A 123,873-nucleotide genomic window follows, 5' to 3' on the forward strand; every position below is an offset into this window, starting at 1 on the left:
TCAAAATAATTGTAAATATTGTTTTAATATCTATATAAGTTTTCTAAATTTATTTGTATTAAAATTTATTAGTATTAAATTTAGTTCGTTTTCTAAATAAGTGTTCTAAATTTGTTAGTAATAAAATTTATTAGTATTAATTTTATAAGTTTTCTACATAAGTTACATAATACACCACTTACATAACTTACAAAACTTATATAATACATAACTTATATTTAAGCTTGCATAACTTACATAATAACTTACATAACTTATATATAATAACATAATAAATTACATAATACTTTATGTTATAATACATAACTTATATATAAGCTTGCATAACTTACATAATAACTTACATAACTTACATATAATAGCATAATAAATTACATAATACTTTATATAATAACATAATAACTTATATAATAACATAATAACTAACATACAATATATAAACATATATAGAAACTTGCATAACTTATATAATAACATAATAACTAACATAATACATAACCTAAATAACTTACATAACTTACATAACTTACATTATACACAACTTACATAAATTAAATAACTTACATAACTTACATACATTAAATAACTTACATAACTTACATAACTTACATTATACACAACTTACATAAATTAAATAACTTACATAACTTACATAAGTTACATAAATTAAATAACTTACATAACTTACATAAATTAAATAACTTACATAACTTACATAAATTAAATAACTTACATAACTTACATAACTTACATAAATTAAATAACTTACATAACTTACATAACTTACATAAATTAAATAACTTACATAAGTTACATAAATTAAATAACTTTCATAACTTACATAAGTTACATAAATTAAATAACTTTCATAACTTACATAACTTACATAAATTAAATAACTTACATAACTTACATAAATTAAATAACTTACATAACTTACATTATACATAACCTTCTTAACTTACATTATACACAACTCACATAATTAATATTATACACAACTTACATAACTTTCATTACTTACAGTACTTACATAATACATAATACATAACTTACATAATACATAAAAATATATCATATCACAAATTTCTGTAATTCATGTATGGTTATAACTGTCGTTTTAACTTACCCGTGCAAATTATTGTCAACGTAAACGACGTAGTTAAATGGCTCTGCCAAGGTCCAGATCGAGTGGTTAAAAGATATAGTGCGTTCCTCATCAACGGATTCAGATTTCATACAAAATATCGCAAGAGGTTGAGGAGAACGCAAAATTGTGGAATAGTTGTTAATTCCTCAATTACAAGTTATGCTAGTGCTAGAGACAATAATCCTGTCGAGGGAAATGTGGAATATTTCGGACTTATTACTGACATAATTGAGTTGGATTACTACGGCAAATGGAAAGTCGTCTTATTTCGAGGTGATTGGGCCGATGTTAATACTGCTCGTGGAATTAAGCAAGATCAATTTGGTTTTACAATAGTGAACTTTGCCCGATTGATTCACACAGGACAACAACTGATGAAGAACTGCAGCTACAACTTAAAGCAGAGGCTGCAGCGAGAGAAGCAGAGCAGAGCAGAAAGTACGACGAACTCCAGCAGCAGCTTCAGAGTATGATGAATATGTTTCAGTCGCAACTTCCGCCGTCATAGTGTATTGCATTAATATTTTTATCATTTTAACTTTTAACATTTTTGCAAAAATAATATGAATTCACTTTTATTTATTGATATTAATATTATTTTATTCGTTTAATCTGAAATATTATATAAATTTATTGCTTTTGGCTGGTTTAGATCTTGTTGCTTTTGATTTGTTGTTGCGAATGGCTGAAGATATGAAAAATTTAATATAAAAAAATCTCAAAAATAGTGGCGTTTTTGTATAAAAGCGCCGTTTCAGCCATTCTGCAACAACAAATCAAAAGCAACAAGATCTAAACCAGCCAAAAGCAATAAATTTATATAATATTTCTTTTAGCGGGCGCCGTTAAAGATTATGATCTCTAGCGGCGCTTAGAAAAAAACGCCGCTAAAGGCCTAAAAAAACGCCGCTAAAGACCTGATTTGGTGTTGTGATTACACCAATACAAGATTATAGCATGAAAAAGTAACGCGATGATGATAAAACTGAGAAATTAGATTTTTATGAAAATCAATAATCAAGACATGTATATATATTATAATATATATCCATGCATGCCCCTTGGAATAAATAAATTTTAGCAGCAAACTAAACTGCATAAGTTACTGGTGGATAACACTTGCATTATTTTACAATAATTAAGATGGGGTGATCTAATTCCCCGAAACAAGAGCAAGTGATGATGAGAGTGGAAATTAAAACATTAGCTTAAAGGAAAGGCACGAAACGTATCCCATTCTCCAATATAAACTCTAAAGTCTCGTAGCAGCAGAAACAGCAACAACATGTAAACAAGCTGCATCCACAAGACAACATTAGTGTTATTATTATAATCCAACCTTATATATACGTTTAAAAATATTTAAATGCCAAATATATATATACATAGGGGAAATTTGCACATACACGGCATAGATAACGCCTTTTTCCTCATGGCGGCTCCGGATATGTTGCCACAGTGACATTTTATTGCTTTTTTTCTCGTCGGAAAATGCAAAGCTAAGGAAAGCTGAAGGAGTAAAATGGAAAGCAGCAAAGAGAAAATAGTAGTGTGTGGAAGAAAGCAATTGATGTGTAGGCTTATTTATAGGGCTTTCATACTGAATCCGTACAAGTCAGTAGTGGCCCAAATATCAAACTTACAGTTCCAATTACTAACGGTCGCGTTTTGTCTTTGGGTTTCAATTTTTTAAGAGCACCGTTGGTTCACTGGTAGAGGTAATAATGGACGATTTGAAATTGGATATTTACTACTATTTAATTTATTTATTATCTATTTCAGATAATATATTATTAATATTAGAGGTGGACTTTAGGTCGAATCAAGTAAAAAAAATTCGAGTTGATCAGTTTCATTTTGTCTCCTAACTCAATTAAATTTTTTTCGAATCAAATCGAGTAAAATAAAATTTGAGTCGAGTTAAATCGAATGAAATTGTTCAAGTTAAATTAAAAAATTAAACATATCAAATTAAAATCTTGTTATAATATAACCAACTCCATATTAGAACACATAAATTTGAAACAATATATAAGCTCTTTCAAAGCAAAATAAGAGAAACAAATACTTTAGTATGATAAAGTTGAATCATTAATATATTATTTAGGTCCCGAAAATTATTATTTTGAATTTTTTATATATTCTTTAGAATTTTTAATATTTTTTAAAATTATTATAATTTTTAAAAATATAAATTTTAGAATTTTATTAATATTTTAATTTTAGAATTTTTTGTAATTTTGTTGAGAGATAAACTAATTCGCTCATTTTAAAATTGACAGGGACCAAATGTGTGTTTATACCAATATGTTATTTGAGTTATTCGAATTATTTAATTTATTTGAATTGTAAAATTCAACTCGACTTAAACTTGAAACTCGAATTACTTATTTGAGTTGATTCGAAAAAACCGAATAACTCAATTTGATTAACTATAAATTAAAAAAAATCAATTTTTTCGAGCCAATCGAGTTTTGCTCACTCCTAATTAATACACAACGACTTTGATCTATTTTTCTCGAATATATTTTACATTTATTTTAAAAAATGATTTACTTAAAATATTATAATAAATGAATTTAAAATTTCAAAATAATTATATGAAATCAGATTCGAATACACAAACCTATGTTTCCATGAAGGGTAGGTTTTGAATGGTTGTTGACGCACGTGGTTGAGCTTTCTTTTGTTTTTGTTCCAACATATTGTGGCAATAATAAGTGCAAGCGTGCACTACAGAGATAAGTGGTGGTGGCCCAGTTGCTAATGCTGAGATGATTATTACAATAAGACCAGTCGTTACTTAAAGTAAAAATTGAGAGAACCAGCTCCTTATCATAAACTAAAAGCCCAAAAACAAGCCTAGCCTAGCCTAGCCTAGCCCTTAAGCGCAACAACATTGTACTCCTCCTAGCCCCAAGATGTCAATTTGATTAGTAAAATGGTTAGGAGTAGGACCATGTTATATATTTATTTCGAAGCCTCCATTTAAACTAATATCGCAAATTAAGGGACATCAATTTGATTAATTTATTTAAAGCAAATAAATATAATATAATGCAAGTATTTTCTTTTATCTTTCAATTATATAATTTTGTTTATTCACTCACTTATTACGAGTGAATCATAATCTAATTAAATTAATATTAAAATTTATCAATTGAATTGTTGTCGTGAGATTAACAAAGTGATTATTGTTAAAGTTAATGATAAAATTTGTTGTTTCTAAATACCATGATTGGGAATATGAATTTAAAGAGGTTTAGGTTTGAGTTGCATCGTATCCAAATTGCTGAAACATGGGATATAAAGCAACGAAGGCGGCGTTGGTGAAGTGAACTTTGCATTGCTGCAAGTCATTTTGTTTATGGAAGCATACTACGCCTATATATTGTACAGACAAAAAGCACGTACAAAAATACATACCCCATAATAATTTATACATATAATATACTTGCAACCCAACAACTCATCATTCATCAATGCCTCTCGACCTTTCCAGGCAACTGTAATGTAGTACCACTAGTAATTTTCAGTACAGCAATTTCAGCTTTTAGATACAAAATACAAACCCCCTCCTATTTTTGGTAATGACATACAGACCCTACTGAATCACAACTTCGGCCATCGTATTCAAGAAACCAACATCCAACACTGCAATCAGAGCAGGCTATTTATATATATATATACTATATGCATATATCTATCTTTTGCCAATCAACAGGCGACAGGCAGTGTGGCTGGTTTTACAGGAGGGACATTGTTAGTAGCTGCAGGTTTGAAAGCAGCGGCAGTGGTTTCCAGGCGTTCCCATGCTAGTTTCCGCTTCTCAGCTGCTTCAATCAATTGGGAGTTTTCTTCCTCCAACTTGTGCTGACAGGCGAGCAGAAGCTCTTCATCCATCTCGCAGAACATCTTTCTTATGTTCTGTGTCAGGTTAAGCACTGCTTGATTCCAATGATTCTGGGAATTCCGTTCAAGGGACGGATAGATGAGAGGGAAAATCACATGACGGTTATGCGTAATGAGATTGAGGATGTGCTCGTTGTTCCATAACAAGTGAGCTCGTTCGGCCACCTGAGAAAGAAAAAAGGAAGGTGAAAAACAATATCATGTTTCAATTTGACCACAACATCCATCATTGCTTAATTGTTTGTTTAGTCGATAAAAATTCTTCACGATCAGGTAACTTGGAGCTCATTAATGATCACCATTTAATGATACGAGATTCTTAATCAACACCAAACGCACAATCCTGACATAAGTGATTAAATGAAGTTTTACCTGGTAATGGGAGCTATTTAGGCAGCATGCAATACGCCGAAACACAGGAACCATGATCTTTTGGAACTCGACCATGTTAATCATCTCCAAAATCTCTTCTAACTCGCTTATAAACATCAATTCCTTCTGGCTATTAGTAATTGGCCAGTACTTTAACAGTCCCTTAATCACATTATTAGCTAACTTTTGATCCTTATCTACAAACTGTACAACACAGTAAGTTAATTGCTGATGATAAACACCGATGGACTTTGGTTTGTGTAGCGGTATAAGAGCTCTACATAGGAACATCTTGTGCTCTTCCTTCAATGGTATAGCAAACCCACTAATAATACTTCCAAAAATCTCTAAGAGCTCAGCAATACCATTATGCCTTTCGGTTTCGAAAACAAATCGATAGATGATATTGCTAACAGCTTTTCTCACAAAGGGCCTGTGTACCATGAATTTCCCGTAAATTCTATGCAGAATTGTTTTCAAACAGTCTCTTTCCCGAGGGTCCTCAGACTCAAAAAGGTCAAGTAATTTCAAAATAAAAGAATGATCTACATGCTTTTTTGCCACCTTTGCATCGAGAGAACTATAGCTGACAAACCGAAGAAGTAGATCATACACGAGTTGCAAATTGGACCAGGCAGGGTCAAACATCGGTTCGTCATCTTCTGCTTCACCGCTGGAGGTATTAGAGCGATATTTAGGTGGAAAAACTCTGAACAGATTAACGGCACACATTTTACACATTGCAGCCACTGCTGGTTCGTTGAACTTTGCAGACCCCGAAGAAACGAAATCGACAAGTTCTATCAATGTTTGGCGTTTAAGATCTTGCTCAGAAGAAGCCTTTTCCGGATCGCTAAAATCGGAAACCTCACAACACAGGTTCAATTTACTGATAAACAAGTTCTGCTTCTGCGGATTTGAAACATCCTTGAATGATAGATTCGGCTCCACTGCCTCCACTCCAGCCATGATACTAGCAGGAAAAACAGCTGATGACACCCGTTTAACAACACTTAGTCGACTTGTTATACTATTCCCAATATTCGTACATTGAACTCCATTGCTCGAGTTCGAAGTATGATTGCCAGAATCAAGTCCAGCTGAATCTAAAGAATCGGATTTTTGCGACTTCCGTGGGAGTTTGCTTAGAATTTGCTTGAGCATGATGGCAACAAAGCGATTTCCAGCAGCACAAACTGCCTGAATCACATAAAAGTTCTAGATCGTAAGCAATATAGGAACGGCGCAAATATGCTAGAACAGAAAACAGGAAACATTAAAGAATCCAACAGTTTCACAACAATAATCAATATACAGCCATGCTTAAAATTAAACTAATCTTCTGTGAGAATTAGATTATGTTCTTGACACTAAAGAAGCTAAATTCTCTAACTAGTTCATGAAAATCGTTTCTTCTTAAAAGCGTAAACATTGAAATTTTCAGATCTAAATTAAGAGTATCTAACAATTATCAAATGCTAAAATTCAGTTTTCGGCCATAGAAACTAATGGGAAAAAAATATGAATACATAAAGAAATTTCAGTGAAGCAATTACCCCCAAGTCACAGTGTCGCAACAGCCACCAGCATTATTCTTCAGAGGGGGGCGGCAAAATAAATCAAGCTAAAGCACTCACTTTAATACCATAAAACTAGAAAAAAAAAACTAAGTTCCATACAAGGGGCCTAACAGCAGAAATATTGTGATGAACTAACTGTTAAAGAAGAAAACGGAGAATTTCGTTTTCATAACAGTACAAGCAAACACAAACTTCAGATCTGGGAAAAATAAAGTAAATCACTCAAAGATCCAGCACAAAAAATCACAAGCTTATGAAAAATTGAAAAGAACCCAGATCTCATTTATGTTTAACTAACAATATAAACTACTATAAGGCAGATAGCAGCAACACACAATAAAAATGTCATCATCAAGTATATAAATTTAGGTAAACATTTTGACCCAAAAGGACAAATAAACTATCATGCAGTTAGCCAAGAATAATAAAGACATATAAGAGAAAATGAAAAAATAAAAATAAAAACCTGTATTTGTTGAGCAGTCAAAGATATGAGTTAGAGTTGGAAAGGGAAAAAAAACCCCAAGAAAAGAAAGAAGGAAGTGAAAAAAAGGAGTAATCTGAAAATGGCTTAGAGTTTAAATAAAGACAGCATTTGGCTTTTTCATTAGTTTCAGGGACATGGAAGAAACGGGGTTGGAGTTTGAGTTTGAAAGAGATGAAAATAGAGTAAATTCATGGTTTTGGATCTCCATGAAAGATGAACAGTTGGGTTCCTCGATTGAAGAGAATGAAAGGTGTGGCATTTTCTGAGAAAATTGAATTTCACTAGTCATCCCACCAAGAACATGTGGCAAAATTTTGTTTTATTTTTTCTAGTAACGAATGGGATCATTAATAATAATAATTAATGATTAAGGTTGGGCCCTGTTGTTTAACACAATTATACTTAACTCGTTGATTAATTGTTCTTACCTTTTCCTAATACTTTTCGGTAAAACTTTGAAAACTTTAATCACCTTTCATCATTTAGTGGTCTTCTTTTAAGTTTTTATTTGATTCTTTGATTAGTGTTTCGGTTCTGTTCAATTAACTTTTTTAATTATTTAGGATAATTCGATTTCAATCACAATTTTTATATTAATGTCAAAATAAATTTTAGGTAAAATTTCAGAATTTTATAAAAAGAATTAGTTTATTTAAAATATTTATTTTTATTTTTGAATAAAATTTATTATAAATTAAGCCAAAATAGAATTTGATTCAATTAATTTTTAATTCACTAATTGATTTTTGATTTACTTTTCTAATAATAAAATAAACACCTAGTTTACTCATAAATAAAAATCGGAAAAGAAAAGGAACATAATAATTTTTCTTTTGACATTTTGGACCATGGAATCCTTGGAAGGTACATGCACCAACTTGCAAATTTGTCCTCTTACTTTCATGGTTTAAACATATAAAAATGTTTTCTTATTATTTTAAGTTTTAATTATAACAATTATTTTAGTAAATAAAAACAAAGACTTAAAATTCTATTTTTAATTATAACATTAACTTTATTTCTATTTTTAGTTTACTGATGGTAGAACTTAATAAAATTTTCAATGAAAATAAATGTGTACCGTAATTGTACCACAATGAAATGTGGACGTCACATAAGAAAAAAAGGGTGACACTGTTAATTTCGTAAGCTTTACTCTTTGGCAAAAGAATAAAGGGGGTGGGACTGGGGACGGGGGACTAACCATTTACCACTAAAAACAAAATAAAAATAAAAAAGTTTACTTTGAAAGTGATAGTAACGCAACAAACAGTGACAATTTGTACAAGAAAAGTTCCACGGTTTCAGATGAGGTTCTATTATTATGTTCCTTTTTACGACATTATTGAGGAACAACCATGAATTATAATTAGTTTTTTCTTGCATTAGGAAAATGATTGCTAAATTTAAAATGGATTTGTTGATGGGATCGAGAACCAATTGGTATATCGATTCGAAACAAGAGAATGAATTAGACTTGTAGACTAGTATGTACAGTACAAATTTTACAAGGGTAAATTATATTCGATATCACTAAATTATTAGAATTTTTACGTTTTGATCATTCAACTTCAAAAAGTTACAAAATAGTTATTAAACTATTTGAAAGTTTTCATTTAAGTCAATGGGTTGTTAAATTTACTTAAATTGTTACTGTATGGCGTTTTCTATTCACACCGCCTGCATCAATCGAGAGCTCTCATTCGCTTTCTCTTCAATGGTTCATGTCTTTTTTCTCACGAATTTGTGAACCAAAATTCAAACAACTTTCTTCTTTGATCCCCAACATTAACTGTAAGATAGATTTTAATCTAAGTTATATTTTTCTACTCATAGATGGATATTGATCCACTATACCAATTGTCAAATTGCCACATAGAGCTCACTAACTAGATTTTTTTCTTAAAAGGAAAAACTTAACATCCTAATGACTTAAATAAAAACTTTTGAATAATTTAAGGACTATTTTTATAACTTTTTGAAATTGAATGGTCAAAACGTAAATTTGCTGATAGTTTAGTGACCTTGATTGGAAGTTACCCATTTTACAATTGGACTGCAAAAGTAAAGGAAAAAACAAAGGTCGTTGATAAGATGGAGTGTACAGTACGCCATTTAGGGTATTAATAGTGAGTTGAATTTTTCCTTTCCTTTTAAAATATTGATAGAGGTTTGAATCAAGGGAAAAGAAGGGTGGGCCAATTCTTACTTTAAGAAAATGAAAAGGATATAAACACTAATAAATGAGGTGCTTTTTAATGTAATTAATTGTGACACCGCGCAGAAAACAAACTTCTATTAATTGTTGGACTCTAACTTATAATTCCTTTTTTCATTTATAAATATATTCTTTTTTGATAAAACAATTTTAAAAAATATAAAAATTTAACATCATATCACGTTTTACTTGAAATTTTAAAATTTATATAAAACTTCATAGTGTCGCATTTAGGGGTGTTTGGTTAATCAAATCTTAAATTACGTTTCGTAATAAGATTACAAGAATGTAAGATTACGAGTGAACGTGGAATTAGCTTGCTAGAATAAGATTCAAGAATATAAGATTACTTAGAAACACATTTTACTCAATTGTCCCTGTTGTAAAATTTTTTTTATTAACTAGTTTAGTTCCTTTCATATTTATTAGTCTCAATTTTCATAAAATTATAATAAATTTTACCATTCTTACTTTTTATTATAAATTATGTATTAATAAGTAAATATATTGTGTTGAAATAAATTTATAAATCATATTTATAATAAATTATAAAAAGTGATTGCAACACCAATCACAATTATAATTATAATCATAATTAATATATTAATAAATAAATAAATTATAACTATATATAAAACGAAAATACTTTTCATGTACAGTCTTTTATTTTATTTTATTTTTTTGCATTTTATTTGAAAATAGTCCGATATCATTTTTGATTTCTCGCCTACAATTAAGATTTAATCTTTATATTTGAATTTATATAATTTTATTCCTATTTTTTTATTGGTTCCTTCTGCTTACATGTGGCTAGGGGTGAGTATTCGATTAAATCGAGTAAAAAAATTTCGAGTTAGTCAAGTTGACGAATTCTATTTTAGCAATCAAACTCAATTTGAATATTTTTTGAATCAAATCGAATTGAGTCAAACAATTTCGAGCCAAGTTAACAAATCCTATTATTTATACTTAATGTTGCGTTTCCATAGACCGATTATTTAACTGGTAGATGAAGTATAATATTATTTAACTACATAAATCAATATAATGGTTTTGCCTTTTAACTTAATGAGTAAACATTTATCAAAATGACGTAATTTTCTTTTCTTATTCGGATAACTCGAATTGTGTAATTCATATTTGAGTTAAATCGAAAATTTTAATTTTTTATTCGAGTTGATCCGAATAACTCGATTAGCTCAAATAACTCAAACTATTTAATTCAAATTTGAATTTTTTATCTAATTTTTCGAATCGAATCGGATTTTGCTCACCCTTACATGTGGTACACCCAAACAATCGTCCCTTTCTTTCTTTCATTTTTTTTCTAATTTTACCAAAATGATTAAATTTTAGTTTTGGTCCATCTAATATATCTAAATTTAAGATTTAATTTCTATACTTTAATTTTTAACATAAATTGGTCCCTATATTTTTATAATGTTATTAATTAGTCAAAATAGTTAATATTATTAACTTTTCAGTTAAAACATTACATTGTTATATATAATTTGAATACCTTAAGAGTCTTAAAAAGCTGACACATGGTTTCTTATTTCTTTTAGGTTTATGTACATCCTATCCTTTCTTTTTGCAGCTTTAGAAAAAAGATTAAATTTCAATCCTTTATTATGCTTAAATTTAAAATTTAACCACTACGCTTTAATTTCTAATGTAATTTATTCCTTGTATTTTTATATTGTTATTAATTAGTCCAAATAGTTAATATCATTAATTTTTCAATTAAAGTATTACATATATAATTTGAATGCTCTAAGGATCTTAGAGACGAATAAATAGCTTTCTATTTCTTTTAGGTCTGTCGTCTGTATTTTTTTTATAAGACAATGATCAAATTTCAGTTTTAGTCTTATACTATATTGAAACTTGAGATTTAATCTATATACTTTATTTTGACATAATTTGATATTTCTACTTATAACATCATTAGTTAGTCTAAATATTTAATATTTTTAACTATTTCAATAAAATTGTTGACATCAATTTTTCGTAAGAATAGTATTTCAACAAAAAATCATTTTATTATGACGAGTTCGAATGAATGTTTTAAGAGAAAAAAATCATATAAACATTTTCAAAGTTATTTTATTATTCCATGATTACCAAATGAATTTTTTAATTTTAAAATGTCACATCGTTGAATTTAATAGAAGAATTTTAACTGTGGTTACAATTGAATTTAAATTTTAAATCCAAAAGGTAGAATGTTTAAATTTCGAAACTATAAATAGAATTAGAATATATTTTAACCTTCAAATTTGTCTTGTGAAGCAAGGGAATCGTACTAGTGATTATAAATTTATAATTGTAGGGTATGGCATTTACGGTTCACTATTAAGAAAATAAATATTTTAATTAGTCTTAAACTTTATTTAAGAAAAAAAGCCTAAATTGATTAGAATAATAAAAACAAAATACAAATTGGTCAAAATTTTAATATTACGCTCGTATCTAAGATTACTTAAAGAATGGGCCATAATGAGATTACACCTTATATTACAGGATGATCGTAATGTGATATTACAGGATGGTCGGAATGTTGAAATCCAAACACCATAATCACATTCTAAAAAGTAACATTACAGGTCGTAATGTTACATTTGGCGAACCAAGCACCCCCTTAGTGTTTTAATAACTAGATCGATTGTTAAACAGATCAAACCACCAGTTCCTGATTCAATTAGTTCGATTGCAAGACCAACAATAATTAACAAAAAATTAAAAATTCATAAAAAATTTATTAAACTGACTTAACTTGTTCAACTGTTGATTTTTTTTTCTTGATTTTTAATTTTTACCAATTTCAAGTAGTTTTCAAATCAATCGGTTTAACCTTTTGTTCGAACCGTTATATCAACCAGTTTTCAATTTAGTCTTGTTAGTGGGAAAATTAAAAACTTGACAAAATGTATCATTACGGAATCCAAGTAGTTGTCAACCATAATTAATGAATAAATTTAAAATTGTTATTTAAAGTATCATATGTGCTCTTTTTATTCCATTTAACATTTAAACGGAGAGAAGCATCATATGTGCTTTTTTTTTTTATCAAATCTCATAGCTCTTTTCCAACCCTTAAAATTAGGAGAATAATATGTTTCAGCGCACTAAAACTCACATTCTTTTGCACCAGCAACAATGCCGATGCCAATCAAGCTAAGATTCGATCGGTATTTGTGGAGTTTTTTTAAAAACTCTATAAATAAGTTGAGAGTTTGACAAGTATATTATAAAGTGCAGTAAAAAAATTAAAATTTTTTATTATATAAATAAATATGACACATGTCACACACTCAATCCGCTTATATAGTCTAATGAACTTCACAGGTAGTGTATCAAATAATTATACTTAAAATATATACTTAAGAGATATTTGTCGATTCCAATACCATTTGTGGAGTTTTAATTTTCATCAACGGTATAATAAATAATAGAGATAATATAATTTTTACTCCTAAACTTGACAATTAGATTCACTTTGGTACTTGTATTTTTTCTCACTAACTTAACAACAAGATCAATTTTAATCCTTAAACTTAAATTATGTCAAGATTTGAGGATGTGATGAGTGTTTAACTAATTGACTTGAAAACTATATTTTAAAATAAGATTAATGTTAAAATAAACTATAACAGAAAAAAAAATCTATATTTTAAAAATGTAAAAATAAAGAAATGGAATGCTTCTCCTCATTTAAATCCTATTTATAAATTATCATTTGATATAAAAATGCTAAAATCATCACAAATATTTTAAAATGTTTTAATATTCTTAAACAATTAATGAGTTTGCAGCCAACCGTAGCTTGGATAATGAAAGGAAAAGAAATCGGACTGTGGTTCAACTTGGTCGGGCATCTCTTTTAAATATAGGTTAAAAAAATAGTAAAACTCGTAATTTAATTCACGTGGTTTATATATCAACTTTAAAACGTCTAATAAAATTTAAACTTAAATTTCAATAATTTATTAAAAATAAGAGAGAACATTTGATGTACTATCGATATATAAGTTTCATGTACCATCAATCAATAAAAAATAACACATCATCATTTATATAATACAAAAACATTAAAAGATTTAAAATAAATGTCAATAAATTTATCTTGTTAAAAATAAATTTTAATTATAATCATTAACCATAAAAATACAAAACTTTAAATCCAAAACCCTAAACCTAAACCTAAAATTTAAAAACCAAAGAAAAAAATTAATATTATTTCTTTTCAAGTCCTTCAATGTTATTTATTTTACATCGATAATCAATGTACGGTGCCTTAAATACTAATTCATAAAATAAAATAACAAAAGTAAGAAAAGGAGGCTTCAGCAGAGCATTGCGTAACCTATTTTAGCCGGATACGCTACGCATTACATTACAAGAGAAGTTAGGTGCATTCTATTAGATTTAGAGACAAAAATAGGTAATCATGAGGGAATATTTTCAAATTATGAAATGCTACATACATTAAATTATAAAAGACAGTTAGGTTAACGTTGGTAACCACAAAATACAACATTAAAAACAACTTATACTTAAAACAATCACTTGACCCTTGAGCAAGGTATTAGATTAATTTTATGAGCCAAAACAGAGCAATAATCAGCAGTTATGATGAACACACAGAAGTAAATCACCTCAATCATTTATAGTCAATTTACAAACAACTGAAAATTTTCTTTATAAGGGGAAAAAATGAATGCTTCCTCTACTCAAAATATATCATCTATAATTTTAACAACGAAAATTGAAAGCACCACTTTGGTTGAGAGAGCGGGGTGAAATTTAACTGTACAATCAACTATACAAATGTGTCATGTTAAGCCTTCAACTATGAAGGCTGATCCTCACTTCCGTTTAAATCAGAAACCTTTGAAGCCGGTGATCTTGCCTGTGAAGTTTGTGATGGGGCTGTGAGGGCGTAAGTGAGTCTAGATGAAGGATTCTCAATTAGACCAGCAATTCCAGCTGCAGCAGATTGAGCATTAGAAGGAAGGAAAAGGTCATGTTTTTGATCTTTGTAAGCACTCCAAACCTGCAGGACGGATGGAATAATGAATAACAGCTAAGAGAGGAGATATGCATACACTATGAGTGAACGAATAATAGACGAGAAATGCCTCAAAACTGTCGATAAAATGTCCATTTTTAGAGGGTCATAAAACTCTTTATCTGTAGAAAGCATGTTTGAGGACTTACATTAGACGAATTCAATATCTCACGGACTTTAACCCAATGAGCTCCTTCAGTTGCAAATGCATGCAAAACCTGTGTCAACAAATTTAAAAACATAACAATAGCATTGATGGTAAGCTAGAATCGGTCGTAGGTGAAGTGAAAGTTAGCCAAGAATGACTGTAGTCTAACCTCAATTGCAAGCACCCTGCCAATAGATGCTTCCGATTCATTCCATTTCATCTGAGAGCAAAATCCACTTCTTCCTCCAGCTCTCCAATCAAGAAGTCCCAGAAGAACTTCAACCAGACCAACCCTGCATTATTTAAGATTTGTAACATCATAAACAACAGAACAGAGTTTGAATGATAACACGATATGAACCTCCTACACCTAAGCAAATCTACGATCATCCAGTACATATTAATATATGAACCAAAAATAGAAGTCATCAAGAATGGTGGAATTCTTAGAAATTTCTTCTACTAAGAAGAGAAGATTATGCGTTTTTGTGAGTGTACTTTTAGCTTTTATTCACATTACTTACTTAAGTCCTTGAGCAACAAGTGCATCCCTAGCTCGATTACCAGCACCAACAAGACGTTTTAGTGTTTCCAGCGCTAGAATGCTTCCCCCTTGCCATCCTATAGCTTTCATTAGAAGTGGAACAACCTGCAAAAACATTTTATTGGGTAAATAGGAGCATAGAAAATTTCAAAGACAGAATATTAGTACACAACCTAAACAACCCAACCTCCTTGCCCGTAAAAAGATTTTCAAAGCAGATTAAAGAACAAGGAAACACCATGTAACCAATTACAATGACGAATGCATGAAACTAAAAGGAATATAGAGGCAACAAAAACAAAAAGAACATAATACATAGGCAGCTGTTAGAACACGTACTTGAGGTGTTCCAACACTTGTTGCAGCCATGGCTTCAGCACATATTGTACTGGCAGCAAGCTGATGCAGAACCCGCAAACAACTAAGTCGCACAAGTTCTTGTGGAGTTTGTGAAGGTTGCTCATCAGGTTCATATGCTAGGCCTTCCATACTATTGCCATCTTTCATCTCACCTAATGACATAGTTTCTCGTTTTCCTTCAAAAGCCACAGCAGCAACAAGTTTAGGCACATACCCTAGATAACCAACATGGTCTGCAAGTGCAGGGTGCACTCGCAATAATGAAACCAAAGCAGCAGAAAGAAGCAAAGGAAGCCCAGAGTCCACAGATTGTGACTCATAATGAGTGGCAGCAATAGAAGACAAGTACTGGTCCAGAAGCCCTTCCAGGAATCTCTTGGGATTTCTAAGAGGGAATTTGGGATCTTTAAGGAATAACCTGACATAGATCCCACCAACCTGCATTGATTGTGAAATTAGTTCACCAGCAAATAACAAATAGAAAATTAGATAAAGAATATGTCACATAATACCTGTGGTTCATCTCTCATCTCCTGCTGCGAAGAAGGTTGCTCAGGTACATCCCAGTCAATGACACGGCCTTTTGTTTGTTCATGGTATAGATTTGATACCATAGTAGCAATTTGTGCAGACAAAGAAGCTGCCATGGCTGGTGTCCATACGAGTTCTGGCGTTTCTGTATTCTGCTCAAGGGCAGACACAACAGCTTCACCAGGGCCATCCCTTATGATTGATACTAGGCCATCCGGAAAAAACCTTGCTAATGTTATGGCAACTCTAGGTCCATGCATTGGCTGCGCGACAAGCTTACCCAATAAAGAGGCTGCTGCCGCTCTTTGCTGCAAGGGTATTTCTTCTGCACATATCCATTTCTGACATCACTAAGATGGTTCTTCTAAAAGAAAAGAATTGAAAAAGTGGGGAAGACATCATTACCTTGTAAAGGCAAGAGAAGTGCAAGAATGTAAACAATACCACCATGCTTGGCAGCTGCCCAAGCAAGTTCAGGCGTGCTTGCCAAAGCATAGAGAACATGAAGTGCCCCTTCTCTGCAAGCCGGGGCAGAGTGGAGCATTTGCAGCAAAAGAAGAAGATTAGACCCGTCTGCAACCATGGCCTCTGAGGAAGAAGCATATGCAGTCAAGAGAGAGAGAATCTTCAGGCAAAGCTGAGGAATGTTGCTTTCTGGAGCAACAGGCACAGAAAAGCATTCAAAAATTGGCAATAGCTTCTCTTTAGTAGAAAATATGGAAGCCAAATTTGAATGCGTGCTCAGCAAGTTCTGAGAAAGAAAAAAGTTGTCAGAAACATTAAATTCTTTATAACCTAGAACACACAAGATAATAATTACCTTAAGTGACTTAAGTCCAAATTGAAGGTTCTTAATCATCAGATTTTCTTCCTTATCTTTCACATCAGATGTGGCCATAGAGTCATCAGGAACTTGCTGCTCGTTTACTGATGTACCAGTTGTGTCACTCTGATGTTCATCAGACTTAGGGGATGAGATGTTGATATTAAGTATTTCCCGAACATTGTGAACTAGAAAAGCTATAAAACCAATCAAAGCCACACAGAATGCTTCTGGTTCACTGATCTCCAAGTCAGGTTGATTATTATAAACCCTCAAATAAACATTGCCAACAAAAAGTTCCTTTGAAAGCGCTTCATAGCCAAAGATATGAGAATCTTTCAGGTCATATGAACCGTCTGGACCCAGGCTAGCACGTTGCTGATCCACAAATTTAAGCAGTTCCGCTCGAGTTGCAGAGTTCCAGATGATCTATGATAAAGAATTTATGAGACTAAGAATATCAAGGTAACTAAGATGAGACAACATAAAAGCACATTGTTTACCTCTGGTGACTCCAAGTTTGAGTTCAACTTGGACAGTAGGTCTTTTGGTACTTGATCTCTCAACATACTGGCAAGTTTTGGAGTTAGTAAAGCTCTGAGCGCATTGACAACAGGTGCATTATAAGGTGTTGAACTCTCGTCACTGCATAACCCACTAAGCCTAGATAAAGCCTGAGATGCGCGTATAGCATGCATGTTTTTTGCAATTTGAACACGAGCACCAACACCATGCGACTTTGACGTATCAGAATCCTCTGCAGTTGAGTCATACTGAAGCAACAATGGCAACAGGTACCTTAAGAAACCACATTAACAGAAAAAGAGATTAATCAAGTTATAAGGTTGCAGACTTAATATATATGATTTCCAAACAATTTAATATCAAATCTGAAACTTGTTAACAAACAAGTAGAACTGTAAAGAATAACAGCTTCAACAGCAATAAAGCCAAACTGATAAAGGTAAAAGCAGTTATCTGAAACTCAGCCTCCACTATGTCTTTTCTTCCATAGCCAGTAGAAAATGTAAAAAATGAGGATGAAGCAGGAAAAAAGAAGCAAAATTCTAATAAGTTTATTATAATAGAAATGCATAAGGAAACTAATGGCACCAAAAAGATGAATACATAGCCCATATATTAAATGTTCATCCACGAAAGAACAAAAGGCCTATAATATTTTACATTGAAGAGAATGTTCCTGAACTTTTCAGTGTACTTGACTTCAAGCAAAAGACAATAGTAATAAAAAGGCAGCTATATATATAATGGAACGCCTAAACAGAGTTTCACAGCAGATGAAAAGAAATTTTTTTGAATAGGTTAGCTACATAAAAGACTAAGAATAGATTAAATATTAGCCACGCAAAAATATGGCCACAGAAAATTTGACTAACAGTGTTCCAAACATGCATGAAATTCATGATACAAACAAGGATTGGATAGTAAAGATGAGCCAATTTACCATAGCACTCCAGCCTTTATGAAGGCATCTTGCAAATCAGAGGACACAGAAACATGAGCAATAGTCTGGAGGGAAGCATCAAGAGCTGCAGGCACAAGCTCAAGTTCAGTGCAGTGCACTATGTCCTGAACCAGTCCAGAAAGCTCAAGCATCTCATCCCTAGCAGTCTCAAACTGACTCAGAACAGAAAAGGTTCGTATCACATTGGTAACGATGATAGCAGATGGTTCATTTGCAGTAGTAGTCGGTTGAACTACAAACATGCAACGAGAGAGAAGTGTCGCTAGAAGTTTTATCCCACCATCTCTAACAAGTTCTTCACCATTCAATGAGGAAGATGCACACCTAACATTAAAATAAAAAAACATGCAAAGGGATGAAATCTCTAACTCAAATTTAACTACTAAAACCAAAGTTACATAAGTATGTATTTGTAAGAAGAGGATCTACGTAAGCCAAACAAGCTCTGATGCCGTGACAAGAAGAGGTGCTCTCTCAGAGGAAAGAAAATTGTTATCTTCTTTGTCAACAGTTACTGCACTGAGCAACATGGGATAACCAGCATATTTAAATGGTACCAGTACATCTCCATATCGTCTGTACAAGATGCATTGTCCTTTCAACAAAAGCAACAACCTCCAAGGCTGGGGACCTTGCAAACCTTGCATAGTGGCCTATATAAAGAGAAAAGATATGGTAACTCATTTTGGAAATCAAAGAGCGTTTGAGGGTAAATTATTCAAATTTATTTCATGCAAGTTAGTACGCACTGAGCTCAAGACCAAACATCTACCTGAATTCGTTCATAAGCCCTCTGTACAGCAAGAAATTTCTCCCTCCCTTCAGGGTTTTTGTCAGGATGGTATTTCATTGCAAGTTTCCTATACTGTCTCTTAAGCGTCTCTTCATCAATGTTTTCAATTTGTTTGGATATGGTAGATATCTCTTCTGTCACCTTGTGAGAATACTTCTGATCAGCAACATCACTGGATACATCGCCCAAAGTAATCTCTAAGATTTTGCAAGCTTCTTCCTCAGAAAGATCCATTGGTTTCCGTGTCAACTCTTCTCGCCACATTACTAGCAAGGACTGTAGAAACTCTACATGCTCAACAATTGGCCAACTTGGAAAACGGATCTCATCACATAAATTTCGAAGATAATAACGGTGACACCACATTTCATCTCTAAGCTCTGGATAAGTAACTGGTGGCATAGGAGCATAATCATATAAAGAATGACAGTGTTGTGACAGCTGCTGGGGGAAATCACCAAGATGCTGCAAAACCTTCGGAAAGAAATAAAAAAAGCATCAAATGCAGGTTTCCCAACTAGTAGTAGTAAGTAGAAGTGCAACTTTATCCTAACTAATTGACCTCAGGAGATATTATCTTCTAGCTATAGTTTGACTAAGTAGTTTCCACTCATCTATTTACATATTTCTGAACACAGTAAGGTTTGTGTGTTCAGAAAACCATAAGCTGCAAAGGAGAAGGATTAACTCCTTGGGAGAAAAGGGATATCTGTCTCTCTCTCTCTCTCTCAAACACACACACACACAGATAAAGACAGCCACAGAAAGAATTCAGGAAAAAGACAAAAATCATCATATATCATCTCATCCAGTTGTTACACTTCAGTTTCTAAGATTATAATATTCTTCAGACACCTAATTGAAAATTTCTCAATAAATTATAAACCTGCTAATGCTATTTCTTTAATATTATAAACAATTGATGTGAAAATTGATCAAATAAGGCATCAAGCTATCTAATTTTTCACTATCTATACGCTTATATACTTAAATTTCATATGGGCACCTAAAAAGTTCCTAGCTCCACCCGTCAGCGTAATTTCTGGATGTGAAAGTGCAGAGTACGCTTAATGTAATTTTAGAAAAATTATTTCTGCTCTCGCAAATCACTATAGCAAATTAAAAGAATGAGTCACCTGACAAATCAGATTTTCTGCTCGCATTTTATGTGTCCAAATGATCTCAGGAGTATCAGAGTCGGAAACCATTGCTGCAGCAAATGCAAGAGGGCCACTACGCTCTAAAACGTACAGTAGAGATTCAGGCAGAAGTCCACCTAATACACTACGTTTAGCAAGGGGTAATGAAGAGGAAACTGCAGCTTCTTCTCCACCATGAAAAGCTTGAAGTAAATGGGTTACTGAGAAGAGTTGTGCAATAGAAAAGAGGTTGGATCCAGCGTATGCCAGGGCAAAATAAAATGCACCTGTGCTATACAGACGCATCATGGCCTTTGGATTTCTGGTAACAATAGCCTTCAGCAACGCAGCAGCAGCCTCAACAATACTTGGCTCCCCAGACAGCATAGCCTTTCAAGGAAAAAGAATAGACACAACTTTACAAGTAAAAAACTTCAGTGGTAGACTGTAGTACTATTTATTAACAACAGCGACTACTAAAAATCTTTGCTAAAAAACTTAAAATGTCATTGTGAAACTATTTGCAATATCAGCAAGGCACGACTAAATTATCAAGTAAAATGGCACCTGGGCTATATGTGGAATGCAACGAGGACTTGACAGAATCCTTTTTACCCTTGGAGTAGGGGTGACCATTTCACCAGCATCATCTAAGTCTGAATGTGCAGAAACCATGCTATGTAACACAGAAAGTGCAGCCTCTCCTACCTGCAAATAGGATTGTCAATTAGAAGCCATCAAGAAAGGGTAAAGGTAAGGTTGGACCTTTAGCGATGTCTATGATTATAAGACCACAGGAAAACCAACGCTTAACGGATGTGGCATGATACTGCTTAACAGTTTGTTTGTGCCACAAAATTTGTTTGATCATGCTTTTCCAATGTTCCCAAACCATTAAACTGTGCTCAAAGATAACTTGGGAAATGAAATGCAAGAAACAGATAAGTATTGCCTCTTTAACAATGCCTTAGATGAGTCCAATACAAAATTTCAGACGCTAAGTTCTTTAAACTAGAGATGATGAAACCCAAACATGATTCAGTATACCAAATTGCGCAAAGTATGTCCAAAAAAGGGAACAAAAAAATCAAAAGGTAATCACAATTATGAAGAAATCCAGATTTTCAAGTATTAACAAGCAGAGATTGAATGATAAGAAGAGTTCAACTCATTAATAGACCAAAGTTATCACTGTTTATGCATGATACAAAAGCAGTTCTGCAACTAATATAATGCAGATCAGCATGACATTGAGAGAAAATACCTGAGTTGGTGTAAGGACAGGAACCCGACCAGATAGTGCCCAACGAAGCTCACGAATATCTCGTAACCTCTTCCAGTCTACCATCCCAGAAGCCCAGCACCTTGTTGTCCAATCAATAGCATTCTTTGACCACAACCTTCTGATAGCATCCTTCTCCAAAGGTCCAACCTCTTCACCATCTTTGTCAGAATACATCCATTCCTTTAGTGGCTCCATAAAAGCAGTAGCAGCTATCAAATTTGATTGCAAAGGGATGGCAGTCCTCTCTGAAGCTTCATGAACCACTGTTAGCAAATCAACGGCTAGTACGCACCCTCCCACCAAAACACAAGATTCCACATTAGCTAAAACCTTCATCAAAACCTGCCCGTATGTAAACACAGAGTTGCTATTAGTTTGAAATTTATCAGGAGTTAAAACCAAATCAATTTTTGACAAAGTTCAAGCCCACTCCATCTCTTGGCTCTTATCACAATTTTAAATAGAAACTCTTACTGTTTGAAATATGTATCAGTATCAAACCTAAATACTTTAGTAAAGATACCTTCAAAAGAAGAAGTAGACGGTGTCTCAAAGTTCTATCATCTGTTCTGTCCAAGAGAACTGTAATATGTGCAGTCCCTTCAAAAGGGCCTATTGTATTGCAATGGTGTTCATACACAATTGACATAGCCCTTGCACAAAGCTCCCTAACTGAAGAGCCTCCACCTCCTCCAAAACCATCTAACCTTCCCACATCACACCAATCATCAGATGAACCCAGTTCATCCGGTACAGCACCACCTACTGTAAGGCCTATGTCAGCATCACATAAAAACCGGTGATAGAGTGCTCTGAAGAAAGCAACAGGATCACGAAGTGGAAAATCCTGTGCCCTGTCACTACTACCACTCTCAAGCAACAAGCGGAGATAATACTGACCAACACAAACCTCCTTGGACAAACTAGGATAACTGATCGAGAACTCAGAATAGTTCCAAGAGATCCTCAGAATACATTCTTGGTCACTCATAGTCTCTACTGTAGCACATCCAGGAACAATATCTTCAGTGCGCCCCTTCTCAACATCCAACTTGTGAGCCTCAGCTTGCAAAGCCTCCCTCAGCTCTTGCCTAGTACGCTCATTCCAGATCAAATCTGCACGGTTATGATCAAGGCTAAAAGCCCGCCAGAATTCAGGCCAATTACAAAGTAGGCGACCAGAACCAACAGGTGTGTTCTCCACAACAACCTGAGCAGGTGTTGGAAGACCAGTGTTATGTGACCCAACTACATTGCTGTCAGAATCAACTGCATTTGAAGCATTTATTTCTGATGCTCCATGCACATTTGCTGATGGGACATCAGTGGAAGCTGCCATAACCAAATGGCCATTTTGAGAAATTCCTGTGGAGTAAGCATCAGTTGTCAAACTTTCCACGGAGTAAGCAGCAGAAGATTGGTTTGAAACTTGACCGGCATTAGGGTCTATGGTAGATTTCTGGTAACCAGCATTCATCTGCCTCACAGCATCACCAGCTTCAAAATTATTAACAGAAGGGAAAGGTTGCTCTTGTGATGTAATCCCCTGCCCTGTACGACCCCTCCTCTGCTGAAGTAAGCGACTCTGTCTTTTGCTGGTCAATATTCCTTCTTGAATTGAATCTTCAAGTACTCCATCAGAACGTGTGTGCAAATAAGCAACAAGTCCTGGAGGCAAAACTCTAGACAATAACTCTAGAGCTGGTTGGTAGGAATCTGCCCATAAGGCAACAAGCTGTCGACTAACCTCACGACGCTCACCATCAAAAAGGAAAAATGCATGTAATAAATGCCTCAATAGAGCACCATCACGTAAAGCAGCCTCTCGCATTGACTCAGCGGCAATTGCATCTTCTTCTGCAATAGTACGCATTATCACGGCAACTGTTTCCCTGACACCTTCTGCAGGATGGCCAAACATAGCAAATAAACGGCGCTTCAAACCAGCTACTTGGCGCAACAGCTCAACAAAAACTGTGTACTGGGTAGTTTCACCATGTGGATCACATATCATAGCCTCCAGAACTTCAACAATAGTCATGGACAGTAAAGGCGACACAGACATTGGTTTCAATCTGTTGACAAGGATACTAACATAACCAGACTGAGAGAACAGTACAGACTTAGTATGCATAATTGTGGCATGTTGCTCCCCTTTAGAATCTGTTAGAAGATTTGTATCCCTAGGACCACCTCCAATGAGTGCTGCAACAAGCCCTGCTGCTTCAGCAGCTATACCCTGAGATCCATTTCTAAGTAAGCCCATTATTCTTCCAACGGCAGCAGGAAAAGACATAACATGAGAAGCAGCACTTTTGGAAGCTAACAATCTACGTAAACATGCAACAAAGCCCACCACTGTTGCAGCTGCTTTAGGTGAAGGAGGAGGCAAGGGAGAGGACTCCAGAGGAAGATTTGGTGTTGCTGGAAGCATTGTAATCAAGGCCATCATAGCCACCTCAGGTACTTCAATATTAGGAGGCACTCCACTATATGGAATGCATGCATTAAACTCCCTTATTCTACGCCATAGCTTAGCTCTTGAACCAGGAATGGAACCACCTTCAGCGACAGCATCTTTGGCAGCAGCAGCCAAGTGTTTCAAATGCATGGATGCACTTTCCATATCAGCAAGAGCGAATTGTTGCCCAAATTGCAAAGTAGCTCTCCCACAAGGTGGATCAACGCGATGACCAGGAATTGTCAACCTTGGTAAAACAGGTACGGCACACTGACGCTGGATAAGTCAAAGGTCAACCAAACCACATTAACAATTTAATTTATCAAGCAATAATGCATAGACAAGAAGAGCAAGTATGATACATAAAGAAAAGAAACCCTGTACCTACTTCTATTTGCAAGACATCACGAATTGCAGCAAGTAAGTTATCTCGTGAGGTGCTTGCATAGACCTGTAAGTCCCAGAATACATATTAATTGCATACGGTAGACAATTAAGCTTTCAAAAGAAAAACTTATTCTCACATGGATGGGGCACCCATCATTGAATTCAATTGCAAACATCTGGGGCTCCTCTGCAAATCGAACAAGACAGCTCACTGACGATAAAGGACGAACAATAACAGCCTGCATACATCTAAGGAAGATTCTCAGCATTTGATAAATTCTGTCAGAAAATTCCTCAAAAATGATTAAGCCTTTAACATTACCCACCTAGTTCGTGCACAATCTAAAACTTGCCTCAATGCCTCTTATGTGTTGAACTAACAGTCATGCTTTTATTGTTACATGAAATGTAAGTAGTAAACTCTCACATGAAGATGCATTCTCTGTTCTAAATGAAGTATAAAACCATAAATAGACCATTTCATTCCTACATTTTAAATTTATAAAAGCAGTACTTCAGCAACAACATTTTCCCACATAAATAACTTGAATTATTGTTGAAATAATTAAGGGACAGTTACCAAACACTTCGGCTTTAACATATTAGCAAGGATGGCCATATCTAGCATTCAGGCAGCCCCATTTCAAGGGCAATTTTCAATTATAAGCCCAATTGGAGCAATGGCTGAAGTCAATTAAGTGTTGCACAAAAAACACAATTCAACTCCTAAAGCAAGTTATGCACCAAATATTTAGCAGCTACTCAATAAGTGTGATATGCCAAATCTAAATTTTTATTAGTGGATGAAGGTCGTTAGCTTACTTCATAATTATATGGCCGCCTTTCAACAAGGGAGGCTTTTGTGAGGATGAGTTGACGAGAGACAGCATCCCCATGCTCTCCTAGTCCTCCTTTTGGACCAACACTGAAACTCAATCCAGGAACATTCAAAGTTCCATGAGCAGCTGAACGCAATCTTGTCACATACCAACCTCCGCAAGGGGTTTCTGCTGCTCCAACAGCCTCTTTGGCTGCATTTTATTTATTTATATTTGCATATTAATGAACAAAAGACCAAAATAATTACATCCAAGAAAGAGAAGCAGCAAAATGACGATAAAGAGGAAGTTAAAGACTGAAAACAAAAAGGAAGTTCTTTTATTAAATTACCTCTTTGCTTTATATACTCTGTTGCAGTGAGAGATTGTGACTTGTCTACAGAAAGTGACACTCCAACCATTGATTTAGCAGTTTTAGTCTGCAAAATTATGTTTAATTATTAATTATCAATGTAAAATATATGTTAAGCTATGAACTAGAGGGATAAACATATACTATCCAAGATGGATCAACTTTGTTGGACAGGGAGAAATCCACAAACATTGGAAACACAAGCACTATGGATGGAAACGTGAATTTTGGAGAATGGGTTCAGATTTGGTTTCTTATATAAATAGTGAGGGATAGACGTAAAAATTACCTGAAAACTAGTTAAACTCAATGCACCAATGTATCTGAGAAGATATAAGCAGCTGAATTTCAAATTCCTAAATCGTTAAGGCATTTGACAATTGACATCCAATATTTAGGCTCTATTTGTTTCAATGTAAAAGCTTTTACGGGAAATATTTTCAGCCTTTTCCGATGTTTTTTTCATGTAAAATAGGATGGTCAACGTATAAGGTTTTCCAATCAACATAAAATTACTCCCTTATTCCTGTATAATGTCTTACCAAATTTTTTTCCGTAAGACATTTTCCAAACTGGTAAGGCTCTGTTCACTATAACACCCCATACCCTACCCGAACATTAGGTCAAAGCACCAGGATGTTACATTCTCTACTACATTCTTAAATTATCAAATGTTTTTTTATAAACTTTCATAACTTTTCAATTTAGTCCCTTTTTGTCATAAAAGTTCAATTTTCACTAATTAATCATATTAAATCAATTTTTTTTCTTGTTACATTTAATCACATAATTTATCTCAATATCTTCTAACTACCAAATCCATGACTCTGAAAGTAATCAAGAAAGCCATGCTGAGTTCTATAACCTACATCTTTACTAATTCAAGATCCATCTCCCTTCACTCTTTCAAGTTTCAAATGCAACCAAGGCAAAAGAAATTGATGAAAGTACATTAAAGAGATCATTAGTACCAGACTTGAAATTATAGCAGAATTTGTGGTCCCTGAAGCTGCTTGAAAAGCTTTAGATTTCCTTCCATATAAAGGGCAAAGAACGAAACCACCATGATCAATGCTTTTCTTCCCATAAGCATCCGCGAGTAGAACAATGGCGGGGGAAGACATGTCTCTAAAATCTAAGCACCATCGAGGATCTCCAGATTTTAAATCAATAAGTTCAACCCCAACATATGTGACCTTCAATTTCTGAACAGACAATCAGGTATTAAAATCTTGGACAGGCAATTCAATACATAAATTTGAGGTAATTAGAGAACCCAGACGGTTACAAATCAACCTGTGCATTCTGCTATTTCGAAATACACTTGATCTACAACCAGTTGATTTCAAGCACATTCTCAGAAACAACCACATCTCAATTACCAAAATCTCGGATCTCAAATTCAATAGTCAAGTCTCGATTCTTTCTCTTCTTTTTTTTCTTTCTAATACAAGCCTTGAATCTTAATATTTCCATTCTCCCACTATCAAAATGTCAATGACTCAAGTCCCAATAATTCCTAATACTCTAAAGCTACCCTAAACTAAATGACATAAGCAGTTTTAGACTAAACCTTAAACAACTAATTACTAAAAATTATAATAAGCAACTAATTAATTTAAATAAATCTCAACTTATTCAATTCTTTAAAGTTTAATCAGCTTCCTTTTTATCTTTGCATCATTCTGCCTTTATTGGAGAAAATTGATTCTCTTCTAGTTTTACAATGCCGAAATAGAAAAGCTAAAAGAACGGCAATTACATTTTAACAATAAAGCTGAGGAGAGCCAAATTCATCAAATTAGTAACTAATTTGATTAGAATTCAAATTTTAGAACTTTATGAAGTCAATAAACAAATGAAAGCGCTATACTAAATCCAGCAGAACTTACTAAGAGGATCCATTCGGCATGGTGTCCCCGTAGAAGCAACACCGGAAACTCCGCCACTGGTGCCAGCCGATTCCAACTAATTCTGTGCAATTCGGTTAAAATACTCGAGCGATACCGCGACGAAAACTTTATCGCCTTAAATTTCCCTTTTCCATCGGTCCTGACGCTCATATTAAACTCAGTAGAATTCTCATCCCTCGAGATAACTGGCATGGCGGTTTCGAAATCCCTCGAGGCATCATATGAATTCGTTACGGACAAAGTCGAGGGATCAAGTGTGATGATCGCGACGTTAGAAATGCAAAGGATTCGCTTATACCGACCGCGCCAGGAGTGCTTGATAACGAAATAACGGGCAAGGTACTCGGGCTCTTCCTGGGGAGAAGGTGCGGTGATTGAGGAATGGTGTTGGTCCATGGAGGAAGTGGGTCGGGTCAAAAGTAAGGGATGGGTTGTCACGGAGTCGATGTAGTGGAGAGGAGGAGCATTGTCAGGATGGAGGAAGTCCCAGAGTCCCACACGAGGCGCCGAGGCAATGCAGTGACTGATTTGCTCCTAGCTTCTAACCGAATACTCGAGATCTGCCACTCCCGCCAATTTATTTTCTCTGTTTTCGCATCAATTATATAATTCCTAAAAAGAATAAATTTAAATTCACATTAAAAGAAAGAAGAAGAAGAGATCGGACTCCTATCGCGTCGAAGTTTGAGCTTCAAAATTAATCTTTGATCAAGAAATGTTGATTAAAAGGACAAAGAAAATGAGAGAAAGGAAGAAATTAAATTGGATTGAAACAGAAAAGGAGAAGGGAGGGACAGCTTGGAGAATAGACAGCCAAAATAATTCTATTGCGGTTGGGTCGGGTCTTAGCCCAAAAACTTTTTCATCTCTTTTCCCGCTCCGGTTTGAAAATCTATTATGTTATTAGTTTAGGTTAAAATACCTAGGAGGTCCCTGCATTACAAAGACTGGGTCAAATTAGTCCCTTTATTATTGAGTGGATCAATTTAGCCCTTGTATTATCAAGTAAGTCCAATTTGTAATAGAGTTAACCTTTATGATTAAAAAATCAACTAAATATCTTAAATTCAAGGTTAAGAAAAAGACCTTTTTCACCACCGAAGCTTCAAGTGAGAAAAAGACAAAAAACCAACTGAACAAATGTAGACAACAGCTACAATATGAATTTTGATGTACCGAAATACATGTCTGAATTAGTTACCACGCGGATCAACTTTATCCAGAAACTGAAGTAACTTAGTACAAACAAATGAACATTCTAGTTTTAAAAAAAAAAAACAGGAAAAACGAAAAAAGATCAATAAATCAAGATGAAGAAATATTGGAGCAATTATCAAAAGTGCTTCCAACATGTTGAATGACAAACCCATAGATTTTCCTCTTCAACTTCTCAACTTTGTCTATCAACGGTTCATCCCCGTTTGAAACTGCCTGGTCTAACCAATCATTGACCCGCTTTAACTGTGATAAAACGCCTGCAATGGAGCCACAGTCCAATGGTAATGCTTTACTACCACCACTAGATGCTGCACACTCACCGAGCATCCGGAAACCAGCATCCAATGATTCCTCGATGAAGCGAAGAAACCAAATTTCCATCTCGGATTTCAAGTTCAATGCAAATTGCACCGTCTCTTTCATTCCTTGACCACTGGTCCATATTGTAGCAGTAGGTTCCAGCTGTGGCAATGAACTAGTTTTGAGTTGGGTTTTGGACAAACTTTTCTGCAGAGCTGATGGAGATTCATTGTTTTGTGGGGTTAGAAGGGAGACTATCTCAAGATCAGTAGCCAATGCAACTTCAACCCATAGAGAAGAAGATTTGGAGGCATTGTCTGTGTTAGAATTGTGTCTAGTTGCAACAGTATCAGCAATCCCAGTATACTTCACAACATCATTATAAATCGATAAAAATTTGTCGATTGTAGGCAACGGATTCCCAGCCTTTGATTTAGAGGAGAGTTCAGAAAACATGCTGAAAAAATAAAGGGGGCACAAAATTAGGTGCAGAACAAAATATTTGTCACATCATTCATTTACATGCTAAAACATTGCAACACTTAAAACGTAATAGGCACTAGTTCATATGCATGTTAGCATGGACCCTAACCTTAAATTCCTGACAACTGACTCTGTAGCAATGGCCTCTTCCAATGCCTCTGCTGCAGCTTTGGAGGCAAGAATTCTCCTCTGCATAGCCTCCTGCATTAGGACAAGGTTTTAATCAATGTCAGCTACATTACAAATCAATATTTCAGATAACAGAATATTTTGTTTCTGTTAAGATCCCTGTCAATCATTGGAATAATTGTTTTGATTTGTTTATCATTAATGTTGATTGTTGAGCATATCAGCATTCCACAATGATAAAATGCATACGGCATAAGTTCATAATGTCAGCATTGCAATCCTCAAGGGACCTCACTTGCATAAATTTTAAATTTAACCCTTAGGGCAAAAATAGTCTAGTTACAATAAAAATTGGACATTTTCTACTTTTTAGTTTCAATGATGGTGATAAGCACTCATAAGTCATAAATGGTGATCCTAGTTCTTGTACACAATCATGGCATGTTAGCTATACGTTTATAATGAAAGTTCAATACACTGCGACGTTGGGTGGTGAATTGGTCTTATCCACCCAACATTAAAAAGCATCACAAAACCTTTGTCAATTTAGACTAGAAGATAAATTAAAAAAACACAGCAACTTAAATAAGAAATTCTAATAAAACAAAAGCAGTAAAGCACTATGATAAAGGGGTAGAGAACAGAAAAGCACAACACATAAATTTATTTATTTAAAAAGTTAAAAAGAGGAGCTTGATTAGCTTCTTGATAATTCCACACTGCCCCATACCTTTCCAAGCTTTGCAAGGTCAGCAGAAATGGTATCCCATGCAACACTGCCATCAGTCCATTTCTTTTCATGAATGGTGACTCCTGCCGCCCCATTCGCAGATGTTGCTTTCTCTGGGGCCGAACCATCTTCAGGTGAGCTAGCTTTCGTTTTCTCATTGCTAGAAGAATTTTCATCATTGGATTTCTGACTATGTACATCACTTAAACGTCTTGAAATGGCCGCCTGAAGAGAAAATAATCATGTCAAAAATCCAGAAATGAACTAGACTCAGAATTGCACATATAACTCAGATTCTATTATATAAAATTGCGTTCTTAAAAGCCCACCGTGGGATATTATCAGTTGAAATGAGAACAACAAAATTCTCCCAAACTTAAATTGCATATCAACTTCAAATAAGCCCCAAATTTGTTATTCTTTTTGGGATTTGGTGATTTATTACTCAAAGCTAGCAAATTAAGAAAAATTATTTACCTGAGTCCGCAAGATTGCTTGCAGATCCGGCTTGGACTTGACAGAAGCTTTCTCCTTGTGTTCCCCTGAATCTTTCTCCAGCTGGTCATCCCAGCCTTTCCTACTACTCTTTGCCGATCCCACCAGAGCTTCGGACACCTTCGAAATCCCAGCAACAATCGTTGCCATCTTCTTCTTCGAATCCCCAACAGCCGGCGAGACCTTCAATACCCCAGACAACCTCCTCCCTGGAGAAAGCGATGCTCTACGAGCACCTGGTGATGCTTGCTTCCTTCCGTTAGGCGAAGGTTGCCTATACCTCGACGGTACTATAATAGCTGGCTCTCTCGCCACTTTCCTATTATCTTCCTTAGCTGCAACCAAGCTCGGTACCACGCATTTTGACGGTACCGGAGATGCAGATCTCTTCCCCTTCCCCGCCGGAGATGGATCTCTTTCCACAACCGCCGCATTGATCTTCTTAACAACTGAACCAGAACGTTTGGCGGTGGCCGGTGACGAAAATCTTTGCGGAGGCTTTTCTGGAACCTTGGATTCGTGTTCCGAATTTTCATTAACTTTCACATTATCTCTCGGAGCGAGAGGCTGCCTTGCTCTGGACTTCTCAGTTTTCGTATCCTTATTCTCGGTTGAAATCTGCTGTTGATCCAACTTCTTATTAGACAAGTAAACCGCAATCGGATCCACGGAGTATTCGGATTCGGAAACGGGTTGTATAACGAATTCCCTTTTGGAAGTCGAAATGCGGGCAATGAGAGGGTCAGGAGAACCAACGAAAGGGTGGCGACCTGCAATGGGACGGATGCCGGAGACACGTGGCACGGGAGAGTCAAAATGGAAGCGGTCAACGTAAACGAACTGACCTAGCTGGAGCCGGTTTGAGAGGATCAAATCCGTGTCGCGCTCAGAGAGAGAGACGTAGGTGGAGTTGAGGGAATCGGAGAGTTGAACGTAGAAGCCATGGTTGGGCCATAGGTCGGAGCCAGCGAGAGCAGGGACAATACCAATTACTTGGAGGAGAGCCGAGCGGTGGTCACCGGTGACGCGCGTCGGCGAATTCATGGATTGGAGAAGCTTTAGGAGGATTCCTGGGTTAAGTGAAGCCATAGCTAGGGTGGGAGGGATGGTAGGGGGAAGGGGAAGGGGAATGGGGTGAGTAAAGAAGATGAAAGGAGGGGGATTCAACCGTTACGAGTTACTAGATTCAAATTTAAAAGCCCGCTAATATTATTATTTTGCTTTTTTTTTTCTATTGTTTGAATTCAGGTGGGACCGGGTCTCGTGACAGAGCTGAAAGCTGTACCCGACCGTTACGCATCCATCTCTGGATTTTTCTTCTTTTTGGTAAAAGTAACGTGGAAGTCCTTATAGTAATAGTCAAATTACATTTTACTCCCATTATTCAAAATATAAGTAAATTAATCCTTATGCGTTAGATCTGAAAGCAAATTAATCATTTCTGTTAAAAATTTTATCTAATTTTACTGTTAAAACTAACGTAAAAACAAAATAATACTATGTGTACCTTATATTGACATACAAAAATCAATTTTAACAGTAAAATAAATAAATTTATAATAAAATATATTTACTATTTAGCCTAACGTATAAAAATTAATTTATCTATTTAAAAAAATTCAATCTAACTTTTAATTTAATAACTTCAAATCCTTGTTGAAGTTTTATAGGAGAAGAGAACTAGGCTAAAAGGGTTACTAGAGTGCGGAGTATTAAAAGCATATCATGGCTTAGCACGTGACTTCATTGTGTTCAAAATTTACTCTTTAAAATTAGGGTAAATTCTACTAGTGATCAATTAATTATTAGTTTTTTATTTAATAACAAAAAAATTATAAAAGAGATTTTATCTTCTTTTTTGTCATCAAATGATAGTTTTTAAATTTGGTATAATAGTAACTTTAATCTCATTGTTTATAAATTATGTTAATTTACTCTTATTCTAAAAACTTTAACCCTCAAAATTTACACATAATGCAATTTGGTATTTTTTACAATTTTACTTTTCTTTGTGATATTGAGTGTTGATTTTTATATATTTTCAATCAAATTTAGTTGATAAATTTTTAAACTTTTAGGTACCTTCAAAAATAATTAGGTGAAAGGGTTATAAATAAAACAAAAGCTGCAAAATGATCAAATTACATGATGTGTAAATGTTGGGGTTAGATTTTTAGAAACAAAACTAAATTAGCACAATGTATAAATGTATAGGGTTAAAGTTACTATTATGTTAATTTTAAAAGTTGCCATCGTTAGTCAATTAGTAATTAAAAACAAAATTAAATACTTGGATAATCATTTTATAACTTTACATGTTTAGATGATCATAAAAGAAAAAAATACTAATAGTTAACTCATCATTTATAATTAGATACTCAAATAAAAATTTACTAATAATTAACTCACTAAACTTTCTTTTAATCGGGACTGTGAAGTATCATTTTAACGATTTTTTTTTTCAAGCAGAAACTTTCATTTATGAAAAAGAGTGATTTTAAACTAAACTTTTCAAAGGTACTTCTCAAAAGTACTTTTTAAAATCAATGAAGAACTGACTCTTAGTATAACAATTCAAAGTGGAAACCCAATCCAAAGGAAGGGACAAGCTAACCCAAGTCCGAAAGCAAAAGAAAATCACCGAGGATACTAATTCTTAAAATTTTACTTATTAAATTTAAATATTTTAAAATATGTACATATTTATTAATTTGGTTTTTTTATCATGGACATGAAGCAATGATACCATGAAAATTTGAAAAATTAGGGAAAAAAAACACTAGTAAATAATAATAGAAACATGAAAATATTTTATAAATTATAATAATAAAATTATTTTTTTATGTTATCCATGTCTATCTTATGATTCATGCTTAAAATTCGCGATTGATCCACCAATTTTCTAACCATCCAAATGATTTTCTAACAAATTTTTTATCCAATCGAATTGATTTTGTACTAGTTCAATCTTCTTCCGGTTTTAGAATATCAGTTGAACGGTAGGATTATAAATTTTTATTCAACTAATTAATTTAGTTCGATTCTAACAACCATATATCGTGTTACTTTAACGAAGTTGTTTTTTCAAGCGGAAACTTAGAAGGCCCAACCCAAAGCAAAAAGATGGACAAGCTAAGCCTAACCCAAAGAAAACGAAAACAACGGCTATTGGCCCAACCCTAGATCCAATAAATCCAAGCTTCAAAGGCCCGCGAATCGTTGCATGAGCGTAGCAGACAACAAACAGGCCATATGCCTTCTACCAATAAAAGGTAATGAAGAAAAAATCATTTTTTTTTCTTCATTATGGTTATCCTTAACCCTCGAAATGATTTATCTCAAAATATTGCACACCCAAGTTATTAAATACAGTTTTACGCCATTTTTTTGTTATCGAAAAGGAAGATTTGCAGCGAATGAGGGGTAAGAAAACCCAAATCACGTAACAAGTTGATTTGATTTTACATTCGATTTTTCAAGTTTTGGGCTCATTTAATTTGATATTCAATTTTTTCCGGTTTTAGTTTTGAGATGCTCTCAGTGATTTTATGAAATCTCAATTATATATATATAGCAATCGGATGGGTGGACTAATTGGTTTTTAATTCCATCGATTAATTGATGTGATTCCGATAACATTAAATTATTATTTATAAATTTAATAACGTGAAAAATTAAATTTGAAAAATAGAAGATGAAACTCTTATAAATAAAAAATATGCACTACAAGAGTGTAAACACGAGAGTATATTTTAAAAACTTTTATAAATTTTATAATTTCTTTAAATTCGCTCATTGTGCACCATCAATCATCATCCATTCTTAATACTGTTATAAAAGTTCATGCTGTTGGATGGAATCTAAGTTTTAATTTAAACAAACAAAAAAAGCTTGAAAAAATTGTAAAGTTTAAAGATTAAAATATTGATTCTTCCCAAAATATTTTATGTGGTATTGGTAAGATATGCTCAGCCAGACACCTTTTAAGTTCAACATGCTTATTGTTAGATATGATATCTGAAGTGTAACTGGAATCTGTAATAGCAACAAGGAAAATCGCAGCATGCGCATTTAACAACCGAATTTAGCATAAAATCCCATCCAATTTCAACCATAATTTTTCTTTCGGTGATGGAGAAAATAAAGCAACAACTGAGATGATCAATGAACCAGATTGCGAGCTGCCCTTGTCGAGAAAACCATGCTTGCTAGTTGCGTGAAATTTTGACTCCACCTTATAAACGACCTTCAACTTCACTCTGCATCTAACTGTTGCGGTGTTCCTCTGTTTCGCCAGACTTAGAATAGCATATAATATACAGTGAAGAAAAACATATAAAAATCAATATTAAGGCTCGAGCGCATATCCAATCAATTAAAATTCATTCATTTTAAGATTTTCTTTATTTGTGATTTAAATTATTTAAATTTTAAAAATTTATAATATTTGCTTTACTTTTAATTTAATAATGACACATAATTGAACATAGAATAGCCTAGTAATGCCCCCTCAAACCTTCTCTTAGATACACTTTGTGATGCCTATTCGTCTAAAGTTATCTTGGAGCCACCTTAGAGGTCATCTGCTACATATCTTTTGTAGGGATCATTGAGAGACCACTAGAGGACAACTTCGTACATTCTAAATAATTACAATATCAAAATAAAACCACGTAGCATTATACATGGTGACAATTGATCTCTAAGTACCTTGCCATCTAACCGAGCATACAAACAAGTCTACCAATTGTATTATATATTAAGTGGTACTATCAAATGAGAGGTATCCTCTTGTATATACACCAAAGCATGAGGGACAAGAGTCTTCTCCTCCAAGAAAAACCAAAGGGTTCCCAGTTATTTCCTTCCTCCTCTCATCCTCTCTCTCCACCTTTAACCTCCAGCTTTTTGCCTAACGTAAGTAAACCGGTCCTCCAATCACCACCGTCCTTTTCTCCTTATTTCCCATTGTTAAACATTTCTATCGGTAAATTTTTTTGAAAATTTTTATTTTATAAGTGGTATAGATATTATATTCGAAGTAATAGTCTTAATCGTTTATTAATTTTATTGATTTAATCTTAATTTACCGCACTAATTATATGAAAAAGAAAACAAATAGGAAGAAGCAAAAATTGTTATTTACACATTGTTTCTCCTCTGGTATTGGCATACAAATGATTGCTTTGCCCCTGAATCCTTAACCCAACCCCATCCCAAATTCCTAAATTCTATGCCTACGGCTAATCCCGTTTTCCAGCGCTTGATTCTCTTTTCTTTTCTTCAAATTTCTTTCGAACCGAATCTGAGAAGCCTGTTTTCCAAAATCCAACGGATACCCGAAAACTCAATCCGAAATAGAATGATCGTGCCAACACAAAAGCATGGAGACACAACGTCCCAGGATGTAAAACCTTGTTTTCTGTTGCTTTGCCATCAACAAACAACGATTCCCGAAACTAGGCTGCCGAGGTTTTTGAGACCTGAGACAAGGATTGGATTTGGTGCTTGAAAAAAAGCAAGTAGCATTAGACATGGCGGATTCTGAAGGCGAAGCTTATGACAGAGGATTCTTTTTGATGTTGATGATTCTTCCTCTGCCTTGGCGCACGAATTCAAATGACTGCTTAAAGCTTTATATAAACGTTTGACGGTTGTGGCCCCCACGTTTTTTATTTTAGATTACGTGTACGTAGTCAATTCCTGGAAGCTAACCTTTTTTTTTATGACATTGCTGCCCTCCCTGTTTTTTAAGAAATTGGCAAATATTATTTTATTTTTCGGATGAAGTGGGGAAGGTAGCCTTGATAATTTTCTAATATTTATTTATTTAAATAATTTGATTAACATATCAAATTAACAATGAAATAATATTAAGAAAAGCATATTTATGGAATGATTTTTTAATATTTAAGAAGATATTATTGTTAATAATTATTTTGTTTAAATAGTTTGATTAACAAAAAATCATTATCCTGGACTTTCCATATGGATTTTTTAGACGAAGTATGGGGAAAAGTCGAACTAAAATTAAGATCACCGATCTAAAGTTTTTCTTTTTTTTTTGCTTAATATAAGTAGATAACACTATCAAAAGAAAAAGAAAAAAGAGGACAAAATGATAAATTTCTATGAGTAGCATTTGTCATGGTCAAAAGAATAGTGGGGTGATATAACCGACAATAGATGAAGTGGCGAATTTCGTTATAGGTATCATAGAAAGGAATTTAGTTTACTTAGCTTAAAATAATCTTTCTTTAAAAATAACATCAGTTTAAATCATAAATAATTTTAAAAACTGATTATTAACTTTTGTTCAAAGCATTATTATTAGATATTATTTTAAAAAATTCACCAAAAAAAAAAAGCCAAAACAGAGGTTTGGCAGAACCTTCCATCTTACTTTTCTTTTCATAAAAGAATCTAGGGAAGAGATGGAAACAAATTCAATTTCAAAGTGTACTGAAGGAACCAGATCAGATGCCGCCCCCACCACATTCGATCACCGTCCATCCCCCTACGTGGCATTCTTGTCGTCATTTTGCACGTGTTTTCCGTGGCGGCCTAAACAACTAGCTGGGAATAAGAATATATTTTTTATATAAAGAAAGAAAGTAGACCTGAACTCACTGTTGAATCGACTATCAAAATCTATGTTTTTTTGGGTAGAAATTTTGATATATTTATCTATCATAACTATATTTACATTTCTGGATACCCAGTTGAATTCAGTGATCAAACCGCTTCTAGACTTTATATAGCCTTCTTTTTTTTATGTGCTTTCGGCTGCTGTGGAATTGAAAATTGATTAGAAAATATCACCCGATTTGGGACCCACCTTATCTTCAGAGCGGTAGGTGGGCGTAAATTTTTCTAATATGGGCAGCGGTTTTTGTCGTCTCTTTCCCTTGTGGAGGCCAGGCCAGCCGCTCCCGTCCATGTAGAGCCCACAAACGAAATAGTATAGACTCTTAAGGGCCTTCCCAACAGCAATTATTATTAGTATTAGTAGGATAATTGGTAGAAGGGCCGGGTTTTGGGTCGTATTTGAAAGTTCGAAACCCGCTTGATGTATGAGCTGAGTTTGGGTTCATAGAATAAAAGGATTAGCTTAAATAAGGGTTTTTTTGGGTTTAAACTAGTATCCAGTTTTCAACAACAAAACGCTAATTCTTTTTTGTAGTAAAAAAATTATGTGTAACTGTATGATTTTTTTTTATTGTATTGAATCACTGTTAAAGGTTGATGTTTATGTACCTATTTTGTATCCTACTTTATTTTAATTTATGAAATGTTTTATTTTGACAAAAAAATTGTCTACTATAAATTTATTTTGTATCACTAGCTCATTTGTGTTTGCCTTTTTGTTTTATGAATATTTTTATAATCCCATAAGATAAGTTTTTTTTGTTCATACTCAAATGGTTATATTTGAAGTTGGAAAAAAGAAAGATAGCCATAGTCACAATGTATAGACAAAGTTTATTATTATATCATCAAGATTGAATAATATTTTATTTGATTTTTAAAATTTTAAATAAATTAATGTTTTCCGTGTATAAAATTTATACGTACCAAAACAATCACTCAATTTTCATATTATATAAAATATATAAAATATAATTATTAAGGGTGGAATAGTGTTACAGAAAAGTGGGAAAAATTAAACTTACTTAATAAATTTAAAAATAATATGAATATATTCATTTTTATGCAAATTTATGAAAATCCGCCACGTCCTACTCAAGACCAGATCTCTTGCTTCCTAATTAGTCTTTTAAGGGAAAAGGGAAAAGTTGCAAAACTAAATAATAATAGTAAGAATATATAATAACAGCAACTCGAAGAAACATTACAACGTTACTTATCATAAAAGATCAGATGATTATCTAAAACTCTACCCAACTGATGCATGATAACGTTACTAAATGCATCAATTTGTTTTATTTTTTAACTATATAAAACTTAAAAATAAGGTATGTGTTTTCAAATCTCAAAGCCTAAAACTCGACTCAGCACATGAATCAACTCAAGAGGTGCAGTCAACTGAGGATAATGCCTATCAGCATTGACAAATTCCACAGTTGTTTCCCCTTTGATCTTCTTCTGCATGTAGTATGCAACAGAATTTGGCACCACAAGGTCATTTTTTACCTGAACAATGGTGCATGGAGTGGTAACCTTCTCCAGAGTTTCCCTTTCATCGCTGCGAAATATTGCTTTGGCTAATGGGAGCACAAATTCTGGGTTCATACTCTTCAGGCATTTAAAGTAGTGTTCGATGGAGAGGGGATCATTATTGTCCACAAGAAGCTTAGCAAAATTTGATGTCCAATTCCCGTAATCTGATTCTATGCTTGACATCATGTTGTCAATTGCTGCACCATCAAATCCTCCTTCGTAATCATCTGTAGTGATGTACCTGTGTTTATTAATTTAATAGCATTAGAGGAATAAAATTTTAATTTTAAATAAATTTTAACAAAATATTAATATGACATTATTTTATATTTATGTATTGTATACATAAATAATTATATTTATTTAACTAAAATCAAAATTATACATATACCAAACCAAAATTTATTCGGGAGGAATTCTTTATATCAATATAAATCTTAAATGATTTTACATCTTTATATAATTTTATATATAATTACTATTTATATTTATCATGTAAAATTTTGAATTGGTTTAATATTTTATATTTAAAATATAATGGTTAAATTATTAAAATATTATCCATATAAAAAAGTTGTAAAATAATGTAAAACTACCTCAAATTTAGGTATAGAATAGATATTTTTCCGATAATATAATGTAACAAGTGGGAGAATTTTGAAGCACGAAAGCACATGGGACAAGCGGACCCAGATTTATCAGTACACATTTATTGTGATTCTGATTTGAAAAGAACGTAAATTTCTTCTTCCTTTTTTTTAAAAAAAAATGAAAAATATTCAGAAAATCCATTCATTCACAGAGAAGAATATGCCGAAAAGATGATTGAAAGTATACAAAACAGCTGACGGAAATCAAGTTATGGAAAGAGAATCGAATTATGCAAAGTTATTCAAACTGTTCATTGTCAATAAAGAATATTCGTGACCATATATGTTGCTTATAAAGCATATTTTTTTTCAGAAAAAGTAAAGAAAAAGAAGAACAAATACCTAGGAGAAGACCCGACAAATATGAGTCTGCTAAAAAGTTGAGGTCTTTTAATGGAAGCAATACATCCGATCATACCAGACATAGAATGGCCAACAAAGACTGAGGAAGTCAAGTGGAGTTCATCCATAAGGGCTATTAAGTCATCAGCAAAGGCATCAAAGGAGGCGTATTTCAAAGGATCATAGAGGTTGGGATCTTTGACAGTTCCAGAACAAAGCCAGTCAAAAAGGAGAACATGGTAATGTTTTGTCAAGTAAGGAAGGATTTTGTCCCAGAGAGATTGGTCTCCTCCGAACCCATGTGCAAGAATCATGGTCTCACTCCCCGACCCAATTACTCTTGCGTTCATGGCTGCTTTAAGACTCGTTTGTAGCATCGACATGTTTGGCCAGAGTAGAGAGTCGGTGATGTCTGTTGCTGGTTATACTTATAGGCACCGAACTAGGGACTGGTTTAACTTGGTCTAGTTTAATTATAAATTAGACCCACTGAATTTGTTTGCAACACATTTCTTATTAAAATAATTGTTTGATTTACTTTAATGCGATTGGGTCCATTGGGACCTTATTCACATTTCTCATTGACTTTTCACTTTATCTAGGATAAACCTTAAAATATAAAAATAAAAATAATTATTTGATTTATAATTCGTGTTTTTAGAATTCACAATCATTATTAAAAATGTAATAAGTATTTTATTTGTTTATAAATATAAATTTTAATTTTTATTATACATGTTAAATTCTAAAATTGTTTATAAAATTTTAAAAATCTCTACAATTTATGAGATAATTTTCCTAAAGAAAGTTGTTGCAAAGTTATAGACTTTTTGAAGGTTTTTTTTCTTTTCACATTCTTTTAGAAATTAAATATGATAAAAGTATGAATAAGATATTAATATTCGTAAATTATTTAAATTTAATTTAAAAAAGTTAAGCTCCATTCAATTCTTTAGTCCAAATTAATAAAAATCAACCGCATCCAATTTAAAACAAGATATCTAAATTACTAATTAATATAGTTGTAATAAAATAATATTAAATCCAAAAGGATAAATAGTGCAAAACTAATAGACAAACAGCCTTAATTATCGTAAAAGACGACGACTGGGTGCTTTTTTCTAGTGACTTTTCTTCACATTTATCTTAATTTTTAAATTATTTTGACTTTTAATTTTGAAATCTAGTCTTTTAGATGAGAAAACTGATTAAAATATTAATCAAATCTTTTAAATTCAACCTAAATAATTTCAAATCATGCTACCCGAACTTTCTATGATCTCTCTACAGCTCATATGTATAACATTTTCATAAAATTTCTACGTAATTTTACTATTTTAACCATTTAATCCTTAAATTTCAATCAAAATTACTTTACGAAATAGTTTATTTAACTATCAAGTTTATAAATCTATCATCAAACTTCAAAAACATTATAAATTTATTAATATTATAACTTAAAATATTTAACAGTTTTATAAATTAATCTCTGAATTAATTAGATTAAACTACAATAATTTTAAAAATATAAAAATTACTAAAAATAGATCACATAGCCGAAGCTTTGGTTTGCCAACAATGGGTGAAACGGTTTTGCAAAGTGAAAAGAAGATGATGGCTAATCCATCATTTGTTTTATTTTAATTATACTTATTTATTAATTTACAAATTTACCCTTTAACTATTAATCAAATTTAATGTAATATATCATCAAAAACCGTCCACTATATTTAAAATAGGTAGATTTACCATATAAAGCCATTATTTCATGCTTTTACGTCTGTTTAACACAAATAAACTTATAATGATTAATTTTTACAACTTTTATAATTTAGTCATTTTACTTAATTATTTATTCAAACATTAAAATTTTCTAATCAAATTTTAATATAATATTGTATTAACCTTATAAATATTAAATAAATAATAAAATATTGATTTATTAATTAGAACTTTGATCTCAAAACCACCACTTTCAACACACTAAAAAATAGGTTGTTACAGCAAAATTAATATACACATTAAAAGGCAAATACCTAGAACCTTAATTATCGTAAAAGACGATGACTGGGTGCTTTTTTCTAGTGACCTTTTCTTTACATTGATGTTATTTTTAAAATTATTTTAAATTTTATTTTTAAAATTTAATCTAATTCCATTTTTAGATGAAAAGCAAATTACACTATTAAAATTTTAATAGCACTAACATAAAAATTTAAGTACAATTAGTGTGTGATTTATAAAATTCAAAAGATATGTAAAAATTAGTAAAAATTCAAAAATCATTTAAAAGTTCTTAAAAGTTCTTAAAATAATTATTCAAGACACTTGAATTTTCATGCAGACTACCATATTAATGCTACTAAAATTTTAATAGTTCAATCACATTTTCCATTCATAAAAATGCAATTTAACTAAAATTTAACTATTGAGAGTAGAAGTAATCAAAAAAGATCAATGTGATAAAAGATATATATATATATATATATATATATATATATATAAGGGTTAGGTTTATTATCATGTCAAAATATCTGATTGCTTTATTTTATTTTATTTTTATTCCAGAATCGTGGGTTTATCATAAAAATATTGTAAATTAAAAATTATTGCAGACTTTTTGATTGTTTAGAAAATTAGGTATTTTCTCTCTCTCCAAAGTGATCCTGTCATGTTAGATGACAGGTTTATTATACATGTGACATATGATATGTTTTATTTTTTATTTTTTATTTTTTAAAAGAGAGATTAAACTGGTGATAATAGAGGTGAGAAAAGTTCAATTCAATTCGAAAAAATCGAAAAATAATTCGAATTTCGAGTTAATTGAATCGAGTTATTTGATTTCTTCGAGTCAATTTGAATAAGTAATTCGAGTTTCGAGTCGAGTTGAATTTTACAATTTGAATAGTAGATTGGTGAAAATACCGCTTTGGTCCTTGCCAGTTTTGAAAATGAGTAAATTGATCTCTCTAAAAAAAATTACAAAATAATTTTTAAAATTCAAAATATTTATAAAAATTCCAAAATTTGTGTTTTTTAAAAAATTATAATTTTTTAAAAATTAAAGAACATATAAAATTTTAAAATTCAAAATTTTCTAAAATAATAATTTTAAGACTTAAATAAGTTAATTAATGATTGAAGTTTATCATCTAAAGTATTTTTTTCTTATTTTGCTTTGATTTTTTAAAATATATATGGTTTCAAATTTATATGCTAATTATATTGTAAGAAGATTTTAATTTCACATGTTTCATTTTTAATTTAACTTGAACAACTTTACTCCACTTGACTTGAATTTCATTTCACTTGACTCATTTCGAAAAAATTTAAAGTCGAGTTAAGATGATAAAATAGGACTTATCAATTAGATTAATTCGAAATTCTTTTACTCAATTCAATCCAACGCTAAACCCTAAGTTACAATTCACGCGATTTTACGCGATTTCAAATTAATAATAATAATAATAATAATAATAATAATGATGATGATGATGATAAACCAACTCGTGAATTTAGCTTCTTTTCGCACCAAAATGCAAGACCCACATTTAAAAAGTGTGTAATTTTCTTTTTTTAAATCACAGGCAATGACATCTTGATCTGGTTAAACTACCATATGAAATAATGATTTCACTAAAAATCGTAAGGTCACATTCAAGTTCATTTTTTTTAAAATTCAGTTGGTACCGTTTAAGGTGTTGAAAACATTTTTGAGACTAATTTTTCCAAATAATAAAAAGTTACATTATTTTTCTAAATAAAATTTTAAATTACAATATTTTATTGAAAAAACCCCTAAAGGGTACAGACTACATAGTTTAAAAATTCTTCTCGGATATATTTTCTCTCACGCATATACATTCACATAGATAGCCATTTCTGATTTTATCTTCTTATATGATCAAATTTCAAAGCCTAAAACTCGACCCAACACATGAACCAACTCAAGATGTGCAGTCAACTGAGGAAGATGCCTATCAGCCTTGACAATCTCCACAGTTGTTTCCCCTTTGATCTTCTTCTGCATGTAGCGTGCAACAGACTCCGGCACCACAAGGTCATTTGTGGTCTGAATTATGGTGCATGGTGTCGTAACCTTCTCCAGAGTTTCCCTTTCGTCGCTACAAAATACTGTTTTAGCTAATGGGACCACAAATTCTGGGTTCATACTCTTCAAGCATCTTAAATAGTGTTCGACGGAGAGGGGATCATTATTGTCAACAAGAAGCTTAACGAAACTTAATGTCCAATTCTCGTAGCCTGATTCTATGCTTGTGATCATGTTGTCAATTGTTGCACCCTCTAATCCACCCTCGTAACCATCTGTATTAATGTACCTGTGTTAATCAATTTAGTTGCATTAGAAAAAGAAACAAAAGATTTAAAGAAGGAGCAGTTTTTTTTTTCTAGATATTTTTTTGTTTGTTTCAGGGAAGTAAAGAAAAGAAGAGAAATACCTAGGAGAAGCTCCGATAAGAATGAGCCTGCTAAAAAGTTGAGGTCTTTTAATGGAAGCAATGCAGCCGATCATACCAGACATGGAATGGCCGACAAAGACTGAGGATGTCAAGTGAAGTTCATCCATAAGCGCTATTAAGTCATCAGCAAAGGCATCAAAGGAAGAGTATCTCAAAGGATCATAGAGGTTGGGATATTTGACAGCTCCAGAAAAGAGCCAGTCAAAAAGGAGAACCTGGTAATGTTTTGTCAAGTAAGGAAGGATTTTGTCCCAGAGAGATTGGTCTCCTCCGAAGCCATGTGCAAGAACCATGGTCTCACTCCCCGACCCAATTATTCTTGCGTTCATGGCTGCTTGAAGACTCGTTTCTAGCTTCGACATATTTGGCAGATATTGACAGAGAAGAGAGACAGGGAGCTGGAGCTGAAGCTGAAGCTTGTTTTTTCGATGCTGTCTGCTGCTGATCTGAGTTTCGGTTTATAGGGAGTAGTTTAGTTATAAAAAAAAAAAAAGACACTAAAAAGGACAACTTATTGCCGTTGGTATCTTGTTCAAGGAAAAGACTTTTGGATGCTCGAACGGTGAATCGCACTAAATTATTTTAGATGGGTTCTTAAATTTTAAAATATTATAATTTATTATATATAACAAAATGTAAATTTCAAACAATTAAATTTTAAAAAATATATATATTATAGTAAAACTTAAGCGAAAAAATCATTTTTGAGTGAAGGTATTAAAGAAATATAATGTAAAATTTCAATAAAAAATAAATGCATTTTATCATTAAGACCATTTGCTTACGTACTTAAATTCGACTCAAGATTCTTTATTGTTTGAAAATGAAATTGTGAAATTCAAAGATTTGGGAAAAAACAAAGAAGGAATAAACTGAAATCTTGGACATTATGACTATCTATATCCTTCAAATGATATTAGGTAAAAGGGCACACCAGTTGAACATAGACTTATCTCAAAAATAGAATAAAAAAGTCGTAAAGCTAATTATGAGTTCTGGAAAAAAGAGAGTGATTTCCTTTGCCTCATGTATATTGAAAACTAGGTTTTAATGAATCAATCTATCTTAATTATATAATAATAGAGTTGGATCTCACAAGTCTTAAAATTAATAAAATAATTATATATATATATATATATATGATTTTGAGGAAAGAATAAGCAAAATAGATGAGTTCGGGATTTATTTTTATTCATAGGAGACAGTCCTTGAAGATGCTGACTTCAATATACACAGTGCATTTTATATATGATAGTTTGAAGGGTAGAAGGTTGAAAAATAAAGCATGCCTGAGAGGTTTCCAAGGATGAAGTGAAATTATAATGGGAAAGGTGGGGAGGCTGAAAATGATTGAGCAACCAGTTACTTTGAAAATTAATTTTTCAAACTCCTATTTACAGTTAAAAAATATTTTTTTATGGTTGGAAAATAAATATAAAACTTCCGGTAATTTGATAAAGGTTTGTATCAAAATTAAAATTTGAAAATACGAAAAAGCATGCAAAATTGACTTTTGAGAGATTCCATTTTCAAATGATTTAGACCAAGTAACCACCAGCCATTACTTTTCTTCTTCCTTTTTTAGTTTAAAATTTTACCTGCTACTGGGACTTATTCACATTTTTACTATTTTCTTCACTTTATATTGTTATTAATTTTGTATAAAACCAAAAGAAAAGAAAAGAATTGAGGGATAATTTTATTGTTCCTATTTTCTCGGTCTAATTTAAGATTTTAACCCTACTGTTCATTTTGTTTGGTATGTTGAATGATGCAAATCTGATATATGGTTTCTCCAAGATACCAGAATTTTTGTTGTAAAGTGAAGCTTCTTGAACCTTTGCGTAGAGTTCTTGAGAAAAATTACGTCTGAAAGAGTTTTCAGTCTAATACATACATGCATATGCCTAGAAATACATAGAAGCTCTGTGCTTCAAGTAATGTCCTAAACTCCCTTTCGTTTCATTTGACTCCAACAGGCTTTGTAGTAGAAATGCATGATATTCCTTGTTCGCTGGAATCATGGTATCGATCTGAATAGGCCACAAATGAAAAGAGGAAACTTATCATCATGATTGGACGGCTGTCGGTTGAGGAACATCCACTAAACGCTCTATCATCTGGAGCTGATCATAGGGAGCGATCTGTGTGATGACAAAGAAATTTAAAAAGTTCATATTGGTGTATATGCAATCAGATCCTGCTATATGTGATTTTCATGGGTAGCTAGTAGCTAAGTGCATGTCAGCAGACTATGTTACGCCGACTCTTTCGTTTTTTTAAAGTAATCTTGTCCACCCTTTGAGTATATGAAAATATTAAGCATAACCTTATTTGTTACTCACCCTGAGTCTAGCACGCAGAAGTTACTGGCCAATCCGTTTTATTAGTAGACTGATAATGCTGGAGGTTAAGCAAAAAGCATGGAAGTGTAGTTCCAATACTGGCTTACTCCATTGTTTCAATTGCAAATTTTCACGAACCTCTCAGTTATCTTAATGTTAGCATTAGGATAGACAATTTCTTGACTTATAATAGCATCTATCACTCTGTAGAACTGTAACAAAAATCATAGTCATCCAATGCAAAAGAAAGACAGGAGCAAGTTAAGTATCACCTGGCTAAATCCATCTGGCCACGTAATTGACACAGCATAGTTTCCCATAGGTCGAATTTCTTCAGGTTCAATATCTTCTGGAATGTCACCGTACTGCAGCTTTTGCTCCCCGGTCCACTCATCCTGTTTTAAATGAAGAAAAAGAAAGATTGAACAGAAAAAAAAGGATGAAACAATAGTTAAAGTTGAAACTTCTGGCGACAGCTAAGTTCCACCACGTGGGAGGACTTGCTGAGGCTATCGTTTCTTCAACTAGAAAGATTTAAATAAAATCTATTAACTAGTAAGAAAAACATACTTACCACACTTTGGGCAGAGCGGTCATTCCGTCTTACTGTTGCAGGATGCAGAAGGAATTCTTCCTCTGAATCCGGTACCTTAACTCTTATGGCCTTGATGGATTTGTCATATGTAACTGCTGTTGATACTAGAACCAAAGAGGATATAAAAGGAAAAAAAAAGCATTTTTATATCATCGATAGCAACTTGAAAAGAATGAAGTATCGGAAAAAAAAAGACAATGTAAGTACCTTGCTGGCGAATCTTGGCACACTGTTGCACAACACATACTCCAAGGTTCTGAAACGTCTGGGCAACTTCACCTTGAGGATCAGCCACCACTTCAGGTGTTCCACTATCACCAGAAGCAGAAAGCTGCAAAAATTAAATGTAATAAACCATAAACTTGGGTAGGATTTTCAGCACATACAAACATTCTAACGGAGTACTCTTGAGTTTGCAATAACGCAATGGAAAAATACAATTTACTATATAAGCACAAACATAAATCATCGGACATACAGTTGGTCTAATGGGAAGATCAAACAGATGAGGGATCCCAAACTGCTGGACAACCTGCAAATCCAGTAAAATGATCAGTTCCACAATTTTTATTTTGCGCATAAAAGATTTACGAATAATTAGCGGAGTGTGAACGCTATAAATCACTATACTATCTATTAGGCATGAAAGTTAACTTCAGGAAAATATAACATGCCTGAGAGCCTGAACCTCGACCAAACGGGTAGTAGCGTTTGCCATCTGCATCAAAGTGACTCATATTTTCAACCACAGCAACACATGGTACCTATATGTTTTACCCAGCAAGACGTATTTGAAAATATGAAGCACAAAAAAAGGTTAGACCAAGTGATAACTAAAAGCAGGTAGAGAGTATAAATTGATTTGAAGTTCGGCGATTGTATGGCATAAAAAGAGAATCTTTGTCTGATATACATCAGCTTATTTGTAAAGTATGGTTAGGTTGTAAAGATAAAGGGGAAACCTTAAGTTTGGAAAACATGCGAACTCCTTTGGCAACATCAATAAATGCTAGCTTTTGAGGGGTGGTAACAATAACAGCCGCTGTCAATGGCACTACCTGACATTCATTTTAAGCATCATTAAACATCAAAGCACTGACTTTAAGAAAAGACGATGAATTTCAGTACAAGCAACAACTTTAATGACAGGGAAAAGGGCGATCCTGCAAGCTATATATGTCCACTAGGGCACGATGTGCATGACAATATGCTAGTCCTTAAAATTTTCTTCTATAAAAAGAAGAAAAATACTAGAACTATATAGAAGATTCTATTAGGGGGCAGGAAAGAAGATCATAGAAAAGAACCTGGCATAGAGTAAGCTGGATATCACCAGTTCCCGGAGGCATGTCAATAACAAGATAATCAAGCTCTCCCCTACAATGTAGAAGATCATAGCAATGCACAAAAAAAGAAAAAGAAAATCATAAAGTTATGGATTCATCAAATGCTTCTAAATGATCTCAAATCGCATATTTAATAGAACACCATAGACCATACCACTCTGAAGTTGTCAGAAGTTGATCGATGACCCCTGAAACCATTGGACCTCGCATTATTGCACGACCTTGTCCAGCAAATCCAAAGGATACCAACTTGACTCCTAAATAATCTGTTGGGATGATCGTTCTCTTTTCTGGGTTCTATGATAAGATTTTAAAGAGTCAGATTTCAGAATATTACCTATGTGCATGAAAAATAAATTTCAACTCTGAAAACTACCATCTCTAGCAATCGGTTTTCAGGGGAGACCATTGTTGGTAAACTTGGTCCATAAACATCAGCGTCAAAAACACCTACTCTGGCTCCCATTCCAGCCAAAGTATACGCAAGATTTACAGCAACCGTTGATTTTCCTACACCTCCCTACAGAGTTTTTGACAAACAGGAGTTATGAGAAAAATAAACAATGCATTCAACATTACTCATTTTAGCAAGGTCACAACAGATACAAACATATTTGCATACCAATAAATTCAGACAGACAGTAACCAAATGGTTCTGAAACATTTACCTTGCAACTTGAAACCGCTACAATATTTGAAATTCTCTGCAAACCTGCTGGAAGATCTCCGGCAAAAATAGGTTTGGCTGGTTGTGCTGACATGGTCACAGTGACCTTCTTCACCCATGGAAGCCTAGCCACCACTTCATTTGCTTGCTGCTCAAACTGTCATGCACTGAAAATCTCGTTAGACTTGCCATTTCAATACTGTCCCAAAGACATATATTTCCATTTGCAAATGCACGTGGTGGTAGACATAAGAACATAGTTCATTGAAGATGCATTACCCAAAAATAGTCTTCACAGTGCACGCATGTCCATAAAGAACAATACGCACAATGGACAAGCAAGAAAAGGATAATACCAAAAGCAATAACCACCTAGCCTAAATAAGTTTTATGTTTCACAAGAGTACCATAGATTTTACTAGTTAGTTTTAAGCGAACATATGAAATAAAAGTCTACCCTTCCAAATATACGTCAGTTGTTGATCAAACAGTGGTGATTATGTGATTTACCATGTCCTTGATTGGACATGCTGGTGTTGTAAGCTCCAAACGGAAGGAAACCTGAAATGTGAAATTGAAACTAATTTTAGCAGGTGTGTTTTTTTCCAACTCTTTTTAGGGTATTTTACGGAAATCTGCAAACATAATTTCTAAGTGACCTCTCCAGAAGCTTCATCAATGAGCAGATCTTTCACAAAACCACAGGTGACAATATCTGTTCCAAAGTCTGGATCAATGATTTGAGACAAGGCTTTTAATACATCACCTTCAGCTGTTCCACTTGATGCTGCTGAAGAACCAGCTGCCATCAACCAAATAAAAGTTTAGATGACTCAAAACAAAATCCAGAGAACACCTTAAACAATAATGTTACTCCCAAGTCCTAGACCATAAAAGAAAAGGGGTTGCAAGGGTTTCCTTGTTCAAGCAATAACAGCAAAAATGGCAACAAAATTACTAGATCAGTCCCTATGTCCTAACCTGATAGGATATTTTTATATAACTGCAAAGGATGGTAGACACCTATAGGAGTAAAGCTTTACATAAATATTTTATTTATTAAAGTAATTATTTCACTTTAATTCAGAGACCAAATTAAGCATGCCCTGCATGGAGACATTCAAGCTTTACAAGAAATACAAACACAAATATAGGATATAGTATAATTTTCCAGAAAACGAATAGTAAAAAGACCCAAAACAAAAGAAATATAAACACAAAAACATTAAGCAAAAAGCCAATATCATCCATTTTAAAGTCATTCCAAAAATTAAGAAAAACCAAATAGATAATCATGCTTCCCGCCAATGTTTTCAACTTGAAGAATCCCCCGGCTTAAAAAGAAATGCACTATTCATGTTGGGTTTTTTCATAATAAAGGAAAACGAGGAAGTTTTAGCTTTCCTGTTCCTGGGTTTAACTTTGGATAATAAAACGGAGTATCATTACCTTCAACTGAGGTAGCTTTTGTTGCACAGAAGCTAAAAAAGTTTCTTTTATGCGATACCCATATCGACCTTTCCAGCTTTTGAGGCTGAAAGGAACAATTGGCAGTTGATGATTGAAGACATTTCTCAAGTGAAAGCAATCCTACAATAAAGAAACAGAGAGTTTTAAGTAAAAACTGAAACTAGTTTCGGTAGTTGTTGCCAGCATGAAGCTTATGGTTTAAAAAAAGAAAAAGAAAAAGAAGGTACCTCCTTTTGAATTTCGGTCTGAAGTTTGAAAGGAGAGATGTGGCCAAGATGGAGCGTGGAGAAGTTGCATTGTAGAGAAATACTGGGAAGGGAACCTCTCTTTTTTTCAGTGTTAGCAAAAAGAAAGCATAAGAAGTTAATGGTCGGCCGTTGTGAGCCTCATGTTTCAGTTGTTCGAATGATAATAAAAATTAATGGTTCAAAATCTCATCTTTCTGGACCAAAACGACAACGTTTCCAGTTGTTGACTTGTCCCACGCCCCATGGCCCATGACTGGTCTGGGAAACAAGATTTGAAAAAAGATTGCCCACCTGGTTTTACTTTTTGGGTAAAAGTAGGATGGAATAATCAAATTGCATTTACCTTTTATCTCAAAATTAATTTCGTAAAATATTGGAACTGTAGGTTAGCTGATTTTTAGGCTTAGGTATTTTGTTTAGTTAGGTTTTTTTACACCGAAAAGAAAATTGTATACTAAATCATAAAATAAACTGATTCGTATACAAAGAATACAAAATATAGAAAATAAGAATTCACTTTGAATCCGAATGAAATATATATTATTGTTATATTATTGTTCCCAGATATCTCAATTGTCAAATTCGAAGCAATTGCCCTCTTTTGTTAACTGCTAACTAATAGTAAAAAGGGCCTTCACAGTTACATACATTTGGACAAACCTGTATTTTTCTTTAATGCATTCAATTCATTAACAGCCATCTTCATTTACGTTGACTTCAATGAACTACGAAACCCCAAAAGCTGAGTTACATTCGGTCACTCATCAGCCCCCTCAAGAACGGTATCCTGAAATGTGGTTTACATGGTTTGAACAAAAAAAACCTCTCCCTTAAAAGAGGCATTTTCACAAGTATCAAGGCCTGATAGGTGCTCATATACATCTTGGAAGCAAAGCATACACGAGGACAACCAAATTTCTAATAAAATTGGAGAACAAATATGTAACTGAATAAAATTCAAGATTAATTCATATACCCTTCATTGAATTTCAGAAGGCAATATCAAAAGCATCCATATAAATACATATATATTTTTATCCATGCTTAAAAAGTCTACTGCTTCAAAAGTAACTAGGATGTTTTAGGAAATGAAAGTTGCCTTCTACAAAGATGAAATCTGACGTACGTACCCCAAGGGCAAGGCCCCTGTGGAACCAAATACAAAGACCCACCTTCAGAAAGTGATTAGGTAAAACTGAAAAATGCCTGTAAAAGGTTGGTGAAACAATCAGGGGGAAAGTGTATCGCAAGAGAAAAGAATAATCATGAAGCAAATTGACATTCTTGTTTTAGAATGGCATGCACTAATTTAGTGCCATAGCTTACTACAAAATCCATTTCGAGGCCTCTTGCTAGATATGATATCTGAAAATGAGTCAACTAACTGCCCTGCCAAGCTACTTGGATCATCGATCAGTGTTTGAATGAATGTGTTGACCACCCTGCGTTCTTGCTCTGTTGACCTCAAGCTAAACCATGTTAGTAATTTCAGTCTGAATTCCTGGTTGATATGACCCTCGCATTCTAGTGATCTGATTACCTTAACACAGTACTCGAAATTCTCATCCAAGGAACCTGAATCATTGGTGATTCGGAATGGCGAGCCATTTATAAGAGTACTATCACAGTCATGTGTCTCTTCATTTGAGTTTGCTGCTCTTTTCCTGCACAACTCGGTATGAGAATCCACAGCAGGCACTTCCCCTGTCGCCCCATTAGTCCAGGTCTGGGAATCTCCACTACCATGTGATCTTGCTAGCCTGTTCTTCTCTATTTCAAGCGAAGCAGCATCGTCATCCGCCTCCACAGCCAGCTCTAAAGTGCAACCATTATCTTCATCCCTCGAGGATTCAAATGGAGGAGTTAGTTCTTCATTTAGATCAGGTACTGAGACAACATTTAAGTCAAGTCCACGTGAAACAGATGGCATATGATCCTCTTCTCGAGTTTCAGGCTTAATATTTTTTATTGCTCCACAGCATTTTTCTATATCAGCACTGCAAAATCCTTCAAAGCAGCCTTGCTCTTGAGCTAAAGCAAGACGCAGGATTTTCCCAAGGTCTCGAACTTTAAATCCAGAAGAACCAACTGCTGTGAGCTCCTTCGAACTTCCTTCAGTAAGGTGATTCACATTCTTCTGACACATCACAGCTGCTGAAGTAGGATTCTTGTGAATTATCTCTACACTCTTGGTGAAACATTTAGCCTCAGAATGGCCCAAATCACCCGCCTCAGTGTAAGAAACAATTCGAAATGTGTACTCAGTACAGGGCTGCAAATTAGATATCAAAATCCTTCTCTGAGTTCTTGGAAAGATGGAACTAGGTTCTTTTGTATGTGTCTCATCTCTACTCTTGAAATACCAGAGCTTATAGCCCTTAATATCATCAGATGATGCAGTAGACAGCTCAATTAGAATAATTACAACAGATGACGATGTCACTTCTTCAAATAGAAACCTGCAAGCAGCAGGACGTGAATCTGCCCAAAAAAGGGGAAAAAGAGTTTCTCATTTTACTAACTTTAAATAACCAATAAGAAATAAAAGAAGTCATTGTTATCCTAACCTTGGCACTTTGGGTTAGTATTAGACATGGTCACCAGCCATTCATTTGCTTTTTCAATTGCAAGTGAGCATAGTTTCTGTATGTCACCGGCAACAGAAAGCCGGCTTACTATTCCCCGAGCCATTTTAGCAGAAACTCCATTTACAGGGCCCACTTCTGTTTCTAGTTTGGCCTTTGCATCTTTCACAAACTCATGCAGTTCTGTAAAGCGAGAAGTCTTATCTAGGAGCCTGTAACTCAAGTATATCCTATAACAAAGTACATCCAGGCGGCGAGCTTCCCTAGCTATCATTAGCTGCTTCTTCCAAGATCTGCCATGAGCAAGTAAATGATATCAATTCTATCAGCCCAAAGCTAAAAAACCTAAACCAGATATAGAGAGATAACAGTTTAAAATTTTCTCTGAAACCTGATTCGTCACATTGCAATCATTTTCCAGATATAGAGAAATAACAGCTTTGGCAGATAAAAACAGCAGTTTTTAAGGTTTGGGAGAGAACAAAACAGCAAGCAGAATGAGGCATGAACTGCAAGTCAATTACTTACCCGAGTATACCTGAAACTTTACCACAAGAAGCACAACAATAGCTACCATCTAGTTGCATCAATTGTCCAAGATCAACAACCCCCACCTTCTCACGTTGAAGAGCACATTCAATATGGCATGACAACCCACAATAATCTCCCTCACCAGATTCAGAGGAACATACCAACCAAAGACTTGGGTCCTTGTTGTCATCAAATAAGTGACAGATACAACAGGAGCATCTCTTACAAAATGTGTCATCTATGGAAAGAATAGCTCTGCAAGCAGAATTTTTACATATCCATGAGCTAGAAAATCCATGGTCTGAAGACTGCTCAGTAGCTGGGAGCACCCTTATTGGGTTCTCCCCCTTTCTGTTTTGCTTCCTAGCAGAAGACTGACTGTTGGCAGTGGATGAAACCTTTCTCAAGTCAGGCTTTTTGATGATCTTGTTACCCGACTTTACAACTTCAGACATTTTGCTCTTTGAAGAAGCTGAACTTTTCTTCTCTTTATGAAAACAGGTTCGAAGAAGCTCCTTTCTTGGACCAGACTTCAGGAATTCTTGCAGGAGTTCTGGACTTCTCGAAGCATCATCTGAATGGCCATGTTTCTCTGGAGTACTTTGCACACTGGAAGAAAGACTTTGTATGCCAGAAACTGCACAGAGAAAAGATAAATGAGAAATTCTTCGGTGGGGTACAAGATACTTGGTAAGAACTAAAACCAAATATTTAAAATGAAAATTCCAAAGACAGTATTCAGGACAAAAAGTCAACTAATATTGGGGATAAATCCTGTCATGAATCTGTGTTCTGTGCCAACAGGCATGAAACATAACAATTTCTTCCTGCAAACCCCATTCATGAGCCCTTTTTCTCAATAACAAGTTGTCCGAGATGTATGGCGATCATTTTGGCTATACATACTACTTGAATCTATCTCAACCCCTCAATATGTGTATCTCTCAAAACTCAGCCCTTTAGAGAACTTCTGAACTATTGGAAAAAGTTGCGATAGAAGTTGGTATCCAAACTCATTATCTAAATTCACTATTTATAGCTGCCAATAGGTTCTCAAAAGGCAAAAATCTTGATTGAAAGGAAATTAAACTGCAAGATTTTAATAGGGATGCATGCAAAAATATTGAGGAAAAAAAATGATAAAAGAATACCATATCTAAACAATGTTGTGCAATATTGATAATTAGGCTACTACAATGGCTAGAAAAGAAAGGAACAATAACAAAAAAGGAATCAGCCCACATTAGGCTGCTGAACATTCATGTGTTACTACAATTTTCATTAAGGATTAGCATCCAAGATCAGTTGATGATTTGCAATGCATCCAACTTCCACCCAAAAATTAAGGGAGAAAGGAAGATGTAGGAAAAAGAAAATCCTGTCTGGTCCATCTTCTCAAAATATTTATTGAACAAATTTTCCTAATCAAACTAGAATTATCTGCAAGCATCTGGAACATGTCAAATCTTGAAGATCATATCATGTTGCAATGCAACAAAAGAAAGAAAAAAAAATACAGAAACAACTTTAAATAGGAATATTTGATAGCATCCAAGTGAGCTAGATGTTCCTTTTATTTAGTAATATTTAGAATAATGTATAAAATAATAAAAATCATGAAAAGAGAAAGTGTGCCTTATCAAGGATAGAATCCAACAAAAAAAGAAATCACATCTCTTAAAGTTGAAAAAAAAAATGGCAGCAACATGCACCGGTCTGTTACAACAAAAAGAGTTGCTATAAAAGCTAATTCTATTATATACAAAATTTTCAATCCAAATGAAAATGATCAGGCACCAGCAGATACCTGATAGACAGCAGATCCTTCTATATAATGGAAGGAATGAGAAAAGGAAAACAAGTTATAAAACTTTAACAATGAAAGAGCATCCAGGGAAGAGGCTGCAGCAGAGGCTCGCGGCGCAGCACGGTTAAGTTATTCAAAATAGTTAGGGTTTCAAAGAATCCCTTATGTCTTTATACTCCACAAAGAAAAGATATCTATTTGGACTGGGTTTTTATTGGACTGGATCAGGTCATGTAAAGATCCATATGCAAAAAGTCAATGGTTCAAACTATTGTTCGAGTCGAATTAGTAACCTGATAGATGACGAATATACCCAATTAACAGTTTGAGAACATTCAACCAAAAATAGAATAATAGAGAAAGATTTAAGCAGATTACTAGTAAAAACAAGTGACATTAAGTTCCTGGTAAAAATGCATACCTTCAAACTTTAAATTAAATAAAAAAGAAAGGTGAGTAAGTTATTTTCATGGAATTACCAGGAAGAAAATCCTCCAACTCAACGTGGCAAGAACCTAAATGTAGCCAAATCTATACCCACCCTTCTTACTCCAGCAATCACCAATGTGTCTGTGGTTGGTTTGATTCATCCACCGATGTCATTACTGTATCTTGTTTAAAGGGCAATTTAAAATTCTGGTTTGGCATTAAAATTAGTCAGGATATTTTTCCCTCAAAAGCATGGAACTTACTGGGAATGTAGAAGCATTTGTCAACACAAAGGTTCAAGATTAATTTAGTCAACATGGAAGGAACAGGCACATTTATCATACAATATACCATAAACCTAATGCAGAGAAAAATGTGAAGAAAAAGAGGGTTCAACGGCATAATTAAATGATGGAACGTGGTAGTTCATGCTATAAGTGATGGTTTAAGTAATTAATTTTACTGAAAGAGTAGAGTGTATTAATCATAGCCATAATTCAACCTGCAACATATAGCCATGGCAGAATATGTTAAATGATCTAGTAATAGAAATGAAAAAGGAGAAGGAATTCAGGGAGAACGGTGGAAACTGCATATATATATTAATGATGATTCTAAATTATTTCCCTCGCAAATAAAACATTTCATCAGCCTTGATTCATTTAAGTCCTGTAAGCACCTTATATAGCCTTCTACTAATCATCCAAGTTATAGAAAGTATCCTTTTTTTTTCCAATGTCCCGATTAAGTTCACGGTACTTCAAACAACAATACCATTACAACATGAAGCTAGAGTGACATAACTATGTCATTATTCTGCGTGGACAAACATTCACTTCTAAGATCAAGGATTCAATAAGAAACAGATACAGCAATAAAAGCAGATAGATATTAAGGATGAACAAAAAGCAAATATGAAGATCATACCTTTAGCAAGGTATTTATCTTCTAAATCCATAATTTAAATGCCGAAACCCGCAAAGCTTAGCTCTTCCCCCTGTCAAAATTTAGAATTGTTGAACTCAGCATACCATAAAATACTTATCATCAATGCTAGACTAATTCCCTAAACCCTTCCACAATAATGAAACCAAATAAGGTAAAAAAATAAACAAAACAAAAGCAATAAAAGCTTTCCTACTGTCTGCATGTGGAAGAAATTTTCGTTTTTTTTTAAATCTTATCTCTCTTTTTCCAGTTTCTGCAATGCAGCTTACTATCAACCCAAAAGTAAAACAAGAATAGAAAAAGAAAATACATCACTAAATAGCAAATCGACAATTAAAAACTTCGCACCAATAACAAAAATTACAATTTTTAATCATTAAAACAGCATCCGTGCTAAAAAAAGAAACCCTTTCCAGCTTTCCAGACCCAACAAAAAGATTTAAACATTTTCACCACATTTGCAAGCTCCATTCAACATAAGAAAGAAAAAAAAAATATTGCTTTATATCACGCAATATTTAATAGAAATAAAAAAGAGAAAAAGTAAATAATAATAAATTCCAAGCAGAAAATGTTACTAAAAAACAAAATGACACCAATGCCTGTGAATTTGACATGAATAAGCTAAAGAAGAAAAAACACACAAATAAAAACGGAATAATAATTCAAAAATAAGAAAAATCAAATGTAGGATATAGAAAAGAGCGTAAATTTCAAGCTGTTAATGTACGAGAAAGAAAAAGGACCGTAGTTTGACAGAACCAAAAGGAAGTCAAGAAGAGAAGAGCCAAAATGAAACAAGGACGGATCTGAACATATTTTAATTTAAAAAATCCAAAAAAAAAAAGAAAAAGAAAACGATTAAAAGAGAAAAACAAATTTAAGAGAAAAATAAATACCTTCGTATAATGGGGAGGAACCTAGGGTTTTAACGAAGCCAAACAAAAAAAAAACCCACCAAAAAAATAGAAGAGGAAAAAAAAATAAAGCTCTTTTTTTTTCTTTGAATCCAAACAGAGAGAAAGAGAGAGTATCTTCTTCGTTGTGAGTTGGATTTTGAAGAGAGATAAGAGAAAGCTTGTACGAGTTGCTAACGCTTTGGAGGTAAAAAAGTTCAGCGGAATTCACGCGCGAATGAAAGCGCGTTTTATTCGTTTGGTATTTAGTAGTGTTGGGTTATGGTTGTGCAGAAAAAGTACGCTAAAACACTGTTGCTTTTTTTGATTGATGCGTGGTTTAACAGTTACCAGCTTGGCGCGTGATTGGTTGCATTTATCAGTAGGGTTTGTTGGCAAAAAAATTAATGATCGAATCAAAATCTTTGGACGTTTAGAACCGTTGGATCAAATGATGGCTAACCAATTTTGTTATTAAACTGTTGACTAAATGTTAATTGATTTTTAATTACTGAACCATTAAATACTATGCGGTAGGGCTCAGAGAAAAGAATCCTGGAAACGTAAAATCTCGAAATCGTAGTGTTAGATTCTTCTGTTTGGATTATCAGATCATAAATATTACAGTTTTATTATAATTATTAATAATTTATTCAACTTGAAATTTATTTTTTATTAAATTTTGTATAGCACTTAATTAATTTAAAGATAAAAAATTTAAAATAAATTATAAAAAGAAGTATCATTGTGGGATATCATGAATTTAATGTAACTTCCTATGATTTAGAACGCAAATAAAAGCCCTACACGTCGCGATGGAATCTTCAAAGTAATGCAGCGGAAAAAAAAATCAGTCAACAAAAAATTGCCACGTCAAAATAGGAGATGAATTTGATAATTGTATATGAACGGTACTCTATTTACAACATTATGCTCCTTTGCAGTAATAATGGAAAGGTTAAGTGTACTCGGTAATTATATTAACATTGGATTTATTTTTTTAAACTAATCTTTAAATTTAGTAATTATTTTTACATTAGAGTATGATTTTTTTGTTTGAGTTAGTCTTTGATATTATATTTAAAACTTTAAAATTCATATTTAATGTGAAAATAATCGTCAAGCTTATAGACTAACTTGGGTAAAAAAAATTCATACCCAAATTTGTGAGCAATTGTCTAATTTATACAATAACCATTATTAAATTTAAAAATTAACTAAGGCCAAAAAATTTAGATTTCAATATAAAAATCCAGGTCTTCAAACAATAATTTAACCCTTGCAGTAAATTAGACTAATATCACCTCAATTACAGCATATTCTGAAAGTTTTTTTTTTTTTTTAACTTTTCTAGCTGCGCGGATTATTTGGAATGTAAAGTGGTTGGGAATCGAGAAGTTTCAAAGTAAGACCGAGTCCAAGGATCTGTTTATTTCATGGTGTTGAAAAACATTGACACTTTTTTATTGGTCTTAAGAGAAAACTCTAGTTAGCTAACCTCCACAACAAGTATTTATATGTTGGTGCATTACTAAAAAAAACCCAATTGATTTAAATTTTAAGAGAAGATTGGGGGGGGGGGGATTTGTGGTCATATTTCCGATGAAAGATTCGGTGATGGCTAAAGTAATAACAATCTAATCATAGCATGCCTGTTTGTCTTGCTATATTACAGTGTGTGTTGTTTGTGTGCAAGACCTTCAATGTTCAAAAAGCCAATATAGCTTAGCCCCCCAACTGCGCAGCAATTTCAGCTAAGCTGCATGTATTTTGCTGTATCTTGGTAGACATAAAGTTGTTAGATTTATAGACACCCAAATTCGCAGTCTAAATGGCTTTGCCGAAGGGGGAAAAGGAAAAGAAGACAAGAAGCAGTAAACCGCTGACCCAAGTCTGCAAAAGAAGCAGTAAATCAATAACTACAGAGAATTGCACATGTATATATATGCATGCCCTACTTGTGATTTGTCAGTTTTACTTTAGTTGAACAATGAACAACATACATAAACAACAGTTTGTAGCTCAGCATTCAATGTAGTTATATTAAGAGTCTTGATTACAGCGTTTAATGCTAATTGTCATATTTGAAGAAAAACTTTGTAGTAAAAAAAGAGATGATTATAGCAAGTAGATGAAAAATGTGTTTTTATAAGAAATGTTTGTAATATACGTTTGAAAACGAGTATTTCCATCATGAAAAGCATCGACTATTTTATGAAAAGAGGAATAGATAAAGTAAGTATGAACGGAGGTGATTCAAAAATAAATAAATTTTTAGTTCAAATTCAAAAATAAAAAGTTTGATTATTATTTACTCCAACTCAAGCTATCAAATAAGTTAAAAGAAATATTTCAGAAAAATAATATTCAATTTGATTTCTACTTCTACGGACCGACCTGGTCAAAACCCACCCAATCCCATTTTTCATAAAAAAAGATTTAAAATAAAACTATTGGAATGAATCAACAATTACAAGCAAATGTTCTTTTAAATTATATTTTAATTAATTTCGAAATTTCCAATTTTATTTTTAATTAATAATCAACTCTGGAACGGTCTATCTCAAATACCTCAATCGATTGTATTTAATTTTAAGAAATTCAAGCCTCGAATTTTATGTTTGAATGGTGGGTAAATTATTTGTTAAAATTAGGAGTTGAGATTTTTCCATTTATGCTTCAGTTTAAACAAATAAATAAACAGGGTAAATATTTATTAAAACCGGTTTCCCCAAACAATGATTTCCAGATTCTATCCCTCTTTTCTCACATGCCAACCATAAATACCATTCATTCCTTTCCAGCTATTCAACCACCCTTCCCCTTCCATTCCAATCTATTTTTATATCCATCAATTATTACCATCCCTTTTTTGTCCTGGCAACTTCTTGTTAAGACATGCAAGTTCAACATTAATGAACTTGTTGATTTTGCTGCCAAAACCCAGCCATCTACATCACATTTCATAACGTAATTTAATTTTAACAGATCTATGCACATTGACACCATGCACAAGGTAGCTGTTGCAAAGAAAAATGAACAGCTGGAGAAAGGGAGAATTTTTGCAGACCTAGTTTTAACTTTAAGAAACATCCACACGACACCGTAAATGATGGGATCAGCACTACTGCATAAATCCGTGGTAATAAAAACATGCACGGGAAGATAACGTTAATTGTTCTATCGATTTAGTCTTAGATCCAACAAACATCTAAAGATCACAAAGGACTTGTTTAGTCTTAGACGAGACAAACATTCCTACGATTACAGAGCACATACGTAATAACTTAATTGTTGCCGCAAACTGAGAAGCCCTGTGAAAGCAAGAAACAGAAAACTAGTATGTTATAAAAACTTGAAAAGTAACTAAAACCAGTAATTTTGCACTTCATGCCAAATTCCAAGATAAATATATATATGCCAAACCGTCAGCCCGAATAAAACAAAATCCATTCGATGATATCTGTAGCACATTGATGCAAAACACTATGAAGCATGGTTTCTTAACATGGATTGAAATTTTATTGTGTGCAGTGTGCATGTCATGGTAATATCTTATAGGATAAAGCTTATGTTAGAGATGAAACCATATAGTTTTATCCTCCTTGCTCTGAAACATCTAACTTTTTGATATTAGCATCTTTGAAGACAAAGCTTAATCAAGTGAAGCGCAAACAAAGTCGGCCAACGAGATATGCCAACCACATCACAATCAAAATTTGAACCTGCCCAGATACTATATAAGAAATATCTCCTTTTACAATCATATATAACTTAATTTATGTTAGTGCGCTGATAGTCCTGTATTGAATACAATCCAGAGAAGTACACAATAACTTCCACGTCAATCTCAAACTAAACCTCTTCTTCAAAGTCTCAAAATAGATCCAAATGTCAAGTTTAAGATTAAAATATTAGTAATGATACTGGAAATTCAATAGAATTTCACTTTCATTTTATAATCAAAGTACTCCTTCGGGGACGTTTAATAAGTAACAACAATCCTAAACTTCGGATAATCTTATTGAACAAGATATATATTCGTAATTGCATTTACAAGCCTAAATAAGTTTAATCTAAATGCATCAGCTAGGTCTACAATCTATGTTAATCTACTCTTCAATTTTCTTAAAGGTACCTGTGTCCAACACCCGTATAGGATGCATATCAAGAGATGGGTATGGAGATATTAACCTCAAAATACATGAAAAACATGCAATCAAATCAACATACCCGTATCCGAGTTACATAGGCTATACAAGAATGCAGGCAATGTACATCACAGTTTTCAGATTACTAAGTTATGCATATTAAGAAAATCGGGAAAATAATTTCCTAATGAGAAAGTGCCGTTGCAATAAGAGACAAAGAACAACATAATCCCAGACAGAAAAGAAAAATTAAAATAATCATCACAGCAAACAACTCTTGATGTCTAATCATTACTATATTTTAGCAATTGACAACATCTTCGATTAAAGAAAGCCTCATCAAACTACATACTACATACCATATATTTTAAACATATTCAACATGAAGCAAGAAAATCTCAAATTAGACAACGAAACCAATGATCCAAGGTTAAAGCTAATCCATTTAAATTGGCAGAGAACTTATAACCCATTGTAAAAACTTCTATGTTAAAAACAGCCACATATCGTTTTCAAAGAAATTATTAAAAAAAAAAAAAAGAAGAAGATAGCACTGAGAAAGAAGCACCAATTAGCATGTAAAACTTTATTTAGAAGCTTTTCCAACAAACAAATTAAAAGAAAGGAAACATGGAAAATTTTCAAAGCTCAAATATCAAACCTTTATTTTTCACTTTGGTTTTAGCTTTTTAAGAAGACGAATGACGGCCTTCACAGAGAGGGCTTTCATCGAAGTTCTTAGCAGGATATTTAGCCGTAACCATCCCAACTTCAAAGACCAAATTATCCCCACTGGATCGAATCCCGGTTATGGACCACCATTTGAACAAAGCCCGGACACTGATCCCATCGAGTTCCGCTATCTTTCCGTTTTCAATCTTCCCCGTTACCCGCTTCGAGTAAGTAGCCAGGTAGTTGTCAGGCGGGAGCGTGATCTTGCACGTGCCACCGAGATCAACGGCGAAGTTACCGGATGTTTGGTTAAGAGTGTACTTCGTCACCGAGGCCGGAAGAAGACCGATCGGAAAACCATAGTTTATAAGCTCGGTGTGTGCCTGGGTGAGCGGCGGTTTGGGATTGGGGTTTTTAGGGTTTGGGGTTTGAGAGGAAAAGGGTAAAAGACCAAAGAGAAGAACAAGCGAGAAGAGAAAGAGATAATTCTCCATTATGTTCTGCAGATATTTTCCTTTGAACTGTTTTGATGGAATTAAGGTTTCGCCCCTTGTTTTGTTTTCCTTCGCGGCTTTGCCCTCTTTTTTTTTATATTTTAATTTGATATTTATTGTATTAAAATGATGTTTAAGGAGGCATTAGTTTGTGGTTCAGAGGAAGAAGGCGATGGGGAAGAAGACAGCAGATAGGAGTTTGGTGTCGTGTTTACGAGGTAAAGCGAAACGGTGCCGTACTTCTCAATTACTGGATCTTCAGTCTAGCCCATATTATCTTCTCTAATTTCATGTTTCTTGAGGCCAATAACTCGCTAATGTTCTGTTTAAATCTTTAATTAATAATTTATAGGATAAACTACACCCAATATCATTGATCTTACTAATAGTTTACGTTTTGGTCACTCGACTTCAAAAATTTACAAAATAGTTATTGAACTATTCGAAAATTTTCATTTAAGTAACTAGACAATTAAAATCGTTGCACCAATCAAAAGTTCTCCTTCCACTTCTATTCTACAATTTGGTTTTTTTTCATGAAACACCATTGAATATCACGAATCTGTGAACTAAAATTTAAGCAACTTTCTTCACTGATATTTGACATTGACTGTCAAATCGAATTGGATATAAACCATATTGTTCTACTCATCAACGAGTACAGGTCCATTGTATCAATTATAGAATTGTCACTTAGAGTTTCTTAGTCAAACTTTTTTTTTAACTTAATAAATCAATGACTTGAATAAAAATATTTTAATAATTCGGTGACTTAAATGAAAACTTTCAAATAGTTCAACTAACATTTTGTAACTTTTGAAGCTAAATGATCAAAACATAAAATTATTAATAGTTTAGTGATCTTAGGTGGAATTTACCCATCTTTAGTTAATAGTTTTTATTGGCCAAAAAATATGTAAATATACTACTACTACTTATTGGACGTGTCGAACCATACATACCCCTCTTAATTAGCATAGAACTTATGTCAGATAATGTAGGGGTGTCCACAGGGACTGACGTCCGGCCACCACCACCACCACCGCCACTCAGCAGAAGCTGCAATTAAAGACCTCTAAATTGATTATTGTACGACGGTCAGGTCAGTCCTTGGCCTCTCCGTGGGTTTTCCACATACCCAAGCTCTATAATCTTGAGCTTGATTTTTTTTTCTTTTCGGTTTGGTGCAGAGGGCACTGAATTTCTCTTTCCCACAGAAACCTCCTTTTGGAAGTACAAAGTACAAACAGAAATTTCCTGCTTTGACGCTTACATTATTATCATGTTTATCTGTGTAAGTACATGCATTACTATCATTACCTATTTAAATCTTAATTTGGTTGATTGGTATCATGCTTAAAATCTTCTAATTTAAGGTTGGGAAAGTTTATTATCAATACCTAAAAAGTTAAAATGAGTTAAATTTTGATATAAGTTTGGATCCATTAATAAATTCTTTAAAAAATTATATCAGTGGGGGTTTACTACTTCTATACCCCATCCCATCCCCATTCCCATCCCCCATCTTCAACATCAATTCATTAACCAGAACATCTGAGATGAGAAAGTATTGCTTTGTCACCTATCATGTTCAGGCTTTTGTTTTTTGTTTATTTGTTTTTTAATTTCCAATGAGTATGTTGAAATGCTGTCGTTTTCAAAATTTTGCATGCAGGAGTAATATAAGTTTGGGATCAAATTAGAAATGGGTCCAACTCAGGTTTTGTACTAATCCAACCCTAACATCACATGTCATGTCTTGCTATGACTAGGACAAACCCACATTTCAAAACAGTGCTGTTAGGTGTCAATCAGCACTCACACTGGACCATGCAATATACCCACTTTTATTTGTTTATATCCATGCCATTTTCCAACACAGAAACGAAAAGCCAAAGTAACACAAAATACAACCATGAAAATTATAGTAACAATTACAAACATTGTTTTGCTGCTAGCAAAAAAATGCAATTGCAAAACATAACCTGCATGAACTTACACAATATTGATTGAATATAGGATGCAAATACTCTCAAATTTTAAACTTTTCTTTTCTACATTAAAAGGACTATATTTCCATATCCATAAGGAATAATGGCATAGGGTTCTTCCTTTTGCTCTGCTCTACACAGGCCAACAAGATCTTTGACATGTCTATCAAATATACCGTACTATATGTTATAAAAGCTTACAGTAGTACAGAAATAGATTCTTCTTCTTCATTGTTCATCCATATCAAGAAGGAGATGTCCAAAGCTCTGCATTTTTAACCTTTGAAACACTCTCAAGCACTTCAAAAGGGATTATATCACCAATAACAACTACCCTTTTGTTTTCCAGGTCTACTTTGTATGAGGTCACTCCTGTTTTTTCATGGTACAGCTAGGAATTACATTACAGTAATGATAATATATAATAACAAAACAAAACCAAAAGGAACCTAATTAGCTCTCTCCCAGCTAAACATGCTTTAAAATGATGGAAAAAAGATAAAAAAGGGTCGATAAATAAAATGGAGATATCAGAAAAGATTGCTTACCATCCATCTTTGAAATGTGTTTTTCAACTTTTCTTGCACATCCATGGCAATGCATGGATACCCTTAGTACCACCATCTACAAGGTCAAATCAATCAAAGTAGCTTGTTAGCTATTCAAGCTTTTCATTCACTACTATATGTTCTTCTTTCAGAAAATAAAGCAAACATTTAGAGATATAAATATATATATGCACATTACCTTAGGCTTAAGCTGAAAGGCCAAGGTCTGATTGCCAGCCACAACATCTTTCAATCTCAACAACTGGGTTTTTTCAGATGTTACCAATGGGGTTTTTTCAAACTCATCATCATCCAATGTGTTCATACAGAAACAAGAACAAGAGCCTGAAGACAAATATAAACAATCCAACATCTTGCTAAAACTAAGTTTCCCCATTGCTCCCAGATGTTCTAACACAACAAAGACACTCACTTAGGGAACTTAAACATGGTTATAAATAAGCAAACTGTCTATCTTATAGGAACAAAATCAATCAAAAGAAACTATGTTCACAATCCCCAACACTATATAATATATATGTAAGAGAGACAGAGAAGGAAGCTAAAGGTCAAATTTTTCTTGGGAAAAACAAAAGCTAGACAGAACCTAATGAAGCTATTGAAGAAGAAAGGAACCTTCAAGTGCCAATTTTTTTGTTGAGTTATGGCACTAGTCAAAAAGGTTCTCAAAAAGGGTACTCTTTATCTTTAATCACCACAAGCAGCATTTTCATGTGGTGGTGAGCTACTAATAAAGACAACAATAAACATACACCTTAAAAAAATTTACATACACTACACCATAAAGATTGAGTGGGATGAAAAGAAAAGGGAATGTTCATGTGAGATTTGCAGTTGGTTTTTGAAAGTGAGAGTTGGTTTCACTCTTTCATTTGAACTATTGCTTTTTTATCGTGAAAGAAACTTTAAAAACACACTGAAAGAAGATACAGTTTCACATGATATAAAAAAAGGATAGAGAAAAGCTATATAAAATATGGGTCATAGTCACCAGCTCAAGAAAATTGCTAAGAACAATCTAAACCAGGCATGGCATGTGGATGGTAGCTAAGAAGTATATATACAGGAAGAAAATTTTATAACCAAAAGATTGGATAATATAAGCAACTTTAGTAGTGTACATAAGTACATTTGCTAGATGATCATGACACATTACCTTCAGCATTATTTGAAGAATATGCTAGATATCTAATCAAGTTTTTCTATTCATTACTTCATATTACTTCACTACCTTTCTTATACATGTAGAGAGAGAGATTAAGGGTGAGAATGATTAGATTAAACCATGAAACAAGTTTAATTAATTCCATCAAAGTACTGTTCATGTTGAAGATATAATATGAGATGGGATAGATGTAATAATTCAAAAGCAGTGAATGAGTTTGAAGTTGTTGGCAAGCTTGTCTTGATCTTCATTCTTTCAATATTAATATAGAGAAGATGGGGACAAGTGGCATTGAATTATTGCTGCCCCCCTGAGCTCAGAAGAGAATAGAATTATTGGATGATTGAATATTTCAATATATATTTTAAATTTTCTACAAGATTAATGGGAGGCTTCTCTAACAGGTTGGTCCATGTGATGATGACTCCTTTTAGTGGGAGGAAAGGGACGAATTATTTAAAAATATTATAAAATTAAAAAATATTTGAGTGGTGAAGTCATACTCATGTTTGTTAGTCTCACATGACCTTTGGCATGCAATAAACCAAAGCTGGATTTACCAAATTTTCATGTGGAGGCATTCAACAAATGAGGGTGGCAACCAGCAAATTGGAGTAATCCATTTCCTTGGCTAATAGCCGAAGCTAAAGGGCAAGAATCGCCTCTTGGTTCTTTTATGCCAAACATTCCTATTTAATGTTATATTTCCTTCATGCTCCAACAACAACATTCCTATTTTATGACTTTTGGTTCATATGATCGAAGTTTATGAGTAAATTTTTTAAGAGTAGAGATGAATCATAAATTTTTAGGGTTAAAGTGTAAATTTACCATTATATTAACTTGTATTTTTTAAAAATTTTGACGGGACTACAAAATAATTTTATCATTTTTATGGAACTAAAGCCACTACCTACCTCCTTCTACGCCCCTAGTGATTAACGCTGTTAACAATGTCGTCTTTAAATTTTGAAGTAACAATATCTTTTTAAAAATACAAAATATTTTACCATAAGACAGTTTCTATCGGGCATTAACTTGTTTCAATGTCATCATAGATATTAGCAATATTACCTAATAATAATAAAAAGGTGAGACATTATAGTTTGTATGTGGGATGAAGGGGACATAAACATAATATAAGGTTTAAGAAGAAGCATGGGCGCATGGCTCACAACAGTTCACTGCCTTCAAAACCGAAAAGAATAATAACATTGAATATGTAGAAATAAGGCTAATATATATATATATATATATAAAGGTTTACCTAATTCCATGTGATTAAATAGTTCCGTTGCCCATTCTCTACATCTGTCCATATTATGGACGGTCATGCATGTTTAAAAACAATTAAATTAATAATAATTTAGTAATATTTGATTGAGACACCTATAATAGGAAACATTATCCAACTTGACGGTTGATAAGTTTTCAAGATTCGAAGGCGTGCATCAAAAACTTACTTCCATTTTTAAGAGTTAATTAAAAGGCAATAGGACCACCGACAGTAAGCAGCAGAAGTTAATTCTATATATATATATAGAATTATCACATGGTTGACATTCATTATTAAATATTACCCACTTGATAGATTCGTTGCCACCCATTCATTGGTTATACATGTATGCTTAGTATGATTGATGCCTGTTATATACATTTTGTTATGTTTTACAATGTTCGTATAGCACGTACCACACAGTATCTAATGTCATACTACGGTCCTTATTTGCTCAACAATACACACCTATATTTATAGAGAAAACTATCTCATCATGTTACTTGTTTTTTCCTTTAAACTTTTTACAAAAAATAAGTTGAAGAATCTGCTAAAAGCCAGGAGATAATTTCTATTACTTTTTTTATAAAAAAAAAAAAAACAGGCTGAAAAACAAGGGCTACATGACTACATTACAAGCCCATTATACAAAAAGATGGGTGGCACCAAAATAAGAGGTCCAGGAGAAATGTATTTCTGAATTATTATTATTATAAATTGTCTTATGATAACAATATATAGGTAGAAGTATGACGAAATTTTGTTACCTGGATTGTATTTTATTTTTTTATTTATTCAAAAAATATGTCAGTTAGTTTTTATACATCAAATCAAAGAGTAAATTAGTCATTTTAATAAAAATTCAATATTTGTATTGCTAAACGATGACATATTACTGTTTGGTTGCTTGAATTAGTCTCTCTATGTCAAAAGTTCCATCCATTTCACTTTTTATTAAAGATTCCATCTATTTATTCTGTTAAAACTTTCATTTATTTTATTTGAATTACCTCCATGTTAGCATAAGATACAAATAATACACCAAGTGTCACTATCTTATTGTTCTATCAACCACGTCGGCACTTAACAGTAAAATGGATAGGATTTTTAACAAAATAATCAGTTTGTTCTCTATCTAATGTACAATAATTAAATTGCTCATTTTTTAATAAATAGAGCAAAATGCAATCTTGCTCCTAGTTCAAGAGCCTCTATTGATAATTTATCTATATAATATTTAAAGTGATATGTTAGTTTTAATTTAAATTATTTATATTTTTACTAGTATTAATTTGATTCTAGTTTGTACGTTTAAAAAAACTTTGACAGTTGAATTGTAGGGGGAAAACTCAAAAGGAATGAAGATTGTAAGATAAACTGCAACTTGCCAACTTGTTTGACAGATAATATGCTTTCCATACACTAGAATGTTAGTGTTAGCTGTGCCTCGACATTACAATCTCTTCATAGTTTACTTAATCATTAGAGTAGGATCTCACTGTCAAAGAAAGCTGCTGAGTGAAAACTTTGGAAATGGAGGCTTAATTAATATACACCGTCAACCTGCATTTGTTGAACCGTCAGCGTAACCAATTCTCTCAACACTGGGCATTGGGCAAAGGCCATCTTATTTCCTTATGCGATTTCATCGTCGTCGTTGCTTGTTTACCGCCTCCGGTTCGCTCTCCTGCTCTGTTTTCACTTCTCCGGAGTTTTGTCCTTTTCAGAACCAAAGCCAAAAATCTTCTAGATTCATTCCTCCAAAATGTTGTTGAATCTGTCCATTTTCTTTTCCAACCGTAGTAAAGAATGAAAATCAAGTGAAAAGTTTAGGGGTTTTCATAAATTAAAAGATAGTATGGTATATCGGGGAGCCGCTAAGATCGGCTTCAACAAAGGATTACATACAATCTGGGCATACAAAAACAACAATACAATCATTAATATCAAAATTACAACTATTACTAATATTGCTGTCCATTTTTGCTAACGCCTTAATACTTCTTGGAATATAGGACAAATCCGAATGGAAGCTTCTCAATACAGTCTTGCGGTCAAGCAGCAGATTTTTCACAGTAAAAATTCTTCATGAAATAAACAACAGAAGGAGCATCAAGTTCAACAAAAAGCCGGGAAATATTAAGCTATTTTTCAAGGGATAAACCACCTTTAAAACCCTAAGTTTTTTGTCGTGTGACCAATAGGAACCAACAATCCAACTCCATTATCAGAGTGAATTCAAGAAACTTTTTGGGGCTTATAATGATTTATAATTTCATTATTTTTAAAAAGATTAAAATGATTTTTCCCATTTTTTAAGGTCAAATTTACTATATATTAATTTATAAATTTATTATTAATGAGGGATTAAAAGTGAATTTTCCATTAGGGAGTCAAATCCTTTAATTGTTCCCTTAAAATTATCCCTATCAATTATGATATCCAATAATGATTTTGATATCAGCTTCAAGAGAAACCGCTGGAGGGATAACATGCTCTAAGTCAAAGGGATTATCAAAGACAATAGAGTTAGGGGCAAGCGAACATTTCCAAGGAAGAAAGCAAAGATGGTGAAAACCAAGTATACGATAATCAGTAAAACTGAGCTTGGGAATGAGATTAATCTTGAGCCATTCGTTGAAGGGAAGATAAACATTAGGAATTGATAATATTCTCCACAGATCCTTTATTTTAAGTTTTGTCTGTTGCAAATACAATGTATACTAATACAACTATACACAACAATATAATTACATATATAAATATAAATTCAAGTAATTACAAAATAAAATTCTACCAATATAAAATATAATTTGCTACAGATTAAGTCTTAGCTCGATTGTTATGGGTATTGTTGTCAATGCAAGAAGACTAAGTTTAAGAGCAATGAAACGTATTATTCTCTCATTTATAAGTTGGGAGGAACTATTTCTAACTTCAGACATTGTGTAAAAAAAATCTAAATTACAATAAAAAATTAATTGAAATATATCCGAATTTAGTTGAAATTTGCAACAAACCAATTTTGATTTTTAAGCATCAAATCTGATAAAGTGAAAATTCTACCTTCGTAACTTATCAGTTTTACAAATAATTAAAAATAATCTTTGAATTTTAATTAACTTAATTTTTAAAAATTAAAAAAACATGAGTATTCTTTTATTTAATTTGTTCGGTGGACAATTTTTTTTTTAAAAGGAAAATCGTAACTCCCTTATTTATTAGGGGAGTGGCAGTTAAGTAAATAAACTTATTAACGGTCAAAAAGTAGACGAAAACCGTCAAGGAAAAGGCAACTGCACGGGGACAAAACCTTTTCTCTCTCCTCTCTTTGTCCGAAAACAGGGTGAAAAAGTTTCTCTCTCTTCGTATTTAAAGAAAAATAAAATAAAATAAAATAAAAAAGCTGGTTTCTTACCCTTAGTTCTTCTGAGCTGTACCAAAGCTTCTCTCTGTAGTTATCAACACTCGACCTGCAATTTTCTCTCTTGATTCTATATATTTAATCTTTTTTTTTATTTTCCTATCACTTATGTAACGATTTCTTGGCGTTGGATCGAATTTAATTGATTAAAAAAAGGCCTCTCGACGAAAGTTTCAAACAAACTTTTCCTTTTCTTTTTCTTTTTCTCGGTCAACTTTTCTAAGGTTCCAAACACGTCCGTATTTTATCTATTTGCTCTGTTTCGTGGTACAGACCTTTTCCTTTGGTTAGTTGAATTTTTGTATGTTGTAATTTTTTCTTTTCCAATCTGTTTGATTAGCAGGAAAAATGTTGGCTTCGTAAGGAAGAATAAGGAGTTTTGATTGTTTAATTTTGCTTGGCAGGGTAAGAATGTTAATTTAAGAAAGTTTTGTTTTCGGTCGACTCTTTTTTTCTTTTTGATTTCTAGTTCATTCATTGCTTTTGTTTTTAAATGTAGAAAGAGTGTGATGGCGGGTCGAGTGAAGGAAGACGAGAAAAATGAGCGAATTATTCGGGGTCTTCTCAAACAACCTGAGAATCGTAGATGTATTAATTGCAACAGTTTGGTATGTTTTTCTCTTCTTTTTATTGATTTTTATTTTTTATGTTTTGACTCCATGATTGTAGTCAGAGGAGCTTGCTTTGAACGGTGGATTTTTGTGTTGTTATATGCGAATTGTTCATCAAGTATCTGGTTTTGGGATTACTTTTTGATACACTTGCTTTTATAGCTTTGAATTGATTACAAGTTTGCAACAATGATGTCGATGAGTATATATATCTTACTACATGGAAAAATAAACCATGAATTTTGTGGAAAGAAAAAAAGATGGAATAACAAAAGCAGTTTCTGCTTAGAGTAGTACTTATGAGTTGTGATTAGTGAAAGCCTGCTTAAAGTTTCTACAATTTTTAGAATTTTCACTCTTAAAACTTTTGGGAAGTTTTGGTTGTTCCATAAACTATTTGTTTGAATATCCTCCTAAAATGTTGCTTCTGGAAATTTCTCAGTTGAAATATATTTTTTGCAACACCTTTCTTGTGCTAAATTGAGTGTAATGTCCTTTAATGTGTAAATTATGGAGTGCATATACTTTCTCTGTTTGTCACTACTAACTTGTTGGCTGAGCAGGGGCCTCAATATGTCTGCACAAATTTCTGGACATTTATTTGCACCACCTGTAGTGGAATACAGTAAGTGTTCACATTTTCTCACATTAAGTTCTCTTCAGATATTGGCTGCTCATTTGTTTATATCTGAGATTTTATTGCCTTTGAAACCATAGTCATTAGGTTTACTAAAAGTGGCTCCTGGTTTTAATTGTTTGTAGCCGGGAGTTCACACACAGAGTTAAATCAGTATCGATGGCTAAATTTACTTCTCAAGAAGTTAGTGCTCTTCAGGAAGGGGGAAATCAGGTAGGCATAAGCGTTCTCTTGCTATCCCTTCCCTTGATAAAGTAAAAAAGAAAAGATTTATTTCATGTATGATGTTCTAGTTTCACTCTTTTCTTGTTCCTTTTGCACACTTGCAGCGTGCGAAAGAAATTTATTTTAAGGAGTGGGATCCACAGCGTAATTCACTTCCCAAGAGCAGGTTATCTCTCAAATATCTAATCTTTTGATGTCCTGTGCCTTCATTAGTTACAATGTTTCTGAGTCAAAATTTTGTAACCAGCAATGTTGAGAGGCTTCGGGACTTCATTAAGCATGTCTATGTGGATGGAAGGTATAGTGGTGGGAGAAGCAATGACAAGCCTCCACAAGGAAAGACGGTAAAATGCCCTTCCATATTCTTATTTTCCATTGAATGTGAATCAATTATAAAGTTGTGAGATAGGATATGACAGATTATGAAATTATACAGTATGTTCCTGTTTCCTGGGGAGGGAACTTTTAGATAATCTGATATTATTGAATCTGCAACAGAAGTGTTGTATTATGATTTTCTGAATTTGTGCATTATGCAGGGTGACAAGGAAGACTTTTTTGAGAATAGGAGGACAGATGGATATCAGGGAGGGTCCAGAAGTCCACAATATGAAGATACACACGAACGCCGGTACAGTGAAAGGTCCAGTCCGGGGGGAACAAGTGATGACAGAAATTCCAGATATGGTTATGATGAAAGGCAAAGTCCTGGATACAATCCAGAGAATCGAAAATATGCTGAATATGTAAGAAGTCCTGCTCGTCCTGAGATTGTGAATGACTGGCGTCGAGAAGACAGATTTAGTAATGGGAGGAAATTTGAAGATCGTAAAATATCTAATGGAGATCCAAAGTTGGAAGGGAGGTCACCTGAGCGACAAAAAGATTTAGAGTCATCCAGTCCCCCAGTAGTACGTCCCATAAGAGAAATTTTGGGTGAGAATGTAATACCCCTTCGTATAAATGACCCTCCGAACACAAATGGCGGAAGAACCGGTGATGGCCCTCGGGCACAGGTAGTTTTTGCTATGTGCTATGTAACTAAGTTTAACATTATGGTTGGGGTTTTGTTTTGGTTTAAATCTTTTCTTTGTTTTTTCTGCTGTTTAGATCCTGCAAAAAGATGGCTTTTCATCTTCTCTCTCAGAAGTAATTTGTTTATGTCTTAGCATGATGCCCTTAGAATACATTGCAAAAGCCTATAGTTTTGGCTGGATTTCTTTTACCACAATTAACCACTTCGCACGGTCTTTTTCCCCTTCACTTTTTCTTCTTTCTTTCTATAGTTGTTGGAGTATTTGTCCAACTTTTAGTGGACTTGACTTTTTCCTGTTGGAATTCTATCTATACTATCTAATTTTCATTAGTTGAAACCTTTCATTATAACCAATAGGTAGCCTATGTTGAAAGTGACTATTCTAGACTTAGTGATTGATAATGACAAACTTCTGTGTTATGGTCAATTTGGTTATGATACCGTGGCAGTTTGCTCGTGTGAATTAATGTACTATTTAAGTGGAATATAGGTATAACTTGGGTGTCAATTGTTACCAACATAAATGAACTTCGTTGCTGTTAAAGAATCATCCATCTAGGGCTTTGCATGACCATTTATTAAAATTATTTCCTTTCCTCTTTATTGCATGAGAAAAGATGTTTTCTGTCTTTCTTTTTATTTTCAACTTTTATGCGGGTAAAGAAATAGGAACTGCACTTGCTGTAGTTTTCTTTTTTTTTTTTTTTCTTTAGCAGAGAACTGCATCTTCTAGCAGCTTGGGGTCTACCAGCGGGAACCCAGCAGAAGTCAAGTTGGAAACGACTGGGAGCTTAATCGACTTTGATGCTGATCCTGAACCTCCAGTAGCTTCTGCAGTTCCTCAGACTCAACAGACAACCATGACTCAGTCCATTGTGCAGCCAGCTAGTTCTACCAATGAAAATAATTGGGCCTCTTTTGATTTTGCCCCTCAGACAAATGTTTCTCAAGCTCCTCCAAGTGTGAACACCCTGGAATCTGTTCTTTCTCAGTTGTCAGTTCCAACATCTGTACCTGGTCACCTATCAGGACCATCTAGCGGTGTTGGTGATCAGGTAGCTGCTCCTGTGGGCAATGTGAATGTAGCACCTCTTGGTGGTAATTCCAATGTGGCCTTCACAGGGCAGATCAACGCATTACCCTTTGGTACTACTGCTCCTGCAACTGCACTAGTTAGCAAATTCTCAACTGTGCCTCCTACAGGTGCTTTTACAGCTACCCCTGGATTAACACCAACAATGCCTGTCAGCAGTGGTTCCCAGGATGATGTTAATAATGCTGGACAATGGCCTAATATGCAGCAGCAGCAGACTTCTTTTTTCTCTGCAGCTGACAGTCTATCTACTACACATCAGTTTATGCCACTTGGTGCTGGAGCTACAGCCAATCAGGTGGGAAGTATTTTCTATTTATTTATTTAGTTATAGATTAATAATTTATAATTGACAATTTGTTCACCAAATTCAATAATTCCATGTTGTGCCTTTCTGGCAGCCATGGAATTTAGCTGTTTCCCAGCATACGCAGGGACCTTTGAGTGCACCTGCTGTTGCGCAAACACCTCAAGCTGCCTCAAAAGTTGTCCCGGATGTCACTTCCACTGTTGTATCACAGCCTCCTTCGGAAGCAAAAGCAAGTGGAAGACAAGAATTACCCGCGGTAATTTCTCTATTAAAGACCAAGGACACTGTAGTTTTGATGTGGGGATTACTTATAGTGTTAGGTTCTTGATCTTCGCAGGATCTATTTACTGCAACCTATCCTTCCTACCCTGCAGCTGCACAAGGATGGCAAACTGGCCCACCACGTGGGATGGGGTTCACAATGCAATATAATACTGCAGTGGTACTGTTATATCTCGAGAGCAATTAGGTTCATGAGTTTGTTCTTTTGTACTTAACTGCATGTCTAGTTACTTGATTAATCGCTTATAGTTCTGCATGTATTTTGTTGCAGCCAATGACTGCTTTTCCACAGTCATCAAGGTCAGTAAACCCATTTGATCTTGGTGGCGAAGGACCTCCTGTTCAAACTCAAACAGTATGTGACTCACTTCTTTTAAACCATCTCATTGTAGTGGCACTGACTGAATTGGTCCTATTGGGTTTTAGAAATCTGTAATATAACTTCATGATAAGAGTTTATAATGCTGGCATGCTGTTTGTTTGAGATATAATTTTAAATTTCTAAATTTTGATTGAGAGAGAGAGAGAGAAAATGAAAAGGGGGGTTATTGTTTCTATGAGTTTGCATATTTATTGTTTTTTCGCTATCTTTTTTGGTGCAGTTCCCTTCAATGGTATCCTTACAGGGTGCTCTACCAATTATGCCACGTCCTGGTCTAGTGCACACTTCTAACCTCAGTCCTCCATCGTCAGCATGGATGCCACCTCAGTCTTTACCCTATGCATCACGGCCCCCTTACCCAGGAGCCCAATTACCTAGCAACTTGCCACCTTCCAGGTAAACCATTTCTCAGTTATTGGATCTTTGGTTACTGGCAATGTCTTCAAGTTATATTCACTGCTTTGTATCTGCAGCCATCAAAATGGGGGCATTGGCAATGAGGCATCTTTTGGTTTTGTAAATACCGATCAACAGATGGGTGGTAGATTCTCAGCAGCACCTACCCCACAGCCTTTCCGTTCTGTTGGTGGGGGCAACCCGTTCGGCTGAATATAAAGAGCAATGCCATCCTGGACCCCAAGTCTGGCTAAGCCCAGCATCTTCTTGTTGCTATATACTACCTATTAAACTGGTGGGTGTAAAGTTTTGGGCTTTATTTCGAATGATCCAAAAGTCCCCTTTAACAGATTTAGTTTTTGATGCTCACACACAGAAAGAAAAAGAAACTTAGCTAGTAAGCGATCCGATTGTTTTTGAAGGGTCTTTTTCTTTTGGGTGTAGATACGATGCCGTTTTGCAGTTTTCGTCGAGTGATCTGTATCTTGCGTGCCTACAAATTGCAACATTTTTCTCCTTTCCTTTGTTTTTTTCCCTTCCCCTCATTAGTGTTTGTATGATGTTGCAGTATCTGAATGAGCCTGGTTAACCATTGTCAAATTTTGTACCTTTTGCAATGTAATATATTAGTTACTATTGAGATTATTTTGAGAAATTTGTCTTTTCAAGGAGGGAAAAAAAATTACTTTGTGATATTACTGTGGTCAATCCGAATTCATTTTAAATTACCGTAAATCAAATATAAAATTATTAAATTACTATATATACGCTTTTAAAATATATAATATCTTTTTTAGTTAAAAAGTGATAAAAGTTCAAAATTGTACACCACAAAATTTGATACATCGATTTTGATTTGGTGAAATTATATACATAAAATTTTAATTTTGATTCAATTATATATTTTAAATAAATAAACATATCAATTTATTTTTACATTGAAAAATATAATTATTTATATATGTAACATATAAACCTAAAATAATATTACATCAATAATAACATTACAAATTAGATAAAATATTATATACAAAATCACATGATCAAATTTTATGTGTACTTTGGAAATCTCTCTTAAAAAACATTAACGATGTGCCACATCACCAATCATTTTATTATATGTCACCAATGACATGGTGCATTTTGATTGATCAATTTTTTGTAGCAACGTTAGTTTCTAGGAACAAAATGGGTAATAATGTAAAGTTTAGATATTAAAATGGGGATTAAAAAATTTAAGAACCAAAATAAAAGAAAGGATATAGTTCAAAATTAAATGATAAATAAAGTCAAATATTTTTAAATTTTAATTTTTATTGAATTGATGTTACACCAACTTAATTACAAATTTTATATAATTTTAATTGTATATAAAATTGAATGGAAACAGAAAGACGAATATCTTTTCTCAAATTTTGAATTAAAAGAAAATAAATTCAAAGGAAATATGCTTTTTGACTTTTCCAACATTATCAAAAATGTAATTTCCCGAAGCATATAAAGCTTTTTTGTTTCTTTTTTTTCGAAAGATAATATCTTTCATCAGTTGCGTATTTACAAATAACAATTGTCAACAGATTTTCACTTTAATATTGAATAGTCTAACCCCCCACTTTTTGGACCAAATTGAACATCAAATATTTCTTGGGCAAAATAAATTGACATTAATTTAGATCCCAGGCTCTTCCTCCACTTAAACCATGCTTACTGTTATATGCTTCAATTCCTTCCTATCTTCAATTTTATAGTGTAATGTCCCATTTAAACACCACCTTCCAAAAGCTTTTTCAGGCACTTTCACTTGTTTGTCTCCACTTCAATATAACAGGAGCTACCAGCATCCACACTGCAACCACATTCATCTTACTCTTTTAATCATCACTAAAGCATCCAAAACTCGAGCCAACATCTACGTTACTCGACACATATTTGGATAAAAGTACAAGGCATGGTATTTAAAATATGCAAAGGAACTTTAAAAAAAGTTGAATATACTCGTATATGACACGTACTCAAATCCAGACAAGTCTAGTTCTAGTTAAGCACTTACAGTAAACACAGACGGCTAGCCATTCGTTCACTATCCTCACCCAAGTACTGGTCCAACCAACATCAATTGTCCATCTGCAAAAGTACAATAGAGCACACATCATTTTTCAATAGATGCTTTAGTATGTTACCTGGAATATATGTATATATATGTGCCCATTTATTCATCTATTTGCAGCTCTAGTGAACATTTATTCAAAATTCAATATAAATCAAACTACAAATGCACGAGGAGACGTACCTTTTAATAGTATGATGAGTATTCCAGCCGATCAATAGCATTGCGAAGTACATAGCTCCAGTGGCAAAAACGAAATGGAAGAAACCGTAACCATATGGTACTGCATCTTCAGCACGGGCTTCCTTTTTACTGAACTGCAGCTGTTGTCAGATAACATTCTCATGGAAAAAAAGACAACAAATAAACATTTATGAATCCAGCAGAACAAACCTGAAAACATTGAGAATCAATACCGGTAGAAAACGTAGCAATAACCATAGCCAGTAAGGCAACGACAAAGCTCTGAAAGAATTAAGAGAGTTATTATCATGCTCCTGATAAACTTTACAAGATAGTATTGTTAGTCTTATATGTAGCATAACTGGTTAAGCTGCAAAAGTTAGATGAGCAGTCATCAGTATTTCAGTCAAAAACCCTCGATAGATTTTGAAAGAGAGAAATATTACTATGATGGTGAGCCAATCTGTCTTGTTTGAAGCCTCTGCCTTTCGGTTGCAACTTTCCCCTGCTGGTTCACTGCAATCACAGAATTGTAATAAAGTTGAAATTTGATCAAATACATATGGAAAGATGGCGGTCGTCTCAACCTTGAAAGGACTTTAAAGAGCAGTGTATTCGATTGTTGAAGTTATGAACTTATCTACTTCGACTTAGCAATAGATAAAATACTGTTGATCTCATTATTGTTAATCTGTTATATTTTCAGTTTTCTTAAGATGCTGACTGGATACGAAGGGATGGTCGGTTTTAGCAGTTGCAGTTTGTAACCGTGAAATGTTAATGAATGCACTCTAAAACATATTAATTTAAATCTGAAAAGCTTAAATTCGTACCTTCGAATGGCACACCAACAGATAAATACCACATAAAGCCCCATGAGCCCTGGAGTTAAGAAGCCAGAATTGATCTGTTTCAGGGAAAAAAGATAATAAAAAAAATCATGAATTCAATTAAAAAACGTGTTATAGAATTTAAGAAATGAACGTGACACGAGTGACTGGAACATACTTTTGGGTGGAGGGAAACACTGGTCATTAGTTGCAGAAGTACCAGCGTCCATGTGATGAAGAAAATGTTAAGGAGGCAGGACGGTTCTGGTGCATACCAAATGTACATCATGATAATCCCAAATATGCATATAATATATGCAGCAGTAGCAAGTAACATCACATGGATGTGGCTGCAGAAACGAAGTAAAATTTTTAGCAGCATTAAAACCAAAATACATACCAAAGAGTAAATAATGAAATGTCTTTGATCGCCAAAGACAAAGAGGGATACACGACCTAATTGTTTTGACTGTTATGAAAGTGGTTTCAACTCTCTAAAAGCATTGAAGAAATGTGAGACGATTTTACCAAATTTCCAAGAGTTTATCAAACGGATGAGGCTTACCATCTTTCTGCAGTTTTCTCAGATTGACAACAATCATTCAGCCATGTAATGAAACTGATTACGCTTACGAGCTGAACTAGGAGAAAGACCCTGAAAACGATAAACAGAAAATAAGATCAAACAAAGTGTAACATAGGAAACATCTTCAACTTCCTCAACAGACTATTCTATTAAGATTGTACATGGTTTATATAGAGGAATTTATAACAGGAATCTATAATACCCCGTACCCGGCACCAAAATGCGCAATCTCCCCTGTCAATAACAGCAACACAAGGAAAAAGGAGGAAAAGAACACAACATATCAAATCATTGATGTTGATTAGAGCAAAATGAAAGATGGAGCTAAAGTCCTAGGATTGGTTATTGAAAGAGGGTTGAAGAAAAGAACACGAACCATATATTTGTACGATGAAAGTAGGAACCAAAAAGGAGGTAACTGTCAAGGCAATCCAGAGGCCAATCTTTGCAGACCACCATCCGGAATGCCATGAATCTCTGCAATTGTACATCCTTGAGTTGCCAGCAGTTGAAAGAAACATTACAAAATAGAAAGCCTATAATTCAATTAAGGAATAATCCAATAGGCCCTTCTCTTCAGCATTTTAGTATTTGACATTCTACATCTAACTGTTGAGCTCTAAATGCCACTATTATCAACAAAGGAATAGTATGTGTGTGTATCTATCTATCATTATGACATGAGGATACAAAACATCCCAAGCTCACACGTAGGACTCCTTCGGCGCCCAAACAGCCACGGCCACCTTGGCAATTCTTCAGCTCTGCAAACCACATTCCCACATACATGCTGATTAACATTATCGACATTACTATCATAGAGCTCTAAACTTAAAAACAGAAAGTGATGGAATGCATTTATTGTAAATACAAAAAGCATTTATTGTATTTATAATCCATTTATCATTTTAACAAACAACGTAGATGCAATGCAAAGAAGCAACTTACTTTCCATTTCAGGGAAGGCATTGTGGCCATAATCTCGAACAGCCCAGGCCAGCAAATTCGAAACCAGGAAGATCAATGCATAGGCATATCTAGCCATCCAAGGATTGGAACCATTCCTGAACTGGCTAAACCAGGAATCGTCCTTGAAAATCCAATGCCTCTCGTTGCAGTTACTTCCTAAACCACTCTCCATTTTCACTTTCAAACCCACAAACACTTTCCACTCTTCATCACATTACAGATTCATGTTTCCAAGAAAGTAGAAAAGCAGATGATTCCAGTTCACTGGAAAATCTTGTTACCTACAGTGAAACACCCCCAAAAAAAAAACAATAAATAACAGTACCATTAATATAACCATTGTTTTTACTTGGTGGATCCATGATTACCAGCACCTAAAAGTCAAAAAAGTGAAGATTTCGAAATTTGTGCTTACGAAAACTGGATTTGGGCTTTTGATGATTTGGGTTTATATTTTATAATAAAGCCTAAAATAGATGCAAACAGGATTAAATTAAATAATAATAAAAAATATTAAACTAATTAATTTAAGTAACTAACTGATCACGAAGAAAAGCCATTTCTCATCTGAAACAACAAATAAGAGCTCAATTTTTGCGTGCAATGCACGGCAAGTTTCTAACCTTTTTTTTTCTTCAATCAGAATTTGATTAAACTTAAAGTTTTAAATCAACCCATTGGATCAAATTATTTTTGGCAGTGATTTGAGTTCATGTAACATTGAGGACAAGCATCACAAGAACAGTAAAGAATCACTTTTTTTCTTTTTAATTTGCTGAAAATGAACAAAAACAATGTTTTTTTAATTTCTTTTTTGCATGAAAAAGCGTGCAAGGATTAACAGATGAGTAAAGGAATCTTTGAATTTCTTTCTTCCATTGCAAGCAGCCCTTTTTCAAACAAAACTGCAGTAAGAAACAGAAAGAAAAAAACAGTGTTTTGACCCTTTGAGACTATTCTAAACTTCCTAATCAAGTGATTTGATTTGAACAGTTTAAAACAGGGATATAATGATATCAACATGTACTCTTATATTTAACAACACTCAATTTATGTTTTTGTGTATTGATCGTTTTGTTTTGTTTTCCAGTTCAAGTACAAAAACAACTACTATGATTCTCTGCCAAGGCTGTTCAAAGTTTAACGTATTAAGCGAAAATAAATGAAAAGAAACACTAATCTCTTTGTTTTTTTTTTTTTATTATTGTTATGAAATGAAGGAAAATTCAATTTTCTTTCAGAATCTGAAACATTGTCCCATTTGCATGTGTTTTGAAATCGTTTTATTTTTCATCAAACACCAACCTAGCATTAAAACATAAGAATCATAAACTACAGAGCAATGCAATCTTTGAAGAAATGAATGTATACCTCAAAAACGATTTAGCACAAAGCTTTAAGATCCAAAACGGAATCGTTGCAGCAAAAACAAAGCAGACCTCTCTTCCTCTCTCTGTTTCCCGGAAACAAAAAAAACAGAGGAAGAAGAAGCAAAGAGAACGCAAACACAGAGATATTTCGTGATGTCTTTTTTTTTTTTTTCCCTTTTTTTGGTTCTTTTAAAATGGTGTGTTCTTCAGGGAACTATAAAGATAGAGAGAGAGAGGGGGAGGATTGCTTTACCAGTTTTTGCTTCCTTTTTCCTTTTTATTTTTCCTTTTTCCCGCCGTAAGCTTTATGTAAACGAAATTAAAATTTAGTATATATTTCAAAATATACTAAATTATGCTACGCCGAAAAAAATTAGGGACAATATATTTATAAAAATAATATGAAAATTAAATTAAATTTGGTTAAAATTTAAAATAATAAAATTACTATTTTGAAACGTGTAATTTCTGTTCAAACTCCTAGTTATTTTTTTAATTATTTAGAATTTAAATTGATTTTATAAATTTTAATAAAATATAAAAATACTCTTATAATTATAGGTAGATATGTAAATTTAATTTTTAAAAAAGGAATATGTAAATTCATTAATTAGTACATTATGATGCCACCTCACCACCTCAACTTATTCCATACCTTTATTTCACATATTACTTTTTTTTACATTTTAAAATTTAATATTTTAACTTATTAAAAGTTCTGAGAACTATGAAAATGTCTATTCATTTTGTTTAATTAACTATTCCGCATTCACATGTTTTATTACATCATAAATATGGTTAGAGAGCATTTTATATTAAATAAACTAGCTTGTAAAGTCACTCATTTTATTTACCAATAAAAATATAATTTATATTATGTTAACTAAATCATCAAATCTTCATTTATATTATATATTTTTTAATTTTAGTGTATAATATAATAAGGACAAAGGCCGTGTTTCTTTCGGCCTGAGATCTAATGCTTAAGAAGCACTCATGAGCAGAGACAGTGGGGGCAGACGGCAAAAGAAAATTGATTAATGTTTTCACTCCAAAGGCACAAAAGATTTTGCATGCACGTTTAAGATAAAATGATGCTGTAGGGGATTATCGTGCAAAAAATGCCATCTCATTTCTCTTTGTTTGGTTGTCGAGAAAAAGAAGCAAAACTTGGGTGAGAAAAAAACTGTTAACCTTCTTTGTTCTTTAAGAACAGGGCATTTTGTTGGTTCAAGCAAATCTTTGTTTTTATTTTCGTGTTTTTCTCTGTTTGCTTAATTGTACACCAAATGGAAGAAAACTATATAAATTTGGCACACCCTTAACCTAGACTTTTGTGCCCATTTTTATTGCTTTGGTGAGAAAAAGGGTAATTCAAAGGGATTAGTTTATTTGGAGTACAGAAATTAGGTGGATTTTATCGGTTATAAACCTCGACTAAATTTTATATTTTATTTTATTTATTTTATTCAATTAAAACGATTTATTAATTTTAGAGAAGCACTGAATAAGAATGACCAATTTTCAATAAATATATATATAATATTTATCAGCTTTTAGAGAAGCATGTCTTGTAACTTTTATGATAATTTTTCGGACACCCACCGCAAGTAATGATTGAACCTATTGTCAATGAATATGTTTTTTTTTGAATTAATTGAATGTGTTTCTAGATTTTATTATAACGCGAATGTTTTGAGACACGATTTAAAATTAAAAAAATCTGTTTAATGATTTCAATGTGCCAAATCTACATAGTATCTATAATTATCTTAAAGAGAAAATATTAATGAACGTATAAAGATAATTTTCTCGTGATTAATAATAATAATTTTCTCATCACTTTTCTTTGAAAGGAAATAAAACAAGCTAAAGAAAAGAGAAGGTATCAATAAATATTTTCATTGTACTGTTTCTCTATGTAACAATTCATAATTAAGTTTACGTGAACATAATAATCAAAGATAAGAGAATTAATAAGATTTATGAAGGTAACTACTTCTTCACGAACTTGTTTAAATGGCAATTATTAGATTTTTTCACAAATTTGCACGTTGGGTTATGTATAAATATCTTAATTTTTCAAAAAAAAAGAGAAAGTAACTTTTTTCATTTAGGACAATTATAGGGTTTATCACTTAAATTAATTGATTATCTATAGAGTAATTTTTTGTCTACCTGTTAGTGAAGTAAAAACCAAAACAAACAGATTTAAAATGATGTAAGTGTCTTTTAATTATTTAATTATTGATTTATTATACTTTAAAATAAATGACATCGATTAAAACTCGCTTGTAAGATTTTTTTATTCTAAAATATATAACTGAAATTAATAAAATACAACTACCTCTTTAAGAAAGTATTAAAATATGTTAAAATATGTTCTAAATTTTATACTCTTCGTACATTTTAAATTTAGTCCCTCTCAATTAATAATCTCAGATAATGAACCTCAATTTTATAAAAAATTAACGATATTAACAATAAAATTTACATTTTATATTTAAGAGAAAAAAGTAAATATACAAAAAAAAAAGTAGAAGCACATGAAGTAGATTTGAACCTATTAAGATGTGTTTTTGAACCTATATATTATAAAACTAACAAAAATAAGTTAGGTACTATCATACGTATACTGAGACCCTTATATTAATTACATGATGCTACTTATTGAATAGCATTCAATTTATAAACTCAACTAAATTTAAAGTCCAACCCACCTTTTTAGTGCATGTAGATATATGTATCGTACAAATCTTTTATGAATTAGGGATTTGTACAAATTAATGGAATCCCTTCTTCCTGCAATAAAATACACGATTTGGGGGGTGTTAGTTTCGAAGGCTATTAATGATATTTTCAAGCACCGAATTTATATATTAAATAAATATAATTTAGATTTTTAATAAAAGAAAAAGAGAGAGCAATAGTCCAATATGCAACAATAAAGAAAATTAAAAAAGATTAAATAGTTTTCGTCGACCCTTCATGATACGGCAATATGAAAGATTCTTAGAATAGGGTTCTTTTTTTATTTCAGTTTCAAAGAGTATCTTCCTTATTAAATTTGCACTCACATGAAGTTCATTTTTGGACCATACAAAATTGGACCGTCCCTATAATACCTAACAGAATGTAAAAGAACATTCTTTTTCCTTTTTTTTTTTTTCTAACATTCTTCCTTTTCTTTTCTTTCATTTCTTTTTTCTAAAAATAAAAAAAAATAATTATGGATTTAGACGAAGCTGGCTCATATGCGAAAAGTGCAACGAGACAAAACAATTAATGTTGTCCATAACTCTCACTTTGTCAACTCTTATGTTTTGTACGTAAGTATTAATGAATGTCGTAGAAAATGCTTGGCTATTTTCTTTTTATCGGATCAGCTGCTTTTAAGTATTCGCGGCTTGTCCTGTTCTTTTATGTTTTGATTTAGATTTCATTTGTTGTAGAGTTTTTTTTTTACATAAGTTAGGGTAAAGTTATACTTAATATAAATTTTTTAAATTGATGAAAAATTTTAATGTTAGTCTACATTAATTTTTAAATTTGATCATTTTTTCAATTTAATTATTGAATTATTGTTTGTTAATCGGGCATTATCGATTATTTGAATCAATTGGATCGAAAACTGGTTGAGGTATCAGTTTGGGTTTGATCAATTGACCTGTAAATCGATCAACCAATCGGTTGGACTAATTTGAATCAATCCTCTCTAATTTTAATTTTTTTTCAATAATTTATTCAATTGAATTGGACAGCATCAGTCAAACAAAAAATTGATGATCCAGTCTGATCGGTTTTTAACCACCAATTTAATTCTGAAACCTTGCCTTGAACTTGAACTTAATTAAGTATAACGGTATGACACTCTTAAATTGTGTTATGTCATCACCACCTAAAATTAAATATGTATATATATTTACTAAAATAAAAATAAAAATAAAAAATTTCAAATAATAATATGATACAATCTCAAAATAGCCCGTAAAAGAATTAAAATTCAACAACCAAATTAAATAATAATAATTTTAATAATAGCATGGACAAAAAGAAATTAAAAGAGCAATATGAAAATTAATTAAGATTCTGACAAAAACAAAGCCAAATTTTATGTGGTGATGATGGTCGAGAATCGAGATGGAGATAAAAGAGAATAAAAGATATGGTTTAAAATTTTGAAATATTTCAATTCACAAAAGCATCGAATAATTTCATAAATTTTGGCATTTATATGTTTTCTTTTTTTTCCATACAAATAGTATTTTTATTTTAAATTTCATTGTTTAAATATAAATTTCGATTTGTCAATTAATAAAATCTCTTAAACCCGAAAAATATGAGAAATAAAGTAAAACAAATTAATAGAAAGGAAGAAAAAGGGTTTAAATGTTACTAAAATAACGTCAATCAAGGAGGCTCATAACACTTTTTTTTCTTTTCTTTTTCATGAAATCTGTAATTATTGCTCATAATTAGTGTGTTTTCATATATATATAGAGAGAGAGAGAGAGAATCAAATGATAGTTGTACAAAGAAAGCAGGGATCGAAGAGCATGGAATTCCCGAGACTGAAATCATGAATTTAATCCAGCGGTGTTGGATCTCAACAAAATTTCCAGCTTGGGATAGAGGAAATAATTATAAATATTGATATTCAAATTTTATATTTGTTAAATATTAATTTTTTTAAGAAGTTAATTGTTAATTTACTTTTTGGGCCTCTGATAATAAATTTTACGATGAACGGTCGAAATAAAATTATAAATTATTTTAAAACTAAAGCCAATTTTATATTAAAGAATGAGCTAAAATGCAATTTCTCTTTTTTTTTTTTAATTAAAAGATCAAAACCCATGCATGTTCTTCATTAAAATTGGGCTGAATAGTTGAGCTCAACTCCTAAATAAGTTTTTGGGCCCAAATCATATACCTTAATGAACATTTTGTATGTCCAAGTTGATATCTTAGGCTTTTATGATCTATACCCATTAATATTAAGTCCTCAATTTGATGCTACGAATTAATAAATAAAATACAATTTTTTCTATTGCCCATGACCCTCAAATTAGAATTAAGCTGGTTATTACAATTTACAATAATGCAAGTTGATCCAAACCCCAATCAACATCAATTTCTTTTTAAGTAATAAATATCAATGGACTAATATTTACTAGTGGAGTTTTTAGATCTTATAAATGCGAGGTCAAGCGGTTAACAAGTATCTTGTAAGAGAATTGTTTAAAAAAATACATAATAATTTTTTCAGACTGCTTGTGGAATAAAAAATACATTATTAATGTATCAAATATTAATATGATGATACTTTTACTTTTTAATTATTATATAAAATTTATAAAAACAATAATCCACAATTAAGACTTAATCCCGTAGTTTCAACTAAAGTTCCGTTAACTTGTTTATACAAATATGAAATTTACATACTATTTTCATATGCCTAGTGGATAGTTGTGCTTGTTTGAGTAATAAAAGATAAAAATTATACTCAAATTAATTGATTAATATATATTTCGAAAGGAATATATGTACAAGGGAGGATTTAGGGCTGGGCTGACTCTCCTAATTTATACTCTTTATAATTTATAAAATTTTAAATTAGTAAATGTAGTATTATACTTTAACTGTCTCAGAAATTATAAAATTTTGATTTAATCTTTTAAAATTTATAAAGATATAAACCGTTAAAATAAAAAAATATATATTTTTATTATAATAAAAATATTAAGGAAATTCGTATGATTTCACTTTACTCCTCCAAAATTCACTTAAAATACGAATTAGCGCATTATATATAGGGTTGTATTCCATTATCGACAATTTATGGCGGAGAAGACACTGCGTAGTTATTACCACCTAACGCTCAGTGATGGAAATTATTGACTATGGTTTCATTCATCAATGGCTACCTAACACCCAAAGCTAAATGCCCTCACCATTAACATGAATGTGCTATAATAATTCATATACCACGTAAATGTACATATGGCAATCAATTTATATGATTAAGGTTGCATTAAAAAGGCAGCAACCCAACCCAATCAATAATCACAACAATTTAATACTAAAAAACCATTGGGTGCGAAATCCCCACATGAAAGAGGTTGAGGTCACAATTATCAACTAATATTCTAGATTCTCATAGGGATATAAACCCTCTCTAACTATCTGCATTTCTTAAGTGGCATCTAGTTATGTATTGGTTTGTTTCTAACAAAACTTATCATTGGGGGGGTGGGTTATCTTTTTCATAAGCAAATAACATTGACTTCTATAATCTCTTGTCACTAATATATGTGAGCTAATAACAGCCTGTCCTCCCCCCAATTAAATGATAATTAGTGTCCCATTTTTTTGAGAATCAATATTTTGGAGGCATTCAAGTTTTACATTAGCTTTCTGTTGTGCCCCATGTGACCATCAACTTTAATAGGACCCAATTATTACTATTATTGGTTGGATAGACTTGCATCCTTATCATTCAATGCCAATTACCTCTGTTGCCTTACCTTTTAAATTTCTGCAATTCAAGCTTAAAAATTGGCTACCTCAAGAAATTTTTAATGCCAATTACATTCATATATTAAATGTTCAAGCATTTAATTTTCATTTCACGTTGTGTTTTAATTGTTATTTTGTCTTTGTGTCAATATATGGAAGATTAAGCTGGTTTTATTATTTTGGTGTAGTCATGTTATGATGTACTTAATCATGCTATTATCCAACAGCCGGCTCTTCTTTGTTGAAATATTCCATTCCCCCTTTTTTAATTGTATTCCAGTAGCAGGTACAAAATTTCCCCTTTATTTTAATATTTGCTCTAAGGCCGGGAAAAGAAAAATCATAATTGCAAGTAAACTGATCACATAATTCCTTAAAAAGAACTGCGTAATCATACGCAAGTATTTTATTGCAAATTGAAGAGGAATTTGAACTGCTAATGTGGTATTAGCTTTAGGTGATGTTGCCGTTGGGGGATGCTAGGAGGTTGAGATTAATTTTATATTTTTATGAATTAAAGGGATTAAATTAGAATTTTAGTATTTTTAAGTTTAAATTATAATTTTATTATATATTAATTTAAAATTTTATGAATTTTTGGATGGACTAGAGCATAAATTTTCTTTTTTAACTGATAAATATTTAGTTCCTTTAAGATTTATGATTACAAATAAATTAATGGTAAAAATATATGTTGTTACTTTAAAATTTTATTATTTAATTTTGATTTTTTTAACATTTTTTATGTCCGTTTTACAGTTCATGTTCGGGGTTTGGGCTACCCTTTCTAACAATGTCATCTCCAAGGTTCAAACTTAAGTCCTCCCTTGGTATCAGTGACGGAGCCAGAATTAAATTTAATTTTATTATTTTAATAGTTTATATCTTTATAATTTTTAAAAAGTTAAATCAAATTTTTATTATTTTTGGGGTTAAAAGTATAATTTTATAATTACTAATTTAAAATTTGATAAATTACAATTAGACTAAATTAAAAATTTACCAAGGAACTATTTCCCCGTCAGTCTCCACGCTCCGCAATTGCTTGGTATTATGATTTAAATCATTCCATGTATGTATCCTCTCACTTTTTATTTCAGTTTGGGTTAACTGCTTGTAATTTAGTCTAATATAATATACAGATTCGAGATCAAACAGCAGTAGTGAAAGGTTGAAAAAGTGGGCATCTTTCTTTATTAAATGGGGTTTGTTTTAGCGGTTGAAATTTGAAAACCAAAAAGCCAAAATTCCGAGTTAGAGCAGTGTTTGTGTTGGTTTTAATTAGACTAATACAGGGCCAACACCACCCTCTCTTTATCTTAAAAGGATGACAAAAGAAAATAAACAGTTATGGTGATTCATACATATCACATGCTCCCAAGTCCTGTCAGTGCCAGACAGCAGTTTAGCAATGTTGTTTTTTTCTTCCAAAGAAAAAGACTTGATAAGGAAACAAAACGCTTTCTTTTTGCTGCCCAAACATGCAGAAAGAGACTTTGGCAATGTAACTGGTGTTTGTGCTAATGGTGGGCTTGACAAGATGGCAATGATGGCCATGGTTGAAGCAAACTGGTTGGAAAAAATGCGTTTGACAATGATTTTGATTGATATATCATTGAACTACATGGTGTTCGCATTCCATGGGGACTCAGCTCAACCATACAACAATGGAGTCTAAGGAAGATAAGGCAATACATAGTGGGGATGGTTGAAAAAGTTGTTTCTAGTAAAATCCAGAGAACACGGCATGTAGGGAGTGTTGAACAATTTCAAATTTTTCCATGTTCCGATGGGTTGTTAAAAAGAGAGTGTGAGCGTGAAGAAATCTGGTTTTGAAACTCCAAATTTCAAATCAAACCCACCATTAGGGGGGTGCACATGGGACTAAATCCCAACAAATATTAATCAAATCATAAAAAAGTTGATCACGGATTGAATCCCACCACCCAAATTAAAGTAGAGTAGGTGGGGGCAACTTCAATGGCTTGGCCCCATTTCAGTCCTACTAAAGATCTTAGTTACCACCTGCCGCCTCCCATGAAATTTCCTAATATTTTTACCAGGATTGCTGTATCTACTTATGATAATGCTAAAATGCTGGAAATTATAAAGTGTTTCCAAGAAACAGGAAAGGGTTTCTTCAACATTCAGATTCTAATCTTAAACTCAGAATCCACTAACAAACATGTTAAGTAAGATGCCATCGAGGGGAAATGATAAACCAAAACAATCAAATACAATGGAGAATGAATGGTGAACATAAAGGAATGACTGAATTCTGGAAAATAATCAAATACAAGTAAAGTGTTCATCAAATTATACCCAAAAAGAAAAAACAAAAGTATGATAGTAAAACAGAAAAAGAAAAGAGAAGAGAATAATAACAATAAAAAGCCACAAACTAGCAGCAGTAGCAGCGGCGCCGGCGGCTGCCATTGTAAGCCTGGAAAATTATGGTTCTGAAATTTTCATCTCTATACATACAACATTCTCTGCAACCTAATCTCTTTGTCCATGCCATTTTTATTTCACAACTCCAAATACCCATAACAATTTTCTACTAAATATAGAATTCTCCTCTTTCAATCTCTCTTTCTCTCTTCTTTCCACCATCTTCAATAACATTCGTTGAAGTGGTCAATCCTATAGTAGACTTTTTTTTTTGGCTAGAATTTCTTCAATGAGCGATGAGAATTGCTCCCCAAGGAGAAAGAAGAGTTGTTTTTTTTTTTGGAGATAATGAAGTGCAAAGAAGAAGAAAAAGAAGCCGTGATGATAGCCAAATACAATTTTGTGAACAATTTTTTTTTTTGCCTTTTGTGGTTTGAGAAGAAGGTTATGAGAGGAGGAAATTTCTCAAAAGAATCAATAGAAAGGTGGCGGAGGAGGTGAAGCGTATGACACTCCAATTACTGGTGGCAATGGTCCCTCATACACAGGAGCTGGAGGGGGTGACAGTGATGGTGGTGGAGGTGAATGGTAAATAACTGGAGGTGGTGGTGGAGGTGAGGAATATGTTACAACGGGTGGCGGTGGTGAAGGTGATGGGGGTGGCTTGTAATGAATTGGGGGAGGGGGCGATGGGGATGGTGGTGGTGGCGAGTACTCTACGCATGGTGGTGGTGGCGGTGGAGGAGGTTCTATACATGGTGGAGGTGAAGGTGGTGGTGGAGAGTGAACCGGAGGAGGTGGGGAATAAACAGGGGGTGGTGGCGGCGGCGGTGATAAATATGGATAAATTGGAGGAGGGGAGTGTGGAGGCGGTGGTGGAGAATGTGGTGGGGGTGGGGGTGAATGATGTGGCGGTGGAGGTGACTGATGTGGTGGTGGAGGGGAGTTATAGTAGTAAGGAACTGGTGGCGGCGGGGAGAACAATGGAGGGGGTGGAGGTGGTGAATTTGGTGGTGGAGGTGGGGACCTCACACAATATATTGGCGCAGGTGGTGGGGGTGAAGGGGGCGGTGGTGACGGATAAGTAGGTGGCGGGGGTGAAGGTGGTGGAGGTGATGGATATGTAGGGGGTGGGGGTGAAGGAGGTGGTGGTGAGGGCGGTGGAGGTGATGGTGGTGGAGGAGGTGGAGGTGGAGAGTAAACAGGCGGTGGTGGTGGCGGAGGCGAAGGAGGAGGAGGCGAGGGCGGTGGTGGGGGAGGTGAAAAAACTGGTGGGGGAGGGGGAGGTGGAGAGAAAACGGGTGGTGGAGGTGAAGGAGGGGGAGGGGGAGGGAGAGGGGGAGAGGATATAGGGGGTGGAGGTGGTGGTAGTGATGGTGGTGGCAAAGCAACAGGGGGAGAAGGCACCGGAATTGGCGGAGACGGCGGAGGAGGGGAAGGTAAAGAAGGAACAAAAGGAGCACATTTAAATGAATTGCAGTCCACTGGCCTAGACAAGAAAGACTTACATTGCGCCGCGCTTCTTTGCAAAGGTCTCGCAGGCAAGCAATTTCTTCTATCATCAAATGCACGTAAGTTCAAGCAAACCGGCGGCTCTCCAGTGAAGAAATTGTACGAGAATGTGAAGTTCTGCAACTTGGGTAACTGACAAATACTGGCCGGAATTTTCCCAGACAGCATATTATGAGCCACATTCAGCTGCTCAAGGCTCACCAGTTCCCCAATTTGGTCCGGCAAAGGACCCATCAACTCATTAAAGCTAACATCAAAAACAGTCAAGTTCTTAAGATTACCCACTTCTTCAGGCAAACAAGATCTCAACCCATTGTTCATCATAATGATTTCTTCAAGACCCGTCATGTTACCAAGACTCGACGGCACACATCCATGGAACATGTTGTTAGCCAACACAATAACAGAAACTGGAGAGTTACCGAAGTTGTCCGGAAGGTTAAACCTGAAGCGATTGTGGTTGATGAAAATGGCATCCAAGTCCTTGTCGAACAGTTCTTTTGGTACGGTCCCTTCAAACTCATTGAACCTCAGATCCAAGAACTTAAGTGAAGGCAGCTTGAGAACCACTTCAGGGAACTTACCAGCAAACCTGTTGTTGCTAAGATCCAACTCGAACAGTCTCTTGAGTTTGATAAACTTGTGTGGAACAGTACCACAAAAACGATTAGAGTTGATGTGGAACAATGCAAGATCAGTAAGTAAACCAAGCTCTTCCGGCAAGTACCCAGCAATATCACCATGGTTTAGATCAATGCCAGCAACAGTCTTGATTCTCTTGTTATCAGGTGCAGGAGCACAGTAAACCCCAGTGTAATCACAAACACTAGATCCAACCCAGTTACCAGTGAGATTGAAAGGGTCGGATAGTATAGCTTGTTTCCAAGCCTGTAAAGCTATGTAAGCATTTCTCTGCCTTGGGTTTTCAAACACAAGAGATGGGTCGACAGTGACCTTTTCACCTCTATCGCCGAACTCATCTCGGTAATAGAGAAGCTGGCGTTGCTTGATATATGAAACTTCCTTGTCCGTAAGACCTCCATGGCTGGTAATGGAATGCTGCTCCGACGAACAGAAGAGGACGAACAAAAAGAGAAGTGAGAGATGAAAAGAATGGAAGTTGATGATATTACTCTTCTTCTTCATCTCACATGAGACATCTGATTCAAGAAATGCCACTTTTTTGTGTGTGTGTTTTGTTTGGTTTTGGCTCTAGAATTCTCACCCTCTAAAAGCTTCACAAAGCTTTGAGTGAGTAATGTGGGTTCACTTTGAGATCCAAGGGAAGAGGTAGGGATTTTGGGGGGTTTGAGGAGAGAGACAAGGGGATGAAAGGGTGTTTTTCTAGTAGGGATTTTAGGGCAGCATGTGCTTGTGTGAGAGAAATGAAAAAAACAATAATAAAAAGAAGGAGAAGAAAAAAAGAAATAATAATTCACCAAAAAGACAGCTAAATCACAGCTCAAAGCCCACCAGATTCTGTCATTATCAGCCCCCTACTTTTCTTTCTTATTAACTCGTTTGCAAGGCTGACTTTATTCTTAATTAAAGCCCATACTCCATTTCAAGCTCTAATAAGCTTAAATTAAAAGAATAAACTCGTACAATTAGTTTAAGGCAAATGTTAACAAAAACGCAAAAGCGTGTCGGTGAAGGAGCCAAAGTTCCGGCGAAAGGTTGACCAGAGAGACATGGGGTGGGTTGGGTTGGGTTGGGTTGGGTTGTTGATATCACGAGATTAAAGTGAAAATATCACGAGTGATTGGGAACATAAATTTTGGTGGTGGGAAATCAATGGTTTCAATCCAAGTTTTTAAGCTTGGTGGTGGAGTCGTTTTGCTTCTTTTGTGTTGTCAACTCATGCACTAAATTAACTACCACTAACGCTCCATCAAATTACCTTTGTTTACATTTATTTCTATTTCATTTTTTTAAAATTATCTCTTCCTATTTTTCATAAAATAATTAAGACCAAAATATTTTTTCAATCTCTTCCAATTTCGAAAACAAATAAACTGGCCGCTCTCAAAATAATCAAAGCAATTTAATTACTCTCGATTTCTAAAGTGAGCAATTAGGGATGAAGTCAGAAAATTTTTGAGGGGGCCAAAATAAGTTGTATATTTTTATGATACTAAAAATGTAAATTTACTATTTTAATAGTCAATATATTTATAATTTTTAAACGATTAAATCAATTTTTTTATCATTTTTGGAGGGGTTAAAGTACACTTTACCATTTTAGGGGGTCGGGGTCCCTGCCAACTTCCCATGGATTCATCACTGTGAGCAACTGTTATTATACCAATTATAATCATGTACAAATGACGAAAAACATTAACACCGTAATTAATTATCCTTAATTGTTTACTTTCGAGATTGGCAGGGATTAAATTGATCTATTTTAAAAATATATAAATTTACTCAATTTCAAATTAAAAAGAATTGGAAGAGACTTTTTACCAATAATAATATATACCATATTTAAGTGTTAACCAAATTTATGTCACCAATCAATCGAATACTAACTCAAGTGAAAAGAAAAGTAAAAAATTCATCCTTTTACAAAATAACAAATATAAAAAAATTTATCTTTTCACGTAAAATCAATAAAAATAAACTTAAACCTAAAATACCATAATTTTCAAAACTCAACTTCACCGTATGAGACAAAACTTCAATTGTTTTTTTACATACAAAAAGAGTAGACTTTTTAAATTATGCAAGTGTAGAAGAAAACATTTTAAATGATGCAAATTTTAATATATTACCGTTTGGTGACTTTTTCACTTTTCATGAGCAATAAATTTAGACTTTATGTTGGTGCTGTTTCTCCAGCCCGCCAGTATTCGGTGGCCAATTTTAAAGTTAACAATGTCAATGCTTTAACACTTTTTAACTTGGAATAGGGGGAAGATGATGGGAAGTATACTAAATAAGATTTTGTTGGTGATTAAAATAATTTCAGTTCCTCTTTCTTTTCTTATTGAAAATTGCTAGAAGTTAAAGTATGGATAGAAAAGTTTATGCAGCAAATGCTAACAATAATTTAACGCTAAAAATCCAATAGCAAATGCTAAATCATTGTAGGACAGAATGATTTTTCTTTATTGGGCAATGCTAATATGACTTTATTGTTTGCTTTTTATTTTTGTAATAATGCAAAAGAAATGGTAGGAGAAGGGTATTAAAGACAATGAACAATGAGATGCATTAAGAGTAATAAGACATTCGTTAACATTCATACTAGAATTGATTACAAGAGACATAAAGCACCTCCTTTTGACGTGTTTAGAAACTTAATGGAAAGATCTATGCATGTTACTCGTCCCCATCATGCTTGATGGTGGTGATCATAAAGTTACAAAACTACCCCTTTTTTTTTTACCTGGTCCCCCCATTTTAAGCCCACATCAAGTGTCTCAACGCAAAAGAAAACGACATCAATCAAAGGGAGCGGCTTGGCCCTTATAAGGGACCCACGCGTCACGTTTTGCAGCACGGGCTCGAAAGAGATATATGAGGGTCCCCCCTTTCCGCGCGTTTCCCCGTATGCAGTTGCACCGCATACGCTACCGCATCATCGCCTTTATTAATTTATTTACTTGGCGTCGGATTACCTCGCATCAACGCCAATCGCTTCCACCAATTAGGACATTTGCCGCTGGCCGTCCACTAGTAATTTGTCTAAACCGCGGTTGCTCGTAGAAGCTTCGAATTTCAAAAACAAAACATATACTCACATTTTTTAGATGGGTAAACTACACCCATAGTCACTTTTGTTTACCTTAGGTTACATTTTAGTCACTTATGTTTGAAATATTATGTTTTAGTCACTTACGTTATCGTGTTGTAACATTTTAGTCACTGAACCATTAATTGTCGATAATGGTGTAATGGTAAGTTGACGCGCATGCTAAATTATCATTTCAAACAAAAACTTTAGGTTAAATTATACAATTGGTCCCCATAATTTTTCATTTTGAGCAACTTAATTCTTTTATGTTCTTTTAACTTCCTTTTTTTTAATTATTTATTTTCCATTCTCTTCTGCTTCTCCCTCTATTTTTCTACCTTCTTTATTTCTTTTAACATACCAGGAAGTTGAATTGGCAGTGAAGAAAGAAGCATGGTATGGGTTTATGGGTTTTTGTTATGGGCAATGATGACAGTCGACTTCCTACTTCTTTTTTTACTGTCAATTCGACTTCCTAATATGTTAAAAGAAATGTAAAAGGTATGAAAACAGAGGGAGAAATAAAAGATAATGGAAAAGAAAGAGGAAAGTTTAAAGAACATAAAAGAAAAAAAATTAAATTGCTTAAAACGAAAAAAATATGGGGATCAATTGTATAATTTAACCTAAAATTTGGTTTGAAATGATGATTTAACGTGTCACGTCAGCTTACCGTTACACCATTAACGACGATTAATGACTCAGTGACTAAAATGTTACAACATGATAACGTAAATGACTAAAATGTAACATTTTAAACATAAGTGACTAAAATGTAACCTAAGGTAAACAAAAGTGACCATGGGTGCAGTTTACCCTTTTTAGATTGTTTGAGCCCATCGTTTGCCCAAATCCCCCACCCCAAAGGGGTTTTTTTTTCATATTATACTCGGTTTTATATTAACCACTTGTAATTGTTTTTCTACCTAATTATAAAAAATTAGCATTATATATCGTATCAATTTAATATTAATTCTAAAATTTTGACCCTCATAATTTACGCATTGTATGATTTGGATGATTAAAACAGACAAAATTAAATAATTAAGATACTATTTTATAAATTTTCATAATTAAATAACCTAAAGAAATTAATTAAGAATTGAATGACTATTTTATAATTTTTTATAATTAGTTCACTACTAACATGATTTATTGTGTTTATTATATAAAAAAATTAGTAGCTTTTAGCAATCTTATCTCAAATATATAGGTTTTTCCCTAACTATATAGTTTAACTTTTAATATAATAAAAGTGAAGTCTTTTAATTATCTGGCCGGCTTCATAAACATCTACCGGAAAAACATGATAACTTAAGGGAAAAAGAACTCTGGATTGTATAAAATTTTATTTTTAACAATTGACACAATAATGTTTAAAAACATAAAAAGTTTCTCTTCTTCTTTCGGTTTTATGTATTAGTTCACTAACTACGGGTATATAAGAACTCAAAACTTACATATATTTTTTTATACAAAAGGCAAACCATAAAAGTTAATTACAGTTTCAATTGAATATTTAAGTATAAATCATTTTCTTAAATTATCTTTTCTTTTTATAATTAAAATAATTTTCTTTTTCGTTTTATGATTTATAAAAACTAATTATTTCAAGTTCTATGATTATTATTTTCGAATTCTTTCTCTAATACATCTTTTCATTATACTTAACACTACATCCAACCTTAAATGCTTTTTTAATTAGCGGCAATAGAGCATCAAATTCATAAAAAATAAAAGCATTAGAACCAAACATGTTTTTCTTACTTATTAAAAGTCAGTGGGAAGTGAGAACTGAGAAGCAATCATTTTGGTAGGAATGGGTAGAATTTAAAATACGAATAATACAGAAAAACAACAAAACATAATAAACGAAATAAAATACCAAACTGCAATAGCATTTTAAAATATAGAAATTATTAAATACTCAAAAAATTAATGCATTGAATTTGCAATTATACTCATTTGATTCTTATTACAATAATCACCGGAGAAAAGAAGAGTCAAATTGTATTTGGTGACTATCAACAAAAGCAGAAGTCCTGGATCGTTTCTTTTTGTAGTATTGTTCTCTCTCATTTTCCTCCCATTTCTTTTTAATTTTCTTTATTTTTATTTAAAGGAAGAAAGAAACAGTCAATTCCATCTTTTTGTTCTAAGCCAGGAGAATATTAACAACTTTAGCGTATAAACGGCTGGTACAGGTCAGCAGAACACCGTGTGGGACTCTTTATTGACACGTAAGAAAGCGAAACCCCTATAGACGGTTACAAATGCCAGCCGGCAATGCTTTACCTATTCTTCTTACTTATTCAACACGTGTCGTGTGACGGATTTTTCCTACACAATAATGCTTTTACTTTGTGATTATTGTTTATAATTTTTTTTATATTTGCAAACATAGGTAATATGGTGTTGGATGGATATTAATCTATTTTGGTATACCGTTTTAGAATTATTGATATATGTGTCTAAAAATATTTATATATATTAAATAATAAAATTAAATAAATCTCAAATATAAAGTATTCAGTAAAAAAATAAAGTTTTGGTTAAAGTGGTAGAGAAAATATTTTTAAAATATTGGTGGTATAAGTTTAATTCTTACCATATGTAAACTTTAAGATAAAAAAACTCATCAATTATATAAAATAAACAAGCAAAAAAAATATTTATTCATAAACTAAACAATAAGATCATCTTACACTATGCATATAACAATTCATAATTCAATAAATTCAAATTAAATAATAAACTATTTATTTTCAATTTTAAAATATGTTTTATCATTATTTTTACAAATAAATTAATATAAAATTATTTTTTTAATACGGACCAGTATACCATATTTCGGCTCATATAGACAAAATTAATCAGTATGCACCGGTACAGCCAGTACTGGCTAAATTTCGCCTTGAAATGGAACTTAAAGTTTATTGTTCCAGTTTACTACCGAAAATGAGCACTCTGACCGGTACATGCAGTACCAAAATGATACCAACTACTATAGTTGATATATGACTTATCTATACTAAATATAAAATAGTTGATTGAGTTGGTGTCAATGAATTAACTTGATACCAATTTAGTTGTAAAAGTATTAATATATATTTACTTTAATAATTAATATTTTGACTAAAAAGGTAATTAATATTAATATTAAAAATATTAGTCTTTTGATATATTTATGTACTATTTTTAAATAAAGCAATGAAAAATTATTTGAAAATTACCTTAAAACACATTATTTGAGATTGAATGTATAAAACCAAAAATTTAAATAGAAATCTATTATCACTTCACGAATAATCATCTGTTGAAATGAGTGTATATATTTATTAATATAATATATTTTCGTTGAACCATATAATGTATATTATATAAATAGTATTTTCTTTCAAAATTACGTTTTGTAGTGTACGATTATGACGTTACAATTTTATTGTAGTGAAGTGATAGTAGGAGTTAGTCGATGTTAATAAATTATAAAATATTAAAAGAGAAATAACAAATGTAAATGTTGTTAAGGTGTTTCATCTTTTCATGTTTTCAATATATAACTTGATATACCAATTTTAATTTATGTAATTTGTCACGTGAAATTTTGATTTAGATGTACACATGAAAATTTAATTTTGAATCAATTGTGTCTATTTAGATAAATACATCAGTTTATTTTATATTGAAATTTGTGTATGCAATATATGAATGTAAAAATAGTTTTGTAAAAATTAAGTTAAAATTTCATGTATAAAATTACACAAAATCAACATTTATATACAATATTATAAATTGGACAAAATTCATATATAATTTTGATATTTATGATTATACCATAAAAATATATTATCTTTTGAAAAAAAACCTATTATTATTGTTGTAAAAATCAAGAGGACGTGAATTCACTGGATATTTAAGGTCATAGATAAAAGTAGGCATTATATAACAAAAACAAATCTATCATTTTTTAAAATTCCTTTTAAAATTTACAAATTATTTTAATATACTTCTTTAAGATAAATCTATATTTTTGCATACATTTTTTCCCTTTTTCCACATTATGAATGTGAGATAAAACATTTAATACTCCTGATTATCGACATGATAATTTCATGAAAAAATGTGAAAAGGATGAGTGATTAAAGTTTTACCGAATCCCAATAGTTTAATTAACCCTAATTACTCATTATCTATACGAAAATTGAAATTTTTGAAAACAGAATTGACAACTGTATAAGAAAACAATAGCTGGCAAGGTGGAATTTAACAGTGAAGCTGGAAAATTAAATTCAACTTTGATTAAAGCCCTTCTCTATTTGTTTTTTTCTAGCTCAAGGCATGTAACGTAAAGGACATATGTTTTGAAACAACATTAATCTTCTTCTCTTTTTTTTTTTAAATGAATTAATATCCGTAAAATTAGGTAAAAAGACAGAAGACCTTGACTTGAGAAAGGTGCAATGAAGAAGAGAGAGAGGGAGATACAACTAAAAATCAATACTAAACAAATAAATAGTCTAAAGTCAATATAGAACAAAGAAAATATAGGGGTACTTTAGTTAATTAATTAAGGTTAAGAATATGCACGCAAATTCCGGATTCAAATTCTGCTTTAATTTATCATTTATTACATCTTTTGTTGTTAATTTACATTTCGTCGGTAGCAAAATAATTATTTTAAATAAAAAAAGGGGAAAATGAGCAAAATAAATAAATAGGGAATACATTCTCTTTGTGGTGGGCCTATTCACACACGTGTACCAATTAACCTGAACTTACGACAAATTTGACAATGGGGCTTCCTCACATCAGTGCCGTGAAAATGCGGTTAAGTTGTATTCTTTCTTCCATCATCTATATTTTTATATTCAATAATCGGTTCCGATTTAATTAGGATTTTTTTTAATTTTAAAGAGTAATAAATATTATTTGGTGGGTAGTATTTTTTTATATATTTTCATATAAATAAATACATACATATAATATGAATTGATTTTAAAATTTTGATTTAATGAGTAATGTTATACATGAACTCGGTTTTGTACGATTTTATATATAATTTTTATTTAATTTAATTTTCAAGAACCACTAACAACATTGTTGAATTTGTACCATTTTACATTCATATATTACGACGCAAACAATTACATTAATTCAATATGAAAATGAATGTTCAGATTCATTTCTTTAAATGTATACAATTCAAAGAAAACTAAAATTTTATGTGTATAATTATATTAAATTACAAATTAAACCAATATTCATGTATAAATTTAATATTTATCACTTGAACTAAAGCCACATTTGATGTGTATTTTAACTTTTATAAATTTGTTACATGAATTATTTTTCAATCATATTGTGAGCTGATAAAAGTGCGTAATTTTTATATCTATTTATAATATTTCTTCTTAAATTATGATATTTATAATTAATTTAGGAGTAATTGAAAAAATGACAATTTGAACTTTTAACAAAGTGTAAATTTTAATATTTTGATCATAACTTAAATTACAGTCATTTACAATTCAAGCCCAACAACGTCAGTCATCTAGTTTTATTAAATTTTATAATTTTATTCTATTTGAGTAAATATTATTTCAAAAACAAAAAAAATCGTAAATATCTCTTATTAAAATTGGTTAATTTTATTGGATATGACATTATTTATGAAAACAAATTAGGTTTATTAATTGGAAAACAGAAATCGAAAGTATTGATTACCCAATCATAGGACAGACATAAGACAGCGAGCCTCCCATGTGGTCCCGTTGAAACCAATAACTTTATCCCAAATCCCCATCACCATCTCTTTGCTTTCTCTCATCTTATCGATAACAACTTGGTAACCATTGGATCACCATAATTGCCCCCTTCCCTCCTTTTTATGTAATAATCAAACTAAAATCTCCAATAGAAAATATAGTAAGATATTAGATACGAATGTTGTAACTGACCGTTGGACGATTTCAAACATTATGAACGTTTTCCAAACATAATCCGAGTAGATTAAATAAAATTATTAAACCCTATGTTTTAGTCCTTTTTTATTTATGTACCAATTATTGTATGGCTTTATTTTTTAAATTAGAGAAAAGAAAAGTAAATGTAATTTGAAAGTATTTTATTAAGAGTCCGATTGTATTTTATCTTTATAAGTTAGAAACAGTAAGCTAGTTTTTGCATATTAGATTGAAAATCAAATTAATTTTTTTCTGTTAAAGATTTCATCCATTTGTACCGTTAAAAATTGGTGTGGTTGATGTGCACCTCATTCTAACATACACGGATCAATTATTAACAGCAAAAATAGATAAAAATTTTAACAAAAAAAATCAATTTTCTCTTAGATCTAATGTATAGGGGCTAATTTGTCCATTTTTTGAACAAGGAAGTAAAATGCAATCTGATTCATATTATAGGGACCTTCATTATACTGTTACTAAGGAGGAGGCAAAAACTACCTGATCATTGGTCGAGCCACCCGTCCAGGCTCAAAGGCCAGTCCAAAAAGTGAGAGGGTTTGGGCAAAAATATAGGGTCGAAAAATGGGCTTGAACAAAAATAATGCCCATTTTCTAAACGGGTCGAGTCTCGGTAAGATTTTTTGCCCCGACCCGAATTTGCCTAAAATTTTCACTGTTGTTTACCGTTGTTTTGCTGACATTTTGCTATTATATTGCTAGTATATTGTTGTTATTGTTTGAATATTGTATAACTATTGTTTTATTATTAATTTTGCTACTGTTTTAGAGACATTTGATTGCTAAGTTGTAACTATCTTAGTGCTATTTAAGTATAAAGAATTTTTTATGTATTTTCGTTTAGGAATATTTATTTTAATATTTTTAATATATTTGATTTATTATATATTTTAAATTTGTTTTTATATACAAATTTTAATATGGGCGAACCATGCCCGAATCAAAAAAATAAATCTAAAATTTTGCATTAATTCAATTCGGCTCAACCTAAGATAAAGTGACCCATCTAATTTAGGTGATTGGTGGATGATATAACCAGTGGTTGTGTTGATTTTGATACCATCAATGAATCAACCATAAAATATTTTGAAGTCCCTACAACGAAAATATCATCAGATCTCACGGCAATGTATATGTGACCATCCATGAATCAAAATATTATCTCACCAAAACCCTGTTCGGATGGTAGGAAGATAAGGGCTCCAATCTTTCAATATCACCCAAAAAAAAAAAAAAGATATAAAATCAATGCACGTAAACAGTATTTACAGAGCTTGCTCGATATGTTATTTTCACCACACCAATCTTGTCTTAAAGTTTTTATGTTCATAATGTAGGTTTAACTTGCTAAACTTTGATGGCATTGGCTAAATTTCACCCAAAATACAACATTGAACAATATAGATATATATAATGGGTTATATTCGAAAAGATGCTACTAATATTTATGAATGACAATTGGAATAGAAGCATGAATTTTGAGAGGGAAGAAAATAAGTTTGGCAGAAACTGAAAACTGCTTGTTTTTCCCTATATTTATCTGTAAAGCTGTCGGCATGTGAGAACAAAAAGTCCTCTCCTCTACCATTCAAGGTTCAACCTAACCATTACAAAAAGTTAGATGTGAAGTTAAACCAGCACCTGCAAACTTCGCAATCATAACCCGCAATGTTTTTAAATGTAATAATAGTCCTCAATCAAGTCACTGGTGTAACAACACAAGATTTATCTTCTAACAACATGAAAAAAGATGTTAAAAAATTCTTGTGATCGAAACCTTTTATCTTATACACTTATTTTCGGTCATTGTTTCGTTCTTTATTCAAATCATGCTTAACAAAGAGAATATCAAATGACTAGTCATGATTGGCAACTTTTTTCTTTTTTTTTGAAGATAATTGCTTGACTAAAAATAGTTGTTTATCACAATATTGTCAAAAGAAAAGGGAATTAAGGAACATGCATGTACGTATTTATCACAACCTACACTCATGAATAACATGTAAATAAAGAACAACAAACATGAAAGGAAAAGACTCGAACCAAACCTAAATGTGAAGTCAATTTGTAAGATGTTAATAGAAAGCTACATGATAATAAGCTGACACAGTGGATATAGGTCCCACCTAGAAGAGGGCACAGGCCTCTCATGGTACCAGTTAAGAATTGAGTTTCAAGTCGAGCATGCTGTAAAGCAGGTCAGCTTTTACTTTATATATATGTGTGTGTTAGTTTTCATGGACGTTGATCAGAATTGGGTCACCAGATCATGGCTCTACTGTCCAATCCAAAGAGACCAATTATCTAAATATCAAAATATAGTATTTAGATTAGCTATGAACCATAAGTTCAACCCATCTACCAACCACAAATATTATAATATCGATTTTTAGGTGACATCGGTCGGTTGTAACGCATGATTCAACATGTGAAAACATTAGTAACTTGCAATTTATGTGATTCAAGTGAAGCAGCTAAATTATGGGCTTGAGGAAATTAAATTTTAGAAAGTTTTAGAATACTTTTTTTTTGTTGGTGGCCTATGAAAATTAGTGCATGACAACTGGAATATGCTGTTGGATTAGTTGGTGATGTGGCAGATACAGGTCATTGCCATATCAGCTTTAAAAGTTTTTTTTTTTTATAATGTATATTTGGAAGTAGGAGGCTGACACCTGACAGGGTGTGTAGTTTCTTTTCGAGTTATTTAATCAAAACTCAAAACCAAACAAGTTTCCTAACCCAATTGTCAAAATGGAATAAATAAATTTCATACAGATAGATAGATACTAGAAGGGTTTTCTTTTGTGTCTGTCTTTTTAAAAACCTTGTGAAATGGTCCAAATTGCAAGGTTTTCAGGATGTGTCATGAAAGTGTAGCTCCCTGCCATGTTCTTTGTGTTACTATTTTGGCCATTGACAACTTGATCATGATTGATGGGCGTTTAACAACAACAGGGCTTTTGCCTCTTTTTATTTGTTTTTGCATGAATGGCTTCATTAACATAATTTGGTGTCGATACATTTGCTCGGAGCACGCTTGAATGCTTAACTCGGAGTAAAAAAAAATTAATGGAAAATAATCTACTGTTTTTGACTTACCTCATGTGTTTTATTTGTGGGGCATGGCTAACTGATATGTAGATGAACCTTTTGGGCCTTAACGCTAATATGGGTTTCAATTGAATGGTAGTCATCACATCTTGGGCCTGGCAATATTGCCTCAACATAAACGTGTTTAGTGAACTCTATGGAGACTAATCTCTTACAATTTCAATGAAATCTGTGACATATATGGATTGTTATACCCCTAGTAAGATAGGACACATAGTAAGTTCGAGAACGGTTTGTAATTTACTTTCATAAGTTTAGGGATTTTTTATCGGATTAGTATGTGAACTGTCCATGGTATATCCCTCATTAGAGTTATTTAAATTTAATTATTTTGTACAATCTCAAATATAAAAGTATCAGAGTAAAATAGCGTATGATATTAACAGGATCACAATTGACCCGTAATAACATTGATATTGGATATTGACAACTGTTTAGTTCGCGCAACCATGCAGAGCTTTGTGCTATATGTTGCATGGCACTATAAGATAAGGAGTAATCCACTATATAAGCCTGGATGCATTAGAGTAGGAGGATCTCTCATTCCTCCATCATCTCCTTCTACTTCTCCGAATTCTCTCACACAGCATCCTTGCTCCTACCCTTCATCCTCTCTCCGCCAAACTCAGACAAATCGATACTCATCTTTGATAATCACTAAAACCAGCCTTCATAGGAAATAATATTTGATTTTACAAGCTATGTATAGTAAGTAGAAAAGCTTTTTCAACTCTTGGCTTTCTAAGCTAATTAATTACATCACTAATTTCTGATCAGCTTCGATCTTTTCCAAGGATTTGTCTGAATTTAGTTCAAGATATCATCTTTTTTTCCCCTCATCTTCTTAAGCAGTAATAAATGATACTAAACACTACACAAATTGAAACAATTTAAACTTAGACACTGAAAATTATGTTCTTGTCCCTTTTAAGCGGTTCAACATTCAATATTGTGTTGCGTTTTCCTATTGATGTCCTCCAACGCAGACCCAGGTTTTTTTACAACCACACCTGATGAATTCCTCACTTGTCTGGATTTGTAAAGAGCCTCCATTTTGACATGACAGTCATATCCTTCGTCCTCCCTCTTGCATGGTTCAGTGTTCCTTTATCAAATTCTCCATTTCCACATATTGCTGCTAGTAAATATATATTCAGCTCAGAGTGTTCTCCTCGAGTGAATGAGTTAGGAATTTATAAATAAATATATATGCACATGTATGTCTTCTTAGTTTCCTGATCTTCTGATATTAATAGCTATTCTTATTCTAGCTGTTCAAACACCATGGCTTGCACGCGAGGTGATGGGCAAATTGTTATCTTATCCTCAACAATTTATAATTCCATGTAAGTTTATCCATAAAATTCTTTTACGATAAATGTAATTGGACATACTAAGATTCGATCATATTCTTATTAGAGCCTATAGTATGCATAAGTAGCAAATTTATTTCATTTACTTTAACTTAATTATTTTTTTAAAATTTAACGAAATAATATATCTTAATCTTTCATATATAGTATTCTAATCATATCACAAATTTAATATATCTAATTACATTTATAAATTTAACCACCATCGACGGTGACAGAGGAAACCTTCGATGAATTCTCTCAAATTGAAAAATCCCATTATCTTAATGGCATAATAATATCGTTAACTATGATGATTTAAAAAAGGAAAACGAAAAACTGGGTAATGTTTGGGCTTGGTACAGGCACATGAGCTTCATCCTCCAATTCAAAATTACGATAAAATTACAAGCTGAAGAGAAGGGTGATACAAAATCGATAACATTTATCCAACATATGAAGGATTATCTCATGGACATCCTACCCTTGTATATAATCTAACAACATAGGTAACCACATTAGCACCTTTTAGTTACATATTATATATATTAAATACAAACCAGTATCTTTTAAACAACATTTTGGTCGTTTTAGGCTTCTTCCATTGTCGTTTTGCTAGAATGAAGTGAAAACCGACAATTTTGGACTGCATCTTCAATAGACAAGTAGAAAGATTCTTTTCCAATGGCGTCTGTGAATTTCGCTAACGTCATTTTCTCCAGAACTTCAATCCTAGGGTTCACAATGCTTAACTGCAATAACCACACAGAGATTTCCTTTTAAGTTTCTTTCATATGTCTAAAAACCATTACGTAAGCATGTTTTAAGTTTTTTTACCTTGATACCCTTCGAGTCCAGAATTCTACGTAACTCAAGAAATGTTTCAATGCCTGTCATGTCAATGGATGAAACTCCTGCAAAAAAAATAAAACGGTTACTGATAAAAGCATGGATGTGATTGATGGTTACTGATATCCGATAACCTAGATTTTGTTTTTACATATATTATTATGTTGGCCGTGATTATTAATTACCTGACAGATCTAATAAAAGATGCTCAATGATATCAGTTTTAGAATCTGAAACACCCTGTTCCTCCTTTATGTACCTAAGAACCCTGTTCAAAAAAGAAATTTACCATTTTCTTTTTCTGGGTTTTGATGGAATTTATCATTTTTTTTTTCAATGAAGATAAATAAATGTGAACCTTTCTCTTATGTAGGTGGAGTTTGCAAAATAAATAGGAGAACCAAGTTGAAGAACTAGGACTCCTTGTATGGGAGTTGAGCCAGGGTACTGCTCTGTGTCACGATATAAACTTGAGTTTGGGATTTTGCCAAGTTTACAGGCAGCTGGCCTTGCCACGTACAATAATGCTCTGAGTAAAGCAAGTCCTACCTGAAAATAAAATAATACAATACTATTTCAGACACAGTTAAAAGAACATGGACTGTATATATTTTTTTGGAGGGAATTTTTTACAGAAAGCATGAGGCCGACATCCATGCTGATGAAGCTGACACCAAGGAAAGCAGCCATGCAGATGACGAAGTCGAATTTATCGACTTTAAAGAGGTGAATCATTTCGTCATAATTGATTAATCCAAGCATTGCAGACATGATAATGGCGGATAAAGCAACCAGAGGTGTGTATCTGAAGAGAGGAGCTAAGAAAAGGAGTGTTAACATCATGCAAAATCCCATTACGACATTGGACATTGCTGTCCTACACCCAGCATTGAAATTCACTGCCGTTTTTGAAAATGGTCCTGCAAATTCAAATATTAAAAAGAATCTATCAGAATATTCTTCATAAACAGTAGCATGAAGAAGTATAAATATACCTGTTGTCAAGTAGCATGAAGTGAAAGATCCGATAATATTCATGAAACCAAAAGCTATCATTTCCTTGTTCCCATCAGTCTGTTCACTTTTCATGATGGCAAAGCTTCGTCCTATTGCTATCCCTTCCTGCAAGTTTCATTTTCATTATATGATTTTCACACCTATAAGAAAAATGATAACAAAAGGGTTGGGATTCTTACAGCCATTGCAATAAGCCCTGTGATAAGACCAGCACGCACAGTTACAGGAAGATATTGGGGATCGAAGTTCAAATATTGAATTGAGGGGGGATTTAATCCCTTCTTCAACTCACCAACCTGAAACCCCAAACATAAATGATTACCCTATAACTATAAAGATCAAACCGTGGTTAACAAAATAGAACTGATTATTACAAATGAGCTTACGATTTGGATTCCATGTTTCTCCGCATGGGCAAAGAATGCAAAAAGACACCCAACCACAACAACGACCATGGGAGCAATAGCTGACACCCAGAATAGTTTTGGCCTTTTTTGTCTCTGAAAATACATGTCAACATCTTTAGCAATAGGCAGAGAGAAAGTAAGGAGGGTAGTTTTTGTTTTTAAATCAATATGGATTATTAGCTTAAATAATTATTTTGTGTGAATTCATTTGGAACGCATTTAAAATAAATAAATAAATTATTAGGGAACGGATAAGATAATAGAGATTACGAACCGATATTCTTTCTTCAGATTATGATAGTACGCATTTTAATAGCAATTACGGTTGGCATGAAGGTTACCGATTTACTATTAATGGTTTATGAGATAGCATTAATGTTGTGATTATCCAAAAGATTTTTATCAGTATATTTTTCCATATAAGTGAAATACAAAAAAGGAAACAACCATATCGAATAATTTTCCTTACCAGGTATCGAGTGAATTGGAGGAAAGCAAGGAAGATAATACCAACAACAGCACTTTCCCACCTCCACTGCTCATTTATCAGTTTATAAAATCAGAATTTTAAGCAGTAAATAATGCTGTAATTAGTTGCTGAGTAAGTTAATGTTTTCCCAGATCACAGACCTCGTTCCTATGGCGGAAAACTGCACCAACGACCGAAACCACATCAGTATGAGTAGTGAAATGTATTAAACCAAACATTCCTTTCAATTGTTGTAGGCAGATGATTATAGCAGTCCCTCCCATGAAACCAGTGATGGTAGAATGGGATAAGAAATCAACCAAAATTCCCAGCCTGAAACAACCCCATGAAAAAAGGTTAAAAATGGAGAAGAAATTAAATCAAATCAAATACTACTGTTTATGATCATCATTTAACCTTAAGAAACCCAAAGCAGTCTGGAAAATTCCAGTGAAGAAAGTGGCCGTGAAAATTAAGTGCAGATACAATGTGGGATCATCTTGGGGTGATGCTTTAGCTCCAACGGTTTCTGATAGAAGCAATGAACATGCCGCCACTGTTCCTACAGCAAGGTGTTTTGAACTCCCGAAAATGGAGTAAACAAAAGGCGGTATAAAGCTCGAATCTGCACCATTAATAACCATTAAACCAAGCTTTTTTTCTAATGAAACTGAGAAAGAAAATAGTAGTAATATTTATGCTTACAGAGGCCGTAAATTGGAGGAATACTGGCGAGTTTAGCATAGCTAATCCCTTGAGGGATTGCAAGACTGGTAATGGTAATACCAGCGAGCAAATCATATCTAAACAAACGTAGATTATAATTAGGCAACCATTCAAACAATGGGATAAAGTATTGGATTGTTTTCTTGAGTTTATTCAAAGGTTTTTCATGTTTCATCTCATGGAAAGGATCATCGGGGAAGAAAGTTTCTTTACAATCAGCTTTGAAAGCAGTGGCAAACCCTCTTGGGGCTGCGAAATTCACCGCCTGCCGACTGGGATTCGCCATATCTAATCAAGAAGCAAGGGCTAAGAGAATGTGGGATAAGGGAAAAAGAGAAATGGGGTGGTTGCCTTTATATACAAGTAATCTAAGCTTCCAAACAAAATAGTGGCAACCTAGTGGAGATCAGCGACGCAAATTTGACAAAATAAAAAGCTTTGGATAAATTAAAGACTTTTTTGAGGGGATGTCTTTCAAGTATAGTCGTCTTATATGAATTAAACTTTCAAAGCTGATAAGACTCTTCTCTCTCTTTGGTTATAGTTTATCTGATTACTACTTTCCTTAATTATAAATTTTTATCTTTAATTTAGATTTTTTATCCTATTTATTTGGCTAATTTGTTAAAATATAAACAACTGATTTGGAAAATTTTACTCCACAAGCTAAACAGAGGTGGAATGCGTGATAATTATTATTTTTTGATTTACTAGTGTATTAAAACCAAACTCTTTATTTAATTAATATATTATGTAATGTTAATATGATAATATAGAATTTAAGATAAATAGTGTCATGTCAACATTATATACATGTGGTATGTCACGAAGCTTGCTATGCCAACATTATTAAAAGAGTTTAGGTAATGTTTAGAAAGTCACCTAGTAATCACTTATAATTACACAAGGATGGCATGTTTGAATATCTATTATAATTGATGGGTCCCATTGAATTACACTTTCCAATTTTTAGGAGGTGAGAATTGAAGGAATGAGAAATAATAAAAATGAAGTACGAACAAATTCAAACTTGGAAAGGATCTTTCTGATTCTCAAAAAATGAGGGACAAAGGGATTAATCGAGAAAGATCTCTTGTTCTTTTTATAAGATCGTGTGATTAGATCCTTAAATGTTTGATAAAAAAAATATCTTTTGAGAATAATAAAAAAGGGAAAGTGTTCAATTGGAACATGAAAATGTGTAATTACACCCAAATTTAATTTAAAAAATTATTTTTATACAAGTTTAAGTTATAATTTTTATTATTATAAACCTAAACACATGTGAGTGGTTGGATTTTTATGACCAAAGATTTATTATATTATAAATCCTAAAAAATATATTAAAACAATGATTTATGTGTACTTTATAAAATTTTAATCAAAATATTATTTAAATACTATTTTTTAAAGTTATAACTAGAAAGTTTATTATAAAAATAAATTACATGTTATAATATATTTATTTATAAAAGTTATGACAAAAAGTATGGAAATAACTTATTAATGTGTCTATGCTATATATTATAAAAATAATATGTTGATTCAGTAAAAAAATGTTATGCTTTTATCATAACTTATTAGTAAAAGAATAACTTTATAAAGTTATCGCAAAAAATATATTATTCATAATAAATGTTATGGAAGTTATTCAACACTTTATAAAACTTTTTTTATAAATGTTAAATATTATAAATATTATATTATTATTTATTTAATTTACTTTTTTTGTAAAAAGGTTATAACATAGCATTTTTTTTTCAAATAAATTTTATATAACTTTTTACGATAAAAGTTATAAACCGTAAACCCAAATATTATATGGTAGATGTTAATTATGCAAATACAAAAAACATTTTTTGGGTCATATTGTGAGGTATAATACCATTTGAGAGAATGGAGCTAGACACAAGTACTAGAGACGGCTCGCGAATTCTTTAATTTGAAACATTCAAATATTCGAAATATAGTTCAGAGTAGAGGTATTCATGGGCCGGGCCGGGCCTAGAAAAATTTTTTTGCTCCCGACCTAGGCCCAGGCCCAGTCTGGGTTGAAATATGGGACTGAAATTTTGTCCAGGCCCGGCCCAGGAAAAAATTCATAAGCCCGAGCCCGGCCCGGTCCATTTTTTAATAAACACCAAAAATTTATTTTAAAAATAATAAAATAAAAAAAGTATTTTAAAAATATTTTAAAATAAAAAATAAAAAATATATATTTATTATATTCGGGCCGGGTCGGGCCAAAAAAGTGGTGCCCGAGGCCTGGCCCGTTTTCTAAACAAGCCTTTTTTTTGCCCAAACCATATTTCGGGCCTATATTTTTACCCGAATCCTCCCATATTTCGGGCGGGCCGTCGGGCTGGGCGGGGCCGCCCGACCCATGGACACCTCTAGTTCAGAGGATATTTGTTGTTATAAAAAAAATATTTCCCATATTAACAACACCACCTTAGTATAACATAAAAAAAGGTTGGATCGTACTATTTACTTCATAACTTCATTCATAAGTGGATTTGGAATGATCCAAACTTCGAAGAATACATGAAAGAAAAGATATTGATAATCTTAATGATACTGAGTTAAAAATCAAATGATGATGAAATCAGTCAATGACCAACATTTGATGAAAAAGAGTTTATATTAAATATTAAAAGAGAATAACACAACAAATATAAAACACTAGAACAATTAGACAAAATTTTATATGATGTTTATACTACCAAACATGACATAAGAAATTACAATGTAATTACATTTTTCAGCCAAACACGATAAGGAATTATAATTCTTTGTAATTACAAGAGAGTATAATTACTAAGAGAGTAATTGCACTTTCATTTAATTACTCCGTGCTATTCAAACATATATTTATAAAATGCGATTTGACTTTTTAAAAGACTAATGATCAATTTTAGCTAAAAAAGAGAATAAAAGTAACATTAAGGGTTAAATTTTACCTAAACAATACTGTATGTGTTTTAAATGATATATATATATATATATATATATATTATAAAATTGATCTTCAAATATATTAATTGGTTTATTTTATATATAGGAATTAAATTTGTAAATGAGGAAATTCGATCAATTGGGCTACAAAATTTAGAGAATGCAAGATTTGGTGAAGTAGGATAAAAAGCAGAAACATAATATAGAAAATATCATATTTTACATCCGAATATTTGATCCAATGACAATTGAGTAATCTTTTTCTTTTAAGAACCCAACTTCATCATCTCACTCAGTCACTCGACATGTCTATGCATGTTTAATCAAGATTTAAGAAAGTGAATCATTTCCAATAACTTCCAAAACATCCAATTCCTTGTTTAATGAGGAGTCTTTTAGACAGTGATCCATCATTCAATTTGCTAATCACCGGACAATGAGATGCTAAGTAAAGTTATACTAGTTGCTGGCTTTGCTAGATTGTCTGTATATAGAGATGATATACATTAGGTCAATTCAAATTTGAAGCTTTCTCGGGAAGGGAAGAAGGATGTTGTGTAATTAACAAGATTGATCCGATATAAAAATTTAGAAAAAGTTATGAGTAAAAATAAGCATTTTATCAAAACTACGGCAAGCCATGAACGTAAACCGATAATCAGAAAAACGTTAAAACCTATTTCATCTTCCTTTAAATAATATTTCAACCCCAGAAATACATACACAAAACTCAGAATTTTATTTCAGCATCTCAATACTACACTTACAAACAGCATCCGTTATTGAAATTCATTAGCCAACCAAAATGGAAGGACAAGGGCTCTGTTTGATTTCCCAACCAGACAAAACTTAATCTGATTAATTCCTCATATGTGATTATAATAATTCAAGAACAACCCACTTTAAATTGTTTATTTAACATGTAAAGTGGTAGGATCCGATTTGGTTTGAGAAGGAAAGATTTTTTTTTTTATATTAGGGTAATTATTCAATGAAAAAAAAAAACACTCCACACATGCCAAATATTCTTTTAATTATTTTATTAATTAATTGCATCAACAGTAAAAGGATTTACACGCTAAACAAAGGACATAAATGAAAAGAAAATAAATTGGAGCCTCGCCTCCACATAATAAACTTTTCCATATGTGACCTCCCTCAGTTATCAATGGCACAAGGCTTCACCTGCTTCAGATGAGTGATATTGTGTAACACATGAATGGACATTGGAGAGAGAAGAAAGTCTTACATGCCACACCTCAAACCTTGAAGCTTCATTTTAACTTAAAAAAGTAGATGAGTTTGGTGTATATGCTCTTTTTTACTCTTTCAAACACTCATTTTTCAACTATCATTTCAAATGCCTCAATCATTGCTCGTTGCCTCCCCCAATTCAAATGGAAACACATTAAACAACAAATATAAAGAGGAGAAAGCGAAATTTGAGTGCGTTCTCATGCATGATTCATCTCCCATTACCCATTTTTCTGGTTGCTTAGAATTTTCCCAGAGTTTTCCAGGAATTTATATATATATATATTTATTTGTTGAACAAAATTATAGCAGATATATTTATTATTTGAGAATGCAATAATTTCTTTTTTTCAAGCTGGGTGGAGTTGAGCCACATCTACTGCTGCTTGAGGTGACATTTTTAATTTGCTTGTTTTTACTGTACAAGCGTGTGAGTGCGAACGAGTTTAATTCTTGTCTAATCTTAAAGATATTATAATTTAATTGCTTTTAAAGGTAAACAATTATGCCATCTAGAATTATATACTGGAATCCTATCCATTTAGTGCGATTTTCAGCATATTTTATTCAGATTTTAGTGTAAAACAAAGTTTCTAGCTCAATTAACTGGGGAAGTTTAACCCAAATTAATCCATGCAAAATTGAATGTAGTTGTAATAGATGCTCCATCATTATATTATTAATGAGTGAAAATATTATTACTAGACTTCAAGTGGTAGAATTCTCATGACTTGTTAGATGTTTTGGCAACACAGTTAAAATATAAAACTCCAACCTTCAACAAAGTGGATATTTTTCTGACTTTCCTTTAATTACAATCAATATTAAATAATTAAAAATTAAGTATATTTCAACTGAAACAACAAATTATTTTGGAGAAAAATGGGACAACATAAAATTTCCTTAAAAGATGCAATAAGAAACCACCAGACGCCCTCAATGAATGAAATCAAATTAAATATACCTCAGAGATGTGGAAACACTCGTGGCTTCCATTTATAAATGTTAATTTCTTGAATGAATGAATATATCAAGATTTAGCCACACGTTCCACCAACCATAAATAGCCTTAGCAACGTCATCATCTTCATCCCTTAATCTTGTAAGATGATGTAACATATTGTGCACTGAGGCTTTGTTTGGAAAAATATTTGCCAGTGATCTTTTTTATCATAATGAAATATCTATATTTGGTTAATTTTTATAAATATGCTAAAACACAATTGAGAAAGTAAGTTGAAAATTTTGAAATTTATTAATCTATGCTGTTTTTGGAGAGAGAAATGAAAAAGTGTCCTATAGGGTACGCTTTCACTTAGATAAAAATTGTTTTTTTTTTCTTGTGATTGAAAATTAGAAGTTTGTAGATTTATTTTTGTTCATGTTTGAGATGGACATGATTATAGTTTTAAGGAATGTTTGAATTTAAGGTGGTGCCATGGAGCTGGGTGATCTACAAATTTCATTTGCCATGTGAGTATACGGTACCAGGTGGAATTGTAACTAGGGCTTCTAGTTTACAAAGGTTATGTTATCAAGGTTATGCGGACACGACAACGAGTTCTTCTCATCAGAAGAGGATGTTTTATACAACTCATACACAAATACGAGGATGAAAAACACTGTGATGTTTCAGTATAATCTAGTAATGCGTCTTATCCATTACCATTGAAGGCGATGAGCCCGTTATTATAATATGTGACAGAATTGGGGTATAATAGGTTATACTAACAAGGCCACCACCTTCGATAGAGATGGACAACACAAATTACTTGATTATACTAGAAATCCCCTTGCGTTTTCCTTCCTCGCACTTATGTTTAGGTTTTATGAAGCATGCTACTCTATCGAGGAGAAACTCGTTGTCATGTCTGCATCAGCGCCATCAACTACGACCCCAGTTATGCTCCATCCTTTAACAACATAACATGAGTACATTATGCATAGAATTTCTTTCCTGTATAACAGTTTAGCATACACGTTTGGTGTTAAAAGTTATATAACCTAAATTCCTGTTAAAACAAATACAAGTGGCAAGATAAGGGGATCTAAGAGGTAAAATCCATATAGAAGTTTACTTCCTCTATTTGATGTTAATTAGAATAATGTGTTTTAATCTTACTGCATTACATCTATTTGACTTTTATTAGAATAAGGTTTTTAAACCTATAAATAGACATAATCGTCTCTCCTTTTGTATCATTCAAATTCGACATGGTGAATTTTCTTCTCCTCTACCCGTGGTTTTTTTCCCGAAAAGGTTTCCACGTAAAATTCGGGGTGTTCTATTTTTCTCTATTTCTTTTCGATTCATTGACATTATCGATGTTCTATTTCACATTTGGGTCACTTTTCTTGAATGCAATTGTAACAGCCCGATTTTCGGTGATATTGAAGTAGTGGTTCGAGACCACTAAATCTAGCAAATAAGCTCGTAAATTTTTATCATTTAATTTTTGCGAGCCAAATGTGGTTTTTAAAAGATTTTTGAATTAGTAATTTGTGTTTTATAAGGCTTTATTATGTTAAGTGATTTATAAACTGAGTCATAAATATTTTTATAAATATTTACGGGGTGTCATTAAGGTAGTATTAAAATTTCGTTAGAAAATTTTAACGTTTTGGTAGTTAATTAATTAAAAAGGACTAAATTGAAAAAGGTGTAAAACATACTAATTAAAGAAATAGTGATTAAATAGCCTAAATAGTAAATAAAGGAGGACTAAAAGGGCAATTGGACCCACATGGGATGGCTGAGGCGGCATAAGCATAGAAAGATCAAGGAATTGACGTGAAATAAGGGCAAAATTGTAAATTTTGCCAAATTTAAGTGAAATAAAAGAGTAATTGAAATTCTAGACATTTCCATCATCATTTTTCAGTTCTAAGACAACCATTTAAGAGGGTTTAAGCTGGTTTTTCAATATTTGCTTCATATTCGGATAGATGAAAGACGGAGTTAGATCGTGGAAAAGAAAAAGTATCGGATTAGTAGTTTACAAGTCATGAACAATTATCGAGGTAAGTTCGTGTAACTTAATTGTGTATATTTATATGCTTATATTGAGTGTTGAATATGTAAATTGTGTAAATGACATATATGTGTATGTAATTGATCTCATAACTGAATATCTCTGATAAATAAATAAGTTCCGTTTGGATAATGAGATTCGATGGATACAGGGTTCTGTTTCCTGAAATGGTAGTGTTCCTGCATATGTTGTGGACATACCGTAGCTCGAAAGAGCATCCCGTTACAAGCCTTCTCAAGCTTCCCGTTATAGTGTTCTTGCGAGCTTCCTAGTAATTGCTCTTCGGAGCATCCCGATCGATTGTGACCGTACATATGTCGTGGGCACACCACAGCTCTTACGAGCGTCCCGTTATATGGCTCTTTGTGAGCTTCCTATTAGTGCTAGCTTGAACTTCCCGTTATATGACTATTCGGTGCTTCCCGTTAATTGCTCTTCGGAGCTACTCGTTAATTGCTCTTTGGAGCTACCCATTATAGGCTCTTTGTGAGCTTCTTGTTATATTGCCCGGATAAACGTCCTATTACAAGGCTTAATGAGCTTCCCGTTATGGTGCTTGAGAGAGAGCTTTCTGTTTAAGTGCTCATAAAAGCACTCCCAGATATGAATTGATGGATTTATAGTATTGTACACTTCATGTGTACTACCAAAGTATCCATTGAGATTTCAAATGATTCAACGGGTGAAATTCTGACATGAGAACATGTGAAATCAAAATGAAACTATTATCTATATATGCATGAAATACTTGTTCTTGTTATTCACATGAAATACATGACTAACATGTTTGTTGATGTTATATGTGTTAGGCTAATTGCCAAATTTCTTTGGATGTATTATGCATGTTTATTATATAAGTAAATGAATGGTAAGTTAATTTTTCGTTATACAAACTTACTAAGCATTAAGTGCTTACTCTGTCTTATTTCCTCTGTTTTATAGTACTCGGAGGCTCATAAAGGTTGGAAGCTGGTCAGAGCTACATCACACTATCCCCTAAATTTTTTGTTATATATATAAATAGTAAACTAATTTTGGTAATAACGGCATGTATAGGTTAAATGTTAATATTGATGGCAATTTAATGTTGGTTGAAATTAGCCATTGGAATGACTATTAAATGATATGTTTTGATATGTAAATAGTCTTAATATGCTTGATGAGTATGTTTAAAGGGGTGAATGAGGATAAATCATATAAGTATATTGGATATTAATTTATGATAGTGTATTTGGTAAAACATGTTTATAAGTATTGGGCTATCTTGGTAAGTTAGACATTTGATCATAGGTATTAACATGTCATGCATAAGACTTGAATTTGGCTAGGTTACAATGTTTTGAATTGGCTCTTGAATGTGTTTAAATGTTTATATTGGTGGAAGGTGAAATTGAGTGAAGAATAAGGCTTGGAAATGGCTTTATTTTGTCCACATGGGTAGAGACACGGGCGTGTGTCTCAGCTGTGTGTGACACACGGCCTAGCACATGGGTGTGTTCTGGCCGTGTGTCCCCTCCAACTTAAAAATTTAATACAGAATGCTCAAAAATTTTCACACGGCCTAGCACACGGGCATGTGACTTAGCCGTGTGACTCCTGCACCTAAAAGAATTGCAAGTCAGAAAGTTACATGGTCTGGGGACATGGCCGTGTGCTCTATTTCAAATGCCACACGACTTGAGACACGGGTGTGTCACTTGGCTGTGTGAGCCACACGGCTTGGCCATACGGGCGTGTGTCTCCTGTACCTTAGAAAAAATTTGAGATTTTGCAAAAAATTCTCTGATTTTCTGAGTTAGTCCTGACTTGTTTCTAATGTATGTTTTGGGCCTCGAGGGCTCATATAAGGGATAATATGATAAATTTATGACTAATTTCTAATATGAATGTGAAGTAATATGAAATATTTGAGTCTGATTGGTAAACCCTGGTAATGCTCCTAAACCTTGTTCCAGCGACAGATACCGTCGGGTTAGGGGTGTTACAGTAATAATGCTTATCATCAACAGGGTACGAGCTCGTCCAACATCGATTCCATGAAATGTTTGAGAGACTACATGCTATAAACTGACTGGGTACGAAATACTTCAATGGGATACCGAAGGAGCAATGGACGTAGTTGTATGATGGAGGACTACGATAAAAACACATGACCACGAACCTAGAGGAATGCACTAATTATGTACTGAAGGGGACACATCATTTGCCAGTAACCTCAGTGGTTAATGAAACGTATTTTCGATTAGCAAGCTTATTTTCAAAGCGGGTTGAGACATACACGGGACAGATAAAAGGCAGTCACATTTAGTGCAAGTCGATGCTAAAAGATATTGGGGAAAAATGTAGAAATCGCAAACTCAATGACTTGAGACAAATTACCTGGAGATATCGATGGAGTATTCCGGGTCAAGTAGTCCTAAAGAGCTGGCCGTGGAGTTATCGATGGAGCATATCGCATAGACCTGAGACAAATTACCTGCGACTGTGGGAGATTTCAAGCACTTTGTTATCCATGCGCACATGCAATTGTGGCATGTGCCTCGACACATGTAGATTGCATGACCTACGTGGACTAAGTTTACAAACTTGAACATGCGTATACTGTAGTGATAAATTTAACTAATCCTTAAAATATAGTGATAAATTTCATTTTTCACCAATAATATGGTGATAAATTTATCCGTTTTGCATAATAAGAAAAAAATGGTAGAGATTATCCAAGAATCAAACCTCATGCTGTAGATAGAGTTCACATTTAAAATACAAAATGTTTGGAATAATAAATTTATTCTCAATTGTGCTTTATAATTACATTTAAAAATGCTAATTTGGTTTGTGATTAAGGACTAATGTATATGTTTCCAAACACGACCTTGACCTTTTCTAGGGTTTGACCGACCTTGAAGAATATGCGACCTTGGCCTTTTACTAGGTTTCGGCCGACCTTGACCTTTAGCGTATGGGAAAGTCAAGTTTATTGTTTACATTTTATTTGTTTAGTTGTAAATGATAACCACAACTTTCCTATTCCAAAATCTTGAATTTCTTACATCTTATTTCAAAAGGTCTGTCATTTAATAGTATAATATGCTACTTGTGTTTTGAAGATGATATTATTGATTGTAAATCTCAAAAAAATTTGATCTTTATAAACCATTAAATATTACTTCTCCACTAATTTAAGTAATTAATTAACTATAATTCCATTTAAATGACGGCAAGCTGAGCTTACAAAATCTCATGATGATGTAATGTAAAAGGATAATGACAATAAGAAAGAGTAACCAAATGGAATTTTATTAGTAATATTTAAATAGATCTCTTTATTAACATAACCTACCTAAAATTTTCAACTTTATTTTACGATGTGGTGTTTTAATTAAAAGTCTCAATAAATTTGAAGTTTAACTTAATTCCTTAATTAATTATTTATTTTAAGAGATGAAAATTCAATAAATTTATAAGTTTTCTTTTTTATATTTTAAACTTATAATTTCTTAATTTCGTAACCTATATTCTCCACATTATAATTACCCACATTCGTTGACTTCTCAAAGCCTTAATTACCACTTGTCAAATAACATAGAGACATCAAATTTGTCAAACATTCTTGGAATATTAAAATATAGTTTTCAAGAAATATTAATGCATATATTTATATCCACACACATTAGAGTGGTCCTCGACTCACTTTTATGTTGGGTTAATTACTTTTCTCGTAAAATTTAAAATTTAAAATATAATTTTTATTTTTATTTTTTTACATTTTATTTTAATACCTATATTTTTATTTTTCAAGAATTTAATCTCTTTAATTAATTTAAAATTTAAGTCAAATTGTTAATAACGTTAAATTTTTTTTGTTAAATGCATTGATTTGATATTTTATAATTAATAAAAAAACTCACTTGATAATTATGTAACAAAAAATTGACGTTGTAAGGATTGGGTAGAGATATGAAAAGAGATGAAAATGATACATGGCTACTCAAGTTCGACTAAAAAAAATTCGAACTCAATTCGATAATTATCGAACTATTGATCGAGTCAAATTCAAGCTTAGTAATCGAACAACACGCAAGCCTTATTGAACTTTTTATATTTTTATATTATTAAATTATGTCAGTGTCTTTAATATATTATTAACCCTAAGCATAATTATTGAGTTGAGCTTGAGCACAAAAATTGGTAAACAAACTTATCAAACTCCAAATTTCAAGTCAAGCTTGGGCTTAAGCTTGGTAGTATTCGGGCCCGACTCAGCTCGATTGCAGCCCTAGTTATAGATAATTATAGGTATTATATAAAAAAAGAATGTTAACAATTTTAAAAAAATTCACGTTAGTAAAAATAAAATATTTAAATTAACTAATAACATTATAAAATTAAGATATTAAAATATGTCAAAATTACAGTATAAAAATTAAATCTAAAAATAAAATTTCAAATTTAAATACCAAAACTAAAATTTGACTATTACTATATCAAACCAAAAAAAACAAGGCTTTTATTATTTTCAGTGAAGGGTTGATATATTTAATCTTACGAAACATAAAAGTGAGGTTAATTATAATTAAGTTTCAAATAATATTATTCATGTAACGTAAAACGGCCACAAAAGAACATAAAAAAAAATAATGTTATCCTTTGAAGAGTTAAATTGGGTTAATTGGGGATTAAAAGTGATTAAAAGATAATTAGTTGAAACAACGTTTATCACGAAAAACGTGTAAATGTGTGAGAGCGCAGTGTAATAATATGACCACCAGTTGACGGCAAAGTACAAACACAAAGTTTTACTGTATGATACAACGTGGAAATGCCTCAGCAGACTATTCAGTTTTGACATTTAACTGTCAATAACAGCAAAGGCAATTATGGTTCAATATACAGCTGCACCCACTAAACCATGTTTTAATTCAACGCCACCACCACTTTTGTATTTATAATCATTTCAAATTTGACTTACTCTTTGGTTGGATTCGTAGCAACCAATGTTAACAGTGTGGGAGATGAATCAGCTATGCCCTCCAAATCAAACAGGGGTCAAAACGGAGATATATACGT

The 123,873-nt window shown here is 32.8% G+C and overlaps 14 protein-coding genes and 1 long non-coding RNA gene across 28 annotated transcripts; 1 reads left to right on the top strand and 14 right to left on the bottom strand.

The window, feature by feature from the left end:
- Positions 1–2,217: 2,217 nt before the first annotated feature.
- On the bottom strand, positions 2,218–2,702 carry LOC105767468 (uncharacterized). The gene is made up of 2 exons (XR_001125476.2): positions 2,557–2,702; positions 2,218–2,446 (listed from the first exon to the last, which is right to left on the bottom strand). It is a non-coding gene; the product is annotated as an uncharacterized LOC105767468 (long non-coding RNA).
- A 1,859-nt stretch (positions 2,703–4,561) lies between these two features.
- Positions 4,562–7,807, bottom strand: LOC105769629 (serine/threonine protein phosphatase 2A 57 kDa regulatory subunit B' kappa isoform). 2 transcript variants are annotated; one of them, XM_012590394.2, is made up of 3 exons: positions 7,481–7,807; positions 5,435–6,634; positions 4,562–5,227 (listed from the first exon to the last, which is right to left on the bottom strand). In XM_012590394.2, exons 2-3 carry the CDS (start codon positions 6,596–6,598, stop codon positions 4,868–4,870), a joined length of 1,524 nt encoding a protein of 507 aa, XP_012445848.1. In that variant the 5' UTR covers positions 6,599–6,634; positions 7,481–7,807; the 3' UTR covers positions 4,562–4,867. The 2 variants fall into 2 exon arrangements, with proteins under 2 accessions (XP_012445848.1, XP_012445849.1); XM_012590395.2 differs by lacking the exon at positions 7,481–7,807 and adding an exon at positions 6,991–7,344.
- Positions 7,808–14,275: 6,468 nt separating this feature from the next.
- Positions 14,276–28,602, bottom strand: LOC105768735 (dnaJ homolog subfamily C GRV2). Of its 3 annotated transcripts, none has more exons than XM_052631242.1 (22): positions 27,831–28,602; positions 26,910–27,143; positions 25,918–26,005; positions 25,570–25,778; positions 24,885–24,986; positions 24,749–24,811; positions 22,423–24,636; positions 21,879–22,241; positions 21,230–21,322; positions 20,612–21,004; positions 19,455–19,949; positions 19,112–19,335; positions 18,662–19,006; positions 17,700–17,994; positions 17,194–17,625; positions 16,779–17,124; positions 16,355–16,698; positions 15,822–16,280; positions 15,463–15,587; positions 15,108–15,231; positions 14,940–15,008; positions 14,276–14,775 (listed from the first exon to the last, which is right to left on the bottom strand). In XM_052631242.1, the coding sequence occupies exons 1-22, from the start codon at positions 28,245–28,247 to the stop codon at positions 14,572–14,574; spliced, it is 7,638 nt and encodes a 2,545-aa protein (XP_052487202.1). In that variant the 5' UTR covers positions 28,248–28,602; the 3' UTR covers positions 14,276–14,571. The 3 variants fall into 3 exon arrangements, with proteins under 3 accessions (XP_052487202.1, XP_012444317.1, XP_052487203.1); XM_012588863.2 differs by having other exon boundaries at positions 21,182–21,322; positions 27,831–28,601; XM_052631243.1 differs by lacking the exons at positions 24,885–24,986; positions 25,570–25,778; positions 25,918–26,005; positions 26,910–27,143; positions 27,831–28,602 and having other exon boundaries at positions 21,182–21,322; positions 24,745–24,806.
- A 382-nt stretch (positions 28,603–28,984) lies between these two features.
- LOC105768736 (hypothetical protein) lies at positions 28,985–32,360 on the bottom strand. Its single transcript, XM_012588869.2, has 4 exons — positions 31,189–32,360; positions 30,712–30,936; positions 29,962–30,053; positions 28,985–29,826 (listed from the first exon to the last, which is right to left on the bottom strand). The coding sequence occupies exons 1-4, from the start codon at positions 32,293–32,295 to the stop codon at positions 29,157–29,159; spliced, it is 2,094 nt and encodes a 697-aa protein (XP_012444323.1). The 5' UTR covers positions 32,296–32,360; the 3' UTR covers positions 28,985–29,156.
- A 3,891-nt stretch (positions 32,361–36,251) lies between these two features.
- On the bottom strand, positions 36,252–36,827 carry LOC105768738 (small polypeptide DEVIL 10). The gene has a single exon (XM_012588872.2). It carries the CDS (start codon positions 36,740–36,742, stop codon positions 36,554–36,556), a length of 189 nt encoding a protein of 62 aa, XP_012444326.1. The 5' UTR covers positions 36,743–36,827; the 3' UTR covers positions 36,252–36,553.
- A 2,184-nt stretch (positions 36,828–39,011) lies between these two features.
- On the bottom strand, positions 39,012–40,832 carry LOC105768737 (strigolactone esterase D14). The gene is made up of 2 exons (XM_012588870.2): positions 40,380–40,832; positions 39,012–39,628 (listed from the first exon to the last, which is right to left on the bottom strand). The coding sequence occupies exons 1-2, from the start codon at positions 40,760–40,762 to the stop codon at positions 39,193–39,195; spliced, it is 819 nt and encodes a 272-aa protein (XP_012444324.2). The 5' UTR covers positions 40,763–40,832; the 3' UTR covers positions 39,012–39,192.
- A 3,249-nt stretch (positions 40,833–44,081) lies between these two features.
- Positions 44,082–45,414, bottom strand: LOC128041376 (strigolactone esterase D14-like). The gene is made up of 2 exons (XM_052631744.1): positions 44,843–45,414; positions 44,082–44,722 (listed from the first exon to the last, which is right to left on the bottom strand). Exons 1-2 carry the CDS (start codon positions 45,223–45,225, stop codon positions 44,287–44,289), a joined length of 819 nt encoding a protein of 272 aa, XP_052487704.1. The 5' UTR covers positions 45,226–45,414; the 3' UTR covers positions 44,082–44,286.
- A 1,258-nt stretch (positions 45,415–46,672) lies between these two features.
- LOC105770583 (fe-S cluster assembly factor HCF101, chloroplastic) lies at positions 46,673–51,681 on the bottom strand. The gene is made up of 15 exons (XM_012591850.2): positions 51,514–51,681; positions 51,266–51,406; positions 50,476–50,618; positions 50,327–50,377; positions 49,818–49,973; positions 49,526–49,669; positions 49,304–49,446; positions 49,111–49,180; positions 48,766–48,861; positions 48,478–48,567; positions 48,282–48,335; positions 48,011–48,134; positions 47,783–47,907; positions 47,481–47,603; positions 46,673–47,007 (listed from the first exon to the last, which is right to left on the bottom strand). The coding sequence occupies exons 1-15, from the start codon at positions 51,581–51,583 to the stop codon at positions 46,933–46,935; spliced, it is 1,605 nt and encodes a 534-aa protein (XP_012447304.1). The 5' UTR covers positions 51,584–51,681; the 3' UTR covers positions 46,673–46,932.
- A 796-nt stretch (positions 51,682–52,477) lies between these two features.
- LOC105769084 (VIN3-like protein 1) lies at positions 52,478–58,913 on the bottom strand. Of its 3 annotated transcripts, XM_012589490.2 has the most exons (6): positions 58,734–58,911; positions 57,814–57,883; positions 56,937–57,093; positions 54,648–55,287; positions 54,102–54,412; positions 52,478–54,015 (listed from the first exon to the last, which is right to left on the bottom strand). In XM_012589490.2, exons 4-6 carry the CDS (start codon positions 55,103–55,105, stop codon positions 52,844–52,846), a joined length of 1,941 nt encoding a protein of 646 aa, XP_012444944.1. In that variant the 5' UTR covers positions 55,106–55,287; positions 56,937–57,093; positions 57,814–57,883; positions 58,734–58,911; the 3' UTR covers positions 52,478–52,843. The 3 variants fall into 3 exon arrangements, with proteins under 3 accessions (XP_012444944.1, XP_012444943.1, XP_052487075.1); XM_012589489.2 differs by lacking the exon at positions 56,937–57,093 and having other exon boundaries at positions 58,734–58,913; XM_052631115.1 differs by lacking the exons at positions 56,937–57,093; positions 57,814–57,883; positions 58,734–58,911 and adding an exon at positions 56,458–56,818.
- Positions 58,914–61,840: 2,927 nt separating this feature from the next.
- LOC105768694 (uncharacterized) lies at positions 61,841–64,266 on the bottom strand. The gene is made up of 2 exons (XM_012588799.2): positions 63,543–64,266; positions 61,841–62,044 (listed from the first exon to the last, which is right to left on the bottom strand). Exon 1 carries the CDS (start codon positions 64,045–64,047, stop codon positions 63,571–63,573), a length of 477 nt encoding a protein of 158 aa, XP_012444253.1. The 5' UTR covers positions 64,048–64,266; the 3' UTR covers positions 61,841–62,044; positions 63,543–63,570.
- A 1,679-nt stretch (positions 64,267–65,945) lies between these two features.
- On the bottom strand, positions 65,946–67,793 carry LOC105768695 (protein SODIUM POTASSIUM ROOT DEFECTIVE 2). Its single transcript, XM_012588800.2, has 3 exons — positions 66,786–67,793; positions 66,587–66,662; positions 65,946–66,410 (listed from the first exon to the last, which is right to left on the bottom strand). The coding sequence occupies exons 1-3, from the start codon at positions 66,981–66,983 to the stop codon at positions 66,283–66,285; spliced, it is 402 nt and encodes a 133-aa protein (XP_012444254.1). The 5' UTR covers positions 66,984–67,793; the 3' UTR covers positions 65,946–66,282.
- Positions 67,794–72,446: 4,653 nt separating this feature from the next.
- On the top strand, positions 72,447–78,099 carry LOC105768692 (probable ADP-ribosylation factor GTPase-activating protein AGD14). Of its 7 annotated transcripts, none has more exons than XR_008196077.1 (14): positions 72,449–72,877; positions 72,972–73,080; positions 73,647–73,708; positions 73,846–73,933; positions 74,050–74,111; positions 74,193–74,289; positions 74,485–74,961; positions 75,695–76,372; positions 76,476–76,640; positions 76,722–76,826; positions 76,938–77,021; positions 77,269–77,444; positions 77,522–77,739; positions 77,889–78,099. XR_008196077.1 is itself a non-coding variant. In XM_052631101.1 (14 exons), exons 3-14 carry the CDS (start codon positions 72,982–72,984, stop codon positions 77,655–77,657), a joined length of 2,229 nt encoding a protein of 742 aa, XP_052487061.1. In that variant the 5' UTR covers positions 72,449–72,707; positions 72,816–72,877; positions 72,972–72,981; the 3' UTR covers positions 77,658–78,099. The 7 variants fall into 7 exon arrangements, 5 of the variants coding, with proteins under 5 accessions (XP_052487061.1, XP_052487060.1, XP_052487059.1 ...); XM_052631101.1 differs by having other exon boundaries at positions 72,449–72,707; positions 72,816–72,877; positions 77,522–78,099; XM_052631100.1 differs by having other exon boundaries at positions 72,449–72,696; positions 72,813–72,877; positions 77,522–78,099.
- An 829-nt stretch (positions 78,100–78,928) lies between these two features.
- On the bottom strand, positions 78,929–83,750 carry LOC105770528 (uncharacterized). 3 transcript variants are annotated; one of them, XM_052630163.1, is made up of 13 exons: positions 83,491–83,747; positions 82,099–82,400; positions 81,841–81,914; positions 81,527–81,686; positions 81,360–81,384; positions 81,130–81,219; positions 80,743–80,914; positions 80,568–80,641; positions 80,181–80,250; positions 79,945–80,016; positions 79,735–79,874; positions 79,495–79,568; positions 78,929–79,290 (listed from the first exon to the last, which is right to left on the bottom strand). In XM_052630163.1, exons 2-13 carry the CDS (start codon positions 82,289–82,291, stop codon positions 79,232–79,234), a joined length of 1,203 nt encoding a protein of 400 aa, XP_052486123.1. In that variant the 5' UTR covers positions 82,292–82,400; positions 83,491–83,747; the 3' UTR covers positions 78,929–79,231. The 3 variants fall into 3 exon arrangements, with proteins under 3 accessions (XP_052486123.1, XP_012447222.1, XP_052486124.1); XM_012591768.2 differs by having other exon boundaries at positions 79,735–79,868; positions 83,491–83,744; XM_052630164.1 differs by lacking the exons at positions 78,929–79,290; positions 79,495–79,568 and having other exon boundaries at positions 79,735–79,863; positions 83,491–83,750.
- Positions 83,751–92,262: 8,512 nt separating this feature from the next.
- LOC105768747 (leucine-rich repeat extensin-like protein 4) lies at positions 92,263–95,313 on the bottom strand. Its single transcript, XM_012588891.2, has one exon. The coding sequence runs from the start codon at positions 95,055–95,057 to the stop codon at positions 92,874–92,876; it is 2,184 nt and encodes a 727-aa protein (XP_012444345.1). The 5' UTR covers positions 95,058–95,313; the 3' UTR covers positions 92,263–92,873.
- Positions 95,314–108,446: 13,133 nt separating this feature from the next.
- LOC105771201 (probable sulfate transporter 3.5) lies at positions 108,447–111,903 on the bottom strand. Its single transcript, XM_012592612.2, has 12 exons — positions 111,545–111,903; positions 111,257–111,464; positions 111,001–111,172; positions 110,840–110,905; positions 110,350–110,463; positions 110,143–110,259; positions 109,942–110,068; positions 109,580–109,866; positions 109,305–109,495; positions 109,132–109,214; positions 108,935–109,011; positions 108,447–108,849 (listed from the first exon to the last, which is right to left on the bottom strand). Exons 1-12 carry the CDS (start codon positions 111,849–111,851, stop codon positions 108,688–108,690), a joined length of 1,911 nt encoding a protein of 636 aa, XP_012448066.1. The 5' UTR covers positions 111,852–111,903; the 3' UTR covers positions 108,447–108,687.
- Between the last annotated feature and the right edge of the window lie 11,970 nt (positions 111,904–123,873).

Source organism: Gossypium raimondii, chromosome 5, assembly GCF_025698545.1.
Source record: "Gossypium raimondii isolate GPD5lz chromosome 5, ASM2569854v1, whole genome shotgun sequence".
In the NCBI taxonomy this organism is placed as follows: Eukaryota; Viridiplantae; Streptophyta; class Magnoliopsida; order Malvales; family Malvaceae; genus Gossypium; species Gossypium raimondii.

Excerpts from the sequence above, each read along its gene's own strand:
- LOC105769629 (XM_012590394.2), bottom strand. The coding sequence starts at position 6,598 with ATGCTCAAGCAAATTCTAAGCAAACTCCCACGGAAGTCGCAAAAATCC. Across the intron at positions 5,228-5,434 it reads TAAATAGCTCCCATTACCAG|GTGGCCGAACGAGCTCACTT; the intron begins GTAAAACTTCAT and ends TTTCTTTCTCAG.
- LOC105768735 (XM_012588863.2), bottom strand. The coding sequence starts at position 28,247 with ATGGACCAACACCATTCCTCAATCACCGCACCTTCTCCCCAGGAAGAG. Across the intron at positions 21,005-21,181 it reads GCATTCCACATATAGCCCAG|GCTATGCTGTCTGGGGAGCC; the intron begins GTGCCATTTTAC and ends TTTCCTTGAAAG. Across the intron at positions 16,699-16,778 it reads ACTTCTCTTGCCTTTACAAG|AAGAAATACCCTTGCAGCAA; the intron begins GTAATGATGTCT and ends GGATATGTGCAG.
- LOC105768736 (XM_012588869.2), bottom strand. The coding sequence starts at position 32,295 with ATGGCTTCACTTAACCCAGGAATCCTCCTAAAGCTTCTCCAATCCATG. Across the intron at positions 30,937-31,188 it reads AAGCAATCTTGCGGACTCAG|GCGGCCATTTCAAGACGTTT; the intron begins GTAAATAATTTT and ends TTTTCTCTTCAG. Across the intron at positions 30,054-30,711 it reads ACCTTGCAAAGCTTGGAAAG|GAGGCTATGCAGAGGAGAAT; the intron begins GTATGGGGCAGT and ends GTCCTAATGCAG.
- LOC105768738 (XM_012588872.2), bottom strand. The coding sequence starts at position 36,742 with ATGTCTAATGCTACTTGCTTTTTTTCAAGCACCAAATCCAATCCTTGT.
- LOC105768737 (XM_012588870.2), bottom strand. The coding sequence starts at position 40,762 with ATGTCGATGCTACAAACGAGTCTTAAAGCAGCCATGAACGCAAGAGTA. Across the intron at positions 39,629-40,379 it reads TTTGTCGGGTCTTCTCCTAG|GTACATCACTACAGATGATT; the intron begins GTATTTGTTCTT and ends TAATAAACACAG.
- LOC128041376 (XM_052631744.1), bottom strand. The coding sequence starts at position 45,225 with ATGTCGAAGCTAGAAACGAGTCTTCAAGCAGCCATGAACGCAAGAATA. Across the intron at positions 44,723-44,842 it reads CTTATCGGAGCTTCTCCTAG|GTACATTAATACAGATGGTT; the intron begins GTATTTCTCTTC and ends TGATTAACACAG.
- LOC105770583 (XM_012591850.2), bottom strand. The coding sequence starts at position 51,583 with ATGCAACTTCTCCACGCTCCATCTTGGCCACATCTCTCCTTTCAAACT. Across the intron at positions 50,378-50,475 it reads TTGATGAAGCTTCTGGAGAG|GTTTCCTTCCGTTTGGAGCT; the intron begins GTCACTTAGAAA and ends TTCACATTTCAG. Across the intron at positions 48,862-49,110 it reads TCCAGCTTACTCTATGCCAG|GTAGTGCCATTGACAGCGGC; the intron begins GTTCTTTTCTAT and ends AATGAATGTCAG.
- LOC105769084 (XM_012589489.2), bottom strand. The coding sequence starts at position 57,844 with ATGGATTTAGAAGATAAATACCTTGCTAAAG. Across the intron at positions 55,288-57,813 it reads AGATAAATACCTTGCTAAAG|TTTCTGGCATACAAAGTCTT; the intron begins GTATGATCTTCA and ends TTCTCTGTGCAG. Across the intron at positions 54,413-54,647 it reads AAAGTTTCAGGTATACTCGG|ATCTTGGAAGAAGCAGCTAA; the intron begins GTAAGTAATTGA and ends TGCTCATGGCAG.
- LOC105768694 (XM_012588799.2), bottom strand. The coding sequence starts at position 64,047 with ATGGAGAATTATCTCTTTCTCTTCTCGCTTGTTCTTCTCTTTGGTCTT.
- LOC105768695 (XM_012588800.2), bottom strand. The coding sequence starts at position 66,983 with ATGGGGAAACTTAGTTTTAGCAAGATGTTGGATTGTTTATATTTGTCT. Across the intron at positions 66,663-66,785 it reads CCTTTCAGCTTAAGCCTAAG|ATGGTGGTACTAAGGGTATC; the intron begins GTAATGTGCATA and ends TTGACCTTGTAG. Across the intron at positions 66,411-66,586 it reads ACACATTTCAAAGATGGATG|GAGTGACCTCATACAAAGTA; the intron begins GTAAGCAATCTT and ends ATGAAAAAACAG.
- LOC105768692 (XM_012588796.2), top strand. The coding sequence starts at position 72,982 with ATGGCGGGTCGAGTGAAGGAAGACGAGAAAAATGAGCGAATTATTCGG. Across the intron at positions 74,962-75,694 it reads GTGATGGCCCTCGGGCACAG|CAGAGAACTGCATCTTCTAG; the intron begins GTAGTTTTTGCT and ends TTTTTTCTTTAG. Across the intron at positions 77,445-77,521 it reads AGCAACTTGCCACCTTCCAG|CCATCAAAATGGGGGCATTG; the intron begins GTAAACCATTTC and ends TTGTATCTGCAG.
- LOC105770528 (XM_052630163.1), bottom strand. The coding sequence starts at position 82,291 with ATGGAGAGTGGTTTAGGAAGTAACTGCAACGAGAGGCATTGGATTTTC. Across the intron at positions 81,687-81,840 it reads GTGTGAGCTTGGGATGTTTT|GCTTTCTATTTTGTAATGTT; the intron begins GTATCCTCATGT and ends ATTGAATTATAG. Across the intron at positions 79,569-79,734 it reads ACTCATCATACTATTAAAAG|ATGGACAATTGATGTTGGTT; the intron begins GTACGTCTCCTC and ends GTACTTTTGCAG.
- LOC105768747 (XM_012588891.2), bottom strand. The coding sequence starts at position 95,057 with ATGAAGAAGAAGAGTAATATCATCAACTTCCATTCTTTTCATCTCTCA.
- LOC105771201 (XM_012592612.2), bottom strand. The coding sequence starts at position 111,851 with ATGGCGAATCCCAGTCGGCAGGCGGTGAATTTCGCAGCCCCAAGAGGG. Across the intron at positions 110,260-110,349 it reads AGAAACATGGAATCCAAATC|GTTGGTGAGTTGAAGAAGGG; the intron begins GTAAGCTCATTT and ends TTGGGGTTTCAG. Across the intron at positions 109,012-109,131 it reads TCTTTTATTAGATCTGTCAG|GAGTTTCATCCATTGACATG; the intron begins GTAATTAATAAT and ends TTTTTTTTGCAG.